We start from the raw sequence: 129,107 nt of genomic DNA on the forward strand, positions 1-129,107 counted from the left end.
TTAGAACAGAACTGAAACCACTCCTTTCTGGTCTTTCCTCCAAAATTCCACCAGCCAGCATTGAAGAACTCCCTAACCTTGGTCATCTTCCTGAGAAAACATTACAACTTACTCACCCCAGTGGGCCCTACCTGTGTCTGCTTGCTGTTCAGATGGAAAGCAGATGCCCCACAGTGCACTCCCAGTGTCCCTGTTGAAGGCAGGCAACCGAGGTCGCCATGTGAATGCAGGGGGCAGAAAAGTAGCCCCAGGGTGACACAGGGCCTCCTGAGTGCAGTGACTCAAAGCCTCTCATATATATAAGCCAGTTCCTTACAGTCAGCATTCTCCTTGAAGGGCTCCCTCGCCGCCCTCCCTTTAGACCCCCTGCTCTGTGCACTCCCTGCTGAGGCAGCTCAGAGCAGAGAAACTGGAGACCCAGGGGTCTGCTGCATGCTCAGTAGGGATGAGGTGCTCAGTAGGGATGAGATGCTTAGTAGGGATGACACACTCAGTAGGAATGACGTGCCCAGTAGGGATGACATGCTCAGTAGGGATGAGTTGCTCAGTAGGGATGAGGTGTTCTGTAGGAATGACAAGCTCAGTAGGGATGAGGTGCAGGTGAAAGGAGTTGAGTCTCCATCCCCACAATCCCCCACATAGGTGTTCATAGGTGGTGGAGGTGGGACCACGGGAAAGGTAATATCTGCAAAGCTCTAACAGTAAGTGTTAACAGGGGACTAGGCCAGTTCTGGAGAAGTTCACTTGCAGCCCCAAGAAGCTGGAGAGGCTTTCTGGCAAAGATTAAAACCATCTGGGCTCCCTTCTCTCCTTTCAGGAAGACTCAACCCTGCAGGGCCCAACAGCGAGAAGACAGTCATTCATAAGTCAAAACCTGAGAGGCGGTAGGAGGCATGTGGGTTTGCATGGGAGACCCTTGATCTGTAGGTAGACCCCCTGCCTCCACCTGCCCCCACCTGTTCTAGCTGGCTCCTAAGCAACTGGTCGCCCCATCAACACCCTCTGTTTATTTTTAGGCACCCCACGAAACCAGCTCCACTGCAGACTGGATCCATTCCTGCTCACCTTGTCCTTTCTCGGCCCCAACCTCCTTCCACCCGACATCCCTGCAGCTCCTCCTCACCCCAGCTCATGACCAAGACATCTAAAGCCACTGATGTTATCCTAGAAAGGCATTTAGAATGCTCCAGAACAGCGGTTGCTAAATGTGGCAGCCCAGGAGAATCATCTAGTGTTTCTGTGATGTGGGAGGATGAAAAGAAAGAAGAGTGTTATTGAGAAAGAGAGCTTCTTGAGCCCCAGCTCAGACCAGTAAACCAGTCCCTCTGGATTGGGGGCCTGAGGAATGTGTGTGTTTAATCACCTTCCCTGGTAATCCTCCTGTTCAGACATACCTTGGGTCCACATAGCATCTTAATATGGTCATGACTCCAACCACATTTTTGCTTCTGGAACTTTCCACTGCCTTAGCACAGGAGATGACTTAGAGAGCTCCCTCTCTGTCTCCTGCAGCTTTCACAAAGGACAGCATCCCTCAATCTGCCAAACAAGTGCCAGCCAGAAGGTCTCATTTGGTGGGAGTACAAAAGCCAAACTCAGGCCAGGGAGCACCCAGATTTGAACTGGGGACCCCTTGATCTGCAATCAGATGCTCTACCCCTGAGCTATAACCCCTGGTTTACTAGTTGTCTAATAAATATCTTTTCACCTGTGTTGCAACACCTGCCTCCCTTGTGCACTGAAATTTCTATCAATTTTTAGAAAGCTCTGGAGATAAAGAAAGTCTCCCTTCAGGATATTAGCACCTTTTGGCCCTGTTCCTCCATATAGATCCCACCCTCTTCACCCCTCCCACTTCCACCTAACTCTGGCTCCCAGAAACTTCTTTGCTCACAATCTTGCAGTCTTGTTTTTCTTAGCACCGCTTTGAAGGCCCTACCTGAAAACTCATTGCTAAGAGCTGGGCCTCTTTGGCCTTCCTTGCTCTGCTCAGCGAGTCCACCTACTTACAACTTGCCCTCTGCACCCTACTGTCCCACCACGGGATGGATGTGGGGGCTTCCTTCCTCATCTCTCTGCTCTGTCCTCTCGCCACAGTTACCTCCTGGCTTTTGGCAGGGTCCTGACTGAATATAGACAAATGGCTGGAATTATTTAGCTAGAGTGGTACAATCCTCAGCCTGGGGCCCAGGAAGCCACCCCAACTGTCCTAAGGAGGCTCACACCAGAAGGTCCGCACAGTTGGAGCAGCAGGGATGGTGCTGGAGAACCTCTGCTGGATGAACCCCTGCCCTGAGGCACAGCACTGCTGCCCTAGGAGGTGAACCTCCTACTGGCCCGCATACCGTCAAGATCAAGGCCATTGATCACAGAAGTGTAGAGAAAAGACACTCACCCAAAAGGGGCCCAAGGGGCAGTGAGAGTGCGTATTATGCCTATTATGTCTGCGTGCTCAGAGTGCACAGACTTACAAAGGGAAACCGGGGGAAGGGGAGTAACCCCCCATCATTCCTTCAATCTAGTTTAGTGACTTACTTTCATGACCCAAGTAGAAAGTCCTCCTTGTTGAAAAAATAAAAAGCAATGTCTCTGCATCTTTCTACAGGACCCACCACAACAGTAATCATAAAAGTTAGTGTGCGATAAATTTGTTGGATGGAAGCAAAGATAGCAAACTTCACAAAGGCTTCTGTATGCAGTAAATCCAGATTATCTGAGGCGCCACCAGCCACATAAACACCATTGGTGTTTTGGTGTCTGTTCCTTTAAACTCAACACCTCCATGCCACCCCACCCCACCCCCTACCCCTACCCTCCACCCCAAGTTGGGGCTCTCCTCTTTGTTGCCAGAGAGGAGCCAGTTCACCACAGAATGCCCCTTACCAGCTGATCTCCCTTGCTGGTCTTCTGGCTCTTTTAGTGATGTTCCCCCTTCTTACTGAAAAGCGAAAAGGCAGAGAAGGAAGTGGGGAAATCCTCATACTAAAATTCCTCTTGTTAAAAAAAGATTCTCAAAATCCATTAGGAGGGCGTAAAAAAAAAAAAAAAAAAAAAAACAGCACCACGAATCACGATTCACAGTGGGGCAGCATTGGAAGCCTTCTCTCGAGAACTCGGAAACAAGGCAAGGATTGTACCTAAAACCAGAGATGGTGTATTAGGGCAAAAGAGGGGGGAGGGGAATGGAATAGAAGACACAAAACATCCATTATTCACGGATACTATACTTATCTCAATAGAAAATAACCTACAAAGTATTTGAATTACCGAGTTTAATAAATGTCAAGACAAACCATGAAATTATCAACATCAAATCTACTTCTATACACCAGTAATGAAGAATTAGAAATAAAATATTTGAAAAGATAGCATTTAAAATAGTAACAAAAATATGGGGTCCTAGGAATAAATAAAAGTTGTACAAAACCTTTTTAAATTTTTTTTTAAAAATAAAAAATTTTTAAAGATAGATTTATTTATTTGTTTGTTTATTTATTTATTTATTTATTTATTTATTTATTTATTTATTCATAAGAGGCACACAGAAAGAGGCAGAGACATAGGCAGAGGGAGAAGAGGCTCCCTGCAGGGACTCAATCCCATGACCCCTGGATCACGACATGAGCCAAAGACAGATGCTCAACAACTGAGCCTCCAAGGTGCCCCCAAACCATTTTTTTAAAGATTTTATTTATTCACTTGAGAAAATGAGAGAGATCATGTGAGCACAGGAGCAGAGGGGAGGGGCAGAAAGAAGCAAACCAGGATCCCAAAACTATTACCTAAGGCAAGGGCAGACTCCCAACCAACTGAGCCACCCAGGTGCCCCCAAAACCTTTGTTTAGACAATTTTAAAGTTTCCTTGAAAGACATTAAAGGAAACCTAAATGAATGAAGAAATATGCTATATTTTGGATAGGACAAAACAATGATTTTGTAAAGATGTTAATGCTTCCCAAATTCATCTATAGATTCAGTGCAATTCCAATCAAAATCCCAATCATGATTCTCATCACGCTTGACACGCTAGTCCTAAAGGTTTTGTCGGAAGAGAAAGAGCTGGGGAAAGCTAGGGTTTTCCAAAAGAAAATGAGGTAGACAAGGAAACTAGCCCTATAAGCTGTGGAAACTTATAAAGCTGTGAGACAGGGTAGTACTGGCCTGAGGACAGACAGAGAAGGCTATTAAAACCAGAGGAAGATTCTAGAAATGGACCCATCCATAGAAAGAAACCTGCTATATGGGAGAGGTAGCATGGTAGGTAGAGCCGCGGGGAAGGATGCACTTTCCAATACATCTCCATACCCAAAATAAACTCCAGGTGGATCGCAGACTTCAATATAAAGACAAATCTTTTCAACTTTAGAAGAAACTATGAGAAAAACCCTTTAAGGAATTTGAAGCAGAAAAAGAATGTCTTTATTAAGACACACACAGAAAAACCATAAAGAAGGGGCACTTGGGTGGCTCAGTGGTTGAGCCTCTGCTTTTGGCTCAGGATGTGATCCTGGGGTCTTGGGATCAAGTCCCACATTGGGTTCCCTGAATGGAGCCTGCTTCTCCCTCTGCCTGTGTCTCTGCCTTTCTCTGTGTCTCTCATGAATAAATAAATAAAATCTTTTTTAAAAAATGTAGAAAAGGATGGATGCATTCTAGTTCATGAAAATGAAGAACTTCTGTGCGCTGAAATCCTCTGGAAAGAGAGAATAAAGGTGAGTCACATATCAGGAGAGATTTGCCAGTGAAGGTACAGTCAGAAATCAGAAGCAACACTGGGCATTTCCACAGAGAGAATGTAAGGTGGGGAATTGGTTAAGTTGTGCTTAGGATGTGCGAGGAAAGAGAGCAGCAGAGCAATGCACACCTCTTACCCCAGAAAGTGGCGCTCACTCCTGGAGCTGAGAGGGAAAAGGGGAGGAGCTGTGGTTATCAGAATGGAGAAGCCTGCAGGAGGGGCTCTGGAGAGTCAGGGCTCAGACTGGCCAGGACAGGGTTCTGGTGCCTCAGTTTCCTTAAAGGGAATGCTCTGAAAGTCGTTGTGCTTAGGTGCTGGGATGTACAGACACAGGCACCAGCAGATCCCAGCTTTTGTTCCCAACCACCAGCTCCGTCTATCAGCAGTAGCACCCGTGCTGCCACCAGATACCTGCTTGAGGATGAGAACTGGTAGCTAAGCAGAAGTGGTAATTTCCTACCAAGTTTTCACCAGCCCCTTCCTGGTCCCATTCTAGTGGCAGGATGTGCTTGGCTGGATTTCTCTTCATCTGTTTCCACCTTGCCATCCCTTGCCACCTCCCTAGGAGGTGACTCTTCTTTGATCCTCCAACTCCCTCTCCTGGACTGTTCCCTCTACCAGCCCATCACGTAATTGTGCAAGGTCTTATTTCTATAATAATTCCCATATTCAATAACACTTACTGTGATTCCACTGCGTTGATTGAATACTGACTGGTACATTCCAGTGGGTTTATTTTTTAAACTTTTTTCATTTGGGTATGAAACATACAAAAATGCACAAATTGTAAGTGTTCATCTTTATGAATTACAAAAAAAATTATAATAAGCCTGGCAACCCTACATCCAGATCGATAAATAGAACATTATTCAGAAGAGGATGAAAATGAGGTGTGGAGGGGTGGAATAGGGAGTGGCTCTTCCCTGAGTATACATTTTCCTATTGCCTAGACTTTTAAATCACTTTAATATTTTACACTTCAAAAAAAAAAAAAAAAGACCTGCAATAAGTATGAGGAGATAAATCTAAAAATAAATATAAGCAAAATCCAAAAACCTAATGGTGGGACACCTGGGTGGCTCAGCGGTTGAGTGTCTGCCTTTGGCTCAGGGCATGATCCCGGAGTCCTGGGATCGAGTGCCATATCGGGCTCCTTGCATGGAGCCTGCTGTTCCTGTCTCTGCCTCTCTCTCTGCCTCTCTCTGTGTCTCTCATGAATAAGTAAATAAAATCTTAAAAAAAAAACTTAATGGTATATCTTATGGATAACATGACCACGAAGAAGAAAACATTCTCAGTGCTATGTATTCTAAGGGGAAAAAAAGAGATATTGAACTACAATGAGACATTGAACTTCACTTGGTAAGTTGTTTTGGTATAACTTACAAAATCTATTTTTTTAAGATATTATCCATTTATTCATGAGAGACATACACACACAGAGAGAGAGGCAGAGACACAGGCAGAGGGAGAAGCAGGCTCCATGCAGGAAGCCCGACATGGGACTCAATCCCCGGTCTCCAGATCCCACCCCCGGCTGAAGGCAGTGCTAAACCGCTGAGCCACTGGGGCTGCCCACAAAATCTATTTTTAAGCAAATGAATAAATATATTGATATTTTGGGGAACCAGGGCCCTAACTGTGGGAGACAGGGAATATTAATCCAGAGCGGAGGAAGGCAAGGAACTGGAATTCTCCCCTAGAGAGGGACTGGAATTGTCAGCAGCAGTGTGAACATACACACAAATGTGTACACACATGCACACACAGTTCCTGACTCTGCCCTCTGAAAGGGGCTAGAAACAAAGTCTCTGTGGCAATGAGCACTCCTAATGCTCACATTGTGGTTACTAAATACCATTAAAAGGAACCAGGAACTCTTAGAGAAATGGCTGAATCCAGGGCCCGGCAAAAAAACCTAAAAGGTAAACAACCTAACATCTTGTGCCAGAAGGAGAGAGAGAGCTCCAAAATTGGTGATTACTATGTCAACAGAACACAGGGCTCACTTGAAGATGCCTGGCACTAGCTCAATTTGGGACCATTTGAGCATATAGGACAAACAAAAATAGGAATGTAGCTCATTAAATTAAAGAATCCATGAATTCCGTTTTATTACAGGTTTTGTTTTCTTATTTTAGGTGGAGAAAGGAAAGCTGTTCTTAATCCAAAACAAAGTCAACGGAGGGCGGGTGGTGGTGGTGAATGGGTGACGGGCACTGAGGGGGGCACTTGACGGGATGAGCACTGGGTGTTATTCTGTATGTTGGTAAATTGAACACCAATAAAAAATTAATTTATTAAAAAAACCCAAACAAACAAAGTCAAATAATAAATGTAAAAGGACCAATAGAAATCTCAAATCACCATTTCCTAACCATCAGTGTGGTAATTGATTTTGGTCAGAAACATTCATGGATGCTAAATTTGCAAGATGAAAATTGTTGGGAAACAGGATTATAGAAAGATCCATCAAACATCATTTTGACTGAATAATCAAATTCAACCTCATCAGTTGTGGAGCCAAGTGACATCATTGCCTCTTGATGTAATGCATAGACATAGGATAAACATATATAACATATATGCATAACACATGAACATAAATATAACATAAAACCTGAGAAGGACTTAGTGTCACCTATGTAGCCATTTTGCGGAAATATTGGACATTAAATAATGAGGAAACAATCAGAAAAATCCTTCTCTCCAAAAGTAAACCACTATCCTGTTAACACATTTTTTGCCCTATTTGTGGACTTTCTATACCCACACCTCCAACGCTTCATTGGTGAGATCCAGCCAAGCTATCATATGTATGTTGACCACAGGGACAGTTCTGCCAAATAACTCAGCAGGGACTCTCCAAAGCTGTCAATTTCACGAAAGAAAATGGAAGACTGGAGAAGCATTCTGGATTAAAGCAATCTAAAACCACGTGACAACCATATAAAGTGCTTAAGGCTTGACTGGACCCTACGTTGGAAATAAAGGACAATTAACAATGACATTCTAGGGAGAACTGAGAAATATAGAATATGGTTGCATAATAAATGATTGGACCATATCATTGATAAGCCTCCTGAGTGTGCTGTGGTTGTATAGAATGCCTTTGTTCTTAGAAAATCAATGTTGAACTACTTAAGAGTGACAGGATGACTTCAACAAAGTTTCTAATGAATCAGAAAAAATTTCATACACACACACACACACACACACACACAGCACAAAGGTGGCAAAATGTTAACAACTGGTGACCCAGGAAGAGTATGAAGATTTTCATTGTACCATTTTTATATCTTTTCTTTAGATGTGAGATTTTTCTAAATAAAAAGTTAGAAGAGTATGTTTAAAACTTCAATTATAAACGAAAAGAAGAAACGTCATTCCCAGCACCCCCAAAACCCACCCTTGTGCATCCTCACAGTTGTTAGCATCCTCTCTCCAAAGTAACCACTATTCTAACTCCTGACCTCATCTGTGCCCTATTTTTGAACTTTACATATCTTTCTGCCTTTATTGTTTGTGACATCTAGTCACACTATTGTATGTAAGAAAGGTTTGTTTCCTTCCATTGCCGTATAGTATTCTGCTACAAGAATATTCATTATTTATCTAAACTATTGTTGAAGAAGATTTAGGTTGTTGCCAGTTTGGGGCTATTATAAATAAGCAGCTATGAAAATTCTTGTGCCTGTCTTTGATGAATTCATGTATGCACTTCCTTTAGGAGCACAATTGCTGAATCATAGGTATGTAACCATTCAGTTTCAGTAGTTAATAACATAAAATTTTCCAAAGTGGTTGCATGTACCAATTTATTGGCCATTTGGACAATGTCTTATGTGAAATGCCTGCTCCGCTCCCATTTTTCTATAGGGTTGCCTGATTTTTTTTTCTCACTGGTTTGTAGGCATTTCTTTAAATTTGGACAGAAATCCTTTGTTGATTATATGCATTGCAAATATCTTCCCCTTGACCTTCAGCTTTCTTAAAGCTGTCCTTTGATGAACTGAATCCTTAACTATAATGGTCTATCAGTATTTCCCTTTATGTTTAGTATTTTCTGCTGTCTCATGAGCAAATCATTATATTTTCACCAGATCACAAAGATATTCTTTTAAGGTTTCTTCCAGAAACATATTGCTTATTGTTTACATTCAGAGCTACAGTCTACCAGGAATTGAGTTTGGTGTATGAGGTGAGAGTCTAGACATTTCTCCACATGGTTATCCAACTAATCCAGCCTTGTTAGCTGGAAAAACCATTTTTCCCCTCACTATTCTGTGCACCACGATTGTCATAAATCAGGGCCCCATATATGTATAGGTGTATTTCTAGACTTTCTGTTTTGCTCCATTGATCTACATACTTACCCATCCCTGCTGCACTGATTATTATATATAGTATATCCGGCGGTACAATCCACCCATCCTTGTTCTCCTTCATGAATGTATTGCTGTTCCTGGCCTTTGGCATGTTCATAAAAATTCTGGAATCAGTGTGTCAATATCCACAAAAAAATTATATGGTTTTGGTTGAGATTATTCGAGTCTATAAAGACGGGAGAACTGTTATTGTTACTATACATATTATTATGTATTAATAATTAATACATTCTATTAACTTAGTATATCCCACTACATTCTATGAATTTAGTATATCTACTATTTTTAGGTCTTTAATTTATTCCAATGATGATTTATAGGTTTCTGCAGAGAGATATTGTACATCTTTGATTATTTTTATTTCTCAGTAGTTGTTTTCTTGTATGTTATTGGAAATAGAATTGCTCAAAGTTTTTCTACCTTTTAAATTTCTATCATATGGAAATAGAATTGATTTTTGTATTGTTATCTTGTAACTAGCAACCTGGCAAATTCACTTAATTCCAATGGTTTGTCTGTATATTCCTTTGGATTTTCTGCACACACAATACTATCAACTGTGACTAATGACAATCTTATTTCTCCCTTTCTTATTATTTGTGCTTATTATTCCTTTTTTTTTCTCTCCTTACTGCTCTAGCCAGGACCTTGGACACATAGTTAAACAGAAGCGTTAACTCTGGATGTCGTTTCCTCTTTCCCAGGCTCAAAAGAAAACCTGCCAGTATCTCCTCATTAAACGTGATGCTTACTATGAAAGTCTTTTTTTTTTTTTTTCCTATGAAAGTCTTCTAACCCCCTTTATCAGATTAACAACATTACCTTCCATGGAAGATTGAATACTGGCCCCCAAAGATATCAAGTCCTAATCCTTGAAACCTGTAAATGTTACCTTATATGGGGAAAAAAAAAAAAAAAAGGATCTTGGCAGAGGTGATTAAGTTAAGGATCTTGAACTGGGATTATCCTAGATGATCTGGGTGGCCCTGTGTACTTATTGCAAGTGTACTTCTAGAGAGAGGGAGAAGATTTGACACAGACAAAAAAATATATATAGGACATGCAGGCCAAGATTGGAGGGATGCTGCCACAAATCGAGGAATGCTGGCAGCCACCAGAAGGTAGAAGAGGCAAAGAATGGATTCTCCCCTTGGAGCCTGCTGACACCTTCATTTCTGCCTCAGTGAAACTGATATTGGATTTCTGGCCTACAGAAGTGTAAAATAATAAGTGTGGGTTGTTTTAAGCCACCGAGTCTGTGGTTATTTGTTATAGTAGCCATAAGAAACTACATTGCCCATGAATAGTATGTTAAATGTTTCTTAATCATGAAGAGATGTTATGAGTTTTTCAAATGCTGTTTCTGCATCTTTAAAAATGATTGTATGATCTCCTCCTTTATTCTATTAATGTGATGAATTTTATGGATCAATGTTAAATCAACCTTGACTTATTCCTGGAATAAACCTGATTGGTTGTGATGTTTTATCTTTTTATTCACATCTAGTTCATGAGAAAGATTGGACAACAATAGTCCATTCTTACCTTGTCAGGTTTAAATATCAATGTTACATTGGCCTCATAAAACATGTTGGGAAGTACCTCCTATTTTTCTAATTCTCTGGGAGACTGTATATATGTTTAGTATTACTTCGTCCATTTGGACAAATTCGCCAGTGAAGCCATCTGAGCCTCAAGTTTTCCTTCTGGGAAGGTTTCTAGCTTGAGAGTCTATTTAATAGATGTGAAAATATTAGTTTTCTACTTCTTCTTGGTCAATTTTAATAAATTATGTTTTTGAAGGAATTTGACATTTTCCTTGAAAATTACATCTAATTTTTCAGATGGCTTGGCCTCCAGTTGTTCATAATAGTGCTCTTATATCTCCCTGGTGTCTCCAGGACCTGAACTACTCTCTCACTTGTCATTCCTTTTTTTTTTTTTAAAGTAGGCTCCAAGCCCAACGTGGGGCTTGAGCCTGACCCTGAGATCTACCGACTGAGCCAGCCAGGGGCCCATCATTTGTCAGCCTTCATATTATCCATATGTGTCTTCTTTCTTTTTCTCTTGATCACTCCAGCTAATGGCATATCGATTTTGTTACTCGCTGACCAAATTTGGCTTTGCTGATCCTATCCATGAACACTTGTTTTCTGTTCTTATCTGATTTCTCAGCCTTTCTTCTTTTTCTAATACATGAATTTAAGGGTTTAAATTTCTATCTAAAAAAAATTCTATCTAAATGTGTTTGGAGCTGTAACATGCAAACTTTGCATATGTCCTATTTACATTATCATTCATTTCAAAGAATTTTCTCGGTTCTATGAGTCATTTAAAAGTGTGTTAATTTTCCATCCCCCATCCCATGCTTCAGACATTCTGATTTCTTTCTGGAATGTTCTTCCCCCCACCTTGTCTGCTTAACAAACTCCTGCTGACTCTTCACTGTTGGGTTCAAGTTGTGTGCTTTGAGAGGCCTTCCCTGCCTAATACCTCCCCCAGCTGCCCCAGGCAAGATGTAGCACTTCTTCACTCCACTGGATCTTTTCTCCATATCCATCCTCTTCTCATTGTTGGTATGCACATCCACCTCTCACTGAACAGGGAGTTTCTTTTAGGTGGTGATGCATCTGTCATCACTGTGCTGAACGCTGAGCAGTTTTTCTTGAACAGACGAACTCACATGCTTGTTTTCCTAGGATAGTTTTAATTTCAGATGTTCCCTTTTATCCACAGGAATCTATTAAATTGTTCCAGATTTTTCTATAGCTAGGGTCAATTTACATCTGCCAGACTATCTCTTAGTGTCAATAAGTGACATAAAAATCCTTTGTGATACTAAAAACCCTGGGGTTTTTGTTTAGAAAATATGATCACCTTGATTATATAATCTTCATGTCCAGTACCAGGCTGAGAACCTGCTAGTAACTCAGTACGGACTGGTTGACTAATTTCTACTGAATGGGTTTTGTCCCTAGCCAAGCTAGAAATAACTCGATGTCCCTATAAAATATTCCTAATTTCAGCTGACTAGCCTTTGATGTGACAGGTTCCCTTCCAACCCCCAAAAGCCATAAAGCTGTATTGTATTCATTATGAGGTCACCCAAAATTGATGACTCAAGGGTCAGCCTTATAAAACTTCAAAATCTCTCGTAAAAATGAATCAGAACCTAGTAATAAGTTTGTTTCTATTATAATTAATGTTTTTGCTGGGGTGGGCCATGTTTTGCACAGTATGTGTTTCTTAATGCACATGATGAGAAATCTAATTTGCTATTTTCAAAAGCTGTGGGGAACTTAGTTATGGGGAATTCAATAACTTCAGTTACTGAATGTTTAAAATAAACCTAAAAACAAACTCTTGGGGCACCTGGATGGCTCAGTCAGTTAAACATATACCTTTAGCTCAGGTCATGATCTGAGGATCCTTGGATCAAGCCCCACATCGGGCTCCCTGCTCCTCTGCTGTTCCCCCCACTTGCGCTCTCTGGAACTCTCTCTCTCTCTCTTTGTCAAATATATAAGTAAATTAAAAAAAAAATCTGACACTTGTTTCATATAAATCTGGATTTTTCCACATTTGGAGTTTGCTTAAAGTAAGGCCCACATACCTTCTTTTGCTTTAGTCCTCATCTTTACCAGCTCCAGATGACCTCACTTCTGCCCCAGGGAGTCCAGGGCCATAGCTTTTCTCTCTGTTGAGGAAGCCTGGGATGCTCTAGGGTTCAATCTTTCATTCCTGAGGCTCAAAGCTCTGTTCCCATAGAAGATTCAGGGACCCTGATATGGGTCACTCTCTAAGCTGTCATCAGTCATGGGCACCCTCAGTGTAGGCAAGTTTTGACATCAGCATATTGGAATAACTGAGGCTACAGAAGGTTCCAGAAAGTATGAAGGGTAATCATGGATGCCGGGGCACTGAATCTTCCTCTACACATTTGCTACATGCCCGCCTTACCCCAGTTCCCTTAAGCCACCTCAGGAGCTGACCTCCAGATTCACTGAGAATGGAAACTCAGGGACACCTGGGTGGCTCACTCTGTTAAGCATCTGACCCTTGGATTTGGCTCCGGTCCTGATCTCATGGCTAGTGAGACTGAGCCCCGTATTTGGCTCCATGCTCAGCGGGAGTCTGCTTGGATATTCTCTCCCTCTGCCCCTTCCTTTGCTCTCTCTCTCAAATAAATAAACAAATCTAAAAAAAAAAAAAAAAAAGAAGAGGAAACCCAACAGTACCTGAGACCTGAGACCCCGGAACTAGCTTTGACTGAGGCATGGACCTTCCCTCCACCACAAAAGGGAGGCCCGGAGTGATGAGGGGCATGGCAGCAAGAGAAAGATCTTGAAGCACTGAATCATCAGATCTTTTTAGTAGTCAATAAGTCCAAGCAATCTTTTAAAATTCAAACAAGCATGGAAGTGTTATAAAGAAACTGCAATATTTACATGGATCGTTAGTGTATGACAACTCCTGGCTTGCCAAGGCCACGTGGGGCAGCTTCCAGGCTCACAAGACACACCTGCACTGCGCTCTGTCTTTGAGCATGGCTGTGTGAAATGTTTGTGAGGCGCTGGCCTGCAGCCACCAGGTCCTGGAGACTTGTGGAGCCTCCTGGCAGCAGAGCGGGAGAGAAGGAGCTCCTCAGAGCTGAAAACCACCGCCTCCCCGTGCAGCTGTCCCTGAGCAGTTCTAGGAAAGGAACTAGCACTGTCCCAGAGCCAGCTGCAAGTTCTCCAACACCTTGCCACTCGGAGCTGCAGGGCAACATTCTCTGCAGAAGCCCAGGGTCCCTTTGTTCCCCTTCCAGGGGCAGGGGAGAAAGGCTCATGTGAGAAATCAAGCTGGAACAGACACCATCTTCAGGACACCTGCCCTCTTGCCTGGCCAACCTCCACCAGGTCCTTGTCTCAGGATGCGCGAGGTTTAGCCGCAGTAGCGATCAACCCACACATTATAGGACTTCTTACAGCAAAGTTGTTGTTTTTTTCTTTTTTTAGTGCATCTGCTACATACATCCTATTCAGTCCTTCCTCCCTCCAGGATGTAGGCTAATAGAACAGCCGCCTTCTGAAATATTGTTAATCATCATAGTAGAGGGAAAGAAATCTTTGGAAGGCCCCAACTTATAATTAAATGCTTGGCCCAGAAATGACAGCTCATTGGCCAGACCCAACGAGAAGAGGTCAGGACATACAATCCAGCCATGTCCCTCAGGGAAGCCAACTGGAAATCTTTGGTGGACAGCAGTAATGACTACCACAACCTTTTTGAAAGGCCTAGCACTGAACTTTTGGGGTGTGTGCCTGGTCCCAAGGGAAAAACCTTAAGCCTAAGGTTGGAAGCTGGAAACATGGAGGTCTATTTTTCTGTGCATACTGCTGTACCTGCCCCGGCATAAGAAGTACAACAGGAGCTCCTGCATCAGCAGCCCCTACATCTGAGCAGTCTGAACCACACGCTTCAGGCCTCTCCAATTCCCTGGGTTGACATAGAATCCCATGGTCACCAGTTTCCCCACTCCTGCTGGGTGAGCTGCACATAATCCATGACCACCCACTTTGGATTTTTCTGGGAGGATGGAGGTGATGGGAATGGCAGTGGTGATGGACCAGCAGAGAGTGATGAGTTTGTGAGACCCTCAAGTATCACATACGTAAAACCATCAGTCAAGATTGATACCATGGGATTACTGCATGCTCTGTAAACCTACCCTAGCGAACGCATTAGAGGACACAAGAAATAAGATATAGCCCCTGCTGTCAAGAAGCTTATGATCTGTGAGGCGAGTTAGGACACTGTTACCTTGTGTTATAATTTTTCTCTAAGTGCCGAATGAATGGTACCAAAATATTAAGTTATGAGCATGGCCAAAGCAGAGTTCACTGTGGACTTGATTGGAATGGAAAGGCTTTGTGGGATACTTAGAGCATGAACTGGTCATGGACAGATTGGGGGTGCCTTATGTGGGTAAAAGGAAAGGAAAGAATATGATGAAAGGCACAGGCATGGAAATCTCATGTCTGTTTCTGACATGTATATGGACACACCATACCATCAAGTTGGAAATGGATGGTGAGGCTACAGAAGGTCTTTCACATTAATCTAAGGGGAGGAGATTTTAAAAAATAAAGTTAAAAGAATGGGGTGCCTGGGTGGCTTAGTTGATTGAGCGGCTGACTCGGTTTCAGCTCAGGTCGTGATCTCGGGGTCCTTAGATAGAGACCCATGTAGGGCTCCATGCTTGGCGGAGAGTCTGCTTGAGATTGTCTGCCTCTCCCTCCCCTTCATGCTCCCACCTCTCTTTTTCTCAAATAAGTAAATAAAGTTTAATCGAATGGGGGGGGATGTTGTCTTTATTCTTTTTGCAAACAGAGGCTAGAGGGCCAGCCAGGGAGACTTTGCAATGGATTCTTGTTTTATGTGGAAGGTTGGGCAAATCACTATTTCCCAAACTTGGTGGTGCAAATCACTATTTCCCAAACTTGGCAGTGCAGCAGAGCTCCAGCCCCACCCCTACACCCACCCCCTACTACAAGCTTGCTAAAAATAGATCTTCTTTTTTAAAAGATTCCCTCATAACACTCAGGACCTATCCCCAGAGACTCCGCTTCTGTATATCTGGGATGGGATCCAGAAATCCGTACCCTTCACAAGCTTTCCCACAGATGGAGCTGGTCTGAGAATCCACCAGGATAGGCAATTTCTACCTAGACATGGCACATATTAAAAGTTGAATTTTTCAGTCATATCCCTGAAAACTAGCTCCTTTTAAAAAAAATATTTTATTTATTTATTTATTCATGAGACACACACACACACACACAGACACACACACACACACACAGAGGCAAAGACACAGGCAGAGGGAGAAGCAGGCTCCATGTAGGGAGCCTGATGTGGGACTTGATCCTGGGACTCCAGGATCATGCCCTGGGCTGAAGGCAGACACTAAACCACTGAGCCACCCAGGGATCCCCTGAAAACTAGCTCCTGTTTGTATTCACTTTATTTCTGTGGCAGGTGCGTACCCCACACACACACTGGACATAGCTCCTCGGTGCTAGTCTGGAATTCTTGCTCACATCAACTCCACTTCCAGTTGGCTACCGCCTCTTATTGCATATCATTTACAGCTCTCTGTCTCTCTCTCTCTCTCCCCGTCATTTCTTCCTTCCTGTTCCTGCTCCTGCTACATTTGGCCAGACGTTTTCTCCTCTGACACTTGGACTCTGTAGCATCCTCCCAACTAATCTCTTGTCCCCCTCAATCCTTCCCACACATGGCCTGCAGGTCAGTCTCCCTATCAGCCTCATGACTGGCTCAGTCACTACTCCACCCCACTTACTGAATCCAGCACCTCAGCCTATTTTCCCTTGTGGTTTAAAGTCCTAGCCAATGGGCACTTGGGTGCTCAGTGGTTGAGCATCTGCCTTCAGCTCAGGTCGTGATCCCAGGGTCCTGGGATGGAGTCCTGCATCCCTCCCTGCAGGGAGCCTGTTTCTCCCTCTGCCTGTGCCTCTGCCTCTTTTTCTGTGTCTCCCATGAATAAATAAATAAAAATTCTTAAAACAAACAAATAAATAAAAATAATGTCCTAGCCAAATGGGACCATGTTCCTTCTAAACATTCCCACCCCAATTTTTTTTCTAGGCTGTCCCCTGGGTAACACTTCTACTACCACCCTCTGGTCTGAAATGCTCTGTTTATTAAAATTCTCCCCGTCCTTCAAGATCCAGTTCAAATTTTACCTACTCTACAAGGTCTGCCCTGTTTGAAAAAAAAAAGGAAAAAAAAAACATACACAGGCATAACACACACACATGCACACCCACGCTTTCTTCCCAGTCATATGCTAGGCAGTTTGCCAATCTTGGAAAGTACATGGATGAATGGGCCCAACCACCTGTGGGTGTGGCTTTCAGCTCTGCTCAAAAGTGGCACTCTTTATTGGAGGTAACAACCAGCCCAATCAGATCCTTTCTCCTGGGAAGAATTCACTGGAGAGACACAGGCTGCACCCTGCCCCACACTGCTCACATCCTCGGTGAGGCAGGTGATCCGTTTCATCATGGAAGTGCTGGGACCCTGAGAGGCCATATTACCAAGGAGATAACACCTCTGTTTCCTTGAAAAGAAAGAAGCCCCCTTCCCCGAGGTAATCCAGCAACTGACCAACCAACATGTGGCACCCTGAGACTCTGAGCAAGCTCTCCTGCAGAGCCCAGCATATAGGCCATAGTGAGAGCAGACACGGTGGTCTTCAGTTGGTCAAAGCAAATTGGGGTGAAAGGAAACCCAGACTCAGGAAAGTTACAGAATAGCCCAGTCCCATCTTTCACTGTACATCTGAGAGGCTGGCTGTCTTGCCCCAAGACTTGCACCAGCTCCGAATTTCCTTCTAAATTTGCAATTTTGTGAAGTTTTTTTTTTTTCTTAATAAGATTCTCTAAATCATATAAGATTCAAGCCCATAAAACGTGTTTCCACCCTGGTAGAGGGAATGTGTTACTTGGGAGAGGAAGGAATCACGCAGAAACAAAGCTAGAAGAGAAAGATAGGAAAAGGAACATTCTCCTGCAGAGAGTGGATCCACTATATCCTTTCAGGGACTTACCCCAAAAGGGAGCCAGGGTTCCCACCTGGAAATCCTCTATCCCTTCCCTACCCATCCCCACATTTGAGGGGCAAACTTCAAGAGCTGGGGGCAGGGGCACCTGGGACGTTCAGTGGTTGAGCATTTTAGGTTTTAGTTCAGGGCATGATCCCGGGGTCCTGGGATGGAGTCCCACATTGAGTTCCCCACAGGGAGCCTGCTTCTCCCTCTGCCTGTGTCTCTGCCTCTCTCTGTGTGTCTCTCATGAATAAATAAAGTGAAAAAAAGCGGGGGGGGGGGGTGGTAGGAGAAAGAACGAACGAAAGAAAAGCAACAGCCTGGCTAACATCAGTGAGAAAAAGAGAATCAGGCTCAGGAAGCAGACTCCTGAGCAAAGTGTCCCCCTCACCCCCACTCCTAGGGAGGCTCCGCTTTTACACACAGAGAAGAATGCATCTGCGATGACCTCTGCTCTCTACCCTCAGGCCAGGCTGGTGGAGAGAAAGCGAAGAGCCAGTGAAGACCCGGGTCTGCTAGACCCCAAAGCCCAGCAGAGGGCTGGACCACGTGGGGCGTAGGTTCCTCTTTAGGAAAAGTTCGAAATGCGGCTTTGTGACCACATGGGGGCCCCCTTCCAAGGCTCCTTCCATCCGCGAGCCTGGGTTTACCTCTTAAGGAGTTTTTCCGTTTATTTATTTAATTCTTGTCGCCTTTTTGTTTTAAAAATGGTTCTTATCACTACAAAATAAAAACACGGATTGGAAAAATAAAATGTTAGAAAATGTGTAAAAACGGCCCGTGGTCTTACTGTGAAGGAAAACGGAAACTACTCTGTGTTCATCTATATGCCTCCAAACTGGCACGTGTGTTTTTTTTCTTTTACACAAGACTGAGATCATTCTGGACAGGCTTCTCCTCTTAAAATACCACGAACATCTTCCCACACCAAGTTCTTCACCAAAATAATTATAAATATGGTATTGTGTTCATTCCATTTAGAAATATTTGTTATAAATAATAAACACATTACAGAGAATTCTAAGTGGCTGCCTACCGGGATTTACCCGACTATTTTCCTATTGTTGGAAGGATTTATTCCATCTCAACCCAACACAGACGTGAGCTACAGCTGTCTGACTAAATAAATACATGAAAAGCCCAGATTGCCTGGCAGGACCTAGAGCAGCAGAGGCGACGTGGCGGGAGCCCTCGTGGGAGAAGGCGCTGGTCCCCTGGGCTCGCAGGGAGAGCGGCTGCTGTCGCCGCGGTCACACCCCCACCCCCGCGCGGCTGGTCCCTGGAGCTTTGATGAGCGGGTCTCGGGCTCGGGCGCGTGGGGTCCAGAGCGCGAGGGCGGCGGGTCGGGTGCGGGGGGCTCCGGGCGGTGACTGAGTGCACACCGGGCTGTAGGCCGGTGGGTCCCGGGCGGGGGGGGGGTGGTCTGGAGGCCAGTGGGTCGGAGGTCAGGGGCCAGTGGGTGTGGCAGCGTTGGTGCAGGGGGGGGGGGTCGGTAGGGGTCGGGAAAACTGAGTCAAGCCGCGTCGGTGGTCGGTGGTTCAGGGGGTCGGGGGGCTGGCAGGTCGGCTGGCCCGTGGGTCGGACAGCGCCCGTGGGTCCAAGTGGGTCTGTGGGTCAGTGAGTCAGGGGGCCGGGGTCAGGAGGCCGGTGGGGCGGGCAGCGTCGGCGGGCGGGTGGACTGCTGGATCCGGAGGTCGGGGGCGTCGGGGCGTCGGGGAGTCGGGGGGTGGGGGGTGGGGGGTGGGGGGTCAGGGGGTCACGGGGGTCGGAAGGTCCGGAGTGGAGCGGTCGGGGAGTCGGAGGCCGGTGGGTTGGGGAGTCGGGGGGGTCGGAGGGTCCGGAGTCGGGGGGTCGGGAGGCCGGGGGATCGGGGGGTCGGGGAGGGGCGCCCGGGAGGGGGTCGGAGGGTCCGGAGGCGGGGGGTCGGGAGGCCGGGGGGTCGGGAGGCCGGGGGGTCGGGGGGCCGGGGAGGGGCGCCCGGGAGGGGGTCGGAGGGTCCGGAGGCGGGGGGTCAGGAGGCGGGTGGGTCGGAAGACCCAGATCCAGGTGATCCGCGGGCGGGTGGTCCGGCGGGTGGGTGGGTCGGCGGGCCGCTGGGCGGGGCGGGGCGGGGCGGGGCGGGGCGGGCGCCGCGCCTGCCGTTCGCCTCTCCGGGCTGCAGGTGGGGCTGTGCGGCCGCGCTGCCTCCAGGAAGCCTCACGGGCCTGCGCCGGCTCCCAGGATGCAGTGTGGACCGGCCGGGCGCTGACGGCGGCGGCGCGTCTGCGGGCGGAGCGGCGCGGGCCGGCCAGCGAGGAGCGCGGCGACGCGGGCGGGGACGGCTGGGCCGGGCGGGCGCCGCCTGCGGAGAGGCCGGGGGCCGGCCTGCGTGGAGCCGCGCGGCGGCGGCGGCGGCGGCGGCGGCGGCGGCGGCGGCGGCGACTTCCTCCGGGCCGGGCCGGACAGCGCACGGCCATGGCCGAGGCGGCCGCGGCTCCGGTAAGGGCGGCCCGCGCGCACCGACGCGCGGACTCGGGGCCCGGGCCCAGCACTTGGCGCCGCAGGCCCCGGGGAGGGGCTCCGTGGGCCGCGCCGGGCTCCCGGGCCTGGGCCCGGGCGAGCGGGGCGCGGGGTCCGCCGGGGCCTACGGCGCCCCGGTCGGGCCCCCATCCGCGGCCGAGCCCGAGCTGGGCGGCACCGGCCGAGCCCGCAGCGGAGGCCGCCCCACGCCGAGTTCCTGCAGCCCTCCGCGGCTTCCTGCCCCCGCCCCATCCGCTGGCCCCTTCATCTCCGCGCCCCCCACCCCGCGCCTCCTTTCTCTGCCCACCGCTCAGCCTCAGCGTTCCTACCCCCCAGCTCCCCCCAGCGGCCTGGTGGCACCTGGGAGGTGTCCGAAGCGGCTTGGATTCCGCACACACCGAGTGCCCAGCCCGATCGAGGTCGGGGCGGAAGACAGCTGCTCCCTCTTGTAGAAGCAGGCAGGCACCAGCCCTGTTAGCGTTATTTTGTCCTCACAACAAACCTGTAGGGTAGGTGCTCGTTCCGTCACACAAAAGAAACACCCGAGGCCTGGAGAAGTTAACTTGCCTGGGATCGCACAGCTAGAAAGTGTGTGAAAAGACACAGTTGGTCTGTGTTCAGGGGCATATGGTGTGTTGGGGGGTCAGGCAGGTACCCTGGTGATAGTAGTGCAAACAGAAAGAGGTGAGTGGTTCTTGCATTGAGGTAGAAAGGTGCTGTGGGAGGGCAGGGGAAGGAGAGGGAGGGGCTGGCACCCCTTCCTGACCTGTGCTTCTGTGATTTGAGCTGGGCTTTTAGGGAAGGCTAGGATTTCATCTGGCGGAGTGGACCAGTGGAACTTTTCAGGTAGGGAGGTTGGCTGGCACTCCCAGAGAGAAGACAGTGCCCAGCATGTTCAAGGACTAGAAAGCAGTCACTGCTCCCTGGGAGATGGTTTTGGTAGGGAGGCAGTGGGAGAGAAGGCTGCAGGGAGAGTTGGAAGGGGTTTTAATGCCTGGACTTCATCCTGTGGGTGCGGAGTCCTTGAAGAATTTGGAGTCTCTTACCATCAGGTCCTCCCAAGGATAGGGCTTCTGCTCCCTTGGCAGGAGTCTGAGGACAGCCCCATATTATCCACCCACCATTTAGTAAGGAGCTGGGTCTGAGCAGAAACAGCCACCACCTCCCACTAAATGGGGTGAAGGTCTTATACAGGGCTCCCTGCCCCATTAAAATGGTGAGCACACTGTGTGTGCCTTAACTGTTTATAAGGGAGTTGAGTTTATGCAGGTGTCCTTTTCCTGCAACGCAAAGTTTGCAGTAATATGGCAGTCAACTGCATGTGGAGGCTGAATAGGATTTCAGCAGCTGGGGAGCTGGGTGATGAATCAAATGGATACTTCTGGAGCGAACTCTTGGAGGCTGGAGTCAGATGGCAGGGGCTGATCAGAAAGGATAAGAGGGCAAGGAAGGAATAGCAGCTGTCAAGGGTGGCCTGAGGTGCCAGCCTAGCACAGTCCCTGCAGCCTTGGGGCAGAAGCACCCACCCCTGGAGAGCAAGAGTCCCTCCAGGGGCTCTCTGCCTATCCAGCGGCTCCCATCCTTGGAGACCAAGTGAGAAAGCCCCTTTTTTTGGGTCAGAGGTCATCTGATGCAGCCTCCCTCCAAACAACCACAGAAGCACTGATGGTGCTTGACAGTTGTTTTTTTGTTTTGTTTTTTGTTTTTTTGTTTTTGTTTTTGTTTTTGTTTTTTTGGCCTCTGCTCTTACTCTTCTCTCACTGTTTGCTGTAGTTCTCGATGACTTTCTCCAAATGAGCCCACACTGGTTCCTACTAGTCATTTCATTATGCAGATAGTCACCAGCCATTTGTTTGGGAAGAGTTTCCAAAATGTTGTAAGGAAACATCCGTCCTCAGGCACTGCCAGAAGAAGGCACAGATGTCTGGACCTTCTCTCTGACCCAGGGGTCCCACCTTCAGATGTGGGTTGGGCAGGTGGTTCAGCCCCTGCCCAAAGCAAAATGTGCCCTTTCCTCAGGGTCTCCCAACTGCCAGTCAGGTCATTCAAGCTACCATGTGAACTTTCCAGCAACAGGGAAGTAAGTCACTGCTTGGGAGAAGCTTTATGACAGTTGTCGTACATACAAAAGTCTAGCCTTATGGCATGTGTTTTACCTTAAAATCTGTAAGGTGTGCCACTGATCCTGGGGTAGTTACAAAAATGTCTCAGGCCCTTGAGAGGGGTGGGTATGGTGAGAGAAACAGACTCTGGGGCCCCAGTGGACCTGTGTTGATTTTGTCCCCTTGACCAGCCACACTACCTGTGTCAAAAAGTCTAACTCTTGGCCAGGGGAGATTTACACTAATGGTGATGTTTAGTTTAAGGAGGAGCAGCTGGGAGGAGACCATCTGATTGTACTGGGGGAAGAGGAATTAGCTGTTTGATTTTTATGTTTATTAAAAAGAGGCACGAGATGCTTTAAAAAAAAAAAAAAAAAGGAAAAAAAAAGCAGTTGAGCAATGCTCATGTTTGTGCCGGTTCAGTGAACCAGCTGTTTTTTTTGCTAGGTCATCATCCGTAGACAGTTCCTGTGTGATTATGATGGGAGGTGCTGGCTGGGCTCTAGTAAATCTGCAGTTTACTATTTATCCCCTGAAAGGCGCTGGCAGTGCTAAGTCACTGTTTATTTAACAGAATTGCACTGAGCACCTTCCACGGGCCACGTGCTGTGCTACAAAAGATGCAGTGCTGCCTTCAGAGAGCTGGGATGGGCAAATGCGGGAGGGCACCGGGCAGGGCAGTGAGTGCCAGGCCGTGGATGGAAGGTGGTGCACAGCGCACATCGGTGGTGCCTGGGTTACCCAGAGGAGCTGATAGCTAGGCTGAGATCGTGCATATGGCACAGGGAATCCCCACTTTCAATAGGAGCTCTGCGCCCCTTGCCAAGCCCCCTCCCCCTGGGGGAGAGGGGCTCCAGGAACGTGGTGGAGGGATTGAGTGGTCACAGACTTCTCTTTGTTTCTGAAAGATTTCTCCGTGGACGATGGCAGCCACAATTCAGGCCATGGAGAGGAAGATCGAATTGCAGGCTGCCCGCTTGCTTTCCCTAGAAGGGCGGACAGGGATGGCCGAGAAGAAGCTGGCGGACTGCGAGAAGACGGCTGTGGAGTTCGGGAACCAGCTGGAGGGCAAGTGGGCCGTGCTGGGAACCCTGCTGCAGGAGTACGGGCTGCTGCAGAGGCGGCTGGAGAACATGGAGAACCTGCTGAAAAACCGAAATTTCTGGATTCTGCGGCTGCCACCAGGCAGCAAAGGAGAAGTCCCCAAGGTATCCCTCAGGCACCTGGGGTGGGATGGCCTGAGGGGTGGTGCCTGTAAGTGTGTGGGTGAGCGTGCGTGACACTGTTCCAGGTGCCTGTGACCTTTGATGATGTGGCCATGTATCTCTCTGAGCAGGAGTGGGGCAAGCTGGACGAGTGGCAGAAGGAGCTCTACAAGCACGTGATGCGGGGCAACTACGAGACGCTGGTGTCCCTGGGTAAGGCCTGATACTCATTTTTCTGTTAAATGTGATTTTGAGTGTCTCCAAACTCCTCTCCATGCTGGTGGCTTTCGTCACCAGGATGTGTAAATCACTAGAAACTCTGACCATGCAAAGAGTTATTTCCTCCTCTTACTAAAGATGAGTACCAGGTGACCGAGTCGAAAGCTCCCTGTACCCGGTGAAGTTCACAGGTTGCCAGACAGAGAGGGGTGGTGGCATTTCTCCTAACCAGGCACGGAGCATGGACGTCTCTGTCCTGCTGAGACAGAGTCAAGCCTCTGGCTGCTCTCAGGTCCAGGATGTCATGGGCCCAGATTCCTTTGGCCTTCTCTTACAGGAATATGTGGTCTTTCTGGTGACATTCCTCTGGGTTAGTGAAGAATCTGGGCAGACCATGCTTCCCATACCAGTGCTGTCTTCATCCCTCGAGGCTCTGCTCCCTCAGACCCTGGGGCCACTGTCACGGTCCACACATGGTAGCCCCAAGAGGCTGTTCCTTCCAGGGCTTCTTTCCTCTTGGCACGGTTTTGGTTTCTGTGTGACCTCAGATCTGTAGGCAGTAAGGCATGCTCAGTGAAGATGGGAACAGGTGTAGGCGTGACATTATATTTCAGTTTGAAGAAATGCACTGCTGCCTAATGGGGAGACTCTACCAGTGTTTCTTCACCTGGGCACTGACATTTGGGGCCAGATGATTGTTGTGGGGCTGGTCTGTACAATGTGGGATGTTCAGCAGCAGCTGGTCTTGACCCACCAGTGCCAGGAGCATTTCACCCCCCAACCCCCGGTCGTGACAATCAAAAATGTCGGAGCAGCCTGGATGGCTCAGCAGTTTAGCACTGCCGTCAACCCAGGGCCTGATCCTGGGGACCCAGGATCGAGTCCCGCGTCAAGCTCCCTCTATGGAGTCTGCATCTCCCTCTGCCTGTGTCTCTCATGAATAAATTAAAAAAAAAAAAAAAAGACACCAAACTGCTGAATGTCCCCTAGGAGACAAATTGCCTGTTGGTGGAGAACCAGTGCTCTATACTAATCTAGAAGTTTCATTTCTTGGCCACTCTTGGATTCCCAGGCTGCCTGTCCCCAGCTCTGAATGGGACTCCATGGCCAAAGCTAACCTTTGTGTCCTTCCTCAGACTATGCCATCTCCAAGCCCGAGGTCCTCTCCCAGACCGAACAGGGGAAGGAGCCGTGCAGCTGGCGTCGCCCTGGCCCCAAGGTTCCAGATGTTCCTGTGGACCCAAGTCCAGGTGAGGAGCTGAGAGAAGGCAAGGGACACCAGGCAGTCAGGTGGAAACAGGGAAGTAAAGGGCCACAGGGGGTATGACCTTTCCAGGAAGGGCCAAGAAGAAACCTCAGACTCGAATGTTTTAAGTCTAAGTTTTTTAATAGTTATGACCTATAGCCTGCTCTGCAGACACTCCAGGAATACTTCCCAGTGCGGAAAACAGGCAGCAAACCTAGTCTTTTAGAAGAGAGATAGGGCAGCCCTGGTGGCTCAGTGGTTTAGCACCACCTTCAGCTCAGGGCCTGATTCTGGAGACCTGAGATCGAGTCCCACGTCGGGCTCCCTTTGTGGAGCCTGCTTCTCCCTCTGCCTGTGTCTCTGCCTCTCTCTCTCTCTCTCTCTCTCTCTCTGTGTGTGTGTGTCTCTCATGAATAAATATATAAAATTTTTAAAAAAAAGTAAAATTCTAAAAAAAGAAAAGAGATAGAGCCAGTGCACAGATCAGGGGAAGAGAAGATAGGACATTGATCGGGAAGGTAGGAGTGTGTTGAAGACAAAATTTGATTCCTTCCCAGTGTTCTGAAGAGCCAGCCTTACCCCCAGCCAGGAGCCAATCCCAGTGGCTGGCCACGTGTTTCAACATGATTATAACGACAGATTTATTTAAGGTGGATCTGGATACCCGATATCCCTGCCTCAGATCTTCCTGGAGCCAGCCAGCACCTCTGAAAGTTCAGGAGGAGGCAGGTGGCTGCGTGAGGAAAGCCAGGTTACTGAAGTGAGGCCCTCGGCAGGTGCGGGGAGGTGACAGTCCATCCCTGGCCAGGAGACCCTGCCTCTGCAGGCTCAGCCCACTTTCTGCACAGAACTGCCTTGCCTGTCCCACCTGCCTCGGGTTCCCTTGTCTGAATGCCTGTGTTACTAAAAAAGTCCTACTGTGTTTCCTTTGTGATTACTGACATGCGTCTTCCACCGTAAGTAGGCAAGTAGAGTGTCATGCTGCCAGAGCAGCCCATGCGCAGAGCCGGCCACACAGTCGGTGTTCAGGACAGCCGTCACCAGTTGAGTTCCACAGACATCCCTTGAGACTATGCTAGGTGCCAAGGCCAGAGCTGGAAGGGGAGGACAGAGAGATCACTAAGCAGAACGCTCTGTGAATGGAGAAGAGGCTTAGACATGGAGCCTGCCTTCCTAGCCTGGGGTGGGGGGACAGATGTGGGGGCCTCTCCGCTTCCCACCCCGCCACTCATGAATGTGAGAACGGGCCCAGAAATACGGTGGCTGCTGGTAAGACCCCGACACGCCCTCCCCTCCAACACAAATTCCGCTCTCCACCTCCCCTGACATCAAGGACCCTATCACCCCACCCACATCAGCTGGAAAAGCCCTACCCCACCCCCCAGCTCGCTCCGCACCCTGTCTGTGCTTGCACAGCCCCTTGTTGGACCTGCCATCCCACTTGTCTTCAGTTCCTAAATTTTCCCACTACTTTGGGGCACTCAGTCCCTAGCAAGGCCTCAGATCCCCAGGCTCTCCCCGAGCATCCCCCTCATTCTTGTCCAAATGAGTCCTAGCTCTTCTTGCATCCTGGAGCCTGCATCCACTGCGTCCCACCCCTTCCTCACATCCAGGACAGCCGTGTCCCTGCTCCTCCATGTGGCCCCTGTGCTCCCCTCCTCCTTGGAAACCCCACCTCTCCCTCAGTTGCCTCCTGCAGACCCTGTCTCTGCTCCTGCCATTCTGGCCGGCTAGGGCAGCATTCCCAGAGGCCCTGCAAGGTCCCCAGCCTCCGCTCCCCCTCCACCACCCACCCTAAGGTCACTCCCCGCCCCAGCACCCACTGCAGACAGTGATGCACCCCTCCCATCATCTCAGTTTGAACCTGTCCCCACCCCGTACCCCTCTCCTTCTTTTGCAGATCTCTCTTCCTAGGCCCTGACCCTAGCATCCAGCCCGTTCATGGTCCAGCTGGTCCTGGGTTCCCTCTTTGCCCAGCCAAGGCTCTGGCCCAGTGTCACCCTTGCCCCCTCACCCCTCTTCGTCATTGTACTCACCTGGCAGAACTGTAATCTTGGTTAAATCTGCACCTGCTCCCACGCAGCTGCACACAGCTGAAGAGACCTCCTGAGCCCTGTTTTTCTCACCTGCAGGCTGGGGGGCCTTCAGCACTGCCCCCCCAAGTCACCCAGTGTCTCCTTGGTCCATTCAATTGCCCAGAGGTTGGCAAACTCTGGCCCACAGGCCAAATCACCCACTGTGTTTTTTTGGCCCACCAGCTTAGAATGGTTTTCCTGTTGAAAAAACGCTGTTTAATTGAGAAAAAAAAAAAAAAAAAAGGAAACAACTCACAGCCCCCACCCCACCAGCCTATCTGCTTGTACCCAGGCCCTGGTCTCTGGGTTTGCTGCTGTGTCCACCCCTTCCTCCAAAGACCTGTCTCCACTGGGCATCAGACCCAGCGCAGGCTACCTTGGTGAGGCCTCGGGTTGCCTCCCCATCCTTCCCACCAGCCTCTGCCTTTGCTGTCACTTGTCCAGTTTGGGCACTGACCACTCATGACCCCACATCCCTGCAGCAACTGCCCCATTTCTACCTTCGTGTCCTGCTCCCCAGGAGCACCCTCCTCCAGTGCCTGCTTTTTCCCATTCCTCTTCCCACTCTGGAGGCCCTTCCATCAATACTCCTGTCAAGGCCACAGGGGCCCCCCATGGCATTAAAGATCTGGTCTTACCATTGGTGACATTTGCCACCATTGCTCGCTTTCTTCCCAGCTTCATTTCTTTGATGGTACTTCCCCTCCTGGTTTTCTCCTGCCTTACTTAACACCTTTCCTTTGCTGTTTCCTGGTGCTCTTCCTGACCTCTGTGCGTCACGGTATCCTCCCTCCTCCCTCCACACCCACACTTGCCATCCTGGCAGTGGCTGTGAGGGCTCTGCATGCCACCTCTGTGCCGACAGCTCCCACGGTGCCCTTGTCCAGCTCCTCCCTGAATTCTGCACCCCTAGCTGCCTAGTCTGTCTCCACTTGGATGGGATAGACATCTTGTGCCAAGTACGTGCCCAGCAGATCTCTTCCTCCCCTCATCCCTCCACTCAGTGTCTCCTCTGCTCCTTGGCCTTCAGTTGCAGGCCAAGACCCAGAGGTCAGCCTCGACCCTTCCTCACACCTACATCCATCGGAACTTCTAGAAGCTAACACTTCCTCCAGACTCATCCAGAATGCTATCACATCTCATCTCCTTTACCCTGCCACCCAAACCCATCATCTCTTGTGATTCCCCTCCCAACCAGCCTGCCCACTCCTGCACTATTCAGTCCCCCGGAGTAAGGCCTATGTTCTTTGCTTCCAAACCCCTTACTGGCTTCCCTCTGACTCAGATACTTTGGCTTATTTTTCTGTTAATATCTTGCTCCCTCTGTTCCTGCCATACCATCCTCCTTGCTGTCCCCCCAACACTCGGGGCTGTTCTAGGCTCTGAGCCTTTGCACGCACAGTGCCCTGTGCCGGGAATGCCCTTCAGGTACTCCCCAGGCTCCACCCATTCCCTCCTTTGGGGTTCTGACTTAAAATTTAAATTGTCACCTTATTTAAAATTGCAGCCCCCTTCCCCACCCAGAACTCCCAGTGTCCTTTTCCTGCTTTGGTTTGTTCCACAGCAGATAGCATCATCTAGTATATGTATTTCTAGATTGTTATATATCTTTCATACTTACAGAGTTGATAGAGGTAGATATTACACATATTTCAGAGAGAGAGATGATAGATTTCATATTTATAGATTTCTGTATGGCCGGCCAGGCTCTCCCCATTAAGATGTGAATATCAAAAGGACAAGTACTTTTATTTCTTGTGTTCATACGATCATTTCAGGCCCCTCAAATACTGACTAGCACAGAGTAGGAATTCAATTATTTGTTGAATGTATGTAGTGTACAGAATTTAAAATACTTGTGTATTAAAATAGGTGTGTTAAATTCCTTGTTAGATTTCCTAGACTCCTTCTTCCCCATGGTAACCAGTTGTCCAGAAGTTGATGTTTATCTCGTCCTTTCTACCCACATTTTAAAACTTTTATTTAAAGCTATTATGTATATATGTAACCACAAGGAACATATGATACAGTTTCGTGTGTTTTGAGAAATGGTATAAATGTCATTGTATTTATCACTCAATTATCATGTATTTCAGATTTGTCATTCATTTTATTTTATTTTATTCTTTTTTTTTTTTTTAAGTTCCTTTCTTCTTTTTCTTTTTTTAATTTATTTATGATAGTCACACAGAGAGAGAGAGAGGCAGAGACATAGGCAGAGGGAGAAGCAGGCTCCATGCACCGGGAGCCCGACATGGGATTCAATCCCGGGTCTCCAGGATCACGCCCTGGGCCAAAGGCAGGCGCTAAACTGCTGCGCCACCCAGGGATCCCGATCATTAATTTTAACAGATGCTTAATATCTGTTCTCCAAAACAACTTTGTTCCCATTTGTCTTCCATTGGTCTGTTGATTTGCATTTAAGCTGTTTCTGATTTTTCACTCTCACGATTGATACCACAGTGGGCAGAGACACAGAGACACCCGTCTCTCTGAGTCCCTGCACTGCGGGCTCTCCGGGGAACAGACCCAGGGCAGACCCCCCGCATCACGGGGCATACTTGGCACCCTCACCATTGCCATGGTGACACAGCTTGTACTGCTCCCATCAGCAGTTACAAGTACCTGTTGTCTTACATCTTTGCCCTCCTTCAGCATTAGATTCTTGTCAATCTGATGGAGGTTGAAATGACATCTTATTTTAATTTGCATTTCCCCACTCTTACTGAAGTGGAGCATCCTTTTCATGTTTATTTGGTTTCTTCAGTGAATTGTCTCTTTCTGTTTTTCTTTTTTTTTTTTTTTTTTTTTTTTTTTTTTTTTTTTTTTAAAGATTTTATTTATTTATTCATGATAGTCACAGAGAGAGAGAGAGGCAGAGACACAGGCAGAGGGAGAAGCAGGCTCCATGCACCGGGAGCCCGACGTGGGATTCGATCCCGGGTCTCCAGGATCGCGCCCTGGGCCAAAGGCAGGCGCCAAACCGCTGCGCCACCCAGGGTTCCCATCTTTCTGTTTTTCTACTGGTGCTTTTCACTCTCTTATTGATTCAGACTTCTGTATACAGGTTCTGGATCCAAACCCTTTGTCTCTTATTTGCATTACAAGTATCTTCCCGGTCTGGGGCAGGTGTTTTAACTTTGTTGTGCTTGCATAGATGTCTTAATTTGGGGTCCAGTCAAACTTACCAGTTTTTTCCTTTATGATCTACTTTTCCTGTCATAGGATAGCCTTCCCTACCTCACTCCAGGTCAGAAAGACTTTCTTCTCCATCTTCTGACAAAACTTTGAAGTTTTGCTTTGCACATTTAAGTCTTTAATCTCTCAAGAATTAATATTTGTGTAGGTTGCCAGGGAGAATTTAAATTCCCCCCCCACACACACACGGACATCTGATTTCCCAAAAAAGTCTGCTGAATATTGTCTTTTCTCCAATGATTTGTAATGCCAGCCTGGTGATGAACCAGGTTCCCATGCATGCGTGCACGGTTTCTGGGCTCTTTATTCAGGTGTTTTGGTCTCTGTCTGCCTCTATGCCAACACTTGCTGTTTTAGCTTCATAAGAAGTCCTCAATCTAGAAGACCAAGCCTTCCCTACTTGCTCTTCAAAACTTTTCTTGGCTATTGTTCAACCTTTGTTCTGAGTTTCAGAATCTTCATGTCAAATTCTCAGAAAATCCTGCTGGAATTTTGATTGGAACTGCATGTACTTTCTCATTTCATTTCTGGAGAATTAGCCTCCTCACAACATGAGCCCCTCTCCCCCAGGAGAAGACTCACCAAGTGAAGGCTTCTGTGCGGCTTGAATAGACTCCATCATTTTCTCTGATCATTGTTTCTGTTGTGAGTGGCATTTTCACATTAAGTTCATTCTAAATAGTTATTACAAGTATGCAGCTCTGCTGTTGACTTTCTTTAGTAAAAGACCACTTTAGCTCAACTTTCTTATTATTTATAATACTTGTCAGCTTAGGTTCTCATGGATTTTTTTTCTGTAGACAACACAAAAGTTATCTCTTCTTTTAAAATCGTTACAACTTTTATCACTTCTCTTCTCAGCCTTTGGGCTAAGATCCAGTGTAAAATCGTTACAAATTTTATTATTTTTCTTGTTCAGCAGTTTGGCCAGGATGTTGTTAAGTCCTGGGGATAACCAGCATCCTGATCTGTGCGAGGTGCTTCGAAGGTCTCAGCAGTAAGGATGATTTTTGCCATAGACTTTTGATGATACTCTCATAAAAGTTTATAGATGTTTTGTTTCCTTCCACTTCTGGATGAAGTTACTGTGAGCAAGTGTTGCATTGTATCAAATGGGTTTTGTTGGTTTTGCTTTCTTAATTTTGTGTTTTGTTTCTTTAAAACATTGTAACTGTATCATACATAACATTAACAAATGGGTAGAGAATGAAATCTATGGGCACCCCAGGTCGCTCAGCTGGGTGGCTCAGCTGTTTAGCACTGCCTTCAGCCCAGGGCCTAATCCTGGAGACCTGTGGTCGAATCTGACGTTGGGCTCCCTGCATGGAGCCTACTTCTCCCTCTGCCTATGTCTCTGCCTCTCTCTCTCTCTGTATCTCTCATGAATAGATAAATTTAAAAAAAAGAATGAAATCCATGTAACCCTTAGAGAATAAGCGTGGACCCCCACATTCTCAGTACCCCTGCATCAGAAATAGGTCACAACCAGAACCTTCCATCACCCTCTCTGATCCCATCCCCCTCCCTTCCTTTTACAAATAAACAGAAAATCCAGACATAGACGTGATCCATCCCTTGCTTTTCTTTACATTTTTATACCGTATGTATATGTTCCTAAATAACATTGTGAACTTTTTATGAATGAGATCACAGCATCTATATTCTTCTTTAGCTTGCTTTCCTCACTGGACATTGTTTCTGAGAATCATCCATGGTGACACAGTACAGCTGCCCTCATTCCTTCCCATGACTGTATGGTTTTCTGTTTTATGACTGGGACACAGTGCATTCCTTCCTTCTGTTGATGGGCGCTTGTGTTGTTTCTAACATTTTTGCTTTTAGGAACAATGCTGTTGTGAACATTGTGGTGCATGAGTAAAAGTTTCCCTAGGTGTAGTCCCAGGATTGAACAGCCAGGTCGTAGGAAAGGTGCATGTTCGACTTTTCCAGGTAACATCTGGGAGTGCTCCGTAAAGGGGCCCCACCCGCCAGCACCTGTGCACAGTGCCCAGACGCCCAACAACAACAACAGGTCCCCATGGCACCTCATCCTCACCAGCCCTGGAAATGCCTCACATCCTCACTTCTGCCCATCGGGTAGGAGTGCATTGGTTGAAGATTCCTATTTTAACACATGCATTTTCCTAATTAAGGAGACTGAACATTATACCCTCTGTTTATAGGCCATTTGTATTTCCTTTTCTGTGAAATGCCTGTTTATGGCTTTTGTGCGTTTTTCTTTTGTTTTCCCGTTACTTACTCATTTGTAGAAGCTCCTTTCATGTTCTGCGTGTTAATCTTTTTCTCAGGTGTGTGTATTGCCAATATCTTCTCCATATATGGTATATTTTAAAGAACAGATGCTTTTGATTTTAATGTACTTGGACTTTACCTTTATGGTTTGTCCTTTTTTTTGGTCACAATTAAGAAATTTCCCCTACCTCAAGGCAGTAAGATCTCACATCTTCTTCTAAGAGTTCTGTCTTTCACATTCAGGCTCTTGGCTGCGAGGCCGGAACCCTGGTTCTTTCTCACTAGCTCTTTGGGTCTTCTTTTCCTTTGCTCTTTGGGTTCATCTTCCTAATTACCTTATACCAAGTTCCATGAAAAATCCAGTTGAGATTGTGATGGGAATTGTATTCACCCTATTAATCACGTTGGAGAGAACGGATCCCTTTGCTATATGGAGGCATGTTATTTGTTTTTGTTTTGTTTTGTTTTGTTTTGTTTTGAGGCATGTTATTTGTGAATGGCCTAAGCCCCTCCATTTAGCTCATTTGTCTGGTATGCCTCAATGAAGTTTTAGAATTTTCTCCAAAGAAGATCTTGTACAGTTTGTTGTTGTTAGATATATTCCTAGGTTCCTTGTATTATTTTAAAAAATTTTTCCATGTATTATCAGTGGTGCCTTTTGTTGTTGTTTTTTGTAGAGAGTTTAAGAGCTGGGAGGGGAGCAGCAGAGGGAGGGAGAATCTTAAGCAGGCTGCACACCTAGCACAGAGCCCAAAGCGGGGCTCAGTCTCATGACCCTGAGATCAGCACCTGAGCCTAAACCAAGAATCAGAAGCTTAACCAACTGAGCCACCTAGGTGCCCCAGTGGTGCCTTTTTTTTTACCTATTTTTTGTTTGTTGCTGGCATATGCTGGGGGCTGGGGAGGGTGGGCAGGGAACTCCTTTTCCCAGCACTTTTTCTCATGTAGTAGAGGCTCAATTATATGATATCCTGTCTCTCTCTCTCTGCCCCCGGGCATCCCTCCACGGAGCCCACCAGGAACATACCTCATCATCAGAGAGTGTGCAAGCAGAGTTGGACAAGCATAGTCCTTGCCCATCCATCTTCCTCCCTTGGAGCACCTGGCCACCTCCAGGGGCCAGGCCATCTCTGTTGCTCTGCTTGGTATAGGTTCCTTCACTATGGTCCAGTGGGGGACTTCCTATCCTAGAGTCAGTACTAGGATCCCTCTTGCCCACTGGTAATTTTCAGTTATCAGTAGTAAAACTAGCTTACCCTCACCTGCCTTCCTCTTTTATTTCTCTGTTAAGCTCCAGGACAGGGAAGAAAAATAGTATTTGATGGACTCCCTTAAAACCCTTTTTGAAAGTGTACAAAAATCCATTTGTCTTATATTTATTGATATTTCTAAGAACCTTGCTCAAAATCTCCTTATGGCTAATAACAGTTCTAATAATTGTCTGCTGATCCTCAGATCTTCTGAAAAGAGAATCATATCCTCTAGGAGTAATAAGACTTTTTTGTTTCCTTTCAAATCTTTATGGTTTATTTTCCTTTTGTTTTATGGTGCTGGCTGAGAACTTACAAGAAATCCTTAAATAGAAGTGGTGATAGCGGTATCCTTGGTTAATGATTTTAAAGAGAATGCTTTTAGGGATGCCTGGGTGGCTCAGTAGTTGAGCATCTGCCTTCAGCTCAGGGCGTGATCCCGGGGTCCTGGGATCAAGTCCCACATCGGGCTTCCCACAGGGAGCCTGCTTTTCCCTCTGCCTATGTCTCTACCTCCCTCTGTTTGTCTCTCATAAATAAATAAATAAGATATTTGAACAACAACAACAAAAAGATGCTTTTAAACTTTTCACATTGCATCTAACATTTGTTAAAAGTTTATCAGTGCCCTTTTATTAGGTTAAAGAAGCTGCCTGGATTTCCAGTTGACTAGATATTCCTAAAAAGAATAGACATTCAATTTTTCTAAAATACTGTTTTGGTAAAAAAAAAAAAAAAAATACTGTTTTGATGTCTGTTGAGATGATTATGTGTTTTTCTCCTTTAACTTGCTAATATGATAAATTGTGTGATTTTAATCCAATTTTGTAATCTTGGAATAAACCTAACTTAGTCATCATCCTTTATATATATATTGCTGGATTTAATACTCTAGTTATTTTGTTTAGGATTTTTGAATCTTTGTTCATGAGTGAGACTGGTCTATATGATTTTACTTTCTCAGACTCTGTCTACTTTTGATATTAAAGATATAAGCTATGATGTGATCCCTTTTTATTGGCTCAGAGGGTTTGTGTAATATTGGAATTACCCGTTCCTTGAATTTTGAGTAAAAAATACTTGTGAGGCCATCTAGGTTCTAGTTTTCTTTGTAGGTGAGATTCTTGTCTACTGATTTAAGTTGTTTAATAGGTATAGGACTACTCAGGTTTTCTATTTTTTAGTCAGTTTTAGCAAGTTCTAGTTTTTCTAAGGAATTTGTCCATTTCTCCAGAGTTTACAAATTATTTGTTATCTTTTTAATCTCTGCTACTTTTTAAATTTTTTATTTATTCATTAGAGAGAAAGCAGGGGGAGGGGGAGAGGGAGAAGCAGACTCCCTGCTGAGCAGGGAGCCTGATGTGGGGCTACATCCAGGATCCCAGGATCACTGCCTGAGCCCCAGGTAGACGCTTCACCAACTGAGCCACCCAGGCACCCCTAATCTCTGCTGTTCCTATAATCACTTTCTTTTTTCATTCTCCTTGTTGGTTATTGGTGCTTTCTCCTTTTTGTTTGATAATCTGTTAGATATAGTGGCATAATATTCTCTTCAAAAAAACAGCTTTTGGCTCTCTATATTCTATCTTTGTGTTCTCTTTTGTTAATTTACACTCTCATATAATTTCTTGTCTTCTACTTTTCAAAGGATTTCTGTTGATGTTATTTCTTTTTTTTGTTTTTTGGTTAGTTCTTTTCTTGTATCTTGCATTGACTGCTTGACCCTTAGTTTTCTACCTATCTTCTCTCTCTCTCTCTCTCTCTCTCTCTCTTAGATTTTATTTATTTATTTATTTGAGAGAGAGAGGGAGAGATCACAAGCAGCGGGAGCAGCAGGCAGAGGGAGAAGGAGAAGCAGGCTCCCAGCTGAACAGGGAGCCCGACCCAGGGCTCGATTGCAGGACCCCAGGATCATGACCTGAGCCAAAGGCAGAAGCTTAACCAACTAAGCCACCCAGGTGCCCCTCTCTTAATATAAACATACGAGGTCATAAAATTCCTCTAAGTACTACCATTGTAGACATAGACCACACATTTTGACAAATAATATCTTAATTAGCTTGGGTTAAGTAAACTATTGTTAAACTTAATTTCACCTGTTTCTATTTATTTATTTACTTACTTACATAGTACTAGAAAATCTAGAATGAGCTATGTGGCCTGCCCAGTTTCTCCAACGGACAGTGCTGATTGTGGTCACTAGCGTGTTCGGATTCTCACCCACCATCTTGAATTGTGTTTTGACTTTAGACCACTTTTTCTATATTTCTTTTTTTACTACCCCTCCTTTGCGAGTTCTCCATTTAGATTCTTCCTCAAACTATTATTTTTAATTAGTTTGAAAGTTCTATGTTCTGTTTCTGTTCTTTTATTTTTTTTTTATTTATCTTAAGATTTTATTTATTTATTCATGAGAGACGCAGAGAGAGAGAGGCAGAGACACAGGCAGAGGGAGAAGCAGGCTCCATGCAGAGAGCCCGACACAGGACTCGATCCTGGGACTCCAGGATCACGCCCCAGGTCGAAGGCAGATGCTTAACTGCTGAGCCACCCAGGCGTCCCTGTTTCTGTTCTTTTAGAGGTGAATTTTAGGAGAATTTTAGAGGTGAATTTTAGGAGAATTTTTTTTTTTTTTCCAAATAGAAGTCTGTTGTGGGTTTGTCAGTGACAGACTCCCATTCTGTGTTTGTACAGGAGTTTTTGTGTGTCTGAAAATACTCTTGTTCCATTCCTGTATTTGAGGGTTGTGGATTCTCAGGTGAATGTTACTTTCTCCTAGCCCCTCGAAGATGCTTTGCTGAGAGGAGGAAGTTGAGAAGCCAGCCACCTGTCTAGCCATTGTGGCCTGGTGGGCCATCTGCCTTTCTCTCTGCCAAGCAGGCCTCTGACTCCTACCACAGCATGCCTGGGCATGGATTTCTTCCTCTTGATCCAGCTTTAATTTTCAATAGTTTTCAACAGTTTGGGAAATTTTGCAATGTTATCTCTCTGAATATCGCCTTGCCCACCTCCTCCCTGCTTGTTTATTCTGGAACATTTTTGTACTATCCTTAGTAACTGTGGACGTCTCTTCATATCTTCAACTCCATCCATCGTTTCTTATCTGTCTTCTAGTTAGCGCACTGTCCCCTGCTCAGTTGTTTGTGTTATGTTCTTTTGCCCTATAGATTGGATTTTTACATTACAGTTATTGTATTTTATTGTATCTTGTTCTTTTCCAAAATCTGGTCAGTTTTGATACTCTCTCATTTATCGGCCTCTCCCCCTTTTTGTTTTTTCCATATGAAACTTTATACTCTGCATATGATAATCCCAGGTTGGCATCTCTACAGGCCCAGATCCTGCAGTGTTTGACCTCTGCTGACCCACTGACACAACTACTTTTACTATTAGCGTGTGATTGGTTGTGATTTTGGTAATGGCTCAGTGCTGTCCTCCTGAGACTCACTGTCCACCTCTGCAGGTCCTCGGGAGCCACTTGAAAGCCTCCAGGCCACTCCATGGTGTGACCTGGCACCAGATACCCTTGGGCTGCGGTGTGTCAGTCCCTCGGGTGGGACTTGGGTCCCCATATCCTTCAGCTTTGTTCTTTTTCCCCTACTCCTTGGGAGTGAATGCAGCTGCAGCTCTCATGTCATTTGGCTCCTCTTCTGGTTACAGGTTTAGTTTTCTCACAGGGACCTGAGTTGTGGGGGGATGTGGGGTGTCCCTGCAGAGCAGGTTTGCATTTTCCCGTGTGGGGGTGGCCTCCTGTGCTGCCATGGTGGTCAGCCAACGTTTCTGTGAATTTCTCAGCTTTGGGTCTCTACACCATGTGGGAGGCACAAATTCAGTGTGGATGTGGGGAAATTCTAATTTCTTAGGGTGGCTGTCCCATCCCACTCATGGCCCCAGGCAGGTGGCAGCTTCCTTGTAGTGCCCTCAGGTGGATGGAGTTTCACTAGTCCCCAGCTCACTGATGGGACAGAGCCTTCTGGCTCCGGGCTTCATGCAGGCAGCTCAGCGGTGCTCCCAGCTTCACCTGGACACCAAAGCCCAGCACCTAAGGCCTGTGTCCTGTTCCAGCAACTCTCCAGGTCACTTGGCTCCTGTTTGAACTCTTGATTGGCTTTGTATTTGCCCTTTGATTCTTATATCTGGAATCTTTCTTTTCTGCTCACTTATATACATATATGGGGGTAAGGTTTTGGGGGATAGTTGGGGTTGCATTTTCTGTAGCATTTCTGTGTTAAAAGTGGGGGCAGGACTTCCCCAGAGCAAGCAGCTCAGTCTTCCCCATGGGCCAGAGGTCCAGCTCTGAGAATGCACTGTTGCATTCCTCACCCTTTCCCATCCTACCCTGTGCTCAACACCGTGTAACCTCATGCTTTGCCCAGAAGGCTCTACTGGCCCTGCTTGCTTTGGTCTTGCATTCCCACCAGGTTCTTCCGCTGTTTGACCGTGGTAAGCCCCTGTCCCATTTCCTTGGCTGGATGTGTGTCCACCTGAGGGCCGAGGGGCCCTGATGCTGTATGTTCATGCACTTTCCCTTTCTTAGGCTCGGGGCCCCCAGTTCCTGCCCCTGACCTCTTAATGCAGATCAAGCAGGAGGGTGAGCTCCAGCTCCAGGAGCAGCAGGCTCTGGGGGTAGAGGCATGGGCAACCGGACAGCCAGATATCGGGGAGGAGCCATGGGGCCTCAGCCAGCTGGACTCTGGAGCAGGAGACGTCTCTACAGATGCTGCCTCTGGTGAGTGGCCGCAACTAGAACAGATACCAGGAATAAGGTACAGGGACTAAGGGCAAGGTGTGGGGAAAGACCTTCTGGAAGCACTGTGGGGGCTGTGGGCTCTCAAACATCTAGCCTGATTCATTGAGAAGTTTCCCCACCTGAAGGCAGGGGGCCGTACCAAATGATATTTTGAAGCCCCTCCCCCTCCGGTTTGGTGATGCTCTTGTCCTGGTATGTCTCTGCCTGAACTTCATCAGCTGCACTCCTGTTCTTGCCCCCACCATCAGGCATTTAAATTGCCAGTTGCCTCGCAACCGAGAGGACTATATGAAATAGGCCGGTGACATCTGTGCTTCCTTTTGCCTCAGAGAAGGAGCAAAAGAAAACCTGGTGCAGAGAGGCAGGACTGTTATGCTCCCACAGAAGAGACCCAAGCAGGATCTCAGGGTCTAGCCTGCCCTTCCTTTCCCACGGGGTTTCTGCCCCCTTCCTTCCCCTAACCCACGGGCTCTGATCTCTCGTTGCAGGTGTCCACTCCAACTTTTCAACCACTATCCCACCCACTTCCTGGCAGGCGGACCTCCCTCCCCACCATCCTTCTTCAGCATGCTCAGACGGGACATTGAAGCTCAACACGGCAGCCTCCACAGAAGGTATGGGCTGGTAGAGAAAGGACGGGAAGGGCTCATGTCTGCCTGGAAGGTGGCCTCAGCCCAGGGCCTCACTTTTACTGGTGAACGGCCCTGACCTTTCAGCCACCAGGCTGCTAGGTGTCTGTGATGTTCGGACTCTGAACAGTCTGTCCTTTATCTCCTTCCAAAGTCTTATGCTTGAACAGCCTTTCTTAAGAATGTTTCCAACTGTCCCTTTCTCATATGGTCTTTTATTTTTTTTAGAGCTTTTATTTTTTTATTCATTTTTTAAATTCAGTTAATTAACATATAATGTATTATCAGTCTCAGAGGCAGAGATCAGTGATTCATCAGTCTTATATAATATCCAGTGCTCATCATGTCGCACCCTCCCCCATGCCTATCACCCAGTTTCCCTGTCCCCCAACCCGCCTCCCCTGCAGTGACCCTCAGTTTGTTTCCTATCTCATATGGTCTTAACTGGTCAACCCTGATACGCTGATGCCTTGAGAGGATGCCCCTCCTGCCCGTACTCAGCAACCCTGGCTTCAGGCTGACCTTGATACACCAAAACCAAACCAGAACGGCTTCTTAGATATCAATACCGCCAAAGACAGGCATGTGAGGGCCAGAATCAGGAAGAACCACTACCACATTTAAGGATTGTTTTTCTATTTACTCCTGTTTTGAAGGCCAGTTACCTATTACCTTAATCATTTCCATCATATTTTAGCACCCCCCCCCCCAAAAATGTGATAAAAGCCTAGATCCCTGATATAAAACTTCAAGATGTGAGATTCAAATACATTTATATAAAATCAAAGACATTTTTACCATTTCATTAATATATTTATCATTAGGTAGCTGGCCTCATTTACTGAATCCTTGCTACCTTCCAAATAGCATGCTAAGTGCTTTCAGACATGTCATAGGGTTTAATCCTCCTACAACCCTATGATCTAGGGTATCACAGATGAGCTGTTGGTCAGAAAGTCACCCGAAGTCCACAGCTGGTCTGTGTTGGGGGAGGAGGGGTTAAAGTACCATCGCAGATCCACCTCAGCCCAACAGTGTGTTTTTTGCCCCTTGGCAACCTTGGCATCAGTGGTTCAACCTTAGGATAGATGTGTGATTAGCCTTTAATAGCCAAAGTGAACATGTAATGTGGTGAACAGATGTGATGGTGGCTTTACCTGTGAAGGTCCTCACCCCCCAGTTGGAGGCAGCCACATGACCACCGGGAGGATGCTCTGCTGAGCTGGATCCTGAGGTGGGGAGAGTAGGGCTGAGCAGTGGTAGTCCTGAAGCTGACCCACGTATCCGGTCTTCCTTCTCTAAGCAGGTGTGGGGACAGAATGATACTGGGTCTTTCTGTCTTTCTCAGCAGATGTAAAAATTGTGATAAAAACAGAAGTCCAGGAAGAGGAGGTGGTGGCCACACCAGTGCATCCTACTGACCTAGAGGCTCATGGGACCCTGTTTGGACCAGGCCAAGCCACAAGGTTTTTCCCTAGTCCCGTCCAGGAAGGAGCCTGGGAAAGCCAGGGCAGCTCCTTCCCCAGCCAAGACCCTGTGCTGGGGCTGAGAGAGCCCACCCGGCCAGAGCGGGACATGGGTGAGCTCAGCCCCGCAGTGGCCCAGGAGGAGACCCCTCCCGGGGACTGGCTCTTCGGGGGGGTCCGGTGGGGCTGGAATTTCAGGTGTAAGCCCCCCGTGGGCCTGAACCCGAGGACTGGGCCTGAAGGGGTGCCCTACAGCTCCCCTGACACCGGAGAGGCCGTGCTGGACCCCAGCCAGGCCCCGAGACCCTTCAGCGACCCCTGTAAATATCCCGGCCGGACCAAAGGCTTCGGCCACAAGCCGGGCCTGAAGAAGCACCCCGCGGCGCCCCCGGGAGGGCGGCCCTTCACATGCGCCACGTGCGGGAAGAGCTTCCAGCTGCAGGTCAGCCTGAGCGCGCACCAGCGTGGCTGCGGGCTGCCCGAGGGGGCGCCGGGGGCGCCGGGCGCTGCGGGCAGCGGGGCGCGGGACGGCAGCGCGCTGCGGTGCGGGGAGTGCGGCCGCTGCTTCACGCGCCCGGCGCACCTCATCCGCCACCGCATGCTGCACACCGGCGAGCGGCCCTTCCCCTGCACCGAGTGCGAGAAGCGCTTCACTGAGCGCTCCAAGCTCATCGACCACTACCGAACCCACACGGGCGTGCGGCCGTTCGCCTGCACCGTGTGCGGCAAGAGCTTCATCCGCAAGGACCACCTGCGCAAGCACCAGCGCAACCACGCGGCGGGGGCCAAGGCCCCGGTCCGCGGCCAGCCCCTCCCGCCCCTCCCGGCCGGGCCCCCGGACCCCTTCAAGAGCCCGGCCGCCAAAGGACCCCTGGCCTCCACAGACCTTGTGACCGACTGGACTTGTGGCCTGAGCGTCCTGGGACCCAGCGACGGCGCAGACCTGTGAGGGGCACCCCCGTCCCGTCACCCCACCCCCGGGCTGGCTGGAGGGGGGCTCCCGGTCCTGTTGCCCCACCCCAGCCCACCCCACCCCCAGCCCAGGCCGCGGAGGTCGGAAGTCCCACCTGCGGACATCGAGTTGGACATCGGGGTGGCGGTGAAAGCGGGGCCCCGGGGAAAGCAAATTTCCGAGTTGCCGAACTGATCACTGGAGAAAGAGAAACTATCCGGCTTCCACCTCGAAACAAAGTAGAATTCTCTGATTGTGAAACTGAGCAGCCTAGAATTTTAAGTAATTTAATTATGAATTTTTTTTTTTTAATTCTTGAGAAAAAAAAAAAAAGCTGGAAAATAGTCGTAGTACCAGTTTAAACTTCGTAGTGTACTTTTGGTTCCGGAGTGTGTGTTTGTGCCGGCCATGGCCTTACCAGGCCTGACGGTGAGCGAACCGGGAGTTGGCCAGCCCGGGACTCGGGGGTGGGGGTGGGGTGGGGTGGGGTGGTAGACTTCCGTGGCCCCACTGACTCCAAGGGATGGAATGATGGGCTGGTGGTGGCCGAGGATTTGGGGTTTCTGAGACCTCCATCCCACAGGCTGTGCTCAGCCCCGGGCAGATCTGGGCCTGGGGCTCCAGCTCCCCACCCCAAGTCAGCACCAGCTCCTCAGTTGTGGATCGCCCCCGCCCCCCACCTCGTGTCAACTGGGAGAAGGACTTGTCCACCAGTAGCCCGTCCCATTTCCCAGCTCTCCTCTACCTGAAAAGGCCCCCCCATAGTGCTGGCCTATGACTGGCCATCTGTCACCCCTATCAAAAGGGATCTAGGTGGTGTCACCCTGTGAGGTGACTCAGGGCCTTATAATGTGGAGTTATCTGAACACCAAGTGGTAGAGCTGCAGAGGGGAGAAGGCAGAGGCGGGCAAGTGGAACCCTTCAATGTCAGATACCAGCAGAGCCAGAAACAAAGCGTGGCCTGCCCACCCCCACGTGGGGCTGCTTTCCACTCCAGTGAGATGCTTCTCTTTTCTTTTCTGTGTAGTGTTTCTTCATTGTCAAAATGCTTTCACTTCACGTCTCATTTGATTGCTGTGACCTTGTGAAGCACGCAGGACAAGTGTTCTTTTTTGTTAGAGACGAGGAAATAAATTCCTTAAGGGGGACACATCCCAGCCTCACACGGGGGGGGGCGCACCTTGCTGTGCCAGCCTTTGAGGAGAGCCTCAGATTAGACAAGGCCCATCCATGGGAGGAGGGAAGGTTTCTGGTTTCACCCTCTTAAGATCTGTACCACATCTACCTGAGCAAAATCGTCAGGGGTCAGGATGTAGCTGAGCACTGGCCTTCTTGGTGTGTGAGCTCATCCCCACAGAGGGCGTGCGGTGGCAGGTCTGAGTGGCTGGGTCAGGGGCAAGGGCTTGCTCATTTCCCGTTTGACATCTTTGAGGTAGAATCAGAAATGGCCCAAGTCTCTTGATTCTACCACAATGCTGTCCCTACCACACAAGAATCCATTCCCGTTTTGTTGGAGCAGCCACTGATTCCCTCCCCCCCTGAGTAAGTACCCCGAAATGGGTAATTTGTTTCCCCTGAGGAGCAAGAGACCATGGCATCCGTTCAGTCAGCTCCCTCATGCGTACTTTTATTAGGCAATAGACTAGTTAAGAAAAATTGTTTCTATGTACTGTATATTTTGTACCTGTTTACACTTCTAATATTGATATAACTGATATTTTGAAAAACAAATGAAGAGGAAACATCCTGTTAAAATAAAACCTAACCAGCACCAAGGCACTTTGGTTGGTTCCATTCTTAGCCATGTACCTTGGGCACTGATGAACCTCGAAATACTTCTCGCTCGGAGCTATGTGGCCAGCTTCTTCACACCGTCCTCCTGCCCTTGGTCACCTTGATCCCAGGGGGCCGCTGTCCCTGAGGGCTGCGAGTGCAAGAATCCAGAGAAGTTAGACTCTGCGGAGGGACAACTGTGACACATCCAGTCACTTTGCTTCAGGATATAATCATGGTTTATGTAACTTGGCTTCATGTAATTTGATATGCGGGGCATGAAGCTAGGCCTGGGGGGAAAATGGCAGAATATCAAAGAAAAGCAGATGCAGGATGTTCTCTCTTTGCATCTTGTCTTGGGCAGAGGTGAAGAAAGGACTGACGGTGCCTGTGGTGGTTGTGTTCCTGGTCCGGAAGTGAAGTCCGCCCGTGGCGTTTGTGTTGCGCTGACACCCATGTTCCCGTCAACCAGAGTTAACAATTGTTAATGTTTTAGCTCATATTTTCAGTCGTTTTCATTTTGATCATTGTCGTTTTAAGAAAATGATCAGTAAAATTCTGTAAAATTTATTTTACAGAAAATGTAAAATAAAATCTGCCTCAAACTGCCACAAGGGCATGGGAGTGGGAGATGGGGAAGGAGCAAAAGTGGGCCTCATCCAGGGCCATTGTGAGGATGGCGTCACTCCTTACCAGTAGCTCTGGCCCCTTTCAAGTGTGCCTCTTGTCCACCGCCCTCCCCGCCCACTGGACCTGTCTCCAGTCCTTGGAAATCAACGAGGGACACTTCTGGTGTCTGCCCAGCTCACCATACATCTACCCCAGCACCAGGCCCAGGTGTTGCCACATGCCCTGTGGGCAGGAACCCCATGTATCACACCAAAGCTCCCAACCATTTAGTTGTTCACTCAGTGGACGACTCCTAAGCTCTAGCTTGGGTGCACTCTCAAAACAGAGAACGTGGGCAGGACAGGGTTTGGGGGGCGGGGGTAGAGTTCAGTATCAACATCCAGAAAGGGGAGTACCCTATCAGTGGTTAGGAGACCAGGCAAGCACCTCAGGCTGAGGTACCGCTCAGAAGCAGCCTGCTTAGGCCAAAGCACTGCAGTCCTTTCAAGTGTCCATTTGCTGCTCTAACACATGACCACAAACTTTATGGCTTAAACCAGTACAGATTCATTTTATGCTTCTAGAAGTCAGAAGTCCAAAATGAATCTTACAGAGCTAAACTCAAGGTGTCAGCAGGGCTGTGTTCCTCCTGGAGTCCAGATGAGAATCCATTGTGTCGCCTTTTCCTGCTTGTAGAGGTCACCTGCACGTCCTGGTTCACAGCCCTCTCCTGTGCGAGTCACTCCACCCTCTGCTTTTCTTTTTTTTTTTTTTCTTTTTTTTTTTTGCCACCCTCTGCTTCTATCATCACATCTTTTTCTGACTTTGACTCTCCTGCCTCCCTCCCTCTCTCTCTAAAATAATCTTGCAACGACTCTTGGCCCACCTAGATAACCCAGAACAATCCCTTCATCTGAAGATCCTAATTTAATCCCACTTGCAAAGTGCCTTTTGCTTTGTAGGGTACCATATTCACAGATTCTAGAAATTAGGATGTGGACAGCTTTGGGGGGCCATGTCTGGCTTACTACCCTAAGTCCCAGGGCATTTCTCACCTCCTGTCTGAGGCCAGGCCAAATCCTCCGCGGATGCTCCCATGTTATAACATTTGAGGTTCATCATGCCTAGCCATTCCTTCGTCTCAGCCACCCTCTGCTGCCCGACTCCTGACATCTTTTCTTCATCTTTCCACAACTTCATTCTATTCCTGATGCCTCCAGAGATGGCCCCCATACCTTCTGACTTTCCATTATGTAGCAGTGGTACATCTTTGTCCTGCTCCCAGGCAGACTTAAGATGAGAGGGATCAATTGTGCCTTAAGCATTTCAATGGCATCAAGACCTTTGAGGACTGTGCTGGCCCCTTTAACTATTATTACTCTATTATGTCTTCAGTCTTGGGAAGATAACCCCTCCTCCTCTGAGGTTCCTCCTGAGCCTCAAGGGTGTAACTCCCACCTCGTCCTGCCCCATTCCACCCCTCATACTGACCCAGGGTGACCTTTCTAACAGGGAAATTGGAGCACTCTTGCTCCCTGGCTTAAAATCCTTCAATAGCTCCCATCACCTACTTGCTGAAAATCCAAATTTTAGTCCAGCATAGCTGACTCCTCCCTATCTTCATCTCCTGCCTAAACTGGACTGCCTGTCTTCCCTGAGCACCATGCTATTCCATGTCTCTGCACATGCTGTTTCTGCTACATGCAATGCCCACCACACCCCCATGCACCTGGTACACTCTTTACCCCTCAGATCATGGCTCAGCATCACCTAGCTGTCCCTGGTGTCTCTGAAGATGGCACTGAAGTGCCCTTGCTCAGGCTTCTTCTGTCTTCTGATTAGATGCTCCCCGACTTTGCATATAATGTGTTCCTGGAAGTGTGTATAAAGGGGTATGTAGGGACACCTGAGTGGCTCAGAGGTTGAGCATCTGCCTTTGGCTCGGGGCATGATCCTGGGGACCTGGAATCGAGTCCCACATCAGGCTCCCTGCATGGAGCCTGCTTCTCCCTCTGCCTGTGTCTCTGCCCGCGCCCCCCCCCCCATGTCTCTCATGAATAAATAAATAAAATATTTTTAAAAATAATAAAATAATAAAGGGGTATGTATAAAGCTGAGGCAGTACACTTACACAAGTCATAAGGCAGGCTTTCTTCCCTGACAGCTATAAACAAAGTGCCTGATTTGACATAATTGTCAAGCTCCTTTGAACCCTGAGTATTGTGCAATTTACACATGATTATTTAAAAATATTAAAAGCACAATTTGGACATTAAACATATACACTTAAATAATTTGTCTTCAAAAATAGGGCAAAAAGAAATAAATGCAAATATTGCGGGTTGTATAACCTGATGGAAATATCTGGAAATTCCAGATGGGATATAATAAACATAATTTTAAATAGCTTAGGATGGAATAAAGGGAAATCCTAGTGTACCAGAAATGAAGACAAAACAACACCCACATTATAAGCGTGTGAATGACTGTTGCATCTAACAGGGTTGGGAGAAGAAGGTTATATAGGCCTTGGGCCCATGAAGTTCAGAGTTGGAGCTGATGCCTCCTCCAGAGAAAGTCCCCCAAAGGCCTCATATTCAGAAAATACATGGTTTAGAAAAAATGCACCCAACACTAAAAGATGATATTTAGTTGGGTCCTCAGGAAGCAGATGTCGAGACACACTTTAAAGTGCAGGAGGTTTAGGGGGAAATAATGCTATGAAAGGTAAAGGCATGAAGAAGCAGGATTTTGCAGGCAAAATCTCTGACCAGGGCACAGACCTAACATCCATGAAAGGGACGAGGAGTGCAAGCAGGTTTGGGCAGCAAGAACAGAACATGCTGTGGTTCTTTTTTTTTTTTTTTTTTTTTAAGATTTTATTTATTTATTCACGAGAGACACAGAGAGAGGCAGAAACATAGGCAGAGGGAGAAGCAGGCTCCTCACAGGGATTCTGATGTGGGACTCAATCCCTGAACTGCAATCATGCCCTAAGCCAAAGGCAGGGTGTCAACTGGGATCAACCGCTGAGCCACCCAGGCATCCCCATGCTGTGGTTCTGATGAACTTCCACCAAACCAAACAAAGGATTCTAGAGCAAGTAATTCCTATTCGAGGAATCCTGTATTGAGCAGAAATGCCCAGGCCCTAAAAACTCACCTGCTCACTCACTGGCTGGGACTGCCCAAGTACAACGTGGCCTAAGCTTGAAAGCCAACGCATTTCCTGAAGGCATTAATAACTGGAGCTGTCAGCTAACAGCATTCCTTGTAGCTGAATGGTAAATTCCTAAAGATCTGAGTGGCAGAAGAACTCCACTGCTGCCACAAAGAACAAAAAGCTGATGCCTCAGGCTGGGCTCTGGGTGATAGTAATGGGTGGGGCAATATCTTCCTTAAGAATCTAGAACTACAGGGATCCCTGGGTGGCGCAGCGGTTTGGCGCCTGCCTTTGGCCCAGGGTGCGATCCTGGAGACCCGGGATCGAATCCCATATCAGGCTCCCGATGCATGGAGCCTGCTTCTCCCTCTGCCTGTGTCTCTGCCTCTCTCTCTCTCTGTGACTATCATAAGTAAATAAATAAAAATTAAAAAAAAAAGCCCTTTGCAAAAAAAAAAAAAAAAGAATCTAGAACTACAGCTTGTACCTTGCAGTGGGTGAGATTCAAATTTACATTACCCACAGGGCAGATCAATTGCCATAAAAACTGGACAAGGACCAATGATAGCACTTGAGGTTTCTGGCTGAAGGAAACCCAAAACAGGAGGAATTATCCCACAATCCAGACCGTGAGCCTGGCTCAATATAAGCTCACAATCACATATTGCAAAACCCACAAGGAAATAGTCCACCATTAGTGAGAATACAACAAACAGGCAGGATCACAATCCAAGAACTTGAATTCATACATGAATTCAAAATAGAATAAGACAGGAATAGTTTTATAAGACATAAAACTAACAAAGGGCAGAAAGTGGAAGAAGCGGCATGGGAAATGCCTGGTAAATAGAAAAAAAAATCGAACCTTAAGAAAAAATCAAGATACTATTAAAAAGAAAGTAATATTGGGATCCCTGGGTGGCGCAGTGGTTTGGCGCCCGCCTTTGGCCCAGGGTGCGATCCTGGAGACCCGGGATCGAATCCCACATCGGGCTCCTGGTGCATGGAGCCTGCTTCTCCCTCTGCCTGTGTCTCTGCACCTCTCTCTCTCTCTCTCTCTCTCTCTCTCTCTCTGTGACTATCATAAAAAAGAAAGAAAAGGTTCAAAAAAAAGAAAGAAAAGAAAGTAATATTTGAAAAAACAACAAAATTTCTGGAAATAAAATAGTCCTTGAACTTTTAAAAACTCAGTTGATGGGTTAAACAGCTGACCTAAACAGGGCTGCAAAGAATTAGTAAAATGAGCTACAGATGAGAAAAATACCCAGCATGAAAGAGAAAATGATGGATGGAGACACAAAACATATGTGATATGTTTAAGAGCAGAGATTAAAACACCCACAATAGATCTATCTAATCATATTTTCTCATTTAGAAAGAGATAATTTATTTCCTTCAGGAGGAAATAAATTTATAAAAGAAAGGCTGACGAGCTTCAAGACGATGGAAGACATAAATCCTCAAACTCAAGAGGCCAATCCTCAAGCTCAAAGGTAAAGCCACAGGTAGAAACATCGTGGTGAAACTAGAACCACCAAAAACAAAAAGAAAATCCTAAAAGCAGCTGGAGAAAAAGACAGATTGACATGAAAGGAAAAGGTATCAGAGTGACCAGTGACACTTCTATGATAAAAATAGAGATCAGGGAATCCCTGGGTGGCTCAGCGGTTTAGAGCCTGCCTTCAGCTCGGGGTGTGGTCCTGGAGTCCCAGGATCTAGTCTTCCCACACTTCCTTCACTCTAACTTAGGCCTTCACAAAGCCTCACCTTTGGCCAAAGCATGGAGGGTTCATAAAGGACGTGAAGGAGGATGTGCACCTGTGTGTTGCCATAGAAACTTTGTTCAGCTTTTTTCACCTGGGACTGTGAAGGTCTATGGGTACCATGGTTTCCAGGAGGGGCGACATGAGGTGGTCTTGGGCGTAGTCCTCAGCTTTACCCTGACTTCCCCTGTCAGGGAGAAGCATTTCCCGAGGGCTATCAAGAAATGTCTGCCCCTACTCTTCCCAGGAGTCACCCTCCATTATGTGGCCTGTGGGCATGTGGGCACCTCAGAGGTCCCCTTCCACTACATGCTCCTTTACAGGAGGTCAAGGAAGCTCCTTGGGTCTTATCTTGCATCATTGGGGTCCGAGGGGAGCTGGAGCAGGATGGGAGTAGCCTCTCCTTTGCCTGTGATGTCTTTAAGCCTTCAGAAATCTCTGCGTTAAAAGCCATCCACTTCCATGTGCAAGGGTACTCACAAACTTTGGGGGATCGGTATCCAGAGTACTTCCCTTCTTCCCTGTGATGGAAGAGGGAGCCTGGAAAGGGCGACAAGCATAGTCCTGGGCTCCACAGAGGACACTGTGAATGCTCTCACGTGGAAAGAGGAGGGTGACCAAGCACTGCCTCCTCTCCTGTCCTCTTTGTACATGTACGTGTGTGAGGACGAGATGCCCACTCTCAGGTGGGGCCTCCTAGTAAAGCTCCGCAGGTGAATGACTGTCCCAACTCCTTCTGGCCACACAAAAGTAAGTTGTGGGGTAGATTGTGGGCTGCTCAGCTCTGGGCCTTAGCCTCGATCTCCAGACAAGGACAAAATGACACTTGACATCTTGTCACACAGTTTATAAGAGATTTACCTAAAACTTAAGAGTACAATGCAGTGCAAAGTAAAGAATTGAGAAAAGCTGGACTAGCAAACACTCATCGAAAGAAAATGGACTAGTAAATACCTTTAGACAAAACAGACTTTTAATAAGATTTTATTTATTTATTCATGAGAGACACAGAGAGAGAGGCAGAGACATAGGCAGAGGGAGAAACAGGCTCCTTGTGGGAAACCTGATGCAGGACTTGATCCCAGGACCCTGGGATCACACCCTGAGCTGAAGGCAGATGCTCAACCGCTGAACCACCCAGGTGGCCCCAAAGAGACTTTTAAAAATGATCTTTTTTATTTATTTATGTATTTGACAGGGAGAGAGCAAGAACAGGGGAAGCAGCAGAGGGAGAAGGAGAAGCAGGCTCTCTGCTTAGCAATATGGGGCTCGATTCTGGGACCCTGGGATCATGACCTGAACCAAAGGCAGCTCAACCAACTGAGCCACCCAGGCTCCCCCAAAATAGACTTTGATCCTAGAAGCATTACTAGGATAAACAGGATCACTGTATTATGAAAAAAATAAGGTACCATGTACCTAACAACATGGACTCATATAAAGCAAAACATGACAGAATTATGAGGGAAATTTTGAAAAACAATCACAATGGGAGATTTCTATATACCTCTATTTGATAAGACAAACAAAAATTAGTAAGAATCTAGAATATTTGAAAAGTGTATTAAACTAATTCTCTCCAAACAATTAGAGATTTTATGTTCTTTTCAAGCATGCATGAAATATTTACAAAAGCTGGCTGCAAAGCAAATCATAACAAATTCCAAATAACCAATTTTATTCAGACCCCTTTTTAAAATCACAGCATAAGGGATCCCTGGGTGGCACAGCGGTTTAGTGCCTGCCTTTGGCCCAGGGAGCGATCCTGGAGACCTGGGATCGAATCCCACGTCGGGCTCCCGGTGCATGGAGCCTGCTTCTCCCTCTGCCTATGTCTCTGCCTCTCTCTCTCTCTCTCTCTCTCCATGTGACTATCATAAATAAATAAAAATTTTAAAAAAAATCACAGCATAATAAATTAGAAATAATAAAAGGATATATAAAATGTTTGCGGGCAGCCCCAGTGGTGCAGCGGTTTAGTGCTGCCTACAGTTGGGGTGTGATCCTGGGGATCCAGGATCGATTCCCACGTTGGGCTCCCTGAGTGGAGCCTGCTTCTCCCTCTGCCTGTGTCTCTGCCTCTCTCTCTCTCTGTGTCTCTCATGAATAAATAAAATCTTAAAAAAAACAAAACAAAATGTTTGCAACAGAGAAGAACCATTTAAGAAAAAAAGCAAAACTCCTTGTACTCACATTTAAAAAAAAAGATTTTAAATAATCTCTACACTGAACATGGGGTTTGAAGTCACAACCCCAAGCTCAAGAGTTGCATGCTATGGGGCACCTGGGTGACTCAGTTAAGTAGCCAACTTTTGGTATCGGCTCAGGTCATGATCTCCCGGTTGTGGAATCCAGCCCTCTGTCAGGCTCCACGCTGAGCACAGAATCTGCTTCAGATTCTCTTTCCCTCTCTCTGCCCGTCCCCCTAGCTTATGTGCAAACTCATTCTCTCTCTCAAATAAATAAATATTTCTTAAAAAAAAAAAAGAGTTGCATGTTCTATCAACTGAGCCAGTCAGGTGCCCCAGCTCCTATTTTAATACTGCTTTACATGTTTGTTCTTTGGAACAATTGCTACTGTAAAAAGCTTATAACAAAAAATTTCAGCTGATTACAGAATATTTATTTAATATTAATGTATCAAATATGCAACTAGTAATCTTGAGGGGGGAAATATACCAAGAGGATATACAGTTATAAAAGTAGATTCATGTTAAAAATGTCAAATGGAAGGTATATTTTTATTCTTCCACTTTTCACATATACCAGAAGACAAAGGAAAATAAATTTAAATAAGTTAACTACTCAGGTGGTTGGAGTCTTTCGTTTTACTTTGGTAATAAGAAAATCCAGAATTAATACTGAATTTCTTATCTTACATTCATCTGAAAAAGAATGATCATATATTCATCCATCTGGGTACTTCTTCGAGGGATATTAGCAGATTAGTTGATTTCTGGACCCCATCAAAATTCTAGCTGGCTTAGTTGTAGAAATTCACAAGCTGATCCTAAAATTCAAATGGAAGTTCAAGGCATCCCGAATGGCCCAAAACAATCTGGAAAGAAAAGAGCAGAGTTAGAGGACTCAAATTCCTGATTATCACATTTGGAAACATTAAATGCACGCTACCAATAACACAAAAGATGGTGGCTAACCTGCTGTAAGATTAATGCATTGAAGTGAAGTGATATAACTCACATAAGGTAGGATATAGGGGTGCCTGGGTGGCTCAGTTGGTGAAGTATCTGCCTTTAGCTCAGGTCATGCCAGTCCTACGTGGGGCTCCTTGCTAAGCAGGGACTCTGCTTCTCCCTCTCCCCCAATCTTATGCTCTCGCTCTCGCTCTCTCTCTCTCTCAAATAAATGAATAAAATCTTTAAAATAAATAATAAAATAAAATGCAATCCTATCAGTAAGCACATTAAGTTTGATGACAGGTTCACAGTTACAAAACTAAAACAAAAACAAAAACCTACAAACCAGTAAGAAAAAGAGTTCATGACAGGAAGGATATGAAGAGAAAATCTGAAGAGTGAGCAACCAAAATGTCTAGTACATATGAAAGGGTGTTCAATTCTCGTAATAACCTGGGAAATACAAATATCAAACACAAAGTAAGACAGTGAACTATGATTTCAAACTCATTGTGTTGACAAGGTTCAAAGCCCAGAATCAGTAACTGTTGGCAAGGCTCTGAAAACAGGACCCCATGCACTGTTGGTGGGAGCGTCGCTGGGCGCCACCTCACTGGTGAGCGGTTTGGTGAACTTAGGGAAGTCTTGGGGTCTCTCCCAGAGAAAGTCAAACCTACACAATGAGATAGGAGTGCAGATGTTCCTGGCAGCAGGTTTGTTTTCATTCCCCTCGGGGGAAAGGGAAGTAAACTGGAGTTTATTTATTCAGTGAAATACTATATAGTGGTTAAAATGAATGAACCAGATATTCTTGTTTAAACATGACTGTATCTCAAAAACAATGATGCTTAAAAAAAAAAAAAAAAAAAAGAGCAAGCTGCAATCTGATATGGAGTGAATTACATCATTCACATAAACATTTAAAATACCAAACCCAGCGGTATATACTGTTCACTGATTCACGAGGACATGAGTGGGATCTCCAACCTCTGGGAAGGGAAGGAAATGGGGTCCAGGGCACTGGCCTTACCTGTATCCATAACTTTCCATTTTTAAAGAGACGTCTGGGCTGACTGGCATCCTGAGTCCTGCTCCTGCTGCCTTCCAAAGCAGCTCCATCCCTGGCCGCCCCCTGGGGTCCCCAGAGGTGAACAAAGATATCCTATCTTTCTTCCCCCTTTAAGGTAGTTCCAGTAGGGTTTTTGTCACTTGTCCCCAGGGGGCCTGCTATCCTTCCTTCCTTCCTTCCTTCCTTCCTTCCTTCCTTCCTTCCTTCCTTCCTTCCTTCCTTCCTACCTCCCGCGCCCCCAAATATCATTTCTGGTTCCCTCCGCCCAGTAGCTATCCCACAAACATGAGTGTAGGTGAACCTGTCCAGGAAAGGGAGCCGCCAGCCCTAGGCTCTACCATTTCTTTTGGGCTGTCTCTCAAGGTGAGAGAGAGCATTCCTACGAGGGACTGGCACAGCAACTTGGTCTCTTTCCCACTCGGCCTCAGTTTCCTCCCAAATGACGGGTCCGGCCCCTTCCAGCCCCAGCTCCCTCTGAGGCTCGCAACTGTGTCCTTTCGCGTCGAAAACAACCCTCGGGCGTTGGACAAAAGCACCCACCCCCCTTGTTGCCCTTGGAACCACAGCCCGCTTCCCTGGAACCCGGGCTGCACAGAGCTGGTCACATGAACTCGGGCTGTCTCTGGTGTGACGGGTTTCTGAGCTCCCTTTGTGCGCGCAGGTTTTGAAAGGGAACGACCCGGGTTCTGGGTTTGAGAGGAGCAGGGGGACCCGGCGGGAGGAAGAGGCTGTCGGAGCCAATCAAGCCGCCTCCAGACCCCGGCACGTCGCCTCGGCTGCGCGCGGCCGTTCGCGCTCGGCTCTCCCGCCCCCGGGTCTCGCCGAGGCCGCCGGGGAGGCGAGGACCCCAGGTGAGAGGCCGGCGGGCGGGGGGGGCCGGAGCGGGGCAGGCCGCGCGGCGCGGCCCGGGCTCCACGACGGGCTGGCCCGGGGCTCAGGGCGTGTCCGTCGCCGCCCGGCGGCTCGCTCGACACTGTTCGCTCCTACCGGCTGTAGATGGAGCTGTCTGGGTTCCTGCAGCCTCCGACGAGCCTCGGAGTGTTTCTCTTTAAACGGCCTGAGAGGGACATGCCTCCCAGGATGCAGTTTGTATCAACATGGCAGCTGCTGTGCAGCTCCCCTGCTGAAGAGGCGCCGGGACGGCAGCGCAGCTCGCAGCCGGGGCCGGGGCCGGAGCCGGGGTCGCAGCCGCGGCCGCACAGGGGCCGCGCGCGGGCCGGGGGCCGGTGCTGAGGGCCGGGGCCCAGCTCGCGGCCGGGGCGCAGCCCGCCCGGCCGCCCGCACCGCCGCGCGCCCCGCTCCGACGCCGCCGCCCGGCTCGGCCGCTCCGTCCCCGCCCGCCCCGAGCAGGCCGGGCCCGACGGCCGCGCGGCCCGGGCGGGGAAGGCAGGGCCGGGCGGGCGCCGCCTGCGGAGAGGCCGGGGGCCGGCCTGCGTGGGGCCGCGCGGCGGCGGCGGCGACTCCGGGCCGGGCCGGACAGCGCACGGCCATGGCCGAGGCGGCCCCGGCTCCGGTGAGGGCGGCCCGCGCGCGCACGGACGCGCGGACTCGGGGCCCGGGGGACGGCCTGCGCGTCCCGGGCTCGGCGGCCCGGCCTGGGGTCTCGGTAAGGGTCGGAGACGCCGCGACGTGGGGGCGGGGGGTGGGGGTGGGGGCCGGAGGGCTCGCGCGCCCCTTAACGCGGGGGGGGGGGCTGCGGGATGGGAGCGGGGCCGAGGATCCGGCCGCCGTCCGGGCGAGGCTGCGGGGACGCCGGGGCCTGGCGCGCTCGCGGGCCCGGGGGTGGGCGCCCGGGGCGGCGCGCCTCGCTCCCTGCGGAGCCGGCGCTGCGTCCGTCGGGGTTGCCGCCGCACGTTTTCCGCAGAGCTCGCCCCCGCCGAGCCTCCCGCGGCCGGAGCGCGGCGCTGACGCGGCTCTCCCATTTCTCAGAGCGGAGACACTGAGGCACAGACGCCTGGCGGCGACCTGCCCGGCCTGCCCCAAGGTCACGTAGCGAGTCCTCCGTGGCCCGGTGCCCGCGTCCCCAGAAATGCCTGCCTTCCCGGGCGGCGGGCCTGGACGGGGAGGGGGCGGCTCTGGCGGCGGCCTCCCCTGGGTTCGGGCGGTGGGGGCCTGGCCCTCCGCGTGGTGGACGCGGCCCGTCGGGGGGGCGGGGGGGAGGTGACGGCGGGGTGAGCGGCCGGGCAGCGCCCAGCCCGGCGAGCGGCTGCGCAGCGTCGTGGGGAGCAGGTGACCCTCGGGCTCGGGCGCCTGGGCCTGCAGCCACTGTGTCTGGAGGGGGGCCCCCCGCCAAATTAGGGGTGTCGGGACGGATGGGGTCTGGGGAGCGAGCTCCTAAGGGCTTAGTGGCTGACGGTCTTGTGTAGTGGGCCATTCTTAAAAATCTCCCCGCAGACCTGCTCTTTGAAGATGCAGTGGCTGTGCTGGGGAGCAGGATTGCTGCATGGGAGTCAGCGTCTGTGAGCCTCAGTTTACTATCGTGGACAGGAAGGGGTCGGGATATATGCTTTTTAAAGAGCCTCCCGGCTCAATAAAAAAAAAATATATATATATAAATAATAATAATCCTCTCTTGGAAAATAAAATAAATAAAATAAAATAAATAAAATAAAATAAAATAAAATAAAATAAAATAAAATAAAATGCAGATTTAAGAATGCCTACCTCTGGGCTTCAGTCTCCAGGGCCCTCGAGTGGTATATAATTCTGAGTTAACCACACTGGGTCACACAAGAAAATGGCATGGCTTGCTTTCTTTCTTTTTCTTTTTTTTTTTTTTAAATAAATTTATATTAATGGTTATGTATATATATTTTTTCCTGCTAAGATGCATGTATCCTGGAGACCCATCCACTTGTGATACAGGAGGTAGGGAGGGTCGGTTAAATCCTATGATACGTGGTCCAGAATTCCACACACACACACACACACACACACACACACCCCAACAGTTTGAGAATGCCAGGTTATTAGTCTTAGATACTATATTTACAGCTCCATCCCTGTCTTTATGCTTTGGGTAAAATTAAGCCACAGGTTTATTGGTATAGAGGACATCATAGCAAGGGGTGTTATTTGGGGGTGGAAAAGGGGGTATGCCCCCGTGTCCCCCTCATCCCTCTACAGTCTTCCGAATCTAAAAGTGGAGAGAGCCAGTCTAGTAAGAGAGCAAAGAAATGTTATTTTCCTTTAAGCTCTGATTAAACTAGTTGGTAAAGGTATCTACTCTGCTGGCTTTAGGTACTGTACTGGAGCTTCTCCCCATTGTTTTAGTTAAACCCCTGTATTACTCTGGGGGACTAACTTGGCCCCCCAGGGAATTCCCTTCTCCTATTAGTTGTAGGCAAATACCCTAACCCCCATCCATGGACAGGGTCATAATGACCCTATTGTGTTGCATTATGCTAGTCATTTCCCCTGTGTGAGGCCTCTGTCCCAGGGAGCTGTCCTGTCTGCCCTCACCTACTAAGAGTTGAGAGGTGGCTTAGTTGTTAATGAGTCTTCAGGTTTAGGGGTCTGTGAACCACTTGAAAGTGTTTGAAGAATTTTGTGTGTGTGTGTGTGTGTGTGTGTGTGTGTGTTTTGAGGGGGAGAATTCACAACTTTCATTAGGTTTTCAAAAGGGTCCCTGATCCCAGCTTTAAGTGGAAATGCCTTTATGGACAGGGCCTCCCCCCCTATAGAACCTCCCACAGGTCTTTGTTGAATCTCCAAGCCTCTCTGAATTTTAGAGGTAGAAAGGATTCAGAACACTTAACTGAGCTAAGCTGCTGCCTCTGTTGACAACCTACAGTGGAGGCAACCTACAGTGGAGGCTGAAAGGCCAGTCTCGGCAGCCAGCCCTCTCTGTGACCTTGGGCAGGTTAGTTGGCCCTCTCTAGGCTTCGGAGTCTTCATTATGCTAAGTGTGGGTAACAGTTCTCAGAGTCCTATTTCGTAGGGCTTCCTAAGGATTACGTGTGAGATCACCCTTTAAAATGCTTAACGCAGTTCACGGTGCACAGTAAATGCTGACTAACTGTTAGCTGTTATCTGACTAATTAGCTCTCACATCTGGTTAGCTGCAGAGCTACTGGATCATGCCACCTCAAAAATATTCCGCTTGAACGGGCCTTCAGTTTTCAATTCTTGGCTTGACAGCATGGTGCTGTCTCAGTGAAGGCCCTCATAAGTGAATGTATGAGCAAGTAAAGGAAAGAGAAGTGGTAGGAGATAGAAATAGGTTGAGAGGGCTCTCCTAGATGACCCAAGGAATGTCATTTACCCTAACATGTTTTTTCCCGTGACCCAATGATTTATACCATTCATTAATTCAGCAGACATTTATTGAGCACATACTGTATATCAGACTGGACAGCGGGGATGTGCTCACTTTCAAACGAAGAGAATGGGAATTTCGGTTGTATTAAAGGTTACTTGGACATGGCACAGTGATGGGCCATCAGCGCATTCGCTGAAGGAAGATTATGAGCAAATGGACAAACATGCTATAGAAGAACTTATATTGAGTTCCACTAAAGCTATTGATTGTCTGGATAAGTAAACACAGGGCTGGCCACTCAGAAGACCCTGGCTTCACCTCCCTGGCGACACAAGAATTCTCTCAACCTTGAGTGTGCAAGGTGGGGAACAGGGAGAGAGTGCGTAATGAAAATCCCCAAAGGAATTGGTCTTCATTCTGGTTCTTGTCCCCACCAATCCTGATGTGAGTCACAGAACTGGGGGGCTCCAGCCCCATATCCAGTCCCCCCGGGCCTTGGCTCCTCATTCCCCACCTCACCAACTGTAGGGAAGAGCTCAGACCACCAGCATACACCTGCTGCAGTGGACCATCTACCCCGGGGACTTGGGCTTCCATACAAGTGGCTGAATTGCCATCCGCTGGCCTGGCTCGGGCAAGGTGTCTCTCTTCCCATTTTGCTCATAGCAGGAGTCAGCCTGGGATGCCCAGAAGCGCATTTGGCCTCTCCAGGAGGGGCTGGGCCCATATAACATGTCTTAGAGGCAAACCTACACCATATAAATGCTCTGAGAAATTTGACTGATAAAGTCCACAATTCAGCTTTTACCAGAGAGTATGGAGAATGTAAGGTAATTGTGTGTTCCCATTCCTGGAAGAAGGGAGGGAAAGATAACACTGGGACTGCCTGCTGACACAAGTGGAAGCAGTGGGGCCAGATGTCGAGGTCACCTTTGAGGTAAGTCTTTTAAACAGCACTGGCCCCGCCGGAGCCTCCTCCCCCCTCGCTGGGAGTCTTGGGGTAGTAACAGTGCCTGGCGCTGACAAAATTCTGCTGTCGTTTTAGAGTTTTGTTGTATTTGATGCCCAGTGCTCAAACTCAGTGAGGAGGCAGATGTGTCAGCTACTGTCTTCGTTTTACGTGCAGGGACACTGAGAACAGAGAGGTCAAGTAACCAGGCAGCAATCGACACGCACAGGTCTGAGAGCCAAGGCCAGTGTCCTTACCCCTCTCGTCCACTCCTGGTCATGGGGATCCCTGGACATGTGTGTCATCAAGAAAGAGATGGCTCTCCCAACACAGAAGGTGGCATTGCCACCTTTTCTTTGTTATTATTAACAGTTTTATAATTGACCTCTGAATCCATGCTGGGTTCTCCAGAAGACATTCATGTCTGTGGAACATATCTTACTGCCCATGAACCTGCAGCCCCTTTTCTGTGGGTGCCTGTCTTTGGCATTTACTTTGTCAGCTGGAGACCGTGGCCTTCAATCCTATCCTTTCTTTCCTTGAACACAGGTCCCACAGCTGGACATGGAGACCCAACGCCCATCACCTCCATCATTCCCCAGTGTTCTGCAAGAAGAAAGCCCCCGCCAGACCCCCACTGGACTCCCCCGAGATACTCTGTTCCAATCCCGTGTTCTTCCCCCCAAAGAAATTCCTTCTTCATCTCCTCCCATCCCCCGACAAGGCTCCCTATCCCAGACTCCCAAGCTAGAGACCTCTGGCCGAATGCCGCATGTTCTCCAGAAGGGACCCTCACTCCTGTATCCTGCCACTTCTGAGCAAGAGACTCATCTCCAGGGTTCCCTGACTTCCCAAGAAGAGACCCAGTATCCACCCCCAGCTGCTGCTGAACAAGAAATCTCACTTCTCTCCCACTCCACCCCCCACCAAGAGGCCCCACTTCACTCGCCTGAAGTTCCGGAGAAAGACCCCCTGACCCTTTCCCCCACGGTTCCTGAGACTGACATGGACGCCCTGCTTCAGAGCCCCGTTGCCCAAAAAGACACTCCCTTCCAGATCTCTTCTGCAGCCCAGAAGGACACGCCACTCCCGACAGCGGAGATTACCCGCTTGGCCGTGTGGGCTGCCGTCCAAGCGGTGGAGAGGAAACTAGAGGCCCAGGCCATGCGGCTCCTGACCCTGGAGGGACGGACCGGGACGGCCGAGAAGAAGCTGGCAGACTGTGAGAAGACGGCTGTGGAGTTTGCGAACCATCTGGAGAGCAAGTGGGTAGTGCTGGGGACCCTGCTGCAGGAGTATGGGCTGCTACAGAGGCGGCTGGAGAACATGGAGAACCTACTGAAAAATCGAAATTTCTGGATCCTGCGGCTGCCACCAGGCAGCAATGGAGAGGTCCCCAAGGTAAACCACTCCCAACTGGGGCTTCCCAAGCAGTGACCGGAATTGGCATGTGTTTTAGGAGTTTCATCTAAAAGAGGGAAGAAGAGATGGTTAAAAGGAAACAAATAGAGTGATACCTAGTTGCCAGCATTACTTCCCGAAGCTCAAGACATGCCAAAATCCAGTGATTTGTCCTGTTGATAAAGCCCTAGGGGAACAGATCAGAGAACCTGTTAGTGATCAGGGATGGTCCATTTGGAAGGGCATTCAGTTCACAAGAAGTGTGAATTGCTTAGCAGTTCACTGTCCAGGTGGACCGAGACCCTGGTGAAATGTTCCAGAGCTCTATCCTGCCTCACAATTTTTATCAGTTGACTTATGAATTATGTAAATGCCAGTAAAAATGTGATTCCAAGAGGTATCCTAAAAAACTAGAGAATAGTTAGGTTTTACTATTCCCAGAAGATTCTGAAAGAACTTGAATGTGGAGTGGTTTTCTTTCTAATTCTCTTGTGTGTTGTCCCTGAACTCAGCCTTATGTAGGGAAGAGACTTGGACTATATTCTCCAGGCCAGCATTTCTCAAATGTTACTGTGTGCTTGAATCACCTGGGGATCTTACTAAATGCAAAATCTGATTTAGGAGGTCTAGAGTGGGGCCTAGGGGTCTGCATTCTAGTACGTCCCCTGGTGCCATGTCTGCTGGTCTGCAGACCATGCTTTATAGCAGCAAGGATTATCCCATTAGACAGAAAGTGGACCAGCAAAATGAGGCCCTTTCTCTGTGAGGCCAGGACAGTACTGAAGTCAGGCCAGATTTCTAGAGAGGTCTGTGGTGAATACCTACATCCATGCCTTTGGGCCTTTCCCACTCCAGTCCTAAGAAGAGGTGTTTGAGCCAGAGCCGGCGGGGGGGTGTGGGGGGTGGCGTGGAGGGTAGGGGGAGTCATCTGTTGCCTTGGGATTTGGCAGCTGAGGGCCTGTGACTGCCTTCCACTTGGTCTAAGCTGAGCTTGTGTGTTTTCAGGTCCCCGTCACCTTCGATGATGTCGCTGTCCATTTCTCAGAGCAGGAGTGGGGGAACCTGTCTGAGTGGCAGAAGGAGCTCTATAAGAATGTGATGAGGGGCAACTACGAGTCTCTGGTTTCTATGGGTAAGGAGGAGGTTCACTCACGGTGGGGGAATTCTGTGACCCTAGCCTGAGGCTCACTTGGAAACCGTGGGAATTTTGAACTCTAGTACTACCAATAATCAAAAACAAAGAAAATTGAATTTTAGAGCACACACTCAGAATAAATGCCCACATGTACTCGTGCAGCAGAGATGAGGACAACTGGTAGACAGAGGCACCACTCCACTGAGAAGCCGCTTACCCCAAAGTCTGTTCATTCTTGTTATTTTCATCAATAAGTATATTCAAGGAGGAAAACCTAGGAAAATATACTTTAGTTTTATATGTATCCTTTGCTCTGGTATGGGGAACTCTTTGGGCACACACAAAAAGTTAGAAAAACATTACATATGCAAGTTGGATAGAAACTTTGATTCTTGCTAGAACTATTAATTGTATATACACATACCTCCCTGTTAGGGCAACTCTTTTCTTTTTTTCTTTTTTTTTTTTAACTCTTTTCTTTTTAACTCATATTTCTTCTTTTCTTTTTAAAGCGCATACATAGTTGTGAAAATTTAACAATTTAGATTTATACAGTATAGAGCAATCCCCACCCTCCCACTGGTACTGCCCTCCAGAGGTAACAGCCATGAACCCTTTGGCCTGCATTGTTTCTCATCTTCTTTTGTGCACATGCAAACAGACACATGAGGGCAGGTGCTTGTGTGGATACAATCTGTGGTTTGCACAAATGGGATCGGTCACTTAATCTCCTGAAGGATAGGCCCTAGACCACTTTCCATGTCTGCACATATAGGCCTGCTCAGAAAGACAGTGCAGCATTCCAGATGAGCCCCTGGGTGTTTGACCTTTCTGCTGTTGATGAGCAACACGCTGATTCCACCTTCTGCCCATCACAGAGTGCTGTAATCAGCATCTCTGTGTATCCATGTGCACTTACACAAGTATTTTGGTAGCACAGATTCCAGGGAGGAGGTCTGCCCAATGAAGACGATGCATATTTACAGTATGATGGCCACGTCCCCCAGAAGGCTGTGTATAATCACACTCCAGAGTATGGCAATGCCATCTCCAGGCCCTGACCTGACTTGATGTTCTTTTCTTTTAAATATTTGTCTTCTCTGATGGGTGAAAAATGACACCTCCTTATTTTAGAATGTATTTCTTTGATGATTAGTGAACTTCTGCATCTTTTCCTGTGTTTACTGGCCAGTTGCATTTCTTCTATGAATTACCTATTTATATTTGCTTTATTTTTATTTTTTTACTAATTATAGAGGCTCTTTATTATAATAATGGATGTTAACCATTTACAGAGGAGCCTTACATCTGACGAATATTTCGACTCTTATGTGTGCGTGCATGCACCTCTGTGTTTCCTTCAAGCTTCTTCATCTTGTAACTTTATTTCCAGAGTTTTAAACTTCTTTTTTTTTTTTTTTTTTTTTGATGTGAGGGACACTATTAGTATTTAGTATTTTAGCTTCTAGATTTTATCAGGATTCTTTTTTTTTTTACTCTGTAAAATTTCAAATCTCTCTTGTGCTTTTGGTATGAAAAGCCCAAGTAGGCATTGGCAACCTGTGAGCAACAGGATCCCTAGATGACAGGGGGCTAATTTCTGTGCGTGGGCAGGTGGCGCCCACTGCTGCTCCCACATGGGAGGCCGTGGTTAATGCACACATGTGTGCGGCTCCCCCTCACCCCAGCAACATGCATGCAGGCCCCCCATGCATGCATGCACAGGCCCACACACTGTGGTGACTCTAAGGAAGAGGGCTGGGAGGTTGACCCGTTTCTTTTCCAACATTACCACTGGGAGGGTGGCTACTCCTAGTGTCCCACTCATGCAGGTGATACCTTGACAACATCCAGTGTAACCTCACCACATAGTTTGTCTTCTTTCCTTCCTTCTGCCCAGACTATGCAATTTCCAAACCAGACCTCATGTCGCAGATGGAGCGTGGGGAGAGGCCAACCATGCAGGAGCAGGAGGACTCTGAGGAAGGCGAGACACCCGCAGATCCCAGTGCTGGTGAGTGCTCCTGGGTGGCCCAGAGCTCTGCCTTCTGGATCTTTCATCACTCAGGAGGCCCAGCATGGGGTGTTGCAGTCCACAGTAGACCATGGAGGGCCGCTTTAGCAAGCTTTGTGCAGGAAGGAGGCCTACAGGTGCTAAGACCTGCCTGACACCTCCTTGACCCACCCCCCAGTGGCCCAAGTGGCTGGTAAATAAGAATGCCATTGGGTCTCAGGGAGTTTTTGACAACACCAGGTGTCACCTCACTCTTTGCAGGAACCAAAACCAGAACTGAAAGAAAAGTGGTCATTTGTCAGGGTGCCAGTGACTGTGCCTCGTGGAGCTCTCCAGAGAAGGGCTGTATCTGGTCCCACAGCCAGTCAGTGGAGGGATAGTGGAGGGAGAGATTTTCCATGAAATGTTGTGTACTATGCAGGACAGTGTCTAGATGGGGCAGTTTGATGGAAGCAGCAGAAAGGTGCCCAGCAGGACTGGCCATGGGTCTCAAGTACAGACTCCAGCATCAGGTGCCTGCATTTGAATCCCGGCTTCCTTGCTCACTGGCAGGATGACTTTAGTGAACTCAGCCTTTTTGGAAGCTTGTTTTCCCCGCCTATAAAGTAGGATGGGTACTAAGCTGTAGGGCCTGATGTGGTGACTGGCATGTGCCAGCAGCCTTTGTCATTCTGCATGCAGCGTCATCCCTCCCCAGCCCACATGGTTGCCCCATGGGTGCTTTAGTGCTGCGTGGTCCATTTTCTGGAGCTCCTGCTTTGGAATTGCCTTTGGACTTGAATCTTCTACCTTGAAGGTCTACAGTGGAAGCTGATCCTTGTCCTTCACACCCAGACATCATGGGTGATCATATCTTTTGAAAAAGGATAATCTGGCTGGAGAACTCACTGGCACCAACAGCCAGGTCTTGTTATGAAGTAATGTCGTTGATCCTGGGACCTATCGACTGGCTCCTATCAGGAGGTCCAGAGACGTACAGAGTAATGTCAGCCCCGTGAACCAAGAGCCAAGGTAGCAGAGAGACAGAAGCCTGTGAAAAAATAAGTGTTAGTGTCTTTCAGAGAAATCCAGTGTCTTTACTTTCTAGAGATTTGCCTAGAGATTTAAATGGATAGTAGAGGCTGATGTGAGTTCATTCTGGCAGACAAAAAAGGTGATTTAAAGGCAGGTGAGACTGGGGACTTGGGGACAGAGAATGGCATGTGGCAGGATGTCCTTTTGTTTGGAAGAAAATAAGTGTATCCACAAAGTTTGGCCACAGCCAAAAACAAGGGTCACATGGGAAGAAGAGAACGATTCAAAGCAGAAGAAATAAGAAAGCAGGCCTGGGAGGCAGAGGATGAGAATATGGGAGGGTAGCTAATGGTAAATACCCTAATATCCAGCCTAATGTCCCAGTGGGGGTTTGTGGTCTAGGTGCTGCTCCTCTAGCATCCTCTCAGTAGCGCTGGGACGACACTGATCCCCTTCCCCTGTGTGCTGGTTCACACCCTCGTCACAGATGGGCCTCCCACAGACTAGGGCCAAAATCGAAAGCAAATAACCTCAACCCACTCTGCCTCAGGCCCAGTTTGTTCTGGCACACGCACGTCCACGGCCTGAGCTTCTGTGGGAAGTGGTAACCTCACAGAGGCTGCCTTGTAAGGCTGGAATGTTCCATTTGTTCTACTGACTATCTCCAGCCACTCGGGGCCCAGGCAAGAGGGAGGACGGGGAGGACATGGGAACCCCCGCCACACAGGGTTGGCTGTAAGCTTGCACCTCTGTGTGAAACCAGAGACCCTAGCTTCTGTATAGTAGGACTGTCCTGTGAATCTATGGCTATCAGAGCCCCAAACATGCCAGCGGTAACCTGTCTGCTCTCAGGTCTTCTCCCTTAGAAGGGTGGCTGCAGAACCAGTGCCAGTCTGATACCGACGGGGAAGAGCCTGGAACGTTGAGAATTTTAATAATTTCAAGTACACTGCACGTGACGATTTTATGAACTGGCTAAGTGAATTCAGTAAACTATTATTTATGGTTTGGATCCCTAAGGGCAAGGAGATCCAAAAATGATTCAGATACAATTCTGCTCTCAAAATACTCAGAGCAGGGGCTCCCATTCATGGCCCTTGAAGGTGGGTAATGGAGTAAAAACAAACCTGAAGGCGTGGCTAGAAATCCAAGGTGTTAGTCTTTTTGAAAAGCAGTTGAATATTTTTTAGTCTTTTTTTTTTTTTTAATCTTAAACTATGTTTTAAATTTTTTAAATGTTCATATGCTTGACTTAAGAATTTCCTTTCTGAGAGTCTGTAGCATGGAAAAGAATCTGAACTATGGATTAAGATGGACAGGTATTACATTATGATAGACTCGTAGCCACTAAAATCATAAATGAAGTTGTTTTTCCATATGTGTCATTTGTATGTTTATTATTTAGTTCATTGAGTATTTTGGGGGGGCCAAGTACTATGTCAAGAGAATGATAATAATAACTACCCCCACACACTCACATATAAAATTATAAAGAGCAGCGGTAGTGCTGTGAAGGTGAGCACCCAGGCCAATGAGACACCCGGTGTGGAAGACTTTCCTGCCCTGGGACAACAGAAGAGGCCTCTTTGAGGAAGTAGAATTTTTAGTGGAAATCTAAAGGGCAATTAGGAGCTCCAGTGACCCCGAGGAGAACTCACTGGAGGGAGGAAAGTCTGGAAGCCTAGAGACCAGTGGAGACTCCGTAGTCCAGGCAGGCGACATGGCACAGGCCAGGAAGGAAGTGTGTATCCCCGGGGACCTGTTTTAGTGGTAGGGGCTTCAAGGGACTTGCGATGGGCAGGTGTTGGCAGGGAGGCACACCCCTGCCTATGCAGCAGTAGGATGCTGGGTAGAGGACCCCAGGAGGTGCAGAGCTGGAGAAACAGCAAGAACACGTCAGGCTTGAGATCCGTGGGGGGTCTCCAGGAGAAAGTGTTGAAGAAGCAGTAGAATAAAAACTTAAAAACTGAGAGATCTGAGCTAGAGACAGATATCTGGGCCTTGATAGCATCGACCCAGTCCAGAGAAGAAGAGAAAGAGGCCATGCCCTTGGAAGGCCTGACTTAGAGCAGATTCAGAGATCTGGAATATATTGGTCTGAGTGGGGCCCAGGTGTTGGTATGCTTCCAAACGCTTCCACTATGATCCTAACACACAGCCGGGGCTAAAAACCACTGTTGTAGGATTTGGAGAAGGAGGGAAGAAACAGAGGAACCAAAGGAAACAGGAGTGGTCAGAAAGGTAGCAAGAAATGAGGATAGCCAGGGCACCTGGCTGGCTCAGTCATACAGCATGCGCAATTAGGATAGTGCATCGCTGGGCATTTCAGAGAAGAGTGTCTCCAGAAGGAGGGAGTATGATCAACCATGCTAAATCCTGCAGTGTGGTTTTAGTAAGGCGAAGACTGACGTATCACCGGATCTGCAGGTTGGCAACACCAGTGACCTCAGCAAGAGAAGCGTTGGTGGTGCGATGGGGTGGAAGCCCTTTGGAGTGGGTTGAGGGGAGGATGGGAGGCGAGGGAGGCAGCACACATCATCAGCTGTTTCAGGTTTAGCTGTGAGTGGGGAGTGGAAATACCGGGCAGTAGCTGGGGGTGGGGGTGGGGGTGGGGATCTTATTTGCTTAAGATGGGGATTGCTAACACCAGTGTGAAGTGCTGATGGCAGTGATCCAGTTGATAGGGGAAGTTAATGAAGTAGAAATGGAAAATGTAAATGTAACATGAAGTCTGTGATGTAAACAAAAGATAGGGAAAAACTGAATGGAAACATAATGAAATCGTATCTCTTTATGCTTTGTAGAATGTTCTGAAATAAGTATGTATTATTTCTTATTCAGTAAAAATAATTTTTAAAAAACCACAATGCATGAAGAAAGGCTTCGAGTTAAAGATGGCAGGTTGAACATGTGTTTACTCCTACCTCCCAGAATCCTCCTAAAGCAAGAGCGAAGGGACTTGTAAAAGGAATGAACCAGGAGACGACAGCAACCACATTCTGGAAGCCTAAAAGCAGATGACTGGGTGATCACTGATTTAGAAAGCTAAATCCAAAATTGGTATTGAGGAAAGCAGAAAAGAAACTCAATTTGCACTCCACCCCTAGCCCCTACTCAAGACTTGGAATGAGCCTTACCGGAGACGCTAGGTATCTCTAGAAATGAGGGCAAGGTGCAGTTAAAAACAGGATGGGTGAGACATCTTGCAGAGAAGCATGTGAGCACTACCATGTCCCCTCCACAGCCTCCCTGAGTCCGTATAGCCAGCATCTGCCTCTCCCAGCCCCAGTAGATAGCCGAGGCTTCTCTGGAGAAGCCAGATGAGAGAATGTCTGAACTCGGACACCAGGCACAGTGGAGGGTGGAGCACCATGCTGAAAACAAGAGAATAAGAGGAGTATGATGTGCAGATACTGAGATCTCCAGCCTTCATGCCTAACTTGGCTCTCAAGCGATGGAGCATCTGGGATGGAACCCCCAGGGAGCATGCTGGACAAGTCTTGCCCAGACACTTTGGGGACCAGAACGAGGTACCTCCTCATGAAATGACTCAGCAGAGCCATCCTACTGGGAAACCCTTCCCTAGCAAGCCCTACCTAAATGCACCAAACTTTTAGTCTCTTTGGAGTATTTTAATTTTAAATACAGACAACCAAGAACCACAGACATTTGGGAAAAGCCTCTCATATACAGAGACCAAAGGAAAAGAAAGCAGAAAAAGTAAATTTGAAAGAAACCATGCAGAGAGATTTTTAAAACTATGCTTAAATATATACATATATGCTTGTATAATATTTATAACATATATGTATTTCACATTCCTTAAAGAGATGAAAGAAGTGAATACATCCATGATCCAAAAGTATAATGCTTATTATAAAAAAAATAGAAAAGAACTCTTGGAATTTAGAAATAATACAAATTAAAAAGTGTTAGAAGATAAAGTTGAGTACCTGTCCCAGAAAATAGAGCAGAAAGACAAAAGAAATAATGAAAGAATCTTAAGGGATCCCTGGGTGGCGCAGCGGTTTGGCGCCTGCCTTTGACCCAGGGCGCCATCCTGGAGACCCGGGATCGAGTCCCACGTCGGGCTCCCGGTGCATGGAGCCTGCTTCTTTCTCCCTCTGCCTATGTCTCTGCCTCTCTCTCTGTGTGTGTGACTATCATAAATAAATAAAAATTAAAAAAAAAAAAAGAATCTTAAAAGACAAAAGAAATAGTGAAAGAATCTTAAAAAGTAAAGGTTGGAACTCCAAATAATAAGAATATCAGAGAAAAAAGAAAAGAAAAGCAAATGTAGGGAGGAGGGAATTAGCATGAAATAATTCAAGGAAAATTCTCAGCACTGGAAGACCGGTTTCCCAGATTGAAAGAGCCCAGCAGCCTCCCTCGCCTCCCATCCTCCCCTCAACCCACTCCAAAGAGCTTCCACCCCATCGCACCACCAACGCTTCTCTTGCTGAGGTCACTGGTGTTGCCAACCTGCAGATCCAGTGACACGGCAGACCCCTGCCTTAGATACTTCAAGCAAGAAGTTTCGGAGCAAGCGAGGACAAAACAATCTTATAAGTTTCCGAGGGGTAGGGAGGGCCAGTGGAGGGGAGGGAGTTCATACAAAGAACAAGAATTAGAATAGCCTTGGACTTTTCAACGATATTGGAGAAGACAATAGAGCAATACCTTTAAAAGTCTCTAAATTTTAAAATTGGAAAATATTTTCTGACCATTCTAGAGTTTTATATCAGTCAGACTATTCTCATTAAATGTGAGAGATGAAATCGACATTCTCAAGGTCACCCGTGCACCTTTCCTCAAACTGGGGGAGGCGCTTTGCTGAAATGAAGAAGCACACCAAGAAAGAGGTGTCAGGAGCTCCAATACAAGCAAGGCGAGAGCAATCCCCAGGGTGCTGCCCAAGGGGGAGCCCAAGAAGACAGCTTTGTACCTGGAGGCAACCAGTCCAGACTGGAGCACATCAGAAAATTGTGAAAAATTTTTTCTCCGAAGAGATGAAATTAAGAAATACCCATTCTGTCTGAATGTTTTGAGGAGAGGCTTACAGAAAGGGTGGGAGAGTTTGGAGCTGACTTAATGAAAATAGTAAGCTAAGCCAAGGAAAAAATTATAAACCCCAGGGAAGACAAAAAGTTTCCCCAGACATAGAAAAATAACTGTAGTATACTACCCACTTCAATTTTATGTAACATTTATGTAATCTAATAATGTAAATGCTCAGTATTAATCCAACCAGAAATGCAAACTAAATTGGAATGATCAGGGATTCGGAAGTCGACAGGTGATGTTTACTATGAAAATTCAATGAATAGCAATAGGAGTATGTTCCTTAGAGTTATGAAGGGAAATGACCAAAGAATCAACTAGAGGAATTGGAAGAGTTGCCCCTAAGGAGCAGGAAATATGGGTTGGAAGTGGGAAGAGAGCTTTTTAAAACAACTTTTCAAAAACTAATGCTCAGCCTGTGTGCATATATAACTTTTTAAAAAGATTTTATTTATTTCAGGGAGAGTGAGCAAGCATGAGCAGAGGGGAGGGGTCAAGGCAGAGGGAGAAGCAAACTCTGTGCTGAGCAGGGAGCCCAACACAGGGTTCAATCCCAGGACCCCAGGAACATGACCTGAGCCAAAGGCAGATGCTTAACCAACTAAGCCATCCAGGCACCCCCATATATAACTTTTTAAAAAAAGATTTCAAAAATCTTTTGAAAATTGGGGCACTTGGCTTGCTCAGTCCAAAGAGTGTGTGACTCTTGGTCTCAGTGTCTTGAGTTCGAGCCCCATGTTGGGTGTAGAGATTACTTAAATAAAAAAAAATTTTTTTAATTTATTTTTTATTGGTGTTCAATTTACTAACATACAGAATAACCCCCAGTACTCGTCACCCATTCACTCCCACCCCCCGCCCTTCTCCCCTTCTACCACCCCTAGTTCATTTCCCAGAGTTAGCAGTCTTTACGTTCTGTCTCCCTTTCTGATATTTCCCACACATTTCTTCTCCCTTCCCTTATATTCCCTTTCACTATTATTTATGTTCCCCAAATGAATGAGAACATGTAATGTTTATCCTTCTCCGACTGACTTACTTCACTCAGCAAAAAATTTTTAAATGCATTAAATAAAGACTTTAAAAATAAATATGCCAAAAATTTTAAAAATCTAACAGAAAGTACAGCCATAAAACGGTTGGAAAGCCAACGTCAACCATCATTTCTCTACTTTCAGCTGGTGGAAAAAGTTAATGTGACAACACTGGTTTTTACTGTCTAGTAAAATGCAAAGTTTCATCAGCATAACTCAAAAAAGAATAAATGCAGAGAGAGTGAAAATCCCACACAATTCTCTCTCAAGACAACACTTTATTCCTTCCAATTTATGAGCATATGGTAATACACACACACACACACACACACACACACGGCTTTAATTATATAAGTAATACATAAATAAATTCTCATTGTAAGAAAATCCAACAATGTAGAAGTACATTGGCAACTTGCTTTTTAATTACATATCTTCAACATCTTTACATGTCAGAATATATAAATCTCTTTTCTTAGTAGCGGATTGTAGTATCCTATGTATTGACCTCATAATTTATTTAAATGAATTCCCATTGATGTACATTTAGAGTGTTTACAAGTTTCAATTCTTCGTGAAAGATCCTTTATAAGTAAATCTTGTGTACTTCTCAAAACTTATTTAGATGTAGACTTTCTTGGGATGCCTGTGTGGCTCAAGTTGGTTAAGCATCTGCCTTCAGCTCAGGTCATGACCTCAGAGTCCTGGGATGGAGCTCAAGCCCTGAGCCCTGAGCCCTGAGTCGGCTCCCTGCTCAGCAGGGAGTCTGCTTCTCCCACTCCCTCTGCCCCTCCCTGCCCCTCCCCCCCACATGCACATGCATTCTCTTACTTTCTCTCAAGCAAATAAATAAAATCTTAAAAAAAAAAAAAAAAGTAGACTTTCTGGGCCAAAGGATATACCCATTTAAAAATATGATACAGGGCACCTGAGTGGTTGAGGCCAGGTCGTGGCCTTTGGCTCAGGTCGTGATCCTGGGGTCTTAGAATCGAGTCCCACATCGGGCTTTACTGATCACCAGGATGTTTTATTTTATTAATTATCTTCTGATCATTGTCCTTTTGGATTATTCATCTTTTTATTATTAGCTTGTAAAAGCTTTTTATTTTTTGTAAAATATTTTTAAAAGTTAAAGATATCAGCTCTTTTCTCATGTATATGAATATGTTTTTGAATATATGGTTTACCTTTGTATTTGTGTGTGTGGTATGACTATTTTAAATTTTTATATGTTTGAATTTATCAATTTTAAGTTTCTATATATTCAAATTTACCCATAACCTTTTTTTGGTCTGGGTTTCGTATTAAGTGTAGAAATACTTAGCCCCTTATTCAGTATATGATTATAGTTCTTGAGCCTATGAGCTTTTCAAAAACCTCTAAAAATATTTGAAATCTGAAGTAAAATATTTCTTGCTCCAGAAAACAAAAGGAAAATTGCAAAATGCAAACAGTTAAGTATTTTAACTAAGTGTCTGCAAATATAACATTATATCAGCTTCATTAACTATTAAATGTAGTGCTCACAAACACATGATACATTTGGAAACAATTTGTAGGATAAATTTTTTTTCCCATCTTGTAAGAGTTCTCAGGAAGAAATATAATTACAGAGATCACAAGCCAAGCACAAATTAAATAAGTTCCTCATCACCCAACAATGTCAAGGCAGAGCTACAGAAATTGTTTCAAAAAGATTTACACCTAAAAAAAAAAATAAAAAGATGTACACTTAAAAATGAGAGTTGGTATGTGTTGGGCACATGTAATGTCTGCTATAATGGGCCAGACAGCCTCTAGAAGGAGGATCTGAAGTCCCAGAGGGCTAGGCACAGCCACTTTCTCAGCTCAGAGTTGTAAAAAAAAAGTAAAGGAGGTGGTTTTTTTCCCTAATAGTAGTATGATTTCATTATTTGTATCTAAATTTGTGGGGTTTTTAAATTTTTATTTATTTATGATAGAGAGAGAGAGAGAGGCAGAGACACAGGCAGAGGGAGAAGCAGGCCCCATGCACCGGGAGCCCGACATGGGATTCGATCCCGGGTCTCCAGGATCATGCCCTGGGCCAAAGGCAGGCGCCAAACCGCTGCGCCACCCAGGGATCCCTAAATTTGTGTTTTATCAGTAATTCATTTTGATGTGAAGATTGTTTTCTTATTGGGAAGCCAGTTGTCCCCACTCTATCCATTCATTTCCACTCCATTTATTTAAAACTTTCCCCCACTGGTTTCAAATTCTACCTTTGATCACAAACTATATTCCTGCAATATACGTGCCTTTTGTTTTTTTTTTTTTAAGATTTTATTTATTAACGAGAGACACACAGAGGCAGAGAGATAGGCAGAGGGAGAAGCAGGCTTCCTAAGGGGAGCCCGATGTGAGACTCGATCCCAGGACCCCGGGATCACACCCTGAGCAGAAGGCAGATGCTCAACCACTGAGCCACCCAGACATCTCATCCTTTTTTTTTTTTTTTTTTTAATGGGAGAACAAACGACTGCTTATAAATGCAATTTGATTGTCAATACTCCTTCAAAAGTTGTTTAGGGTGGGGAAAACTTTTTGGTGAGAGACAACTGGCTTCCCTACTGTCCAACAAGTGGAGGAGAGGGGCAAAAATGTGTAAATACAGTACATTTCAAGGGGGGAAGAAGTAAACGCCATAGAGAGGAGCACAGTTCTGTTCAGCTGAGAACATTGTAAGAGGTTGAGCAGAGTGAGGTCTTGAAGTAGGGGCGGGTACTGGAAGGCAGTGGTCTTCAAGCTGGAGTACCAGTGCCCTTGAGGTCCAAGGAGACTTTCCAAGAGGGATATGCCATAGCTGGCTTTGAGAGTTCAATAAATCCTTAGTCAATCTGTTCTCATTCTTAAAACTCCTCAATGAGAGCACACAACACATAGAGCCCCTGTGATGCTCATCCTCACCAATCACATCCCTCACCCATCCCCAGCTGATGAAGGAGTTCTTTCTCCGAAGTAGAAGAAGCCCTCTGGGTTACAGAGACGGTCCAGCTCGCAGGGGTACAAGACCACAAGTGCAGCGCCCTGGGGCCTGGATGGCAAATTCTTTTGCAAGTTAGATCATTTGCAATACTTTGCTTTCAACAAAATTGAAAACGAACCTAATTAAGTTGTCAGCTAATAGGTCATTAGAAACAATTTTTGATGATATGTTAACCATGTGCTTTCATAGCATTATAATTCAGAACAAATTCAAAGAATCAAGTGATGATTCTGTAACAAAGCTCCTGCCAGCCCATCTATATATCTATGTAAATGAGCTTCCCCCATGCTTGTATTTATGAAAACGAAAAATAGGAACAGATTTTATTCCGAACTCTCGTCTCAATCAAGTAATAAAGAATATTCATTCTCAGATAAGCAAACTAATTGGAAGAAAAAAAATTCCTCTCCATCTTTGTAAGAGCCATTTCCAATGTCTTCGGTGTTCTGTCTTGAGTGACTGTGCATCATTCGTTAGTAACAATAACGAAGGATAACTTAAGCCAGGAAAACAATCAACACTTAGAGCCCCATGGTTATTAGAAATGAAAGCAAAATTAAGCTTTCAATTTACATACACATTTTTGTGGCAGAGTGGTAGACGAGGAAATCAGTAAAAGGCTGCTGAACATAAAAATATGTTCTATTCGGATAAAATTCTGTGGGCAAAGTGGGAATGGAAATAGAAGTTCACGGTGAAAAGGAATGATATAATAATTTCAACTATCAAAGAAGAACTTGTTTTTGTATTTTTTAAGTGAATAATGGTGGGTTGAAAATTGCTGGGGTTCTCAGATCCCACTGGTGATGTTAAAAAGTGACAAAAGAGTCATGGTGGTGCTTATGGCTCTAGCGCGGAGACAAGTATTTGCAGAGGGAGGAGCCCAGTGGCCAGAGGGATGCAGCAGGGCTCAGGGAGCCAGCAGAGGGCGGGTCTCTGCTTCTCCCCAGGAGGGAGAGAAAAGGGGGACAGCAGGACAACTGTGAGCTAGAGCAGGAGCAAGGCAGGGATGTGAGTGAGGGTGACTTCCTCTTTTTTGTGAGGCAGAGATTAGGATGAAGATGTTTTGAAGACTTGGTTGTGGGGAAGGCAGGCAGGGTCCGAGTTCAAAGCTGTAGATAAGGCATCGGGGGCCATCAGAGCTGCTCTGCTACTCCACACAGTTGGTTGGAGATTGGGTGGCTGCTCAGAGGAGAATTCAAGCATTCTTGAATTCTCAGAGAGAACCCGGTTTTGGGTCTCAGGGCATCAGCTGCTAGCATCCTGAGTGGATCTGATTTCCCGGCTTTTAGCTTGGGGATCGTGAGCAGGTGTAGTTAACAGCGAGGAGGCTTCCCAGGAGCACGGACTGTTGGCTTTGTTTATGAGTTTCCTGGTTTCTTTTCTCTTTCCACAGCACTTATCACCTTCTGACACACCATATAACTTATTAATTATGTTTATTACCTTAGGTAAGATGTCTGAGGGTGGGAAGCTCTGTTCTGTTCACCGATGCATCCCAAGTCATTAGAATAGTCCATCGCACATAGTTGGTGCTCAATAAGTAACCATTGAATAAATGAATTCAGTGAATGAATATGTTTATGCATTATACATTTATAATTTCCTTAATTAACAAACAAGTCATCTTCAGCCTGTGAGGGAGTTTATGCTGGGCACAGCCCTACCCATAGGGAAGAGAGTAAAGTTGAACTCCTACCTTACACTCCACACAAAGTAAAAGTAAATTTTAGATGGAACAAAGACTGACATGTAAATAATAAGACAATAAAAAACCTCTTTTTATTGAAAAAACTTCACTTCACTGAAAACCCAGAAGCCATACAAGAAGGAGGGACATGTGTGTGACCACAGGAAAACTTAAGAAAGCAGCCTGATAAGAGGTGGCAAAGTCAACAGACCAGCACTAGATTTGGGGACTGTTTGAAATGCTGATAAGAGAAAACGGGTTATCTTTAGCAGAACCAAAGGACTCTTAGTTGACAAAAACAGAACACAGTTCATACAGAGTCAACTTGAAAAGGCCAAGAAGGAAAAGAAATGATATTCAGATTGCCCTAGCCAGGACAGTGGGATTAAAGTATCAGTAAATTATCGATTTACACCCATCTGACTGAGGAAAATGTAAAAGAGCAGTGGTGTCTGTTGCTGGCAGGGAGGCCAGGGAAAAGGATGTTCTCCCGCACAGCTGGTAGAAATATGAATTGTCATAGCCTTGTTCAAAAGCAGCCTGATGACATCTATCAGATTAAAAATAGCCACACCTTTGACTCTGCAGCCCCACTCCTGGGACTCTTGTGGAAATAAAACCCCTGTTTTATAGTTAGGCATGTAAATCCACATGTGATTGCAGTACACATTTTGCATCATGCAAAAGACCCAGAACAAAAAAGAACGTTCCTTGGGAAGGGGATGGCTGAACACACCGCAGCACTGTCCTCACCGTGGGACTACGGGCAGCATTTAGGAAGGCAGTGGCTCTACAGAAACTGCTTTGAAGGGATTTCTACAAGATATTTGAGAAAAGGAATGGAGAGGACTCTGTATATGCCAGTTTTTATTTCTTTAAACCAATAATGGCCAGAAAATGAAAGCAGATAAACATAAATGTGTTGCCTTAAATACCTACATAAGCATAGAGGAAAAATACTATGTTAATTACAGGGGTTACGTGGGGAGGTCATAGCTGTGAAATGGGAAGGGATGGGCAGCAGAAGGGAAATGGAAAGAGAAAAAATACTGAGCTAAAAGAATATGTGCTAAATTTCATTTATGCAAAAGGATGCCTGTGTGTGTGTTGACATTTGAAATTACCTGCAGACCTATTGGCAAGTTAAAAAAAAAAAAGGGCAATGTGTGTAATCAGATGCTGTTTAAAAACCCAAGAGTTCCAAGTGCACCCAGATGTGGTGCTTGTGACTCTGGGCTGGGGCAGGGGCTCCGGGATGTCTGGTCTGTCAGCCTTGGACCTGGGTGGGGTGGGGGCTGGAAAGGTGTGCAGGGTGAGGAGGTGATTAGCCTTTTCATTATTCATTTTGACTAAGAGAAAGAAATTTTTGACTTTGGCCTGACCCGGGAAAGGGAATTAAGATCTTGTTTATAAAAGAAAAAAAAAAAAAACCTGACAATACAATTTTTTTAAATGGAGGAGTCATAGAACACAAACTCCACATCTATTTTAACTTTTAGTCTGGTTTGTACTGATATTCAAGGCTACAGAATGTCCAGAAAATTCTATGTCTGCTCACTCAGCATTATATTTCCTCATGGTCTCTGAGAATTTTTGAGATGTCAATCCTAGGCTTCAGAAACCTAGTGCAATGAATGTGTTCTGGGTTCTTTCATTCTCTCGTCTACTCCCCCACCCCTCCCTACCTGCTCAGCACACGACGGGATCGTGATAAAGATCGAGGTGCAGACCAACGATGAGGGCTCAGAAAGTCTGGAGACGCCGGAGCCCCTGATGGGGCAGGTGGAAGAGCACGGCTTTCAGGACTCAGAGCTTGGTGACCCGTGTGGAGAACAGCCAGACTTGGACATGCAGGAACAGGAGAATACGTTGGAGGAGTCCACAGAAGGCTCCAGTGAGTTCAGCGAGCTCAAACAGATGCTGGTGCAGCAGAGAAACTGCACAGGTCAGTTGGACAGGTGCAAGCCTGTGGGCAGGCCCCTGCTGTGTGGGGAAGTTGGGCTGTCCTTCAGAGAGGTCATTTGACATTGATGGGTTCACAGGTGTGACAGCCCAGGCATGGCCTCAGGTGCTGGTTTCCTGCCTCAGGATTTATAAGAATCTGTCTCTGGGCTGGGGAGAAGGTATTCCAGGCAAAGACTAGGTCAGATGCTGACCCCAAGGGATCCCAGAGATCACCTCTACAACTCCCTCCTTCTACAGGCACAGAAGGTCAACTAAAATGCCCAAAGTCATGCAATTGTGGGAAGGCTAGAACTTCCATCTCCTGATGTGTTTTTGATAGTTCTTCTGTCACACTAGAAGCCTCAGTGATCCAGAGAGCTCAACCCTGGCCAAGCATGTTTTTTAAAATAACGTACTGTCTCTTCCTGCTACAATCTAGCCATCACTTATGTTTAATTATAAGATATCTGGGTCGCGGTTTAGCACCTGCCTTTGGCCCAGGGTGCGATCCTGGAGACCCGGGATCGAATCCCACGTTGGGCTCCCGGTGCATGGAGCCTGCTTCTCCCTCTGCCTGTGTCTCTGCCTCTCTCTCTGTGTGACTATCATAAATAACTAAAAATTAAAAAAAAAAAAAATCTGGGTCGCCATCCTGCGCTCTTGCTCCTTATGAGTTCAACAGTGAGGAAGTGGGCTCTCAGCAGCCTGATCTCAGGACATCTTGTGTGGCTGATTGTCTGATGCAGTCCTGAGAAAAGCTCAAGCTTGTCATCACGGTGTACTTTCTACACACACTATTAAACTTAGCTGCTGTTTATTCAGGAGTTTTTCAACTATATTCATAAATGAAATCAGCCTGATCCTTTCCTGAATCATTCTCATCTAGTTTTAGAAGTAAGATTATACTCAACTTATGAGGTGAAATGGGAAGCTTTTTCTCTTTTTTTCTATATTCTGAAAATAATGTATAAGAATTAAGTGAATTCTACCAAATTTTTAAGGAACACACTTAGGTGTTTTGTTTTGTTTAAAGATTTTATTTATTTATTCATGAAAGAGGCAGAGACACAGGCAGAGGGAGAAGCAGGCTCTGTGCAGGGAGCCCAATGTGGGACTCGATTCCAGGACCCCAGGATCATGCCCTGAGCAGAAGGCAGATGGTCAACTGCTGAGCCACCCAGGGATCCCAGTTTTGTTTTTTTGTTTAGATGTTTTAGTTATTGGCTCTTTTGCATGTAAACATCATAGCAGTTTCTGTACTATTTGTACTTAGAATTGTATCTACATCCATTTTATTTAATAGTTTTTTTAAAGTATTATGCTGATGATATTTAAAATTTTTTCATTTTCTCTGTAGAGAATTTCTTTGCAGTTGGCCTTTTTGCACTTCATAAAATACCACAGACATCCTTCTTGATCAAAAGATATGGATCTAATTCCTTGTTTTTAAATAACTGCATGATATTCCCGAAAGTGTTTTAATACACAGGCTGTCTGTGTAAAACAGTGGAAGGTGCAGGGCAGACCATGAGGCTCTGCTGCAGTGGAGCCTCCAAGTAGAAATGCCAGCCTGCCCTGGGCACTCCCATTCATTCTAGTGAGAACTTCAGGAAAGTACTACGCGGTACTTGTTGCTGTTGTGTCCTGGATTTTAGGGCCAGCTGTTTCATTCTTATTTCATTAAAGGGGAAACAAATACAAAAAAGAACCTTTGATGCTCAAGGAGAGTTTCAATGTCCCAAGGTGCCTATTGACCCTGTGTCGCATTTTCAGGGTAAGCCCCCGGGTGACTAATTGCCGACCTCTGAAGCTGCCTCCTCCTTCCAGATCTTTTAGGCATCATGTTCCTTGGCTGTTCTGGTTTACTTTCTACTGAGAGTCCTAACAGGGCCCAGGCAGCACCAGCCACGACAGGAGGCCTGAGCTGGGACTGGCATACCTATGTCCCAAGTGTGACCCCACTATTTCCTGGGTTCGGAGAAGCAGCAGGAAGTGCCAAGGCCCAGCAGTCACTACCAACTACTTTGTAAGACCTGGGCCAGCTCATGCACACTGCCAGCTGGTTTCCCTGTCAGCTAAGGGGCAGACTAGATGGTCCCTAAGATGCAAGCTCTGAAAAGGTCTGGCTTTACTCTCTTTGGAACTATCACTTGGTATCTCTGGGGCTTGGATGCTCCACATCTGTGAAATGGGGATAATTCTTGCCTGGCTTATCCTATAAGAGATTGTGAATAAAAAGTCACAAGTTCTCAGGCAAGAACTCGAAAAGTTCTCATTTATTTGCTGTTAAGAATACTGCAAATACGGACTATTATGGCAGCTTCCATCTGACAGGTGGGCTCAGAAGTGAGTGCCTTCTCGAGTCCACAGTAACTGAGAACAGAGCTCTGCAATTGACAGCTCTTAGGGAGTGCCAAGTAAGTACGAGGCATTTGAGAAAATGCAAATAGGAGTCTGGGTCGAGGGCATTCCTCTTCCCTAGGACTTACATTCTGGGGGAACACTGTAGAATAGAACACCTTGTACATGATCTGGTGCTCCGAAAGGGCCAGCATAGAGGATGGAGGGCCAGGGAGGAGGAAGACATCCTACAGTTGGGGTATTCACAGAACTAAACTTACTGTGTGCACTGCCCGCATACCAGAATCCGAGAGACAGGCAGAAGAAACCCTCGGCCCTAGGTCCAGGGTTGGTAGGGTCAGAGCAGGTGAGTCACCCACCAGGGAGGAGAGGGGGTTGTAGTGCCCCATGATTAGGCCGGGGGTCCTGAGTCCTGGGGTGGCTGTGTGCTGCCAGGGAGGGGTTGAGGGCCACAGGTGAAGAAGGTTTTAGGGCAAAGACAGGATTGGAGCTGCATGATTTGGAGCCATGGAGAGGAGGGGGAGATTGCTGGAGGAAGGTGAGTACAGGTGGTGCTTTCAGGAAAGCAGCAGACCAGTAAGGCTGGGGGAGTTCAGGCAGAGGAAGGCCTTAGAGCTGGAAATGGAGCCTGATGAGTCCGCACCCTTTCCATACAGGTGGTAGAAACCCAGCCCTCAAGTAGCTCAGGTGCACAAGGGAAGGGGTGCTTATTGATCCACATAACTGCTGGGTCTACAAGGCTGCAAGCTTCAGGCACCTTGGGCCCAGGGGTCTGAGGGGGGAGGGTGCCTGCGTGTCCGTGTCCTAATTTCCTGCCGGTGGTGTCCGCCACCAGCTTGGGGAGATGGGCTCCCACCACATAGGGTTCCCAGAGAGGGCTCCCATGGGCCATGTGAGGCCTGGGCTCCTTCCTGAACCAAGGCCTGAGGCCCCACAGAGGTGGGCGACGGCTGGCCACAGGGAGCGGAAAGGAGTGTTTTCCCCAAAGGCGGCTCCCGGGCAGAGGATGCGCAGGCAATGTGTGGGGGCAAGGGCGAAGGCACCTTACCTGCCTACGTCCAGGGCAGAGGCCCCCGGGCAACGGCTGACGTTTGTCCGTCTCTCTCCCTGTCCCTGGAGCAGAGGGGATCGTGATCAAAACCGAGGAGCAGGAGGAGGAGGAGGAAGAGGAGGAGGAGGACGAGCTGCCCCAGCACCTGCAGGCCCTCGGGCAGCTGTCGGGGCGCTACGAGACCAGCATGTACCAGACCCCGCTGCCCGGGGAGCTGTCCCCCGAGGGCGAAGAGAGCCCCCCGCCGCTGCAGCTAGGCAAGCCTGCGGTGAAGAGGCTGGCGCCGCCGACACACGGGGAGCGGCACCTGGGCGACAGCCGCGGTTCCTCCAGCCAGCAGCAGCGGAACCGGCGCGGCGAGCGGCCGTTCACCTGCATGGAGTGCGGCAAGAGCTTTCGGCTGAAGATTAACCTCATCATCCACCAGCGCAATCACATCAAGGAGGGGCCGTACGAATGCGCCGAATGCGAGATCAGCTTCCGCCACAAGCAGCAGCTCACGCTGCACCAGCGCATCCACCGCGTCCGCGGCGGCTACGCGTCCCCCGACCGCGGGCCCGGCTTCGCCCCCAAGCACACGCTCAAGCCGCGCCCCAAGTCGCCCAGCTCGGGCAGTGGCGGCGGCGGCCCCAAGCCCTACAAGTGCCCCGAGTGCGACAGCAGCTTCAGCCACAAGTCGAGCCTGACCAAGCACCAGATCACGCACACGGGCGAGCGGCCATACACGTGCCCCGAATGCAAGAAGAGCTTCCGCCTGCACATCAGCCTGGTGATCCACCAGCGCGTGCACGCGGGCAAGCACGAGGTCTCCTTCATCTGCAGCCTGTGCGGCAAGAGCTTCAGTCGCCCGTCGCACCTGCTGCGCCACCAGCGGACTCACACGGGCGAGCGGCCCTTCAAGTGCCCCGAGTGCGAGAAGAGCTTCAGCGAGAAGTCCAAGCTTACCAACCACTGCCGAGTGCACTCGCGGGAGCGCCCGCACGCCTGCCCCGAGTGCGGCAAGAGCTTCATCCGCAAGCACCACCTGCTCGAGCACCGGCGCATCCACACGGGCGAGCGGCCCTACCACTGCGCCGAGTGTGGCAAGCGCTTCACGCAGAAGCACCACTTGCTGGAGCACCAGCGCGCGCACACGGGCGAGCGGCCCTACCCTTGCACGCACTGCGCCAAGTGCTTCCGCTACAAGCAGTCGCTCAAGTACCACCTGCGGACCCACACGGGCGAGTGAGCGCGCCCGCCGCGCCGCCCGGCCAGGTGCGCCGTCAGGTGCGCGGCCCGGCCCGCCCCGGAGACCTACCCGGCCGCCGCGAGGCCCGAGCCGGGTGGGCAGGGGCGGGGCGCCCCCAGCCCCTTTGCTGTGAGCCCCCCTTCTCCTTTCGTCCCTCCTCCCAAGGACACGGGGGTAGTGAGACCAGGTCGCTTGCTGCCGTGTTTACCGAGGGCCCCGGGGGGGAGTGCGCGGACCTGGGGAACCCCTTCGGGCTGTTAATTTCCTTGACAATAAAATGGATGAAACCAATCAGCACGGGGGGAGTGATTTGGCCGCCGGCCACTCGGAGGGGCGGTGCAGGGCCACTTAGTTGGGGAATAGAACTTTATAATTACCTTTTGGATACTGTGGTTCTATTTGATAATAATAGAGTAATTTTTAAAAGACGAGCGTTTCCTGTTTGCCGTTTTTGTTTGGTTTTGAAGGGGAGGGTTTCAGAAGGTGGCCGAGGGCTTTGTGCCTAGTGTCAGTTGGCAGGTTCCGTTGAGCCCCTCTTCTGTGCTCATTCCCTGTGTGGGGCGGCGGAGGGGGCGCAGATGCCACCGATTATAAAATCGAAAAGATGTAGACAGGGCTGACGAGCTTGAAGCAGTGAATTAGCCTAAGGAAGGGCAGCCCTGCCTGGCTGCGGACCATCGCGGGCGCCTCGATGTGGGGAGGACGTGGGAGTTGACAGAGGAGTAGGACCCAGTTGATTAGAATAGTCAGGAAGAATCGGGGAGAGTTGACGGATCTGGAGACACCGTGATACAGCAAAAGCTACCCGCTTCCCTCAGGACCAGACAGACTTCCCGCCCCGCTTGAAATGCAGCTGGTGGGGCCTGGCATGGCCAGGGGTGCAGGCAGGGGTTAGGAAGGGGTACAGAGGCCCCTGGTGCCCGTCGTTGGGGAAGCCACAAAAGGCTCCAGTCAGACCTTTTTTATTTGTATATTGCACCAAAGCTACCCTCTTTGGATTTGTTAAATGCACGAATGCACCCTCGTTCTAGGTATTCATTCATTTCCAATCGCCCTCCAGTGAAGCATAGAAAGAGAAACTGCAGGCGCATTACATTGCCCACAGAGTGGCTTACTCTCACCCTGCTCCTGCACTTGGCAGTGACCCAGAGAGAATTCAGGCAATTTGAAGGGACAATTCCTGGAGGCTAGCGGAGGACCGGGCTCAGCCCCATATGCCGGAGGCCAGACTTCTGCTGAAAACACGAAGAACAAGCGGAGAGATGAGGACTATTGGAGGGAGGTAGATTCAGTTGTGCGTCTGAAGGTGGAGAGGACCGGACGGCATACTTATGGGGTTCAGGAAAAGGGAGTTTAAGAGAGAAGGTGCCTTGTTACTGACTCTGAAGAGACCCAAGAGGTCATTAATCCCCTCCTTTATAAAGATGCACAGAGAGAAGTGATACTCAAGAGATCACGTTTGAAAGGATGTGACTTTTATGTTTGCTGGAATTTTTCTGCAAGGCTGGTAAGACATCAGAGCCAGCGAGGGGAGGAGGGGCGGAGGCTGGGGCTGCTGTGCAGGGCCTGTGAGGCCAGTCTGGGTCCTGGGCTGCAGAACCGCCTTCCGAGCAGGGTCAGATCTAGGAGCCTGCAGTTAGGCTCCTGCACAGAATACTGGAGGTGCCAAGTGCACAACTGGTGCTCCGGTGACCACAGGAGGAGGAGCCTGGGAACTCAGAGCACCTTGAGGGGGAAGGCAGGAGGCAGGGGGCGTCTGAGGGGATCCTGGGGGCTGGGGAGGATTGGGAGATAGAAAAATAGGCCAGCCCTTCTCCATGCAGGGATTCCTTAAAGGGCAAGGTGCCAGCAATAGGCTCCCATGTTAAGAAGCTGTGACCAATGAAACCCACTGAACTGGAGAAAGGGCTTGTGTAGAAACCCAAGGTCAAGGAGGTTGGCTTGAAGCAGACTTGGCGTGCAGAGAGGGTCTTGGATGGGAGACCTCACAGCTGTGGAATTTGATTTGATCTTGTATGGGAAACCATTGCTGAGCAGGGGAGAGGTGTGAAGCCGATGGGTGGCAGGAGATCAAAGCTGACAGGGGCAGACAACTGGGTGAACGGGCCATGTGCACTGGGCAGGCTACGGGCGATGCAACCGGTGACTTGCGAGGTTGCAGGGATGACAGAGGACATGATCCTTTGCAACACCGGGATATTCAGAGCCTGGAAGAGATGTTAGCAGAGGTATTTTGGAGATATGTGGTGGAGGGCCATTGCTGCGCAAGGCCTTTAAGTAGCCCAGGAATTTGAGGACCAAAGACTACTGGAGGTGTTCAGACTTGAGAAGATTGCCGTGGTCTGGGGAGGCTCAGAGTGATTCATTTGTTATACACGGTTCCTAGGGACATCCTCAGGGCATCATGGGCCACGTGGGACTGGTCAGCCTTTTCTTTTTTTTTTTTTTTTTTGTAGGAAATCTGATTATAAAGGATTAAATATAGTCAGAGACTAGTACTTCTTGTGCGGAGCTGGGCTGTCAGGGCGTCTCTGTGCCTCTACCTTCCCGTCCTTGGCTCTAACCCTCTCCTCACACCTCTCTCCCCGAGCACCCCTTTACTCCAAAGCTATCCCTCTGCTCCTCCCGACTCCCTGGCCCCATCACGATTCTCACTTCCCATACACCATGATCTCCGAGGCTCCAGAGGCCAACAGCTATCAGAGGATGGTCACTAAAGCATAGACAGACTCTGGAGTCCAGCAGATGTGGATTTAAGCTTGACGATTGTATGGCCTTGAACCAGTTAATTAACAGAACATCAACTTCATCATCTGTTCAGAGGGGATAATAAGCCTTCCATTGTTCTGAGGCTTCAATAACACACAGAATAGATAATAGCAAGATCTTGGCACACACTAACATCTCAATAAAAATTTGCTAATATCCTCATTAGCTCCTAATTAAAGACAACATCATTTAGCAAACTCAGAAGTTCAGGTATGTGGTGAACTAGAGTTGGATCCTGAAAGACTGAATTTCTGAGAAGGAGATTTCCCCCACAGGCAGGAGCAGAAAAGTGTTATGCGCGAGGACGTTCAAAGCATGCAAGCAACTACATGTTGGCCTCGATATCAGAGTGGACAGGGATTTAAACTCCCTTCCCAGCCACAAGCCAGAATCTGCAGTGGGCAGCACCCCACCTTTCTAGGGGTCGGTACCCTTCCACAATGCTTTCTTAGGGTGCACTTTTTTTTTAAAGATTTTATTTATTTATTCATGAGAGACACACACAGAGAGAGAGGCAGAGACACAGGTAGAGGGAGAAGCAGGCTCCATGCAGGGACTCGATCCCAGGTTTCCAGGATCACGCCCTGGGCTGAAGACGGTGCTAAAACACTGAGCCACCCGGGCTGCCCTGCACTTAATTTAATTAGAAGTCTAGACTTTCAAACTCCTACATTACTGTTGCCAGTTGCCATTGGCCTCACGGAGCTGTGCACCAAAGGGAGTAATTGCCATTAATTGAATGATTCTTACTTTTAAAGATTTTACGTTATACTCATTTTAGAGGTGGAGAGCTTGAGGCTCAGAGAGGTTAAGTAGGCCTAAAGCCACACAGCAACCAAAAGGTACTGGCGGGATTTGAACTTGAGTCCTTTTGACTCCCAAACCCATGTGGCCCAGCTGCAACATTGTTTCCCTGGGACTCAATGGCTATTGGAAAAGGAAAGCCGGCATTCTTTCAAACTATTCCTATTTCACCCTCAGATTTAAGACAAAATTTGAGGAAACAGTGTCTCTCTCAAGCAGAATATGCTGGGAGCCATATATTTGCCAAAATTATGAACACAGTAAGAGAATAAAAGAAGAATTTGAGAGGCAAAAAAAGTCCTCAGGGTCAAGTCTATGGCATCACACCCTGAGAAATTCTTGCCTGTGTGGGCTTCTCACTCGAGTGTGTGTGGAGGGGGAGCAGCCAGTGCAGCTGGGCCTGGGCCAGGTGCCTCAGGGATGCTCAGCGTCCTACAGCCACAGGTACCTTGGAAGTACTGCTTGTGTGCAGAGCATTGTGCTGGGCTCCAGAGTGAAACACGGAGGGACTAGGAAGCCATCTACTCCCCTAAGTGTTTAGAATCTAGTGGAGCCTCTGTGGCCTAGTCATCCAGACCAAGACTGAGGGGGTCTGGAAAGCTGGGACCATCACAGAGACATTTAGAGAGGCGTCTTCACAGAAAGAACCCCATCCTCCACCTCTTCTCTGTCCCTCCTGTCCAGCAGGGTTGCTTTTAACCAGCCAGGTGTCTGTGGGAGACCTTTCCCGAGGCACAGTCACGGAGGCTCCTCAGATTAAGGCATCAGGGACAAGGCCTCCAGGCCCTACTGTTGCTGGGGCAACGGTGAGTCAGGCCAAGGCCTCTCCAGCTTTGGGAAGCCATTTGGCTACTGAAGCCTCTCACTGCTTCCCAGGCATAGTGGGAACTTGTAGATTTAAATTTTTAATAAATCAGTTCTGCACTCCCCATTTCTAGTCGAGTTCCTTGACATGAGTATTGTTGGTTAAAATACAATAGAATCTAACGCTTTTATTTCTATTTCTACAAGATAACTCCAGGCTAAAAGAATTAAAAAAAAAAAAAAAAAAACACACACAGAGAGAGAAGAAAGGAAAAGAAAATAAAGAGAAAAGGAAAAGTTAAGTCTCGCACTACTGGCAGTGGCCTTACCTGAGAACTTCCCGTCAGTGATGAGCCCCAGCCTCGAGCTTATTAGGGACAATACAGGCAACACCACGATTCATTGGGTCTTACCATGTTCCAGGCACTGTAAATGCTTCCATTTCATTCTATCCTGTGACCACCTGTGAAATCGGGATTCATCCCGCCCTTTCCACATGCAGTTCAGAGAGCTTAAGCAGTTAGCCCCAGGTCACCGTGGCCAGAATTGGAACCTTAGTGCGTGGGACCCAAAGTGTGTGCTGTTAACTGCTCTTACATTCTGCCTCCCCATTTCTTCAACGTGGATCCTTAATAAAAAAAGAAAAAAAAGAAAACAAAAAGGCAAAGAACACTGTTTCTCTCTGATTTGCAGCTCTGACTGACCCATGGACACTGCGCGGAAATTCTGCAAGTGGCTGAAACCCAGGCCCGGCCTCAAGCCCAGGCCCAGCCGGGCAGGCCACCTGGGGAGGCCCAGTTCACCTGCGGGTGGGGAGGGGCCGCATGTAAAAGTTGCTGGGTGCCTCCGTGGCTGGGCCGCCCAGCTAGTCCCTGTTTTTTATTTTTTAAAGATTTATTTATTGGGGGGGAAAAAGATTTATTTGTTGGGGCACCTGGGTGGCTCAGTGGTTGAGCATCTGTCTTTGGCTCAGGCTGTGATCCCAGGGTCCTAGAATCGAGTTCCACATCAGGCTCTCCGCTGGGAGCCTGCTTCTCCCTCTGCCTGTGTCTCTGTCTCTCTCTGTGTGCCTCTCATGAATAAATAAAAATTTAAAACTTAAAAATTAAAGATTTATTAATTTGAGAGGGGGGAGGGGCTGAGGGAAAGGGAGAGAGGGAGAAAGAACCTCAAGCACACTCCCCACTAAGCACAGAGCCCAACCCCAGGGGCTCAATCTGAGGACCCTGAGATCACGACCTGAACCAAAATCAAGTGTCCCCTAACCGACTGAGTTACACAGGCGCCCCAACCCTTATATTAAAATGAGCTGCTCTCCTGCTTCAGACATGTGGGCACAGAGCTGTATGTTAAGGCCAGGGGCTCCCCTTCTGTTAGTTTCTGAAGTTGGGAAGTAACAAGCCATTTGCTTAACAGAGAAAGAGCTGGGTGAGGGGGATTATTACAGAGAAAATGCACCTGCTCCCTAATAAAATAATACTCTCATCCTCCAGGTCCACACCACCTTTTGGTTCTCACTGCTCCTCACCATCCCTCCCACCACAACCACATGAATGAAACTCCCTGCTTCAAGTTGTAAATGAATATCCAGATTCTCAAAATAACTCGAGTACAGAATAGGAGCACCATGACTGTCTACCAACCAGGGTAATGGAAGCTGAGTCTTAATGACAACCTATAGCAATGAAATGGAATTCTATCCTTGTTAGTAATTTTTATTTAATATCAGGATAACTGTTTCCTTTTAGAATCAGCATAGTCTACGTATACAACCTTTTTTTTAAATTTAAAGATTCTATTTATGTATTCATGAGAGACACACAGAGAGAGAAGCAGGTTCCCTGTGGGGGCCTGATATGGGACTTAATCCTAGGAGTCCCAGGAGTCCAGGATCATGACCTGAGCCGAAGGCTGATGCTCAGCCACTGGGGCACCCAGATGCCCTGTATACAACCTTTTTAAAGAACTATATTCGATCAGTTCTTTATTTACAGGATACACAAATACTAAGGTTTTGTCTCCAAAGGATTGAAATTGATGAGATTTGAGCTAAATTCAGCAGAAAATTAAACAGGTTATAAAACATGGCTTTTGTCATTCTCCCACAGAAGATGTGATCCAAGAGCCACGAGGTTCCATGATCAAATTTTCTGTGGGCAAATTATTTAGAAAAATTCTAAAATCTAAGATGAGGGATCCCTGGGTGGCACAGCGGTTTGGTGCCTGCCTTTGGCCCAGGGCGTGATCCTGGAGACCCGGGATCGAATCCCACATCGGGCTCCCGGTGCATGGAGCCTGCTTCTCCCTCTGCCTGCGTCTCTGCCTCTCTCTCTCTCCTCTCTGTGCATTCTCATAAATAAATAAAAAATCTTTAAAAATAAATAAATAAATAAATAAAATCTAAGATGAGATGTTTATGTGTGTATTGTCCTACTCGGATTAATTGTCATCCCTGAAAGTCACATTAATTTTGTCCAAAAGTTAAAAAAAAAAAAATTTTGTCCAAAAGTAAAAGCAGTAAATTGGTTTGCATAGTTACCCCTTGAACAATTTAATAATAAATATCCAACTAAAATTATTATTATTATTCCCTTCCCACTTTAATGCAGTGGTTTCCTTAGCTTATCTCAAGTTAATTGATGATTCACCAAGCCAAAGGTTTGTAATACATTTTCAAATAGGTTTGGAGGAAAAAAAAAAAGAGAAACCTCAAACATTTCAGAGCACTGCTAAAAAAAGCAAGTCAATATCCAGACCAAATTACACCAGTCTCCAGTATATTTAATTCAAACAGTAGACATATTGAAAAGAAATAGACACATTTTTCTTGCCCGAATCTGTGCCAGCTCCTTGGAGTCTTGGAAGGAGCATAAACTGCATACAAACATGCTTGGGTGTTCATTTTACCAAAAAGATGAATTCACATTAGTATGTAATAATCACATAATAGAATTTCAGAATTTAATTCAAAACCCTTTTCTCCCAAAAGAAAATAGCATTGTTATTTTTATCTGTGAAAGGAATTTCTGAGTCCCAAACAATAGAAAAAGTGTGTCTTAAAATTGAATGAGCCCTTTATTTCTTCAAGAGAAGGTATCAAGTCTCCTCCATAAATGTAATAGAAGAAACCATTTTATTTACCACCTGGTATGAGGACGTGTAACCATCTCCACACCTGCGAAATTAAGCAGATTAAGCGAAAATTAAGCGAAATTAAGCAGATTACTTGGAAGAAACCAAATCGGTAGAAACTAAATCTATAATATTTTAGGATCAAGGACACAAAATCTTCATAAAATTTACAATGATTGGCCAAATGTTCTGTCAGTGTTTTTGAGCTTTTGTTTTTAGCCCCAGAATCCTATTTAAATAATAACTTTTTTTGGAAGGTAAACAAGTGAAAGAAGGGATACTGACCCCACCTGCTCACCCCTCCTCTAGCCCTGGGGCTGCAGGGTGTGTGTGTGTGTGTGTGTGTGTGTGTGTGGTAATCTCTGGTCACCCCTCTCCCTCACTGCAATCTCCAATTCAATCCAAACTCTGTGTTTAATTGATCCAATGACACACCGCATGCTTGTTTAGTTCTCTGATGGGACACTGGGTTCCTTAAGCTTATTTCTTCCTTTTAGGTTATACACCTGTCTATCCTCTATAACCTCCACATTACCGGGCAGATGTTCTCATCAGGCAGTGGCAAGTCCCTGCAAAATCTAGCAAAGTGACACTCTCCAAGAATCCCTGGAAGGCGAGGGGGAAATAGCACAGATGTCCAGAAAAGCCCTGTCAAAAGCTACAAGGATCCCCAAAGTTATTTTTAGAGCACCCGCCTGCACTGTGAAGGCAAGAGGAGATCCAGGTGCACCGTGCACCTGCAGGCTCCTGGGCCACACAAGGTGGCAGTGGGCAGCTTTGAGGGTCACCCGGCTCCTCGGGGCTCCCCCCGGGGCCCTGTGCAGGCCTGCAGCTGGCGCTCGGCGCACATGTACCCCATGTTCCCAGGGGTGAGCTGTTCTTCCCCAAACCAAGGCTGGCCCACGCGGGATACTCAATAAATGTAGTGATAGGGTGAAGGCGGCACAGGTGACTGCGGGCAGGCAGGAAACCCAGGTAAAGCCCGCAGTCTCCGCTCGATCGGGATGCGGACCATTTTTGTTCATTAAAGCTAACCCAAACCCTTTCAAAGATATCGGTTAAAAATGTATTTTATCATTCCCTCCGATATTTCAGCCCCAGTGTTAGGTAGGGCCCCCGGGTCACTGCCGCAGTCCCGGGGTGCCTAGGGCGACGACAGAAGTCCTCTGGGCCGCCCTGCCTTGGAAAGCCGGTCACCCCGCTCCCTCCCCAGCCCAAGGGCCCGCGGGCAGCCGAGCCGGACTAGCGGGGAGAGGGGGCCGTCCGCGCCTCCCCGGCAGCCGGCAGCCCCCCAGCGTCCCGCGGCCGGCTGCGAGCCGACCCGGTCGTCCGTCCGTCTGCAGCGGCCCGCGGCGCCCCCGAGGCGCCCCGGCTTGGACCCGGCGGGCTCTGCGATGCCGGCCTGTTGTCCGCGGCCGCAGGCTCGGCCACCGCGCGGCCCGGCCCCGGGCCCCGCCGCCCGCCCAGCCCCCGCGCCGGCCTCGGCTCCCGCCCTTCCCGCCCGAGCCCTCCCGGACCCCAGCAGGCCGGGCCCCGAGCGCGCGCCTGGGAAACCGGGCCCGGCGCTGCCAGCCGCGCGGCGAGCTGAAGGAGCAGCCGGGAAGCCTACACTTTTTAACCTCACAACGTTATGTCTACGGGTTTCCTTTAAATCAATGTATGTGCGTTTTGTACCCTTAATCTTTAATGACTTGAACTTTTAAAATTGCTCGGCCGGAGCGGCCGCCCGCCCAGCGTCCCCGGAGGCCGGCCCGGGCCCTCGGCCTCGCCGCCCGCGCCCCCGCCACGTGGGGCGGCCGCCGCCGTGCTGCCCCCTGCCGGCTGGAGCCTGGGGCCTGGAGGCCGCCGCGCGCACCTGGCCGCCCGCGGCCGCTCTAGGAAGGCGGGCCTCTCGGTGGTGGCGCGGGCGGCCCGCCCCAGAAGCGCGGGGACCCTGCCTGCCGGGCGCCCCTGCCGCGGCCCGTGCCCCCGGGGCCCAGCCCTGGCTCGCGCGCTCGTCTCCCCGCCCGCCCGGCCCCGAGCCCCGAGCTTCGTGGGGCCCTTTCTTTGTGCAGATCCGGGCGGGCGCGAACACAAAGGGGCGGCCTCGGGGTTCGGCGCGCGGCGGCGGCGCAAACACGGGCCCAGCTCCCCCGAGGCCTGCAGCTGCTGCGGGGAGAGCGGGAAGCGAGGCGCGGGGGGCCGCGGGGGAGGGCCGGGGCCGAGCCGCAGGCCCCCGAGCCGCAGGCCGCAGCGACCCTGCCGCGGGCCGCATCCCCTTGGCCGCTATCCGCGAGCTCCAGTCGCTGCTGCAGCGTGTGTGCACCGCGCCGCGGTGGACCTGGAGAAGCGCCCTGACCGTGGGCTGGACTTTTTGTTTGTCCTTTCATACGTTTTCAAGTATTTGTCTAGTTATTTCCAAGAGGTGGAATTGCCCTATCGAAGGCGAGGGACTTTTTTTTTTTTTTTTTTTTAAGACTTTCGATGCATATTGCCAAACCTTTTTTCCAGAATGCCCACCAGTTTCTGCTCTTATCTGCGGGAAGTAGATCGGGCACCTGCAGGCGGGCACCTGCAGGCGGGGCTGGGCAGGGCGAGGCCGGCTCCTGCGGGGAGGGGAGGGAGGTTCACAACCGCCTGGCGTCGGAGGAACAGCCTGTGTGGTTCCGCGTAACCAGGCAAGGCTCTGGAGCCGTGACTGAGTCCTTGGGGGGCCCGACTCCCAATGCTTTGAGCAGCTGGAGGGAATCTCTGAAAAATGCAGATTTGCCCATGGCCTGCCTTTGCACCCTAAGAGCAGTGGTTCCCCATTGCTCTTGGGGTAAAATCCAGAATTCTGACAGGGCCCACGAGGCCCTGCCTACTCTGCCGCCCTATCTGGGGCTGCGTATCAGCTTCCTAGAACTGCCATAACAAAGTACCACAAACTGGGTGGCTTTACACAACAGAAGTTGAAGGGGAATCTGTTCCTCACTTCTAGCTTCTGGGGGTTGCCAGCGTTCCTTGGCATCCCCTGGCTTATAAGACGCTTTGCTCCAATGCCTGCCTCTGGGATCACGTGGCATCCTGCATGGTTTTGTGTGTGTGTGTGTGTCTTCGTGTTCTCTCCGTGTCACTCTTTTTTATAGTCGGATTAGATTAAGGACCCACCCTAATCCGGTATGATCTCCTCTCAATTTAACTAATTATATATGCAGTGACTGTATTTCTTTTTTTTTAAGATTTTATTTATTTTATGTTTAAAGAGTTTTATTTATCCATGAGAGACAGAGAGAGGCAGTCACAGGCAGAGGGAGAAGCAGGCTCCACGCAGGGAGCCCGATGTGGGACTCCATCCCGGTCTCCAGGATCACATCCTGGGCTGAAGGTGGAGTTAAACTGCTTAGCCACTCCGGCTGCCCAATGACCGTATTTCTAAATAATGCAACATCCGGAGGTCCCTGGAAGGACATGACTTTGCGGGGACGCTACTCACCCCACAGGAGGTGGTCTCCCCTGACTCAGGCAGGCATCCTGGCCTTCTCTCCACTCTTTGGCTCAGACCTCCACCTGAGCCAGGGTCCTCCTGGATCACCCATTCCGCCTAACTTCCCTTTCTCCCACACAGTGTTATGGGGGTGTCACTGCCTCAGAGAAGCCCTTCGGAGCCCCTCCACAAACTAGGGTCACCCTGACCCATTTATGGGCTCATGGCAATCCTCATGGTCACCTGGGTGACAGTGTGTCTCCTGGGGACGTCTGTGGCTCCTCCACTGGAAAATCACCTCCGAGAGAACAGGACCCAGGTGGACAGAACAATAACAAACTGAAATTCATGGATTGACCCAGGGAAGCCTATTCCAACAGCAGGCCAGAGGCGGCAGGCCCTGTGTTGAGTCACTGCAGAGAGCCGGTGAGGGGCACAGTGGCTCCTGTGCACCGAGACAAACCGCATTCAGTGCAGGCCCACCTTGCCCCAGGTGGCCCAGGGAAACAAACCCACCATCTGACCTGCCCCACCTCGCTGACCTCTCCTTGGACCCCTGTCTGTGTTCCCCGTCCCTGAGCTGCAGCCACACTGGCACTGTTCACACCGCTGCCTGCTGCCCAGCTAGTCCCTGTGGGTGGGTGTTGTACCCGCAGCCCCGAGTGCTCAGCATCTACCGTTTACCCTCTGGCTTATTCGCACCTTGGCTCAAATTGTCACCTGACAACCTTTCGTCTCCCATCATCTTCTATCACATCACCCCGCTTCGTGTTCCTGTGGTGTCTTCCATATCTGCCACGATCCGTTCCTTTGTCTGTGTTCTTGTCTGTCACCCCACACCTCTCAGGACCCATGTTCCTCCAGGGCAGGGACCATATTTGCCTTGTTCACTGTTGAGCCCCGGTGCTAGCCTGGAACCTGGAACAGAGTGGGCGCTTACTAAGTATTCATTAAAGGATTGAAAGTTCCTTAAACCCCCCTAGTTTCTGCTTTTTCATCTCCAGAACGGGGGTAATCTTGGCTACTCACAGGAGATAATAACTGTACCCACCCTGAAGGGTCCTTGGAAGAATTAAATGGGAAAAGAGAGGTATGAGCAGTGCCTCTGACGTAGCAAACACTCCACATACACATATCTTAGATGGACACACAGCCTAACCACGGAGGAGGGCGAGATGGAGGATGAGGTGGTAAGTCTCCCAGACCCCCAGTGAGTCCACCCTCATGTTCTTCCAGTTGCCCAACCTTTACCACAAATAGATGGAAGCAGTGTGGTACTGTGGAACTAGCCATGGACTTGGACAGGGAGGCCTTGAAATTGAGTCTCTTGGAAACTTTCTGAAGCTGTGTCCTCCTCTTTAAAATGGAAGAACCTATTCCTAAAAAAGCTTAAATGAATTATATGTAAATTTATAATGCAAATTTCCCAAATGAGTATTCCATTGATTCTTTTGATCTTAAAGCAATTACTTATTAGTTATGTCAATAAGAAATGGTCTTGTAATTACTAGAAGGAAATAATTTTTTTTTGAGAGAGAGAGAGAGAGATCATGCAGAAGCGGGGATGGGGGGCAGGGGTAAGGAGCAAGAGGGAGAGAGTCCTAAGCAGGCTCCTACCCAAGCACAGAGCCCGACCCAGGGCTCGACCCCAGCACCCTGAGATCATGACCTCAGCTGAAATCAGGAGTTGGACATTTAACCAGCTGAGCAACCAAGTGCCCCTAGAAGGGAATATTCTTTTTTTAAAAAAAGATTTTGGGGATCCCTGGGTGGCTCAACGGCTTAGCGCCTGCCTTTGGCCCAGGGCGCGATCCTGGAGTCCCAGGATCGAGTCCTGTGTCAGGCTCCCGGCATAGAGTCTGCTTCTCCCTCCTCCTGTGTCTCTGCCTCTCTCTCTCTTTCTCTCTCTCTCTCTCTCTCTCATAAATAAATAAATCTTTAAAATAAAATAAGATTTTATTTATGTACTTATTTGGGGGGCGGTTGGGGGAGCAGCAGAGGGAAGGGGACAAGCAGACTCCATGCTAAGCACAGAGCCCAACGCGGGGCTCAATTCCACAACCCTGAGATTATGACCTCAGCTAAAATCAAGAGTCGGAGGCCAATCGAGCCACCCAGGTCCCTCTAGAAAGGAATATTCTTAAAATTTATATTATTTATTGGTTTGGGGGTGCCTGGATGGCTCAGTCAGTTAAGTGTCTTGGGCTCAGGTGGTGATCTCCAGGTGGGATCCAACCCCACATTGGGCTTCTTGCTCAGTGAGGAGTCTGCTTCTCTCTCTCTCTCTGCCCCTCCCCACTGCTCATTCTGTCTCTCAAATAAATAAAATCTTTTTTAAAATATTGGTTTTTCTGATTTTGAAAGTAATATATTTTATTGCAGAAAATTTTTTCTAATTTGATAGCTGAAAAATATTATAATGTTTCAATTTGTATTTTTTTGGTTTAACCAAGATTTATTCTGATTTACTGAGATTGAACACATCCTTGATGGCCTTTGTCATAATCTGTGGGCTCTTTACATGTAGAGGATATTAATTTGTAATACGGTGTCTATCATAAATTATGAGAATATTTTCCCAAGTTGCTGTTAACCTTTTTATTTTGTTCACATTTCTAACTTTTAATGCTTTTCTAGCCAAATCTATTGCTATATTCTATTGCGATTTCTTTCACTGGAATGCTTTCCTTGCTGTTCCAAAATCAGTTAGATATTCATTTATATTCTTTTACTTTTATTTATTTAAGATCGAATGATTGATTTGAAAGAGAAAGAGAGAACAAGCACACCACAGTGAACGCGGTTGAGGAGGTTAGGGGAGTAGAGGGAGAGGGGAAGCAGATGCTGAGTCCCATGTGAGGCTCTATCCCAAGACCCCCCCCCCGCCCCCAGTCATGACCTGAGCCACCCAGGCACCCACTTACTTTTATTTATTTATACACAATGCTTTAATCCACTTGGACTTTGTTTTGATGCACAAGGAGAAGTTCAGGGGCACCTGGGTTGTTCAGCGGTTTGAGTGCCTGCCTTTGGCTCAGGTCCTGATCCTGGGGTCTCAGGATTGAGTCCCACATCGGGCTCCCCACAGGGAGCCTGCTTCTCCCTCTGCCTGTGTCTCTGCCTTTCTTTCTATCTCATGAATAAATAAATAAAATCTTAAAAAATAAAAATAAAAAAAATTTGAAGAAGTTTAGTTGCTACTTGAATACTTTTTCAGAAACAGCCAACTGAATTGTCCCAGTTTATAATTTACATAAACAGCTTTTTCTTTCTGAGCATCTATGACCCCTGTACTATCAGGCAGTAAAACCCAGTGGTTTGTTGTGTGGGCAAGCCAGACTGCGTGGGTTTGTGACCCCACTTTCTAATCATTGCAGGTTAGACTACTTATGTAAGATCTGGGTACCTCAGTTTCCTCATCTGTAAAATGGGCTTAACGATGATAGCCCCATGGTTCGGGGTTGTCACCAGTGGAATGACTGCTGATAAACCCTTGTGATTATTCTCCTACACTGGTCGATCTCCCCTGGCGGTTCCCCATGTCTGGCATTCGGGTGTTCTGTCTTTAGGCTGTTTACAGCTGTGTGTTTGAGTAAACGTCCTCAGATCTCCCAGGACAAGCCCTGCAACATAGCTCCTGTCGTTGTCACAATTCTCATGGCTTAGGGCACCTACTGTTTCATTCCCTGGGCCTGGTCTCGCAGGTACAGCGCAGGCCAGGAGAGGAGAGTGGAGCGAGGGCCCTGGGTGAGGAACAGGGGGAAGAGGAGGAGGAGGAAGGTGGAGGGGAAAATGGGCCCCAGGGGGCAGATGAGAGTAGCTGCTGGACGGAAAACCAGGTGGCGTGTGCTCCAGAGCCAGTGTGCTGAGCGAGGCAAGGGGCTCCGGGGGGCTGGGTCTCCACGTCTAGGCAAGGAGAGGGTCCCCGCACCTCTGCTGCCTCTGCCTGTGGGCGCCAGACCCAGCGATCCACCCAGCTCAGGTAAGGGAGCCAGCTGGCGTTCAGAGCAGAAAGGCCAGTTCAGAAGGAAGCTGGAGGCACGGAGGCCACAGAGGCTGGCAGGCCCGGGTTGGTTGTGTGGGAAGAAGACTGTGTGAGAGACACAAAACAAGTGTACCTGGGACATAGCTCAGGGTCAGAGCACTTGACTGCAGATCTAGAGGTCCCTGGTTCAAGTCCAGATGTTCCCTATAAGGGCTGCATGTTTTAGCCCACATTCTGGCTGCAAAGCAGGTCAGAAAGCACCACCCTGGTCCATTCTGCCCTGTCCTGCCCCCACCCATGAGGTCCAGCCCAGAAGTAGACTATGAGCTATATACCTAAGTTTATATTTGCCAGTAGCCACGTGAAATAAAACAGAGCTCGAATGGCTGAAGAGAGTCAACAGATACACACTTCAGCTATACGTCGGTCCTGGGGTGTAAGGTAGAGCGTGGTGGCTGTAGAGAGTAGACTTTCTTTTCCTCAAAGATTCTATTTATTTATTTATTTATTTATTTATTTATTTATTTATTCATTCATTCATTCATTCATTCATTTACAGAAAGCCTACAAGGGGGGGAGGGGCAGAGGAAGAGAGAGAGAGAATCCCAAGCCGACTCTGCACTCCAGGGGCTGGAGGAGGGTCTCCAGCCACCACCCCAGATCATGACCTGAGATGAAATCTAGAGTTGGGAGCCCAACCAACTGAGCCATCCAGGCATCCCTAAGAGAATAGATCTTAAAAGTTCTCATCACAAGGAAAAAGTGTATATAACTATATAGCTATATATTTTTATGGGTGATGGATGTTATAGTTGATGGATGGATAGTTACAGGAGCTGGATGTTAACTAGACTTATTGTGGTGCTCATTTCACAGTATAGACAAATATTTAATTATTATATCATACACCCTAAACTAACACAGTGTTATATCGATTATATTTCAACAAAAGTTGGAAAACTTTTAATTTTCAAATTTTAAAAATATAAATAAAACATACATTTTAAAAATATAATAAATAAAAATATATAATTTTAAAAATATAAATAAAATATATAAGTAAAATAAAATCTTTACAAATAAAATAAATTTAAGATAAAAATAATTTTTAAATGAAAATAAATTTAAAAACAAATAAAAATTTATAAATAAAGTAAAAAGAAATTAGTGAAACTGATTTCCATATTTTATTTTATTTTTAAAAATTTTTATTTATGATAGTCACAGAGAGAGAGAGAGAGAGGCAGAGACACAGGCAGAAGGAGAAGCAGGCTCCATGCACCGGGAGCCCGATGTGGGATTCGATCCCGGGTCTCCAGGATCACGCCCTGGGCCAAAGGCAGGTGCCAAACCGCTGCGCCACCCAGGGATCCCTGATTTCCATATTTTAATGCAAGATATCAAAAACACTATAATTTCAACATGTAATCAGTATTAACATTTATAAACATGTAATCAATATAAACATTTATAAACATTATAAATTTGATACTATATGTTTTGTGGAACTTTTGGACTCTTTGAAATCTGGTATTCAGTTTCCTCCTAAAGCACCTGTCAATCCAGACCAGCCACCTGTAGATGATAGGCAGCCTCCTGAGCGTGGGAGGCTTCCTTGTCTTCTTGCAGTTTCTAGGGGACAGGTGGCTGTGGGTATGGGTGTGCTGGTCAGGGTACAAAGAGGCTCCTCTTGCTCCCCAGAGTGTGGTGGGCTGCTCCACCAATTACAGAAAAGAGATTGCAGTAGGCAGGTGGCTCTGGGAGAGGGTAGGAAAACCCAATGAAAATGGCTCTGGGAGGGGGTAGGAAAACCCAATGAAAATGCTTTGATACAACTGCTGAGGTCACTGGTAAGCTTGAAGCAAACTATGCTAATTAAAGAGTATTCTTTGTGCTAATCTTTTTGTATTGCAATATGTAAGTATTTTAGTCACAAGATTTTCATAGGTATTGACTCTTTGCTTCCATTCAAAGTACATTTCTTCCACACGATATTCATAAGACAAATATTTTCACAAAAATATTTATAATACAAAGCTCTTCAAATGAGTATGATGTAGGAGCATGAGTACAGTGGTGGCTAACTCTTATTCTATCACTTACTCTGGAATTTGGGACAAGTTGCTTAATCCCCTGTGTCACTGTCATTCTCCATGAGGATGGTGATACTGGTGGTGAGGATAGTACTGCCACAAATGGTTTTTAAATTACATATATAGGGATGCCTGGGTGGCTCAGCAGTTTAATGCCTGCCTTTGGCCCAGGGCGTGATCCTGGAGTCCCATGTCAGGCTCCTGGCATGGAGCCTGCTTCTCCCTCCTCCTGTGTCTCTGCCTCTCTCTCTCTCTATGTCTATCATAAATAAATGAATCTTTAAAAAATAAATAAATAACATATATATGTGTGTATGTTACACACACACACACATATATATATATAGAGAGAGAGAGCTCTTAGAATAGTTTAGTACATTAGAAGTGTTCAATGAACATTAAGTCTAGTTCTCCCAGGCGGCTTGGGTATAGCTACCAAAGTGAGAAGTCCTGAGCAGGTCTGTTAGCCCAGGCAGGGAGCATAGCCCAGGGGTAGAGCACTTGCCTCTGGATTGCAAGGTCCCTGGTTCAAGTCCAGGAGCTCTCTATGATTATCCCAAAATTCCTTCTAGCCTGCTGTTGTCTAGCTCACAGCCTGACATGTGTGCAGAGATTTTGGGTCTTGGGCTCCAGGATTGCCTTTCTCCAAGGACTGGGGGTGGAGAGTTCTCTTCTTATAGAGAGAAATGGTTGCGGGCAAGTAAATGCCATTATTTATATTAAATTACCTGAAAAAGCAAGTGTGTGTAGGTTATGCTACCATTTGTGTTAATAAAGTCTGAGAGAGCCTATGTGCTAATTACTCACGGGTACAGACTATGGAAGATCGTGAAAGAAACTGTTAGTCTGGCTTTCCTCCAAGCACCAGAAGAGGGAGGTTGTCAGATGAGTAAGCAGGAGAATCTTGACTGCCTACATTTTTCACATTTTATTCTTTCAATCTATTTATTTATCCTTTTGTATTTCTGGAGGGGGCTCCTGGGGGGCTCAGTTGGTTAAGCCACTGCCTTCAGCTCGGGTCATGACCTCAGGGTCCTAGGATGGAGCCCTCCACGGTGGGGCTCTCTGCTCCTTGGATGTCTGCTTCTCCCCCTCCCTCTGTCCCTCTACCTGGCTCATTCTCTGTCTCTGTCTCTCTCAAATAAATAAATAAATAAAATCTTTAAATTATAAAATATATCTATTTTTTTAATATATCTATTTCTAGTTTTAGGTTCATAGCAAAATTGAGAGGAAGGTACAGGAATTTCCCACATACCCCTGCATTCTGCTCCTCCCCCAGAAACCCCCACCATCCACATCCCCCACCAGCACCCCATGTCTGTGACAGTGATGCCCATATGGTGACACGTCATAATCACCCATGGGTTTGGACAAACATACGATGACACACATCCATGGTTACAGTACCATGCAGTGTACTTTCACCCCCTAAAAGTCCCCTCTCCCTGCTGATCTCTCCCCACCCCCAGATCCTCTGGGACCACTGAACTTTTTACCCACTCCATAGTTTTGCTTTTTTTGGGAAGCCATTCAGTTTGCAGCTTTTTCAGACTGACATCTTCACTTAGTAACAGGCATGTAAGCTTTCTCCACATCTTTTCCTGGCCTGTGAGCTCATTTCTTTTTGGGACTGAGTAATAATCCCATTGTGTGGATGTACCACAGTTTATTTATCCACTCGCTTCCTGGGGGACAATTGCTTCCAACTGCATACTTTTTTTTTTTAAGACTTTATTTATTTATCCATGAGAGACACAGAGAGAGAGGCAGAGACACAAACAGAGGGAGAAGCAGGCTCCATGCAGGGAGCCCAACGTGGGACCCAATCCCGGGTCTGAATCCCGCCCTGGGCTGAAGGCGGCCCTAAACCACCGAGCCACCCAGGCTGTCCCCAGCTGCATACTTTTTGAACATTGAATCAAGTGAATTCTGCGAGTTCAGTATTTATCTTTTTAAAATAAAATTTACAACTTAAAAATAAATTATATGAGGTCTCACCCACCAACATCGGCGGTGAATCCAGCAGGGGTCTCTTGGAATGTCTTCCCTGTTTCTGCTGTGTTTTGCCAGGATCCCCAGTGTGGACAATCTGCACCAAGGTCCACTCCTCAGCCAGGTCTGCTCCGGCCTCTTCCAGGGCAAGCAGCTCCTGTGGGGCTTCCCTCCCTAAGGCCTGAGCCCTGGCGCTGCCCAGCTCTCACTGGTCAAATCTGGAGGTTGCTAAGGCATGGATTCGTTATTCTGAAAACTCATAAGGAAAAGGAAATAATCAAGCATTTGTTCTATACCTTTGCTATTAAATATGTTCCAACAGAACCAAATAGCTGATAAAAGATACCTTTCCTTACAGAAGAATTTGAGCTAAGAGGTAGAGAATTGGAATAAAATCACTTGCAGCTCCTAATGATATAGATGCTAAAACCATGAGATAGGGGTACCTGGGTGGCTCAGCGTTGAGCATCTGCCTTCCTCTCAGGGCATGATCCTGGGTCTTAGGATTGAGTCCTGTAGGGCTCCCCACAGGGAGCCTGCTTCTCCCTCTGCCTGTGTCTCTGCTTCTCTCTGTGTGTCTCTCATGAATAAATAAATAAAAACTTTAAAAAATAAAATAAAACCATGAGATAAATGTTTGCTGGGAAAATTGACAAAGTTAACAACACCTCAACACACCAGTTAATCCTGACTTCACAAATAGAGAAACAAGCAGACACAAGAGCATCCCTATACAAAGGAAGAATACAGTTCTTCCAGTGACATCTTCTTAGACTCCTATCAAGCCTCCATCTCTAAAGAGCTTGGCCATGTTGAAAATTGTTAAAGCTGAATACGATGGCCAGTTTTATGTCAACTGACTGGGTCACAAGGGACATAGATATTTAGATAAGCATTATTTTGGGGTGTGCTTGTGATGTATTTCCAGATGACATTAGCATTTGGATCAGTCAAACCCAAGTGAAGCCAACCCCCCACCCCCACCCCAGGGCCCATGAGCACCATGCGATCCATTGGGGGCCTGAATAGAACAAAGAGGCAGAGGCAGGGCAAGTCATCCTCTCCCTATTTAAGCTGGAACACTGACTTCTCCTGCCCCAAACTAGAACTTACATCAGCAGCTCTCTAGTTCTACAAAGGCCTCACTTCCTCGCCTGTGGGCTTGGACTAGAACCCCATCACCAGCCTTCCTGTGTCTGTAGTTTGCAGATGGGCAATCATGGTTATCTCAGCCTCCCACATCACCAATTCCTGATAATAAACCTCTCTCTCTCTCTACCTCCACACCCCCCACCCCATTGCTTCTGTTTCTCTGTCTCTGTGGAGACCCCTGACCAGTACATGGAATGATGGGTGTCCCTGCTTTTGTATATATTTGAGATTTTCCATAATAAAAAATTAAAAATCCCTCTCCATAGGAACCATAGAAAGATAAGTATTTTTAAATGACACAGAGGGAAATGAATTATGCTCCCCAATTTTAAAAAAATACTCTTTTCATCTTCTGGTTCTGGTTAGGTTTCGTATCTTCCATTAATAAACGGTGAATTGGCGTGTGAGGAGGGAGGACAACTGACTCTATTCCTCTTGGCACCATGGAGATAGGCTGACCTCTCAAAAGGAGCTTTGCTGAAAAGCAAAGGGAAGCGCGGAAGCATGTTTCTAGAACCAGTCACTATGGTTTCAGACTCATTAGCAGTGCCAGGAGCATCACTAGCAACGCAGGACGAGGTAACAAGTGGATGGACAGGTCGATGAGTGCTGGCCACTCTGTGTCCCGGCAGCCAGCTGGGCTCCTGCCTCAGGGGTGATGAAGTGACTCATCTTGCCCACAGATTAGGGGGGGAAAGAACTTCCCTCCTGCTCCCAGGACCCATCCCACTTTGGTTTATACTTAGGATGGTGATACCCCTAAAACTTGAAGAGAGTATCGCCCCAGGAAAGTGAAATTAGAATCAGTGTGCAATGGATGGGACTGGCCATGGGTAGAAGTGACCCCAAGAGACATGTTTTTGAGAAGGAGCACTCGATATGACTTCTTTTTTTTTTTATTTTTATTTATTTATGATAGTCACACAGGGAGAGAGAGAGGCAGAGACATAGGCAGAGGGAGAAGTAGGCTCCATGCAGGGAGCCCGACATGGGATTCGATCCTTGGTCTCCAGGATCGCGCCCTGGGCCAAAGGCAGGCGCTAAACCGCTGCGCCACCCAGGGATCCCTCGATGTGACTTCTTGAGACGGGAGGGAGTATCAGTAAAAGGGAGCTACGATCTCAGTAAGTGCATCAGAGCCTAGCAGCCTGCAGTAGCAGGTGATGAGCTGGTATCTCCCAAATATTTCAGGAGAGAAATCACACAGGAAGGAATGGCTGATGTTTTATCTAGCCCCGCCATGCAGAGACACGATTCACTCTGTGCTTTAAAAAAAAAGAAAAGGGATCCCTGGGTGGCGCAGCGGTTTGGCGCCTGCCTTTGGCCCAGGGCGCGATCCTGGAGACCCGGGATCGAATCCCACATCGGGCTCCCGGTGCATGGAGCCTGCTTCTCCCTCTGCCTGTGTCTCTGCCTCTCTCTCTCTCACTGTGTGCCTATCATAAATAAATAAATTTAAAAAAAAAAAAAATTAAAAAAAAAAAATATATAAAAAATAAAAAAAAAGAAAAATCTTGGGACACATGGGTGGTTCAGTGGTTGAGTATCTATCTGTCTTTGGCCCAGGGAGTAATCCCAGGTCCTGGGATTGAGTCCCGCATTGGGCTCCCTGCAGGGAGCCTGCCTCTCCCTCTGCCTGTGTCTCTGCCTCTCACTCTGTGTCTCTCATGAATAAGTAAATAAATAATCTTTAAAAAATAAAAATTAAATTAAATTTAAAAACGTTGCAATGTGGTTAGAAGCTTTAGTCTCAGAGTTAGAGTGGCTGGACCCCTGAATTTCTCTAAGCTTTAGTTTCTTCATCTGCAGAATGGGGGTAATAATTGTACCCAGCTCAGGGTTGACATGAAGCCAAAAGACGACAATTCACAGAATCTATTCCCCGCTGAGTCACAGGAAGACCCCTGCCAGAGCTGTCTTGTCAGGATGAGGAGTCATGGGGTCAGTGGAGGGGAGACAGAGAGCCGAGTCTTCCTATGGTTCAGGTGTGGCTGGTCATAATGGGGATGGTAACCAGGACTTCCTGCCCCTCTGGCCCCTATCCCCCTGCTACCGCCCCCCTGCCCCGGGCAGCCAGGGAGAACTTGTGTCCTTTTTACCAGAGGGAAGGGATGAGCCTTACCTTTCTAATTCCAGCAGTCTGGGCACTGGGGGATCCAGAGAAGAAAGATCAGCACTAGAGCAGCTGACTGTGTCCCAGCATGGGAGACCCACATGGCCATGGTGGCCAGGACCAGGGAACCAAGGAGAAGATGCAGAGGGGACCAGCATGGGATCAGAAGGTTCCTGTGCTCACCATACAGCCAAGACCATGGGGTAGACCAGATGACCCCCCGCCCCTGCCCCAAAGGCCGAAGTACTCTAAAAGTCCCTTCAGAAGGTAGGTTCAGCACAGGGGAAGTGGTCGGGGACCTCAGAGTCGAGGGGTTAAATTTCTGTCATTCAGCAGGATGGGACACAAAAGAGATCAAATTGTTTTGTAGAAAAATGCAGTTACGTATCCTGGAGCCCTCAGTGTGGACCAGGATGTGCATACCCTTAGCAGGTCACAGGGTTGAGGCGCGAGATGGAGAAGGAGTGCATGTGTTCAGGGGATGGGGTGACAAGGACTCAGCCACCCAGTGAGGGTGACCAAGGACACCGAGATGCCCACTGCAATGGATGTGAGTATTCTGACCTCTGGAGAAGGGACAGTACTCTGGACTCGGAATAGAACACGAAAATGTTCTGCGGCCTGCGCAAAAACCCTCCAGAGCATCCAATTCCATTTGCTTTGATTGCAGCCTCACTCAGCAACCTTCTGACAGTTCACTTGGTTTCTGGGGGAACCTGGGGGGCATTCTGGCTTACGGAGGGAACACCCTCCTTTGAGAGTCTGATTCCGGAGGTCTCGGGAGCAGGTTAAATCAGGTTGCGTGTACAAGTTCAGGTCTCTGCTGTGCGCGTCTGGGAGCCAAGCTGCGTACCTTGATGGCCTCACTGAGGCCCACCGGTTGTCAGCGCTCAGGTGAGAGGCAGAGTCCCTGTCATGACCTGGCAGGACCACGGGGATGGAAGCGAAGGAGGAACACATGACAGCTGCCTGCCGGGAGTGCTCCCAGGAAGGGCTGCCTGGGCTGCTTCACCAAGCCACGTCCTTGAAGCCTGACATTTCACTTTTAGGAATCGTGAGAAGTGGGCAAATGTGTGCTTATGTGCATCAGAGCCTTGTTTATAATCCTGGGGGGGAAGATCATCCACTTAACAACACTCTTGACTCTTATTTCTTTTTAAAAAAGGCAGACTGCCGCAGATAGCAGCTCATTTGTATGTGTCTGGAGTCCTGGGAGCTTGACTAGCCTACATCCTCCTACAGACGGAGCCGAGCCCTGGTTTGGGGGTTCTAGCACAGGGAGCTCGGATGCCCTCGAGCAAGGAGCCATCCTCCTCTATGGCAAAGGCCAGTCTCACTTCAGAATCATCTCAGTACAAGTGTAGAAAACCCCATCCAGTCGTACAGGACAATGTAACTGAGAAAGACTCAAACAGAGATGCAACGGTGGCTCAATATTCGAAATGCATCAGCCATGGAGCAGGGGCTCTTTTTTTTTTAAGATTGTATTTATTTATTCATGAGAGACAGAGAGACAGAGAGAGAGAGAGAGAGGCAGAGACACAGGCAGAGGGAGAAGCAGGCTCCACGCAGGGAGCCCGATGCGGGACTCGATCCCAGGACCCTGGGATCACGCCCTGGGCCGAAGGCAGACGCTCAACTGCTGAGCCACCCAGGCACCCCTGGACAGCAGCCCCTGACAAGTGTGGAGGTGGGTGCCCAGAGAAGGTGCTCGGGCAGCTTCCCAGGAGACACGACAACGTGGGAGCACAGCTCAGGGTGGGAGTAGAGCTCAGGGGTGGAGCATTTGAGTGCAAACCAACAGGTGCTCGGTCCAGATCCCGGTGTCTCTACGCAGTGGACCGACAGCTCCGGTGGAAGGACAGCCTTGAGACCCGCCAGGCCCAGCCTCCTGGAGTCTACATTCCCAACAAGTAGTAGAGACTCCAGTGTGTTCTGTTTACCTCCTCAGCCACACTCATTTCCTGAAGGGAGAGAGGAAATCTGCCCTAGGCTTTTTCGGTGCTTCCCTCGTGCCTAATTATTACCATCCTGGTTTTATTTGTTTACACCAAGCTAGCTTCAAAAAAATTGAATCGGAGGCAGCTTGCAATAAAAGGTACCATAAAAGTCCAACCGGTCAAACAAGGATAAACAGGACTGGTTTCCATGAAGTAGCCAAAATCATGGTGACAAAGAAGCGTAAGGATGGGTGTCAGGGGGCAGGGGGTAAGGAGTCATTGATTAATGGGGTTTCAGCTTGGAAAGACGAAGGAGATCAGGAGACGGGTGGTGTTGCACAACCGTGTGAAGGTACTTGAGGCCCCTGAACTGTACACTTCAACATGGATAAGGCAATACATATTATGTTATGTATCTTTTACCATGGATTTTTCAAATCGAAGGGGAGAAAAAGGCAAGGGCTGAACATTTAGGAGAGGAAGTAAGTGATTATTCCTGAGAGCCCAGGTTCGGAGAAGTGACTCTAGCTGAATATAAAACTCATCTCTAAGCTTCCTCTAATCAAACAGGAGTGGAAACAGACCAACTTACCAACAGGGTGAAATATTTCATTAGCTCTGAAAAAACAGCAGGTATTCATAGGAGAGGTCTTGATAGATGGAATGCTGGAGAGATGGTTATTGACAGGGCAGCCACGTACGGATGCACAGGTTGTGTACTATACAACTCCACCAATTACATAGGACCCTGCAGATATGCAGTATAGTGACCTAGATATTGGCCACATTTTATCCCCTTTACAAAAAAAAAAAAGTAGAAACTGTGAAACACACACATATGTATAAATGTGCAAGTGTGTATGTATGCGTGTAAGTTTGCATGTGTGTGCGGAAGGGGGCAGAGCTCGCCAGTTAACTAGCCGATATACATCCTTCCCTCTTTTATACCTGGTTTTATACCAAGCAGTATGTCCCACCCAAAAGACCACATTTCATGGCCTCTCTTTGGCTAAGGGAGGCAAAGAGGGATAAAATACAGTCATTGGACAAGACTTCTGAGAAAATTTTAGAAAAGGTTATGTCCCTTTTTTGACCTTTATTCCTGCTTCCTACTTGGAGCATAGATGTGATGACTGGAGCACCAGCTGCCAACATGTACCATGGATCAACCTTGAGGATGGGATCCACATTTCAAGAAAGGCTGACCAGAGAGAGCTAAAAGGAGCCTGTGTCCCTAAAGATACCCTGGAGTGGCCATGCCAGTCCTGGTCTGCTCACCTCCACACCCCCTTTACAAAAGAAAAATGTGTGTGCCTAGCTTGTTTACACCACAAAGGAGATGTGTTTATACCACAAATCAAGATGAGTCAGAAGGCTCAAGCCCTTTCCCTATCAATGACCAACAAGACCAATGAGTACTAGCTCAGTGTAGGTCTGAGTTACTCATTAGAAGGAGGCTCTTCTAACGAGGCCATGTCCTTGACCAGGAACTACCCCTGGTGCAGTCACTCGGGTGCTCCCAAGGCCTTCCCAGTGCTCCCATGACAATGTATGGCAGCACAAGGAAAGATCCCTCCAAGGGCGCACTTTCTGTGGTGCACCCGGCTCTGCCTGGTCCAAGCCCACCTCTCTATGGAATAGAGAGAGCTCAGGGGCACTGTGCATCGGGCTGCTTCCTTGCCTGGGAACTCTCCCAGGAACTCCCTGTCTTTCCCACTAGAAATGCATGGTACTGTAGTGAGTCTATACCATCCGGCACAATGACACTCTTGTTTCTGGCCCGTTGCTAAGCCACTGAACGCAGCTGCTAACTGGTGGGGTAGGATTCTCCTGCCGGCTGGAAAAGGCAGCTGTACAGTGGGGCTCACATAACTATCATCACAGAGTCAGAAAGTCATCTCTGTATTCTGGAGGAGTTCATGGTCAGCACATCCTTGAGGCTAGTGCCCATCAGTATAAGAGCTGCCAAAGTGAGCAAGAGCCTGGTGCCCTTCAAAGTGTTGTCCAGGGCCTCTCCCTCTCCCTCTGCCTGTGTCTCTGACTCCCTCATGTGTCTCTCATGAATAAATAAATAAAATCTTAAAAAAAAGTCGGGCATGCCTGGGTGGCTCAGTGGTTGAGCGTCTGCCTTGGGCTCAGGGAGTGATCCCGGGATCCTGAGATCAAGTCCTGCATTGGGCTCCCCACAGGGAACCTACTTCTCCCTCTGCCTGTGTCTCCGCCTCTCTCTCTGTCTCTCGTGAATAAATAAAATCTTTAAAAAAAAAAAAAAAAAGTGTCCATAAGCTCTCTGTTGCTGCTTGGAGATTCTGCAACAATCAAGTGTTCACCAGCTCTGGCGCTGTGGGTCTCAATGTCCACAAGCCCAATGCACGGGTATTGAGCCACGATAGATCTTAAGAAAAATACAACTGATCCCTCACTGCAGAGAGTAGGAAAAGCTTCACTCAGAGATGCATTTGTCAGCAGGGTGGGACAGAAGGCACTTCAGGATTTAGCTCCCTGTGTCAGTCAGAGCCCTCAGGTCCAGCCGCAGAAGCCAGATGGAGTCTCAGATGTTCGTTACAAATATATATGTCACCGAGGAAGAGGCATGGAAAAGGAGTCTCCAAGCTCACCTTCTAGTAACGATGCCCCAAAGCAAGCTGCGCCCTCAGCAGACTGAGGAAACCACCATGACCCCTGGCACTGCCCAGCACTAGGCGCCAATCTGTTTCCGCCACAAACCAGCACATGCACCAACATCTGTTCCAAATGCTCAAGGCCCGAAAGGCAGACACTGGCACATCCTGACACCATCCTGACACAGCCCCCAAATCGCACACTATAAAGGATCAATCTGATTATATAAAAATGTAAACTAATATGACAAATTGAAAGGCTGGTGATGAACATTCTAGTCATTGCTCAGCGAGCACCGACTTACCCCTGAGCTTCATGTTCAGCCTGAAAACTAAGCCAGGTACAGATGTCATGGTCTCAGATGAAAACTTCACTGATCTTCCGAGCTGATGCCAAGAAGTGATGGTGCCTTTCTGGGAAAGGAGGATAGTTATGGCATGAGAGGGTGCATTTATAGTTGCACAGAACCAGCAGTCCTGTGGAAGTGTAAGGAGTTTATTAATTACACACCCTTTTTAGCATGAGGGGGTATAGCTCAGTGGTAGAGCATCTGACTGTAGGTCAAGAGGTCCCTGGTTCAAGTCCAGGTGCCCCCTTTGAAAACCCTACTTTTTCCTCCTTTATCCGAAATGACAAAATCGAGTTGTATAGACACCACCCTCTCGATCCCCAAACAGGTCGAGGCTGGCTTGGCCTATGAACCTGTACACACTTTCAGCCATTCTGTAGATCCAAGTTCCAATCGGGCCCTCAGCACCGCCTTGAAGATCAAGGACAAGACCAAATCCATCCCAAATGTCCTCTTTGAGGGTCTGTTTCCCCAGAGCCACAATGGTATCAATTCAGTATCATCCAGGGTCCAGTCCAGGGACAAAAGCTGCCTCTGTTATTTTAATAGAGAATTAATATAAATAATCATCAATGAGTGTATCAGTTTCTTAAAGCTGCTGTGACAAAGCACCACAAGCTGAGTGTGTAAAACAACAGAACTTTATTGTCGCAGAGCTCTGGGGAGTCTGAAATCAAGATATGCACAGGGCAGTGCTCTCTCAGAAGAGGAGGGTCCTCCCTGTGCCTCTAGCTTCTGGTGTCCGGTGACAACCCTTGACATCCCTTGTAGATGAGGCACCCATGCAGCCTCTGCCTCTGTCTTCACAAGGCTGTCTCTCCCCGAGTATGTCTCTCCTCCTCCTACCAGGACCCCATCACACTGTGTCCTGCCCAACGCCGCTGTGACCTCATCCCACCTCGCTGTCTCTCCAGTGACCCGATCCAAGTGGTACTGAGGGAGATTTCAGCAGATCTTTTTGGCAATTCAACCCTTCATAAAGACAAAAAGGAGGGACCAAGTCTCACGGGGGTAGTACCTGTGAGAAGTCGGGAGAACACAGGAGGAGGATGAACTTTGGAACTCTTGCAGGTTTGGGGAGTTCCTCTGTGGATCCCAGCCTCAGATCTCTAGGGAGGCATTGGTGTCCCCAAAGAGTTGTGACAAGGCTGGTCCTGTGAGCACCAAACCACAGGCAGCAATCGCTATTGCTCCTGGGACGAGCTGTCGCTGCTAGGTGACAGTGGCAGGAACCAGAGCAGGCAGAGCAGGTGCTTTGTCCCGCTCCGACCTTCCAGTCTCCTTCTGAGAGCCCTACTGGGGACCAACTAGGAAGCCACTTGGCAAAGGACAAACATGGGGTACAGAGTCCCAGAGCCAGCATCGCAGAGCGGAGCACAGAAAGGGGGACTTGGAGCCTAAGGACAATCATTTCTTCAGGTGGCTCATCTCACCCAGTGGGCTAAGGGTTGAAGTCATGGAGATCTGAGGCAATGAGAGCGGGCTCTGCTTGCATCCGAGGGTGCAGCAATGCGTACAGAGCTCTGACCCATCCCCAGTCTGTGCATCTTCTGCCTTTTAAGGGGTGCATCCTGGGCCAGCCACTGGGCCTTGTGAGTCTGTGTTTTCAGGTGCTGAGCACAAAAACCACAATACAGATGTTACAATGGAGCCTTCCAGCCTTCAGGGAATGCATCCCAAGCGCTGCCCTCACCTGGGAACTGAAGATGGAGACCTTGCAGAGCAGTGGTGAGAAAGCAACCTGTTGCTGCTTCTTCTGAGGCAGGGAGATGAGGTAGCTGTAAAGCAGGTCTGGCGACTCAGCCAACCGTGCTGAAGGGGCATCTAGGGTAGAAGCTCTGGGTGTGGCTGCTCAGGGAAAGGGTACCAATTGGATTTCACTGGTATAGCAAGGGTTATAGCTCAGGGGTAGAGTATTTGACTGCAGCTCAAGAGGTCCTTAGTTCAAATCTGGATGCCCCCTAGCATTTTAGCCACTAGAGGTGATAAGGAAGTTCCAATGTCCTCTCCTCTTTGCTGAATCTGGTTTCTGAGTTTTCTTGCAAACCGCAGCAGGTAGCTCTGCTCAGGTGTTGTGTTTTTCCCCTCCTCTGATCTCCCCACACTCCCTTCACCTGGTCCCTGCACTCACCAGTGTGTACTTAGTCTCCAGGTTGAGGGTGAGGACTCTGTCCCTTGAAGGTAGCCAGAAGGAAATCTGAGATCATCTATAAAAGGATGATATTTCAGCTGCCATATGACTTATCAACAGTTGCAAAGGAAGCCAGAAAGCAGTACAATATCATATTCCGTATGTTGAGAGGAAATCACAGACAGCTTTGAATTCTATTCCCAGCCAAACTATTCTTCAAGAACAGACAAAAGTTGAGAGAGTTTGCTGCTAACAGACACTCATTAAAGCAATTTTTAAAAATATACTTTTTTTTTTAAGATTTTATTTATTTATTCATGAGAGACAGAGAGAGAGAGAGAGAGAGGCAGAGACACAGGCAGAGGGAGAAGCAAGCTCCATGCAGGGAGCCCGACGTGGGACTCGATCCCGGGTCTCCAGGATCACACCCTGGGCTGAAGGCCGTGCTCAACCGCTGAGCTACCCGGGGCTACCCTAAAAATATACTTTAGAGGAAATAAAAATGATCCCAGAATGGGAGGTCTGAGACACAAAAAGGAACATTGAACAAAGAAAATATAGGATATGTAAATAAATCTAAAAATCATTGACAATATTCGTATCTAATTTATAAAGTTTTTTTAAAAATAAAACTAAAATACTAACAACAACATATAAGGAACAGAATGGTAAGAGTTGAGGTGTCTTTATGTAATTTGTGAGGAGGATAAAAATATCGATTAACATTAGAATTTTAAGATTTGAAAGTAGAAATTTCTACTGTATCACTTCAAAAGTTATAATTTTGTCATGCAAAAGGGGATAAGAGAATGGAGGGTATATGCTTGCCATCTCGCTAAACACCCATTAATTCTAATAATTTCTTTGTTGATTCTTTGGATTTCCTATGTGTATGCTCACACTAAGTAGTCAGCAAGTTTTATTTCCCTTGTTCCAAACCATATAGATTTTATCTTTTTCTTACCTTACTGTGCTTACTAGACCTCCATCGTAATGTTGAATAAGGGTGTTGATAGTAGATACCTTGACTCATTCTGATTTCTTTTTTTTTTTTAATTTTTTTTAATTTTTATTTATTTATGGTAGTCACACACACAGAGTGAGAGAGAGAGAGAGAGAGAGGCAGAGACACAGGCAGAGGGAGAAGCAGGCTCCATGCACCGGGAGCCCGACGTGGGATTCGATCCCGAGTCTCCAGGATCACGCCCTGGGCCAAAGGCAGGCGCTAAACTGCTGCGCCACCCAGGGATCCCTCATTCTGATTTCAAATAAAAAGCTCTCAGCATTTCATCAGTAAGTACATATCATGAACTATGCTTTTTGTAAGTGGTTTTTATTAAATTAAGGAAATTTTCTTCAATTTCTAGTTTGCAAAAATATTTTTTATCATGGATGGATGTGAAATTTTATCAAACCCCCTTTTTGCTTCTATTGAGAATCATATGGTTTTCCTCTTTTAGTCTAGTTACATGGTAAATTACACTCATTGCTTTTTATAAAATTAAACATACTTTGCATTCCATTTACAAATCCAACTTGTTGATGTCCTATCCTTTATATATATTAGTGAATTAGGTTAGATAATAATTTATTTAATTTTTTCTACCTATGGGGACCCCTAGGTGGCTCAGTGGTTAAACATCTGCCTTTGGCTCAGGGCATGATCCTTGGGTCCCAGGATTGAGTCCCGCATCAGACTCCCCACAGGGAGCCTGCTTCTCCCTCTGCCTATCTCTCTGCCTCTCTCACTGTGTCTCTCATGAATAAATAAACAAAATCTTCAAAAAAAAATTTTCTACCTATGTTTATGAGTGAAATTAGCCTTTGCATTCTTTATACTGTCTTTGTTGGGTTTTGGTATCAAGATTGTGCTAGTCTCACAAAAGGAGTTGTAGAAGATATATATCTTTTCTATTAGATTTTTATGTAAAAATACCTATTGCTTATTTAAAGTATGAGACAAAACTCACCAGTAAAACCATCCTGTCTCAATTTTTTGTGAAAATTTTCAAATAACAGTTTAAATAAAATAACTATTTACTCATTCATTTGGGGAATATAAATAATAGTGAAAGGGAATATAAGGGAAGGGAGAAGAAATGTGTGGGAAATATCAGAAAGGGAGACAGAACATAAAGACTCCTAACTCTGGGAAAAGAACTAGGGGTGGGAGGGGAGGAGGGCGGGGGGTGGGGGTGAATGGGTGACGGGCACTGAGGGGGACACTTGATGGGATGAGCACTGGGTGTTATTCTGTATGTTGGTAAATTGAACACCAATAAAAAATTAATTTATTTAAATAAATAAATGAATAAATAAATAAAATAACTATTTAAAACTTAGAGGACTATTCAGCTTTTCTATTTTTCTTTTGTCAGTTTTGTTAAGTTGTAGTATTTTTAAGTTCTTGCTCAATTTCAGGATAGCATGGTGACAAAGTCCTTGAACTCTTAAGACATAATGCAGGAGTTCAAATTATGGGTTCTAATTGAGTGGCCTCAGTGAAATTGATTAACTCCCTCAGCCTCAGTTTTGCCATATATAAAATGGGCATGATGATAGAAATGAGAACAAGAATAGTGCCTAGTTTGTAAAGACGCTACACAAATTAAATACATTAATATTTTTAAAGTATGTAAAATCATGCCTGCCACACAGTTAGTTCTTTGTTTGATTTTAAATTTTTTGTATATTATTTTTCATAATGTTAAATAATCGTTATTTTAAAGTCTAAAGAATCTATAGTTTTTCTTTTTGATTTCTGATATAGGTTTATTTGTTTCTCCTTTCTTATTTTTCTTATCAGTTTCACCAGATAATGTCAATAATGTCAATAATTTCTCTTCAAAAACCAACTTTTGGCTTTGTTAATCCTCTCTATAGCATTTGTTTTCTATTTCATTAATTTCTGCTCTTTATTTCGTCTCTCATAGTATTCTTTTATCCAGTTTTTCTAACTTCTTGAGGTGGATTCTTAGTTTATTTCTATTCTTCTTTTTCAGTATATTGCTCAAAGCTCTAAGTATTTCTCTAAATGCTGATTTACACATAGATCAATGGAACAGAATAGAGAATCCAGAAATGGGCCCTCAACTCTATGGTCAACTAATATTCAACAAAGCAGGAAAGACTATCCACTGGAAAAAGGACAGTCTCTTGAATAAATGGTGTTGAGAAGGGATCCCTGGGTGGCTCAGTGGTTTAGTGCCTGCCTTTGGCCCAGGGTGTGATCCTGGAGTCCTGGGATTAAGTCCCACATCAGGCTCCCAGCATGGAGCCTGCTTCTCCCTCTGCTTGTCTCTCTCTCTCTCTCTCTCTCTCTGTCTATCATAAATAAATAAATCTTTTTAAAAAATGGTGTTGTGAAAATTGGACAGCCACATGCAAAAGAATGAAACTGGACCATTCTCTTACACCACACAGAAGGATAAACTCAAAATGGTTGAAATATCTTAATGTGAGATAGGAATCCATCAAAATCCTATAGGAGGACACAGGCAACAACCCTTTTTGAACTTGGCCACAGCAACTTCTTGCAAGATACGTCTATGAAGGCAAGAGAAACAAAAGCAAAAATGAACTATTGGGACTTAATCAAGATAAAAAGCTTCTGCACAGCAAAAGAAACCATCAACATAACTAAAGGACAGCCTAGAGATTAGGAGAAGATATTTGCAAATGACGTATCAGATAAAGGGCTAGTATCCAAGATCTATAAACAACTTATTCAACTCAACAGCAAAGAAACCAACAATCCAATCCTGAAATGGGCAAAAGACATGAACAGAAATGTCACAGAGGAAGACATAGACGTGGCCAACAAGCACATGAGAAAATGCTCTGCATCCCTTACCATCAGGGAAATACAGATCAAAACCACAATGAGATACCACCTCACACCAGTGAGAATGGGGAACATTAACAAGACAGGAAACAACAAATGTTGGAGAGGATGTGGAGAAAGGGGAACCCTCTTGCACTGTTGGTGGGAATGTGAACTGGTGCAGCCACTCTGGAAAACTGTGTGGAGGTTCCTCAAAGAGTTAAAAATAGAACTTCCCTATGACCCAGCAATTGCACTGCTGGGGATTTACCCCAAAGATACAGATACAGTGAAACACTGGGACACCTGCACCCCAATGTTTCTAGCAGCAATGTCCACAATAGCCAAACTGTGGAAGGAGCCTCGGTGTCCATCGAAAGATGATGGATAAAGAAGATGTGGTCTCTGTATACAATGGAATATTACTCAGCCATTAGAAATGACAAATACCCACCATTTGCTTCGACGTGGATGGAACTGGAGGGTATTATGCGGAGTGAAATAAGTCAGTTGGAGGACAAATATTACATGGTCTCATTCATTTGGGGAATATAAAAAATAGTGAAAGGGAATAAAGGGAAAAAAAAAAAGGGAATAAAGGGGAAAGGAGAGAAAATGAGTGGGAAATACCAGAGAGGGTGACAGCACATGAGACTCCTAACTCTGGAAGGGGAGGTGGGTGGGGGATGGGGTGACTGAGTGATGGGCACTGAGTGGGGCACTTGGCTGGATGAGCACTGGGTGTTATACTATGTGTTGGCAAATCGACTCTACTAAAAAAATACAAAATATACTAAAAAATGCTGATTTAGTGTCCATCAATGGATGAATAAAGAAAGTGGCACACACACACACACACACACACAGTGGAATATTATTCAGCCATTAGAAAGAAGGAAATTCTGCCATTGGTAACAACATGGGTAAAACTGGAGGGTATTATTAAATACCCAGGCACCCCTCATCCCAATGTTCTAATTCACCTATTTTCTCTTTGGCTGAAACCATTCACTGACTGTAACATGGAAATACTCTCTGAGTTTTAAATTTTAGCTATCAATTTTTAGATAACATAGATTCCTATGTTCTCTTTTCACATCTTCTTAGTTACTACTTATGCTTTCCAGCTTCCTATTGAAATTTTCAAGTTTTTCTCTTATCTTCTTGAAAATAGCAAGCACTGTTTTCTTACAGTGTGTTTCTGGCAGTTCTAGTACAAAAGGTCCCTGTGTTTAGTTCTATAGTCTGTTGTTTCTATTGATTTTCATTGATGGTTTTTGCCTCCTTGGGTGCATAGTTATTTTGACTACATACTGAACATTGTATTTAAAAATGTATTTTTTAGAAGTAATTTGAAGGCCAGTCGAGATAATAATATCCTTTATTGCTTTTTCCAATATCTGAGGGATTCTAGCAGTCAGGACACCTTGATATAATATAAAGGCTTGAGTTTTCTGGGCCATCCAAATATCACAGAGACCAACCACAAATTCTTGCAGAGACTGTTTTCATTCTCTTTCTTTCTCCTCAGGGTCCTAGCCAAAAGCCAAAGATGGTTTTACCCATGTCCCTACTCTAGGTGAGCCCAGAATTCTGATTTCTATCCGCCTGGTCCTGAGAGACTTCCAGAAAGTCACTTAGCCTCTCCACTGCCTCTTCTGGACTGAATATCATGGTCAGGGCCACAGCAGCCTCTCATGGGAGCTTTTATCTTTCTGTTTCCCATGTGTTTTAAATTTCCACCTTATGTCCTATCTAACTAGTTTGTTTTTTGAGAGCTATCTATCATCTATCTATCTATCTATCTATCTATCTATCTATCTATCTATCATCTATCTATTTATTTATTTATGAGAGACACAGAGGGAGAGAGGCAGAGACACAGTCAGAGGGAGAAGCAGACTCCCTGTGGGGAACCCCATGCAGAACTCGATCCCAGGACCCCAGGACCACACCACAAGACAAAGGCAAATGCTCAACCAGTGAGCCACTCACATGTCCCTCTTTTAGGTTTTCAATGAGATGTTGTAATATTTTCCCAGCTTTTTTATTTGTCCTCCTAGGAAAGATTAGTTCAAATTATCTTCTTCGTTAAGGAACATGGAGATTCCTCTGCAGGATTCTCTATACCAATTTTATGTTTTAAATATTTTGACTAAATTTTTTAAAAATTATTATATAAATTAGGGTCTACTTCTAGGCATTCTCACCAAGGAGATACTGATGCAGGTTAAAAAACAAAGAGCAGTAGGAGAGAAAAGGGAGAATCAAGTGGTCTAAGCCTGTGGTGGAGGCAGCCCCTCTGAGAGATTCCCAGGGAGAGGACAGAGGCTCTGCTTTTGATATGCATTCTGACTCCGATGGCCACTTCTGGGAACTAGGAAGATGCATATCCATACCTCACAAGTGGTAGCAGTAGGAACAAAGCAATAGCCTTCTCTCTGGAGATTATGAGAAGGTTGAGAAAATGAGACATTAAGAGAAAGGAAGTGGGGGATCCCTGGGTGGCACAGCGGTTTGGCGCCTGCCTTTGGCCCAGGGCGCGATCCTGGAGACCCGGGATCAAATCCCACATCGGGCTCCCGGTGCATGGAGCCTGCTTCTCCCTCTGCCTGTGTCTCTGCCTCTCTCTCTCTCACTGTGTGCCTATCATAAATAAATAAATAATTAATTTAAAAAAAAAAAAAAAAGAGAAAGGAAGTGAAGCCTCCCTGCAGGCCAAGGAAGGCAAGAGTCTTTCCACGGAAGGTAGGAGTGGACTGAGCCAACCTCTTCAGTGAAATGTGATCCCTCTAGCTATTGTCTAGATGATACTCAGGGAAAGATTCTTGGAACTGGTCCTGGTGCAGAGCCTAAATTTGTATCCCAAGGCAAAGAACATTAATTTTAGTGATTATATGTGGGGAGAAGAGGCAGGATGCCAGGACCTGCTTCAGTAATTTAAAACATAAGGAAGGGGGCACCTGGATTTGAACCAGGGACCTCTTGATCTGCAGTCAAATGCTCTACCCCTGAGCTATACCCCCACCTGCCTATAGCTTTGCATTATTACCTTTTACCCATGCATTGCACTCAGGATCTCTCTGTCCATATTTTGCTGGGGTTTTTCTGCATGTCCAGGAGGTGGCAAATCTCCTCCACTATACTCCACTTTTCCATCTTTCCCCTTTCAACCTTAAGGGGTCCTCTTCTCTCCTGATCTCTGCCTCAGGCTGTAGCAACGGCATCAACCTTTACACCTGGAAAGATCATTGAAGTCTGTACTAGTCTTTCTCCCTAGGCTGGCACATAGTCATCAGAACAGGAGTGGTCGTTTCTGGGTCTTAAGTGAACCTAACACTCAGCCCAAGGAGAGCCTCTTCCATACTCGAAGCCTCAGGAGCGTGCTCATCGTTTCGCTCATTCATTCATTCATTAATTCAACAAACACTCTTGGAGCATGATAGGTGCTAGGCTCTGTCATTCATGTTGAGGACACAGACTAACAAAACATTATCCCTGTTCCTCAAAGAGTCCAAGTAGGAGACAAACCCACGAACCAAAGTATTTACACAGAGTGGCAGTGGAAGTCCACTCGGAGAGCTGTGGGAGCGGGGAGTAGGAAGCTCTGCTGCTAGGAAGTCAGGAGGGGCTTTCTGGAGGAGATGGACAAGGAGGAGCCTGCTAAAACGAAGAAGCTGGGGAGGCCAAGGAGGGATAAGGCCAGGGAAGGAGTAAGAAGAAAAATGTTCTTAAAAAGTGGATCAGGGGGCAGTGGGTGGCTCAGTGGTTGAACATCTGCTTTTGGCTCAGGTCGTGATCCTGAAGTCCCGGGATCAAGTCCCCCATCAGGCTCCCTGCGGGGAGCTTGCTTCTCCCTCTGCTTGTGTCTCTGCCTCTCTCTGTGTCTCTCATGAATAAATAATTAAAATCTATTTTTTAAAAAAGTGGGTCAGGTGTGTCTGGAGATTGGTGAGGCTTAAGACTGAGGAAGGTGTGCTCAGCCGTCCAGGAAGCATCTTGGAAGTCTGGATTCCTGCTAATGTGGTTGGGGAAAGCTGTGACACAACACAGCATGACTAGCTGTGGCCTCAAGGAATCCTCACAACCACCCTCCCTGGTGTCCAAGTCCTAGAGAGGAGTGAGGACAGAACAGAACCCAGGCTTTACTACTTCCTCGCCAAAAGTGACATCAGCCAGCCAGGGGGCACCCGGATTTGAACCGGGGACCTCTTGATCTGCAGTCAAATGCTCTACCCCTGAGCTATACCCCCACACCTGCCTTTAAGCCTTAATTGCACCTCTTGAACCATGTCATTGGCTTGTCGCCTGGACTTCCAAGGCCATGTTCCTGGAAGCAGGCAGGCTGGTCCATGACAGCCCAGCCCTCCCTATCACCCTGCGCTCACTCGTCCCTGTCCCCGTATCAACACCTACTGAGCAGCTTCTCCATGCCAGGCTCAGCCTTCCTTCTCCTTCCACTTCTTCGTCCCTCTGGCTCCTGACCTCTGCCACCCTCGATCCGTCTTGGCTGCGATGGCCCGTCATCGGCTGGCCCATCTGAGCGGAACATGGGTCCTCTCCTCCCTCCCTGCACTGCGGCGCTGAGCAGAGAGGTCCCTGCGCAGATCGAGGAGCAGGTCTGGGCCAAGAACCTGGTCCTGACACCACACCCTGAGACCCAGAGGACCCCCCTTCTCCCTTTCCACCAGAGGCTCATCCACTCCACCTACTGAACACTGCAGAGGAACCCGGTGAACCAGTTCCAGATTCCTGCTCCAGGAGGAAAGGGCTCTGGGGAGGTTGGGGAGCTTGCTCCTGAGCCCCCAGGGCATGGCAAGGCGGCTGGCGGGGTGGTGGGGGGGGCAGTTGGGGGCGTGAGGGCGTGAGTCCCAAGGCCGCAGAACAGATGCAGGAAGCAGGAAGGAGGAGGCGGCCGGGATGGGCTGCCCTCTCATCCGAAGTCTGGGCGCTGGTGGAGGCCATGGCCAAAGAAGGTGCCTCCCACCCCACCCCCACCCGTTGATGGAGAAGCTAAAGGAGGGTCTGAGGCCCTGTCAACCCTCCCGGGTGCGCCCCCCCCACACGGCCCCGTCCCATAGAAGCACTCTTCCATACCATCTACGCTGCTCACAGGGCTTTGGGGAAGCAGCTCTTCTGTCCAGAAATACTGACAAAGGCCCTGGAGCCTGGGGTGCTGGGCCAAAGTACCTAGCACCTGAAGTGATTTCACACTTGCTGGGCTCTCCTCTTTTCTCCAGGCCTCCAGGACACACCAAAATTGACCACAACCCCTTCCATTGGGCCCACTGGTCCACTGGCCTGAGCGGGTGATATTTTTAGTTCTGATGGTAGTGGACAGAGGTGGAGAGCAGTGAGCAGGGGCAGCTGATGGAGTGGGAACTGGTCCCTGACTGGGGGTCCTGGGGCCCAGCCTCCTGCCTCTAGGGAATGTCCATGAACTCAGGTGAGCCCAGCCTGTGTGCACCCTCCCCCCACCCCGAAGAAACCTGGCAGTGAGGGTGCTGGCTGGGCCCTGCTCCGCATCCGACTCCCACCCTTCGGACCCCCTCCCACACCCGCGAAGCTGAGGGCCACTCCTGTCCCCTCTGTGAGGAGGCTTGTTTGAGCAGCTGTGCCTGGAACCGGGCCTGAGGGGCTGAAGCAGCCAAGGGTGTGTGTCCTGGGGTCGGCAGGACAGAGACGCACAAGGAGCTAGTACCCATCCAGGGCAGAGAAGCTTCTTGTGGGGCTTGGCCCCTCGGGAGGTGGCCAGAAAGGGAGACAATCTGGGAGAGGCCGAGCTGCTGAGGCCCCGGGGCTGGGAAGGGACGGTTCTCTGACACTGTTTTCATGAACTGAGGTCACTTAGAAAGAAACTGTAAGTGGGGCGCCTGGGGGCCTCAGCAGTTGAGCATATGTCTTCGGCCCAGGGCGTGATCCTGGAGTCCCGGGATCGAGTTCTGCCTCGGGCTCCCTGCATGGAGCCTGCTTCTCCCTCTGCCTGTGTCTCTGCCTCTCTCTCTGTGTCTCATGAATAAATAAATAAAATCTTGAAAGAAAGAAACCATAAGTAAAAATAGCCAAAATGTTAAATTTATCAGGAAAGCAAAAAATGTAGGTTCTAAGCGGTGCAGGGCTGTGCAGTTTTCAACGTGATGAAGTGAATTCTGGCAGAACGGGGTCACAGCAGCAGCAGGGACAGAAGACAGGATGAGAGAGGCTCCCTGACCTGTTTGTTACACACAATGTTCAAATCTTGCTGCATCATGTTGAGAAGGAACTGGCAACTTTTACACTGCCAGACCCAAAACTAAAAATATTTGGCCTTTCACGTAGAAAATTTCATAACATTTTTACTGATATGTCATATTGCCAATCATTAAAGGAAACTGGTTTCTTTCTGAGATTGAGGGGTGGTAGCGTGACTTCAAGGTAGGCAAAAATTTCTTAAATACGACACCAAAAGTTCACTTGATAAACTGGACTTCATCAAAATTAAGAACTTGTGCTCTTTGAAAGACATTGTTAAGACAATGAAAAAGCAAGTCACAGACAGAAAGGAAGGATTTGCAAGCCGCATATCTGGTACAGGACTTGCACCCGTGCACAGAAAGAACTTTCAAAAGTCAATCATAAGAAAACGAACAAGCCAAATGAAAAAAATAGACAAAGGATCCGAATAGATACTTCACCAAAGAAAACATCTGATGGCAGTAAGCACATACAAAGTATCCTGGACATCATTAGTAATGAGAGAAATAAAAATTAAAACCACGATGAGATTCTACATGATGTTAGAATTCAAATCAGAAAGACTGACTGTGGGACCCCTGGATGGCTCATTGGTTGAGCATTTGCCTTTGGCTCACGTCGTGATCCCAGGGTTCTGGGATCGAGTCCCGCGACCGGCTCCCTGCATGGAGCCTGCTTCTCCCTCTGCCTGTGTCTCTGCCTCTCTGTGTATCTCTCGTGAATAAATAAATAAAATCTTAAAAAAGAAGAAGCCGCCAGACCAAAAACAAACAAAAAGAGGTGGGGAGTGGGGGAGAGGACATATGCTATGATTCCATTTATATAAAATTCTGGAAAATGAAACCTAGTCTGTGAACACAGAAAGCTGATCAGAGGTTGCCTGGGGTGGTAGCGATATTTTAAAGGCCTAGTGGCAGAGGGGTGTGGGTTCTGGGCTCTGGTCCTGTCCTGCCTTCCCCGCCTTCCCAGGGCTCTGCACCTTCTCAGCCCTCTGTGGGCCGCAGCCCCTTGCTCTCTCTCCATCAGAGGCACTAGCAGCAGAGCATTTACTTTCACACCTGGAAGGGGTGTTTGCTGCTCCTAGACCCCTCATCTTGTCTGGGGAAACAACTGATTCACTCGCACCCCAGGAGTCCATGGTGGTTGTGTGATGCGTGGCCCCATCTCCTTGGGCCTCTCAGAAGTGCCCTGAGCAGTTGACATCCACAGCCCTCTGGTCTGACTGCTTGTTAAGTTTACGTGACAGTCTGTAGGCAGGTCCTTCTCACTCCCAGGACGTGACCCCACCCGTCGTGCTCCCTCTGGCTGTGTTCCTCCTCCTTAAATCCTGGCGCTCCCTCTTGCAAAACCTGCCTCCTAGCCTTGTGGCCCAGCCACCTGCAGGATGCTTCCCCGATGATGGCTTAGGCCTCAGCTCCACTCTCTGCTTGTGCCCAGGGACCTGTGCCTCCACGTTGATGAGCATCCCCCTCCCTGGTCCTCCGGCGCCTTGACCTCGGCTCCTCTTTGACCAGAGGATACAGCTGGGACCTGGCTGGTACTACAAAGCGCCCACCTCCAGAAGTCTGAACTCTGGAGTTCCTCATCCTCAGAGTAACGTCTAACCCCCCCCTTCGCCACATCAACTCTCCCCTCTGTCCTCTCCTCCCCTCCCCACCAACAGTTCAGCTCTTCCCCACCACCCTTCACCCTCCTCCCCAGTACTGATGCCACCGTGTGCAGCTTCCTTGGCTGTTCTCATGGGGTCCCGCAGGGCTAGGGCAATGGGGACCAAGGCTGCTAAAAGTTCCAGACTCTGGGAGAGCCTGGATTAAACATATTTAAAAAAATTTTCTGGACAGGGATGCCTAGGTGGTTCAGTGGTTGAGCCTTCTGCCCAGGGCGTGATCCTGGAGACCCAGGATTGAGTCCCATGTCAGGTTCCCCGCATGGAACCTGCTTCTCCCTCTGCCTGTGTCTCTGCCTCTCTCTCTGTGTCTCTCATGGGTAAATAAATAAAATCTTTGATTAATTAATTAATTTTCTGTACAAGTCTGTTTCAGTTTATCGCACTTTGCTTTATAGTGCTTCACAGATACTCTTTTTTACAAATTGATGATTCAGGACATCAGTGGAGGAAGTCACTGCACATGTGGTGGAAACAGCGAGAGAACCGGACGAGGAGTGGAGCCGAGGGACTGAACGGCCGCGAGCTCAGCACCAAACGTGAACGGACGAGCAGGTGCTTCTCAGGGACGAGCCAAGAAAGTGGTTTCCCGAGTTGGCCTCTTCCTGGTGGACACACCGTGAAGACGGTTGAAACGACAACCAAGGATTGGGAGCAGGACAGCAGCTTAGCTGGTGCAGCCCCCGGCCCGAGGACGGACTGTTCTGAAGGCGGCTCTCCGGGGGGTGCAGTGCCACCGAGCAGCACCGCCGGCTGCAGGGAAACCGTCCGTGCCGGGAGAGCCATCGATGCGGCAAACTGCACGTTTGGCTGGTTTTAAGGAATAAAACGAGACACAGCCGCCCGGCCTCCAGCGCCCACCACCCTGATGGGTCAGCCCCCGGCGGCGCCAAGACCCTCCACCAGCAGAAAGATCAGGACTCGCTGAAAGCTCAGATGGCGGTCAGCGGGTTTCAGCAATAAAGTGTCTTTCGATGAAGGCGTGTAGGTTGTTGTTTCAGACACAATGCTGTCGCACACCGCACAGACTGCGGCATCGTGTGCACGTGACCTACATGCACTGGGAAACCACAGCTTTCCTTTGACCCCCTTTATTGCAACATTAGCTCTACTGCAGTGGTCTGGACCCGAACCCGCAGTATCTCCCAGGTGGGCCTGTCCTGGGGATTTCTGAGGACAGACACTGGTGTCGTGGTGGAAAGAGGCCTGAGCAAGTTGTCAGGAGAGCCAGGAGGGATCGGCCTGCAGGTGACAGGCCATGAACTAGGACAGAGGCTGTCAGACTGTCTTCCAACACCGCAGCTCACCTTCAAGTCACACAACATTTGGGGTTTTTTTGGCCAAGCACGTGGCCACCTAAATAGGACCATGTTTCCAGGCCTCCCTGCTGCAAAGAGATGTGCTTGTGTGCCTGGTTCTCATCAACGGGATGTGAGAGGCTCTGTGTCCTACAGCTACATGAAATGGGACAATTTATTCAGCCGCTCTGCACCTTGGTCTCTCGATCTGTAATATGAGTAAACAAAAGGTTGTAATGAGGCTTCAGTGAGTCAATACTGATGAGGTAGGGCAGCCCGAGTGGCTCAGCGGTTTAGTGCCGCATTCGGCCCAGGGCCTGATCCTGGAGACCCGGGATCGAGTCCCATGTCGGGCTCCCTGCAGGGAGCCTGCTTCTCCCTCTGCCTCTCTCTCTCTCTCTGTCTCTCTCATGAATAAATAAATAAAACCTTTAAAAAAAATACTGATGAGGTACATGATGAGCACCAAGTATGCATTCGTTAAAGAAGTAAATAAAGAAAGTAAATCTGTCCTTAAAGGGAAAGGACGCTGCGCCCCTTCTGGCCTCCCTCTGACAGGCTACGGACAAGGTAGCGAGCCGTCTTGAACCTCGGCGACAAGGCCCCATCCTGGGAAGGGTAGAGCAGCAAGCTGGAATGAGCCTGGGTCTGTGACACCGAGAGCCTGTCAGGGGAGAGCGAGCAATCAGCACCACCTTGTCGAAGCTACTGTTTCATTACTTTGTTTCGGTCACCTATCCTGCACGACATGGGAGCGTGACGGACTGTCCTTCAAGGACTCAGCGACCCCACTGATGGCACCAGTCTCTAAGAGCCGTCTTAAGAACAGGGAATAATGGGCACCTGGGTGGCTCAGCAGTTGAGCATCTGCCTTTGGCTCAGGGTGTGATCCCTGGGTCCTGGGATGAAGTCCCGCATCGGGCTCCCTGCGTGGAGCCTGCTTCTCCCTCTACCTGTGTCTCTGCCTCTCTCTCTCTGTCTCTCATGAATAAATAAATAAATAAATAAATAAATAAATAAATAAAATCTTTAAAAAAAAAAAAAAGAACAGGAAATAATCACCCCATGTCTCCTTCCTGCCTCAGGCATCAGGGTATGCACAATTTTTGTTAAATCAATGAAAGAACAGAGAACATTCCAGGCCACCAACATCTAACGGCCATCCACATCATGCAACGCTGAGCCAGGTTCTGCCCCGAGGACGATGAGGGCTCAGTGTGTCCCTTTCCCGCAGTACCTGGAGGCACCTGTAGCATAGTCCCGCTGGGGAGATGGCCAGCCCAGCCCCGGTGCCCGCTGTGACACACCAGGCTTGGTCCATGATAAATCCAGGTTCTGTGTACCAAGTTCCTGTCATGCGTCCAGCCCAGGCTCCCAGAGGGTAAAGTAGGTCAAAATGTGCCGAACCTTTCCCTAAAGGTTCTTAAGACACATTGTGAAGTGAAAACAAGAAGCTACAGGATGACACACGTACTATGGCCTTTGGGTCTTTGCAACCCTGTATTTTTCCACTTCCCATGTGTATGGAAATGCTTAAGAAAGGAGCTTAAAATGTCACACACATGCCACAGTGACAATGTGGTCCCCGGGAGGGGCCAGGGTTGGGAGGTGGCCAAGAGGGAGCACCCTCAGCTTCATCTACACTTTTTATATTTCATGATCGTCAACTTTGGTTGTCACACGTGGACCTGCCCAGGGTCCCCTGAGGAACACATTGAAACCCAGACCCCCCCAGGCCTCCTGAAGGAGAACCCACGTCCATACATTCCTAGGACTCCAGGAGGAGGAGCCTGCCTGTGGAAGCATCCAGTAAATGAAGCTGTCTCTGGGACCTCCGTGTTGGCAGCAGAGAGCGCAGAAAAGGCTCCTGGAGCAAAGCCTGCCCTGGGGGTGAGGGAGGAAGCAGAGCTCTCTCCTGCCAGGTCTGGAAGAGCTTACAGAGAGGGTGGGAGGCAAGAAAGTACCATTAAAACAGCAGGGACATCAGGCCACAGGACAGACCCCAAGTACCCTGAGGACCTCACTCCCCCCACCTCCCAGTGCTCACTTGAGCCCTACTGAGGAGTAAACCCCAGCTCCACAGCAGACAGAGCTGAGCTGGGGTTGGGGAGCCTCTGGCCTGGGGGCATGTTGGCCAGGCCCTGCTGGCTATGCACTTCTTTGGAGCTGTGGTGCCTGCCCTGGCCTCCAAATAGCCCAGGCCTGCTGCACAGGCCACAGGGGCCCAGCCTGGTGGCCACAGGTGCCCTGCAACACCTATCCAGGCTCCTGCGGTTAGAGCTCTCACGGAGACAGAGGGAAAGCACGAGAGCCAGACAGCCACTGGGCCTCCCGCTCCTTGCTTCATCCCTGTTGCATGGCGGCCCCTTTACTAGGGCCTGTGCTTAGCTGGCTGACATGCGTCACTCAGCACCCTGGTCAAAACCCACCTTCTTTACACTCTGAGGTCAATGTGACTTCATTCACATACTCAAAGAACTTGCTTCAAAGGTAAGCCTTTCTCCCCTAAATAAAGTGTCTGAGCCTAGAAAGCAAGGAACAGGTGTCTTGGCATGACCCTGTGTTCTGAGAGAATGGGCTCCAGGGTACCTGTCCCCTGCTTCAACCAGACTCGTCCTGCTTTGCCCTGTGCTTGCTATATGTTTCCAGCTGTCATTCAAATAAAGGGTTCCTCGCCAAAAAAATAAAAGGCTTTGAAAACTGCATATTGAAGACACTGCTATCATCTAAGAGAGAAAACTGAGCAACCACTGTTCATCATTCATCTAATTTTCCAAGGGCCATGGAGTGCAGGGGGTCACACAGGCATTCCCTGAGCACCGGGACACTGGGTCGGGCCCTAACAGCTTTGGGACAGCAGGCAGCTCACTGTACCCTCCTCTTTCTCTGTTTCTCCAAATGGGGGGACTCCCGACACCAGAATGCCCTTACCAGGGGAAGGTGGAATGTTGTGCCTACACTCCTTTTGAGGGGACAGACTCTGGGAGACTCTGTCTCCACTGGGGTCTGAGGTCCGGCTTGGTGGTGGAAAAGTCTATGAGGGCTTGGCTCTGCAAGCCTTGAAGGGAAAGGGTGCCTCCCAGGGGTTAGGAGTAGGATCTGCCCCCCTTCAAGATGTGGGAGGACAGCACCGAGTTTGGGGTGAGTAGAGCCCCCCCATCACCTCCCTCCGGCAGGTGGTGTGGATGACCCAGCCAGGAGGAAGGCTCCTGCCCTGCTGCCATCACAGGGGACAAAGTAGAATCCAAGAAAGGCAGGGAGAACGCAAAGTCATCTAGTCCAATCACCTAATTTGACAGATGGGGAACCTGTGGTCCGGGACAGGGAGTGAGGCACGCGTGGGGTCAACTCTGCTTGCACACCCCATAGGGCAGACCTGCCACAGCTCTCCCTCCCACAGGCACCACTGCAACCCCGGAGCTTGGCATCCTCCCCCAGCCTGCGGCCTTGCAGCACACGGGGACCATCTTCTGGGAGAGGATAATCTGTGGCCAGGCAAAGGAAAGGAAGGTGCCCTGCTCTGGGCTTCAGCCTCCCAACTGGGGCGAGTGGACCAAAAAAATGAACTGCTTAGTGGGAGAACTCAGATATGCAAGCGGAGGCAGGATGGGAGTGTGGCGGCTACAAAATCTGTTAATCGTTCTCACACAAACACGCAAGCACACACACACCCTGGCTCTTTATCTGCAGCCTGAAGAACTTCATGGTCCGGGCCTCAACCTCGTTTTCTGGGCCTGGGGTATCCCTGAAAAGATGCTCACAATATAGCCTTCATCCGGCAGTTTCTGGAGAACTCACAGTGTGCGGAGTACAGCTCAGTGAGTCCTAGAAGTGCAAATACAAATTAGGGGAGGCCTCAGCTCACCAGAAATAAACAGGCTGGCATGTGAGAGAAGATGTGGGGGTAAGAGCTGCCCCTGGTGCCACAGGAAGGGCAGTACAGTGAGGAGCAGGTGCCAATTCACATTCAGTCTCCATGAGACCGTGGGCAAGTCATTTACCCCCTGCATTTCATTTCATTTCAGTAAATCTAACATGGCATTAAGTATATCTTCTTCCTGCTTGAAGACAGCTGATCAAATAATCTCAAAGCGCTTTCTGTTCTCAAATCCGAGAGGCTCATTTGATTCAATAGGAATAAATCCTGAGGAATAAATAGGAATAAAGCTGAGGACTTTGAGCCTGGAAGCCCCGAGGAGCCAGCCTCTTACCCAGGAGACCAGAGTCCCATGATTTCCCTTCATGTGCTTGCCAAGCCCCTTGTGCCAGTCCTCCAGGCTGCCCCCCTCCACCCACTCAAGCAGAGAGCCACGCAGCCACACCTTCTGTCTTCACGGACACCTGGAAGTACAGGTCCCCCACGCCAATGTGAGTCAGAGCCATTTCAGAGAACAGTTAGGACCAGCTCCAGCCTCCTCTCCCCACCCCGAAACTTCCAGGAAAATGCAACCTCCATCACATCTGCTTCAGATCAGAGCAGGGACCAGTGGCCAGAAGGATTCAGGGTCAACGCTCCTGGGTTCTCGTCCCCTCTCCCAGGTTCACACGTACCTTCTGTGATTTCCCGGCCTCTTGCTCAGAGCTCATTCTGGAGTAGCGAGCACAACCACAGCCCTCCCAGCCAGCCCACGCCATCTGCCACGCAGCCATCTCTGCTGGGTCACACTTTTCTTCTGAGTTTTTTCTTTTTTATTTTTCTCTTTTATTTTTTTTTTTTTGAAAGATTTTATTTATTCATGAGAGACACAGAGAGAGGCAGAGACACAGGCAGAGGGAGAAGTAGGCTCCAGTGCGGAACTCGATCCTGGGACTCCAGGATCACACTCTGGCCCTAAGGCAGGCACTAAACCGCTGAGCCACCTAGGCTTCCCTCTTCTGAGATTTTTCAAGCCCTTTAAAGTCAACTGGCGACTGGTATTAAGAGCCAAGAGGTCCAGGGGCACCTGGGTGGTACGGTCAGTTAGGCATCTGACTATGGGTTTCAGCTCAGGTCACGTTCTCAGGGTCATGAGATGGAGCCCCACGTGGGGCTCCACATTCGACATGGAATCTCTCTCTCTCTCTCCCTCTCCCTCTGCTCCACCACCCCCATGTTCTTTCTCTAAAATAAATAAATCTTAAAAAAAAAAAAAAAGTGCCAAGAGGTCAAGTTTTGGCAGACATGGCGCTCCCTCCACTTTGGGTCTGAGGACCCTGCTGAAGCCACGCAAGCCCTCTCCACCTGCACCAAGTTCCTGTATCTTGGGGACCTCCCCCTTGCTGCCCGGTGGCAATCACAGCACCCAAAAGTTGCTGTTCCTTAGCAAGTTCTGCATGTTCTCCAGCCACCTCTGCAGCAACCTGTACTCCTGCAGCAGGGTCCCCAGCATGGCCCACTTGCCCTCCAGTTGGTTCCCGAACTCCACAGCCATCTTCTCACAGTTGTTTAACGTCTTTTCAGCTGTCTCTGCCTTTCCTAGCTCTGAGGTTGGCAGCCCTGGGACTCCATCATCTCCACAATCCAAATGGTAA

The 129,107-nt window shown here is 47.9% G+C and overlaps 2 protein-coding genes, 3 long non-coding RNA genes and 3 other non-coding genes across 17 annotated transcripts; 4 read left to right on the top strand and 4 right to left on the bottom strand.

The window, feature by feature from the left end:
* The first annotated feature begins 19,062 nt into the window (after window positions 1–19,062).
* Window positions 19,063–43,357, top strand: ZNF746 (zinc finger protein 746). 6 transcript variants are annotated; one of them, XM_077849765.1, is made up of 7 exons: window positions 19,063–19,133; window positions 23,247–23,546; window positions 23,675–23,756; window positions 24,899–25,012; window positions 38,322–38,513; window positions 39,023–39,148; window positions 40,512–43,357. In XM_077849765.1, the coding sequence occupies exons 2-7, from the start codon at window positions 23,262–23,264 to the stop codon at window positions 41,576–41,578; spliced, it is 1,866 nt and encodes a 621-aa protein (XP_077705891.1). In that variant the 5' UTR covers window positions 19,063–19,133; window positions 23,247–23,261; the 3' UTR covers window positions 41,579–43,357. The 6 variants fall into 6 exon arrangements, with proteins under 6 accessions (XP_077705891.1, XP_077705888.1, XP_077705889.1 ...); XM_077849762.1 differs by lacking the exon at window positions 19,063–19,133 and adding an exon at window positions 20,074–20,215; XM_077849763.1 differs by lacking the exon at window positions 19,063–19,133 and adding an exon at window positions 20,074–20,215 and having other exon boundaries at window positions 40,515–43,357.
* A 6,515-nt stretch (window positions 43,358–49,872) lies between these two features.
* LOC144284785 (uncharacterized) lies at window positions 49,873–53,955 on the bottom strand. The gene is made up of 3 exons (XR_013353192.1): window positions 53,322–53,955; window positions 52,090–53,285; window positions 49,873–51,946 (listed from the first exon to the last, which is right to left on the bottom strand). It is a non-coding gene; the product is annotated as an uncharacterized LOC144284785 (long non-coding RNA).
* On the top strand, window positions 53,803–81,669 carry ZNF777 (zinc finger protein 777). 4 transcript variants are annotated; one of them, XM_077849751.1, is made up of 6 exons: window positions 53,803–53,945; window positions 58,854–59,705; window positions 60,711–60,837; window positions 62,741–62,854; window positions 76,351–76,602; window positions 80,085–81,669. In XM_077849751.1, exons 2-6 carry the CDS (start codon window positions 58,869–58,871, stop codon window positions 81,239–81,241), a joined length of 2,487 nt encoding a protein of 828 aa, XP_077705877.1. In that variant the 5' UTR covers window positions 53,803–53,945; window positions 58,854–58,868; the 3' UTR covers window positions 81,242–81,669. The 4 variants fall into 4 exon arrangements, with proteins under 4 accessions (XP_077705877.1, XP_077705874.1, XP_077705876.1 ...); XM_077849748.1 differs by lacking the exon at window positions 53,803–53,945 and adding an exon at window positions 54,571–54,700; XM_077849750.1 differs by lacking the exon at window positions 53,803–53,945 and adding an exon at window positions 57,724–58,292.
* Window positions 81,670–91,972: 10,303 nt separating this feature from the next.
* On the bottom strand, window positions 91,973–101,133 carry LOC144284788 (uncharacterized). Its single transcript, XR_013353199.1, has 3 exons — window positions 100,715–101,133; window positions 100,279–100,517; window positions 91,973–93,113 (listed from the first exon to the last, which is right to left on the bottom strand). It is a non-coding gene; the product is annotated as an uncharacterized LOC144284788 (long non-coding RNA).
* A 2,048-nt stretch (window positions 101,134–103,181) lies between these two features.
* Window positions 103,182–113,774, top strand: LOC144284789 (uncharacterized). Of its 2 annotated transcripts, XR_013353201.1 has the most exons (4): window positions 103,434–103,800; window positions 103,904–104,083; window positions 111,662–111,868; window positions 113,578–113,774. It is a non-coding gene; the product is annotated as an uncharacterized LOC144284789 (long non-coding RNA). The 2 variants fall into 2 exon arrangements; XR_013353200.1 differs by lacking the exons at window positions 111,662–111,868; window positions 113,578–113,774 and having other exon boundaries at window positions 103,182–103,800; window positions 103,904–104,221.
* Window positions 108,620–108,691, top strand: TRNAY-GUA (transfer RNA tyrosine (anticodon GUA)). Its single transcript has one exon. It is a non-coding gene; the product is annotated as a tRNA-Tyr (tRNA).
* A 3,578-nt stretch (window positions 113,775–117,352) lies between the features above and the next one.
* Window positions 117,353–117,424, bottom strand: TRNAC-GCA (transfer RNA cysteine (anticodon GCA)). The gene has a single exon. It is a non-coding gene; the product is annotated as a tRNA-Cys (tRNA).
* Window positions 117,425–118,579: 1,155 nt separating this feature from the next.
* TRNAC-GCA (transfer RNA cysteine (anticodon GCA)) lies at window positions 118,580–118,651 on the bottom strand. Its single transcript has one exon. It is a non-coding gene; the product is annotated as a tRNA-Cys (tRNA).
* Window positions 118,652–129,107: the final 10,456 nt, after the last annotated feature.

This window comes from Canis aureus, chromosome 15 (genome assembly GCF_053574225.1).
Source record: "Canis aureus isolate CA01 chromosome 15, VMU_Caureus_v.1.0, whole genome shotgun sequence".
NCBI lineage: Eukaryota > Metazoa > Chordata > Mammalia > Carnivora > Canidae > Canis > Canis aureus.

Excerpts from the sequence above, each read along its gene's own strand:
- ZNF777 (XM_077849748.1), top strand. The coding sequence starts at position 54,584 with ATGGCCGAGGCGGCCCCGGCTCCGGTGAGGGCGGCCCGCGCGCGCACG. Across the intron at positions 60,838-62,740 it reads CGAGTCTCTGGTTTCTATGG|ACTATGCAATTTCCAAACCA; the intron begins GTAAGGAGGAGG and ends CCTTCTGCCCAG. Across the intron at positions 76,603-80,084 it reads GCAGCAGAGAAACTGCACAG|AGGGGATCGTGATCAAAACC; the intron begins GTCAGTTGGACA and ends TCCCTGGAGCAG.
- ZNF746 (XM_077849759.1), top strand. The coding sequence starts at position 22,065 with ATGCAGATAGTCACCAGCCATTTGTTTGGGAAGAGTTTCCAAAATGTT. Across the intron at positions 23,757-24,898 it reads CGAGACGCTGGTGTCCCTGG|ACTATGCCATCTCCAAGCCC; the intron begins GTAAGGCCTGAT and ends GTCCTTCCTCAG. Across the intron at positions 25,013-38,321 it reads TCCTGTGGACCCAAGTCCAG|GCTCGGGGCCCCCAGTTCCT; the intron begins GTGAGGAGCTGA and ends TCCCTTTCTTAG.